At 53.1% G+C, this 134257-nt stretch overlaps 10 protein-coding genes across 21 annotated transcripts; 6 read left to right on the top strand and 4 right to left on the bottom strand.

Annotated features, from left to right (window-relative positions):
• Positions 1–2699: 2699 nt before the first annotated feature.
• Sbk3 (SH3 domain binding kinase family member 3) lies at positions 2700–6247 on the bottom strand. Its single transcript, XM_051207189.1, has 3 exons — positions 6101–6247; positions 5485–5687; positions 2700–3449 (listed from the first exon to the last, which is right to left on the bottom strand). The coding sequence occupies exons 1-3, from the start codon at positions 6237–6239 to the stop codon at positions 2760–2762; spliced, it is 1032 nt and encodes a 343-aa protein (XP_051063146.1). The 5' UTR covers positions 6240–6247; the 3' UTR covers positions 2700–2759.
• Positions 6248–25433: 19186 nt separating this feature from the next.
• Positions 25434–29399, bottom strand: Znf579 (zinc finger protein 579). Its single transcript, XM_051207255.1, has 2 exons — positions 29242–29399; positions 25434–28161 (listed from the first exon to the last, which is right to left on the bottom strand). The coding sequence occupies exon 2, from the start codon at positions 28157–28159 to the stop codon at positions 26474–26476; it is 1686 nt and encodes a 561-aa protein (XP_051063212.1). The 5' UTR covers positions 28160–28161; positions 29242–29399; the 3' UTR covers positions 25434–26473.
• A 7643-nt stretch (positions 29400–37042) lies between these two features.
• On the bottom strand, positions 37043–43231 carry Fiz1 (FLT3 interacting zinc finger 1). Its single transcript, XM_051207192.1, has 3 exons — positions 43140–43231; positions 41454–41798; positions 37043–39147 (listed from the first exon to the last, which is right to left on the bottom strand). The coding sequence occupies exons 2-3, from the start codon at positions 41763–41765 to the stop codon at positions 37957–37959; spliced, it is 1503 nt and encodes a 500-aa protein (XP_051063149.1). The 5' UTR covers positions 41766–41798; positions 43140–43231; the 3' UTR covers positions 37043–37956.
• Positions 43232–43685: 454 nt separating this feature from the next.
• Positions 43686–47764, top strand: Znf524 (zinc finger protein 524). The gene is made up of 2 exons (XM_051207349.1): positions 43686–44063; positions 46713–47764. Exon 2 carries the CDS (start codon positions 46751–46753, stop codon positions 47714–47716), a length of 966 nt encoding a protein of 321 aa, XP_051063306.1. The 5' UTR covers positions 43686–44063; positions 46713–46750; the 3' UTR covers positions 47717–47764.
• A 1856-nt stretch (positions 47765–49620) lies between these two features.
• On the top strand, positions 49621–60478 carry Znf865 (zinc finger protein 865). 2 transcript variants are annotated; one of them, XM_051206916.1, is made up of 2 exons: positions 49621–49716; positions 56858–60477. In XM_051206916.1, exon 2 carries the CDS (start codon positions 56885–56887, stop codon positions 60056–60058), a length of 3174 nt encoding a protein of 1057 aa, XP_051062873.1. In that variant the 5' UTR covers positions 49621–49716; positions 56858–56884; the 3' UTR covers positions 60059–60477. The 2 variants fall into 2 exon arrangements, with proteins under 2 accessions (XP_051062873.1, XP_051062872.1); XM_051206915.1 differs by lacking the exon at positions 49621–49716 and adding an exon at positions 51579–51690 and having other exon boundaries at positions 56858–60478.
• Positions 60479–62233: 1755 nt separating this feature from the next.
• Znf784 (zinc finger protein 784) lies at positions 62234–65896 on the bottom strand. The gene is made up of 2 exons (XM_051207438.1): positions 65745–65896; positions 62234–64088 (listed from the first exon to the last, which is right to left on the bottom strand). The coding sequence occupies exons 1-2, from the start codon at positions 65820–65822 to the stop codon at positions 63192–63194; spliced, it is 975 nt and encodes a 324-aa protein (XP_051063395.1). The 5' UTR covers positions 65823–65896; the 3' UTR covers positions 62234–63191.
• Positions 65897–78877: 12981 nt separating this feature from the next.
• On the top strand, positions 78878–81058 carry LOC127238744 (zinc finger protein 580). The gene is made up of 2 exons (XM_051207446.1): positions 78878–79012; positions 80143–81058. The coding sequence occupies exon 2, from the start codon at positions 80155–80157 to the stop codon at positions 80665–80667; it is 513 nt and encodes a 170-aa protein (XP_051063403.1). The 5' UTR covers positions 78878–79012; positions 80143–80154; the 3' UTR covers positions 80668–81058.
• A 2323-nt stretch (positions 81059–83381) lies between these two features.
• Positions 83382–87921, top strand: Ccdc106 (coiled-coil domain containing 106). 5 transcript variants are annotated; one of them, XM_051207430.1, is made up of 5 exons: positions 83382–83593; positions 84920–84989; positions 85310–85486; positions 86672–86881; positions 87327–87921. In XM_051207430.1, exons 2-5 carry the CDS (start codon positions 84959–84961, stop codon positions 87641–87643), a joined length of 735 nt encoding a protein of 244 aa, XP_051063387.1. In that variant the 5' UTR covers positions 83382–83593; positions 84920–84958; the 3' UTR covers positions 87644–87921. The 5 variants fall into 5 exon arrangements, with proteins under 5 accessions (XP_051063387.1, XP_051063385.1, XP_051063386.1 ...); XM_051207428.1 differs by having other exon boundaries at positions 83383–83593; positions 84822–84989; XM_051207429.1 differs by lacking the exon at positions 83382–83593 and adding an exon at positions 84072–84188 and having other exon boundaries at positions 84822–84989.
• Positions 87922–89293: 1372 nt separating this feature from the next.
• Positions 89294–105606, top strand: U2af2 (U2 small nuclear RNA auxiliary factor 2). Of its 4 annotated transcripts, none has more exons than XM_051207731.1 (12): positions 89295–89477; positions 93428–93563; positions 94154–94198; positions 94478–94581; positions 94975–95126; positions 96334–96450; positions 97257–97395; positions 100903–100982; positions 101056–101178; positions 101459–101557; positions 101788–102036; positions 105318–105606. In XM_051207731.1, the coding sequence occupies exons 1-12, from the start codon at positions 89429–89431 to the stop codon at positions 105450–105452; spliced, it is 1428 nt and encodes a 475-aa protein (XP_051063688.1). In that variant the 5' UTR covers positions 89295–89428; the 3' UTR covers positions 105453–105606. The 4 variants fall into 4 exon arrangements, with proteins under 4 accessions (XP_051063690.1, XP_051063688.1, XP_051063691.1 ...); XM_051207732.1 differs by having other exon boundaries at positions 89296–89477; positions 101459–101545; XM_051207733.1 differs by lacking the exon at positions 94154–94198 and having other exon boundaries at positions 89294–89477.
• Positions 105607–109509: 3903 nt separating this feature from the next.
• On the top strand, positions 109510–123470 carry Epn1 (epsin 1). 4 transcript variants are annotated; one of them, XM_051207823.1, is made up of 10 exons: positions 109510–109839; positions 114955–115204; positions 117759–117883; positions 118210–118284; positions 118806–118889; positions 119798–120101; positions 120459–120569; positions 120689–120772; positions 122452–122709; positions 122874–123470. In XM_051207823.1, the coding sequence occupies exons 1-10, from the start codon at positions 109612–109614 to the stop codon at positions 123080–123082; spliced, it is 1728 nt and encodes a 575-aa protein (XP_051063780.1). In that variant the 5' UTR covers positions 109510–109611; the 3' UTR covers positions 123083–123470. The 4 variants fall into 4 exon arrangements, with proteins under 4 accessions (XP_051063780.1, XP_051063779.1, XP_051063782.1 ...); XM_051207822.1 differs by having other exon boundaries at positions 120686–120772; XM_051207825.1 differs by lacking the exon at positions 118210–118284.
• Positions 123471–134257: the final 10787 nt, after the last annotated feature.

Here is a 134257-nt window from a genome sequence, read left to right as displayed (position 1 = left end):
TTGAATCCTAGTACTGGCTGTGGTTAGACAACAGGCCCCAGATGGGGTGGGGTGGGGTGGGGTGGGGGTCTCAGCTCTCCTACCTAGGACCCAAGAGACCACGTAGCTTTCTGCCCTCAGACCAGGAAGTCCAGAATCCAATCCTCCTTCCTCACATTCAGGGTCCATGCTCTAGCTTTCCTTTCTCAGTGGAGGAGTCTAGAATGCAGCCCTCCAGCAGACACAGGGCTCCAGGTACCATCTTTTCTGCCTCATATCCAAGCCCTTAGCCCTCCTTCCACAGATCCAAGGGTCTGGGCAAACTTCCTCTCTCGAGCCCGGGACTCTAGACACCAGCCCTCTTCCTGTAGATTCAGGGTTCAGACCCCCCAACCCTCTTTCCTCAGACTCAGGCGTCCAGGCCCCATCCATTTACCCTCAGACCCAAGGTCCCACAGCCCCTCAGACCCAGAAGTCTAGGACCTAAACTGTCTTCCTCAAACCCAGGGATTCCCCCCTCCCTCCTGCCTCCAAGGCTGGGTCCTTGATCTCTTCTCTCTGACCCAGGGATCGGGATCCTAGCCCCTTTCCTTCAGATCTAGGGGTGCAGACCCTAGCCTCCTCCCTCAGATGGTCTCATCTTTTCTTTAATCTGGCCCCATCTGGTCATCTGGTTTGCCCCTCAGCTCCCGCCTCCGCTGCCCCATTGGCGAACACAAATCTTCCCAGAGGCTATGTCCAGGAGCCCAGACACTAGGGTCCTGTTTAGTGATGAAAGGAGACAAGATTCTAAAATGATGTCATGAGAAATGACCTCAGACCAGGGACCAGAAACAGGTGGTAGAGCAACTGGGGATCAAGGGTGACTTCCCCCGTTCTCTGGGACAGCTGCACCGTGTTAGGTTTGAAGCACTCAGAATGACATGGGTTCCTTTCATTGTCCAGATGATCTTTTTATTTTGTAAATATTTTCAGTATTACAAAAACAGTCTCAAAGGTCCCGTGGGCCCCTCCCCCACCCCCCTTCCCAACCTGGCTTTCCCCAAGGTCAGCATCTCGCTCAACATTTATCACTAAGTTAGCAACACTTCCAACAACAGTTGTCCCGTCCACCCTCATCGCCTTCAAGGTTCTTTTCCTGTTCCCCAGTTCATGCCAGAGGAGCACCGAGGTGTGTTTAGTAAACCCACTTTTAAATCTAGAAAGTGTAAATTTTGGGTTGGTGGTGTAGCAGAGTGTGCACAAAGATCTGGAGGCTCAAATCTCCAGCGCTGAATAAAATCGCCATGATGGCACAGCCCTATCTCAGCAGCTGGGAGGTGGGAGGATCAGAAATTCAAGGTCCTCTTCCATGACATAGTGAGAGGACCCCCTGGGATACATGAGAACCTGATGCTTTTCAAGGTACAAATGCCTGTGATGCTTCTAGTTCCTGCCGCTCTGCTGGATGCTGGGGACTTGAGATACCCTGAGCTGGAGTCTATGTGCTGTCAGAGAGAGAGGAAGGAGGCATGGAACCAGTCCTGACTCACACTCAGGATCCATGGGTCCCTGATGAAAGATGGGGCTGGGATGTTCGGAGCCAGATTACTTGGGGCTGTGTGGAAACAGACAATAGAAGGGTCTAGAAGTGAGGAAAAGGCAAGATACCACTACAGCACATCCCAGCTGTTTGGGATGATGGGGTGAGGGGAGACAATAGAAATAGATGGCTGGGAAGACTCCAGGAGTGGGGACCAGTTTCTGTAGGCCAAGATGGGAGTAAAATGTGCCCCGTGGAGCATATAAGGTGTGTGAGTGTCTGTCAGCAGTGATATGGTGTGTGTGTGTGTGTGTGTGTGTGTGTGTGTAGTGAACTTCAGAATGAATAAACGATTCCCACAATATCACCAACACAGAGCCTAGGCCACACTAGATCACCATAACTTCGGATCCTATATGTTCAGATTTTGTGCCTCAATTGGTGGGAGTCACCCATGGTCTCAGAGGAGAAGAGTGGTCCCTTCAGAATTCATGATAAGCATTCAGTGTTTCAGAATACAGAAATACAGCTGGAGGAGAAACAGAAAACATTCATCAGGATGATGCTCAGGCTCAGGGGACGAGGTTCACTTGATAGGACCTGCCTAGCATGCTGGGAGCCTCACACTCCATCTCTACCCAGCACCTTAAAAACAGTGTGGAGATGCTTGCCTGTTATCCCAGCACTGGGAGGTGGAGGCAAGAGAATCAGAAAGAAGCTCACCGTCAGCTACATCATGGGTTTGAGGCCAGTGTCGGATACACGAAACTGTTTCAGAAGGAAAACCAGGACCAGAAGGGGGAGAAGGAGGGATGAGGAGGAGAGGAGAAGGGAGGAGAGAGAGAGCAAGACTAGACAGAAAAGAAGGAAAACGGACAGAGGAGGAGGGGAGGAAACAAGGAGGCAGCGGCAACAGTGAGTGTGCATGTGTGTGTGTGCGTGTGTGTGAGTGTGCATGTACATGCGTGTGTGTGCGTGGTTTTGGGTGCGTGTGTGTGTGTGCGTGTGTGTGTGCATGTGCGTGCATGTGCGTGCGTGTGTGCATGTGCGTGCGTGTGTGTGCATGCGTTTGTGTGTGTGTGCACACGCGTGTGTATGGGTGGTTACACATCCAAGTCCAGCCTTCATAAGGTAAAAGTGAAGTGTGTTCCCTGACCTCTCCTCTCCTGGGAATAGCTGTTGCCTTTCCCAGGTGGCCTCGAGGGCTAGGTTGGGAGACTCTAGCCAAGGTTCTGATCGCCTCTCTCCAGTCACCTGGTCAGGAAACTCTATGGCCGGTCTCCGTCCTCCCGCCATTTTTAATTTCATCTTCCTCCTCCTCCTCTGTCCACTCCTCCAAACTCGATCCTCCCTCTTCCTCCTCCCCATCTTCATAGGACACACCCCCCAAGCTTTCAGATGCCTCTCCACTCCTGGGCAGCCCCCAGTCATCCCCTAAAACATCCAGGACAGCCAGTGGAGGGCTCCTAGTCTCAGGATCCAGGTCCAGAAGTCCCCGTAGCAAGGACAGAGCTGGGGGTGCAAACTGGTCCCAGGGTGCCGGTGGCCGAGGGGGCTGGGGCTTAGTGGTCATCCAACCTGCAAAGGCCTCGAACTCAGGATCGGGGGCCAGTGCTACATCCCAAGGGAAGCAGGCTGTGGCGACACAGAAAAGAAGCACGCCCAGGGCCCAGGAGTCCACAGCCGGCCGCAAGGGCAGGGTGTTCGGCGGCAGCAGGAGGCAGAGTTCAGGTGGTGCGGTGGGCAGAGGGACTGGTGGCGCCGGGCTTGGACTGCCCTCAGGTCGGGTCAAACCCAAGTCACCGAGGGCTACTCTGTTGCAGTCAGGATCGAAGACTAGCACGTTGTCCGGCTTGACGTCGGCGTGCACTAGGCCCCGGCCGTGGAGGAAGTCCAGGGCTCCAGCCAGCTGGGCCACCACCCGCTTCACCATCAGCTCTGGGAGGCCCTGATGTTGGGCAGAGAAGAAAAAGGGCTGTCTGTCTACCCTCTTGATCCCTCATGGTTCTAACTCTTGATTGTGGGTCGAGAGTATAGAACTCAGAGCTCCCAGAGCCATCCAATATCTCCACGAACTTGCCAAGTTCTGCGGACCAGCCACCCTTTACTGATCCCTTCAGATTCCCAACGGAACCACACTTCTCTCTGTCTCTCTGACACCGGGTCTCGGGTAGACCAGACTGGCCTCGAATTCACCTTGCACCTGAGGGTGACGTTAATAGACATCCTGCCTCCACCTCCCACTTGCTGGGATCACCGGTGTGCACCAACGCCCCCTGGTTTACGTCATACTGTGGAGCAAACCCTGGGCAAGCACCCCAGAAGATCCCTCAAAGTTCCTCCTGATCCTAAAATTTTCAATCTCTCTCTCTCTCTCTCTCTCTCTCTCTCTCTCTCTGTCTCTGTGTGTGTGTGTGTGTGTGTGTGTGTCTGTCTGTCTGTCTCTGTCTCTCTCTTTCCCTTCCCCCTTTCTCCTTTTTGTGTTTTTGTGGGTTTTTTATGTTTTGGTCTTTGGATACTATGTAGTCCAGGATGGCTTGAACTCACAGAGATCCACCTGCCTCTGCCTCCCAAGTGCTGGGACTAAAGGTCTCAGTGAGAATCTAAACACCCTAGTTATGCCTGGTTTTAGCCTGGCATCGATGTAGAACTCATCTCTAACTCACACTGTCCTCAGTCAGGCCTCCATCCAACAATGTTAAATAATGAATCCACCCCATCCCACTCTGCATCCAGTCAGCAAACCAATAATTTTATTATTGTATATAACCTCATGTATTCACCTTCCTTATGGTCCACCAATCTATCCACTCATCCATCCATCCATCCAGTTAGTCATGCAGCCATCCATGCAACCAACCAACAATGCAGCCATCTACCCATCCATACATTCATGCATCTGTCCATCCATATAGCTAACTAACCATGCAGTCATGCATTTATACAGCTCTCCATGTAACCATCTATGCAGTCATCTATCCATCCATGCAACCATCCATGCATCCACATAGCTGTCCATCCATCCATGAACCCATCCATCTACACATCAAACTAACCATCCATCTGTCCATCCATATACCTAACTAAACATGCAGTCATGCATTTATACAGCTATCCACGCAGTTGTCTATTTATCCATCCATGCAACCATCATGCATACACACACACATACACACACACACACATATAAAACCATGCAGTTATGTGTTTATGCAGCTATCCATTTAGCCATCGTGCGGTTGTCTATTCATCCATGCATCCACACAACTGTCCATCCATCCATTAATCCACCCATCTGCACATCAAACTAACCATCCAGCTGTCCATGCATGCATGTATGTATTCATCTATCCACTCATCCATGCATGCATACATGCATCCATCCACCCACTCATCATCTTTGCAACTAAATGTCCACCCTCCCTCCTCCCTCTCATCCTTCCTTTTACCCCTAACTCTGTCTCAAATCCAAAGTGCCACCCCCTCAATATCTCTATGCACCTGGTCTCCAAATACAAGAAGGGCTGCTGGGTTCAGTCCTGACCTAGTACCCTTTCTAGAGGAAGCCCCATTCCAAGCCGACCCAAGTTGGCTGGCAGACACAGCCTGTGCCAACCTGCCCTTGTCACATATCACCCCAGCTTTCCTCTTCCACAACCATGGCTCACCTATGACCAACCATAAACCCATCCATCCCATCCATCCATTCCCACCTCCCAATCCCCACACCAACTGGAGCCTCAACTCTGTCTACACTCCACCCCCAAATAGCTGCAATCCATCCCCAACCCTAATGCCACGCCGGCTCCTTCCTTCCAAACGTGCGTTTGGATGATCATATGGATTAGTGCTGGGGACAGGCAGGCAACCATGTTGAGACTTAGATATGGGGAGGTCATTTAGGGGTCTCAGGGTGATCTCGATGGGGCACTGATTTGGGGCCAGGGACTGAGGGGGATCTGAGCAATCCTATCCAGCCTTGCCTTCTCCTGGAGCATTCCACTGAGATCCCCACAGGGTGCATACTCCTGGGCAAACGCAAAATGTCGGGGAGTCTGCAGGGGCCTTCCCAGGGTCTGCAGCAGGCCTGGGTGTGAAGAGACGCAGCGGCCCACACAGAATTCTCTCAGGAAAGTTGCTCTCAGGACCGAGTCCCGCCGGAGGAGTTTAAGGGCCACGGCTTGACCTGTCAGAAAGATGGCATTGGATGAGATCCCGGGATACCCTGGTCCTGCTGTGGGACCTTAGGCAAGCCACTCGAGCTCTCTGAGCCTGAGAATTCTCATATGAAAATCAAGTGGCAAGACCTTCTTCCCTTATGCCCCTCCTGCTCTGCCTTGGACTGCTGTGTTGCCTTGTGTAACTGCCTTACCCTCTCTGGTCCTCCATTCCCTATAGCATAAGGGTACATGGTGGTGACATGATTTCCAGTTCGGATTGCTCACCTGCCTTGCTGTGTGATGTGTGACCTGGAGACTGCCGCTTGCTGTCTCTGGGTGGCCTATGGCTCTCGGAAGCTGTCCCCACCTGTTCTGGCTTACCTCTGAGGTGCCTCGTGATGGAAGAATTTGAAGGCCACCTCTTGGTGGCTGAACTCACCCCCTTGGCGAGGCTGGGCTAGGAGCACTCGGCCATAGGAACCGGAGCCCAGCTTTCGGATGAGACGGTACTGGGTGCGCAGGCTCCTCACCAATGTCACCCTGCTGGCTGTCAGCTCTACTAGCCGCTGGAGGGCCATGGCTGTGTCCTCCTGTGGGGAGAAGGATTGAGATGGTTGAGGGGTGCATTTGGGGCCTCTCTGAACGACAGGAGAGATCAGAGGCCAAGCCCAGAACTGCATGGGACAGGGGGTCACTGTCCCTAGGGAGAAGGATGAGTCACAGTGAGTCACCTAGCCTGGGGACGTCTGTTTTTGTATCCCAGCAAAATTAGGGTCTCAGTCTCAGAGGCTTTGTCTGCCCCCACCTCAGGGAGACAGCCAGGAGTTCTCAAACCCAACTATGGCTTCGTTTTTAGCCCAATGGGGACCCCTTCATCCTCTCTCTCAAGCTTCCATGTGTCCTGATCTTTGTGTTCTGGTCCCAGAGACCGAGCCTTCGGGTCTACAGTGTTGTCCTTTCCTGAATCTGGGTCTCCAGCGCTCTCTCTCTCTCTCTCTCTCTCTCCTCTTCTCTCTCTCTCCTTCTTTTCTTTGTCTATGTTCTCTGTCTGTCTTTCTGTCTCTGTCTCTTCCTCTAAATCTCCCTCTGTTTCTTCCTGCTGTCTGTCTCTCTGCCTCCCTTCTGTCCCCCCCCTCACCTCTGTCTCCCCATCCTCCGGAGTCTCCAGGGCCCTGAGCTCCATTTCAAGTTGCCTGGTGTTGGCTGGCCCTTTGAAGCTACCCCTTATCTAGTCTCCCCAAAAGGAACCTGCACCCCACGGGTCCTTCCCAGCCAAGTGCGGTGAAGCTGCTGCAGAGTCGCCTTGGTGTCGATCTGTTTAAAACAATCTTCCTGGCCCCTGAAATTTCTCAGACTCCTTCCTGTCACCTTCTGGGGGGGTGTGTGTCAACTTCTGCTCCCTTGTTTATTTCTTTTGAGTTGCCTCAGCCTTTATCCCTTCTCTATAACCTCTGGTAGTCTTCCTTTTCTTTCTCTCTCTCCCCTCTCTCTCGAGTCTTTGTTCCTCGCTCTTTAGTCTCTGAGTACAACTTTGCCGCTTTTCCTTTTCGTTTCTCTCTTTTCCCGCCGCCCTCTCCCTCTCCCTGTTTTTCCCCAGGGTGTTCTGTCTCTCTCTCTCTCTCTCTCTCTCTCTCTCTCTCTCTCTCTCTCTCCCTCCCTCCCTCCCTCCCTCCCTCTCTCTCTCTCTCTCTCTCTCTCTCTCTCCCTCTCCTGCCTCTGTTCTCTGGGGACTCTGACTTCCCTACACACGCTCCCCCTGTTTATCAACTAAGTCTGCCCACGGGACGTCCCCACACTCCCGTCTCTGCCCCCTCGTCTGTCTGGCTCTCTTGGGCTCTCTGTGTCTCTCTTTGTTCTGACTGTCTCTCCGAGCCTTTTGTCCCTCCCTTTCTCTGGGCAGAGGTGTGTGTGACAGCTCAGAGACAGAGACATCCTGTCCCCCCACACCTCCCTCACCCCCCTGATACTCTGTCCCCTCCCTCCCCCTTCCAAACTTAGACCAGCTTGGACTCTGGGCGCTGGTCCCAGGACAGAGGGGACGAAACATATTGTGAACCCCCAAGAGCCAGGCTAAGAGCAGAAGGGAAGACTCATTCAAAGCCAGTGAGGACAACTGGTCCAGGCCCGGGAGTATTGAAGGCCAGAAGCCAGGACTGTTCCCACAGCCCTGCTCCTCAACACCAAGCCTAAGCCCCAGACTGCCTTCAACATAGGAACCCAAGCCTTAACCCTCCTCCTCTAGACCCAGGGGCCCAGGCTCCAGCCCTCGTCCCCTAGACCAGGGGATCAAGACACTCAAGCCCCCTCTCTCAAACGGGGCAACCCTCTTCGTCAGACCCAGGGGTCTAGACTCCAGAGCTACTCCCACATACCTAGGAATCCAGACCCCACCTCTCTTCCCTCAGGCTCAAGGGTCCAGGCACCAGCCTTCCTGTCTCAGACCCAAAGACTGGCAACACAGCCGTCTCCCTCATACTCCACCCTAGCCATCCCCCTCATACTCCAGCTCTCCTTCCTAGACCTAGTGGTCCAGATGCATCCCACCCCTGGGACTTGGGAGTTGAGGTTGCTGGGGACACACTGGGTCGCAGCATCTCTCTATGCTCTACAACCTGCTCTGACTCTGGCTGGAGCAGGGGGCTTTACACTGCCCCCTTCCAGCTGCCCATGGTGCCAGGCTTAGTCCCCAGCCCGAGGAGCAGGAAACCGAGGTTCCGAGAGCAGCATCGCCTTACACCGGGTCAGAGGGAGCCAGGTCCGTGCCAGGCCTGGGTGACTCACGGCCCTGACGTCGGTACCGCTCAAGTTTCCACTACTACTACAGCTGGCTATTAATAAAGACACAACACAGCTCTCCGAGGCTCTGGAAGGATCCCCAGGAAACTGGCTGTGATGGTTACCGCCGAGGGGTAACCATCCTTTGATCTTTTAGTCTTTTGTGAGTTCCATTAGGGAAAGCAGTAAAGGGTTAGAAAGATTGACAAGGGACTGGTGAGAGGGCTCAGCAGGTAAAGGGGCTTGACACCAAACCTGACGACCTGAGTTCAGTCCCTGTAAGGCGAAGGGAGAGAACTGACTCCCACATGTGGGCCTTTGACCCCAACGCAGGAGCTGTAGAATGTGCACACACACAATAAACAAACAAACAAACAAATGCCATAAAATCAATAAAAGCAAAATACTCCAGCAGAGCCAGACATTGTGGCACATGCCTGTAATCCCAGCACTCAGGAGGCCGAGGCAGGAGGATTGGGAACTGGAGGTTGTCCTGAGCTAGGGAGTTTCAGGCCAGCCTGGGATACATAGTAAGACTCGACACAATTAAAAAAGCAAGTGTGGCCAAGTGTACTGGTGCAGATCTCTAATCCTTATTTCAGAAGCTTGAGTCAGGGGGGTCATGCCTGAGCCACACGGAGAGTTGAAAGCCAGCCCAAGCAAACTGAAACACTGTCTCAGGAGAATTTATTTAACTGATTTATTAAATTAAATATTTCAGAAAGCTGGGTATAGTGGTACATACCTGCACCCACAGCACTTAAGAGACAGAGGCAGGAGGATAATGAGTTTGAGCGCAACCTGGACAATTTAGCAAGACTATCTAAAGGGAAGAGCAAAAAATAACCCTGGCGGTTGGCAGTGGTGGTGGCGGCGGCACACACCTTTGATCCAGGCACTCAGGAGGCAGAGGCAGGCAGATCTCTGTGAATTTGAGGTCAGCCTGGTATACAGAGCTAGTTCCAGGACAGCCTCCAAAGCTACACAGAGAAACCCTGTCTCAAAAAAGCAAACAAACAAACAAAAAACAGTACTTGCTGTTGCAAAGGACTCAAGTTTAGTTCCCAGCAGCCCCCCACCATAATCCAGTTACAGGGGGATCCAACACTCTCTTCTGCCTTCTACATCCTCATGCATGTGGCAAACACACACACGCAAACACACACACACACACAACCCACACACCTCTTCATGTCTTTCAGGGAACTTCTAAATAGCTGTTTATTTTGCCTATTTGATTTTTTTTTTCTCATAAGAGTATGTGTTCCCTATGCAAAAAAAAAAAAAAAAAAAAAAAAAAAAAAAAGGCCAAAATAGCAGAAGACAGTATGATGATAATATTATGCACTTGATGACAGTTCCCGGGCACTACTCTCTTTTTCTTTACTTATTTTATCCATGAGTTCATGCAGTCCAACATGCACTAGGGATCAGAATGATCCTGCTCAGATTACTGGCAGGGAAACTGAGTCAGAGAGATGCAGTCCTTGGTCACGGACGCGAAGGGCCAGTATTCCATCTGGCCTGCAGATGCCAGGCCACTCTGTCTCCTGTCCAGAGGGCTTACCCATCCTCTCTGACTCAGGGGATTTAGGGTCAGGGTTGCAGGCGTGGGATGCAGGCATGGCCATTACAACGGCTCTGTCAGACCAGAAAGGTCAGGCTGGAGAGGTGACCACCTGGGCCTGCAGGAAGGACTTAGAGAGGGGCCCACTCAGGCCTCCAGCCAGTCACAGCCCTCCCCCCCCCAAGCTCACGGATGATCCGGGGAGCTTTGCACCTCCCCATTTAGCAACGACTGTTTCACAGGGTCACCCAGAGTGACCCCAGCACACAGGTGTGGCAGGGGACAGTCCAGGCCTGGCACTAGGGTGTACACACATACACACACCACTCCTGTCTTTAAAGCTGAACTCTGGGATCCAAGCCTTTCTGCTCCAGTCCTACGACCTAGGGCTGGCTCCTCCTGTGGCCCTTTCCTGACTTTGTCATTCCCTGCCGATCTCGAGTGAATGGGCCTCCATGCCTTAGTTTCCTTCCATCAGATGTAGATGAACTTGCAGCTCCTATTCAGAACATCGTTAAAGGGACACTACCGACTGGCAAGATGGTTCAGTCAGAAAGGGTGTTTCTTCCAGGCCTGACAGCCTGAGTTTGAGCCAGAGGACCCACATGGTGGAAACAGAGTCCTAACTCCAGCAAGTTGTCCTCTGATCTCCATCTGTGGGCCATGTCACATAGCCACACCCCCATACTCAATAAATAAATGCAGTAAGAAACACAATTTCTCAAAACAAAACAAAACAAAAAACAAAAACAAAAAAAAAAAACAAAACAAAACCCAAACCCTTTGTGTACCTTCTCCTCTTCAAATCTTGACTGTTCTTCCCAGAAGCAGCCACTAGCTTCAAACAAGGTGTCTTCTACTGTTTGCTTTAAAATGGAAAATGATTTTGCTACATTTTGCTCCATGTGTAGAAATCTATCACTGCCATAGGGTGTCATGTTGCCTGTTTTTCTGTTTTGTATAAATAGCATCCTGTTTTGACCTTCTGTGACTTGCTTTGACTCTCAGCAGCTCAACAAAGCATTCATGAGTTGAGTTTCTTCCCTTCCAAGCGAGTCTCACAGTCTGCCATGTGACATAGTCTCCGATGCACTCTGTCTGCTGAGGATGGGCGTGGAAGGTTCCAGCCAACCCCGTGTCCTCGTAAGCAGGGGTGGCAAGGACTGCCTGAACATGTTGCTGCCTGTTAATGTCTCCCCCCACTTGCAAGAAGTGACACATTTTCAGTAGCCTTGGCCTTGAAGGAGAATTCCTCAGTGAGAGGACAAAGGATGTTCAGCTCTCTTGGACATTGCCACCCAGGCCTCCCATCTGACGTCAGGCTTTTTATGATTACTTTTTTGAGGTGACAAACCCACTTGACAATCTGAGGGAAAGCTAAAGATTGTTGCATTCTCCAACATGGAGCTGATAACCACAGGGAAGACTTGACACATGACTGATCCAAGTTGAGGAACCTGGAAAATAGACCACTGATCTATTTTCCAAGACCAAGTGCTGAGGAGCTAGAAAGATGGTTCAGTTGTCAAGGACACTTGTTTTCCATGTACACGACCTGAGTTCAGTTCTCAGCACCCATGTTGGGTGACTCACACCTGCCTGTAACTCCAGCTCTGAGGATCCAACTCCCTCTTCTGGCCCTTGAAGGGACTGCACACACACACACACACACACACACACACACACACACACACACACACACACCACATACCAAAAATAAACAAAACTTTACAAAATGACAATGATAATAACCAACTAATAAAAGTGGGATGAGGACCAGGTGGTGGTGGCACACACCTTTAATCTCAGCACTTGGGAGGCAGAGCCAGGTGGATTTCTATGAGTTCAAGGCAAGCCTGGTCTACAAAGTGAGTTACAGAACAGCCAGGACCATTACATGGAGAAACCTTGTCTGGGAAAGCAAAAAGCAAACAAACAAAAAAGTGGGCTGAGGAAAAAAAAACGGGAGAGCATTCCATCCCCAGCACCAATAATAAGACAAAAAAGAAAGAAAGGATAAAAAACCAAAACCAAAACAAAACAAAACTGTTTGTTTGAGACAGTGTGTTACTCTGTAGCACAGGCTAACCTCATAAGATTCACCTGTATCAAAAACAAAAGAAAACAATAACAACAGTAGCAAATCTGTGTCAGGCAAGCTCCAGTCAGACATGAGATGGATGCTGTTGGTCTTGAGTTCAATGTCAGTGAAGTAACGGGATATATTTATGGGTTAGTGAGATGACTCAACGGGTTTACTTGCCAGCAAAACTGATGACCTGGGTTCAATCCCTGGGACATGGTATGAAGGGGCCTGACTCCCAAGAGTTGTCCCCCACTTCCACACATGAACTGTGGTAGACCTATGCCTGCATATTTACACATACACACACACACACACACACACACACACACACGTAAATGCAGTAACATTGAAGAAAGAAAAAATGTGTATTAGCATTTATTTATGTGTGTGTCTACAAGCCTGAACATGCCTCAGCAAGTATATGGAGAGTCAATTTTCTCCTACTCTGTGGGTCCTGGGGATCAAACTTATTATTGCCACCTTGGTGGCAAGCATCTTTACTGGATGTGCGATCTTACATATTTGAGCAAGGATCCACAAGTGAACAAAGCTGTGTACTGGCTGTGTGATGAAAATGTGACCACTCTCCTGGGAACCTGACTCTCGCCTCCCCCCAGGGCAATGGTTCAGTAATGGGTCATTCTGTATTCTGGGAAACTTTATAGGACCACAGGGGTGATGCGCTACAGGGGTGATGGCGCAGGTCTGTAATCCAAGCACTCAGGAGGATTATAAAGTTCAAAGCTGCTTTGTCAGATGTCATCTCAAAATGAAAAGTAAAAACAGGTAGTGATAACAAAGACAGTGTGCCTCAAGGATAGAGCACCTGTGTAAGAATCCAAGATCACCCCCAAGTACACACACACACACACACACACACTCACACACACACTTGAGGGGTGGGCAGTGCTAGGGGGTAGGGATGTAGCTTAGTGGTAGAACAATTGCCCCAGCATGTGTGAGGCCCTACCCTTAGTACTCTGCAGTGGAAGGGACCCCCAACACACAATTTTTGAGACAAGGTCTCATGTAGCCGGCCTCCAAGAATGACCCTGAGCTCCTGATCCCCCGTCTCCACTTCCTGAGAGCTGGGCTAACAGATGTTTGCCACTACACTTAGTTGGCTTCTTTTGAATATTTATTTATTTATTTATTGTAGTTGTATGGCCGTTTTGCCTGAAGAGGGTGTTGGATCCCACAGGAGTTAGGGACAGTTGTGAGCTGCCATGTGGGTGATGGAAACAAAACCCCGATCCCCCACCAGAGCAGCAAGCGCTTTTAAGCATGGAGCCATTTCCCTAGACCGGTAGGTATACCTGTGTTTGCTTATTTGCTTGTTTTGGGGGTTTTTTTTGTGTTTTTTTTTATTTGTTTGTTTGTTTGTTGAGACAGGGTTTCTCTGTGTAACAGCCCTGGATGTCCTAGAACTCCAATTGTAGACCAGGCTGGCCTCTAACTCACAGAGATCCACCTGCCTCTTCCTTCCCCAGTGCTGGGATTTAAGGTATGTGCCACCACCACCTGATTTTTTTTTTTCCTTTAATGTGGTACTAGGGATCAAATGCAGGTTTTGTGTATGCTAGGCAAGTACTCTACCAGCTGAACTAGGTCTTTTTTTATCTATTTATTTGTTTTAGTTTGTATATAAAAAAAAAATCTACATCTTAGCAGGAAACATCCAGGAACCAGAAACCTTACTGTAGTCTACTTAGGATCTCTCTAGAACTCTGGAAACCACAGGCTAAGAACTGGTGCCATCCTCTGTTGTAGAATATTAATTAGAGACGTGACACATTTGTTTATGCTGTCTAATCGCTATTTAATGATGCAAAGATGTGTTACATTCTTTCCTGCTGCATTTGTTTAACTCTGTAAAGCTGTGTTGCTTTGCCTGTCTAAAACACCTGAAAGGCCAATAGCAAGGCAGGAGAGAGGGACAGGCAGGGCTGGCAGGCAGAGAGAATAAATAGGTGGAGAAATCTGGGGGGGGGGGGAGGAAAGGAGCAAGAAAAGAGGAAGACATCAGGGGCCAGCCACCCAGCTACACAACAAGCCTCGGAGGAAGAAAGAAAGAAAAAAAAAAAGGGATAATGTAAGAAAATCTGGCTAAAAACGAGCCAAGCTAAAGCTGGGCAGTCATAAGACATGATAAGCCTCCATGTGTTTTATCTGGAAGCTGGGTGGCGCCCCCCCCCAAAAAAAGAGTAAGGAATAAAAAGAACCAACAACAGTCTTCAACCCCAGGCAGTTTCCCTCCACAACTTATCCTTTCCTAAATGGCCGGCCTTTTCCCATCTCCAGCCTGTTTCTTGGAACGGCCCACCAGAACCCCGAAAGGGCATCCAAACCATGTTCAGCTCTGATAGGGCCTCTCCTCTTCTCCATAGCCTCTTCTGGCTCCCCATTGCTCTTGGAAGAGTCCAAAGCTCCCCCATCCCCGCCCCAGATCGCTCAGGGGCTGGCACCTGCTCCGTCTTATCTCCAGCCTCACCCCATCTCACCCAACACCCCAGTCACACGGAAGGTTTCAGAGTGCCCGAGGCACACTGGGTTCTCTCTGCCACGGGTGTGGGATGAAGAGACAGACTGATGGCCAAATACAGTGGGTCTAATGGTTGCATAAATCCCGTGCGATTAGCAATAATTCTAGCTGGTATTTACTGAACTCTGCGTATTACCAGCCCCTGTGTTAATCCTCGTGGCAGCCCCAGGGAGGTAGGTCCTATTCTTAGCTGTGTTTCATAGTTGAGGAAAGAGAGACTTGTGGAGATTAAGTCTGCTGCTCCTTGTCCTGCTGGGGGTCAGTGGCAGAGTTGGGATCTCCCGTGTAAGCCCTCTGCATCTCACACCCTTGGCAGAGGTTTGTGAACCAAGGGTTAGGGGCAGATAGATGCCAATCACGGTTCCTGTTTTCTTCCATTCAATACGGCCTCGGGGCTACAGCAGATAGAGTCCATCTTTGCCCTATGGGTGCCTGCAAAGCATGTGGACAGCCTGATGATTATTAAACAAATGGAGCGTACCTGACCTAACAGAGGTGGCAAAATTCGAGCCCAAGAGTAGCTCTCAACAGTCCTGCTTGGACAAGGGGGCGGGGGTGTTTGAACAGAAACCATGTGACAAACAAGAGTAGGATTCGAGGCCACTGCAGCCGGGACTGGGTTCTTATCAGAACAAGGAGATTAAATAGCTACCGAGCACCCACCCAGCTGCTATGTATCAAGTGGCGAGGGGCATTCTGAAGTACAGCAGAGACAAAGCCGGCTCTCACAGATATCTACACACAAGCCTTCTACTGACTGGGGAAACAGACTGGGTGGCGGCGGCCATCTATCACTTCAGCATTTGGGAGGTTGAGACAGGAAGATCTGCAGGTTGAGGCTAGCCTGGGTATACTGTGTTAAGGCCAGCCTGGGCTACTAGGCAAGAGAATACTTGAAAAGAAACAAACTGTAGGAAGACTACAGAGACAGGGCAGAGTGATTGATTATGATGTCCTGCGTTCAAATCCAGAATTTTTTTTTTTAAACGAGGCATGGGGGTAGGGCTGAAGAGATAACCGAGAAATTAAGAATACATGTCTCATCAGCTGGGCAGGGGTGGTACCCACCTTTAATCCTAGCACTCAGGAGGCAGAGGCAGGCAGACCTCTATGAGCTGGATGCCAGCCTGGTCTACACAGAGAGTTCCAGGACAGGCTTCAGAAGCTACACAGAGAAACCTTGTCTCAAAACAAAGACAAAAACAACAACAGCAAAAAAGCAGAGCAAGACAAAACAACCAGGCACAATGTTGCTCACTTGTAATCCCAGCACTTGGGAGGTGAAGGAGGAGGAACAGGAGTTCAAAGCCATCCTTGGCTGCATAGCAAGTTCAAAGCCAGCCAACAATAACAAAAATAGACAGGAAGCAAATCCCTGGTTGCTAAGGGCCTGCACGCACACACACACCTGTGTGTGTGTGAGGGGGGGTTAGTATTTCTTTTGTGGTTAGTGAGTACATTTTAAAGTGACTGTTAGCAATGGTTATTGGTTGGGCTCATACTGCAGTGACAGAGAATACTGAAAACAGCCTGTGGGAAACCACAGATCATATTGAACCTTTACTCTTAATCAGTTGATCTTGGTACATTTGATTTATTGCATGCACGTGTGAGGTGCGGGCAGTAGGTGTAGTCTGAGGGAGTCAGTTCTCTCCTCCCACACGGTGGGTCCCAGAACTTGAACTCAGGTCTTCAGGCTTGCTCCCAAAACACCTTTGCCAGCTCAGCCATTTTCTTGGTTTATTTTCTGTTTCTGTGATAAAGAACCAGCTTTGTGGAGGAGGAACGTGTTTATTTGACTTACATGTCCTAAGTCACAGTTCACTGAAGGAAGCCGAGCTAGAAACTCATGGCAGGAGCTTGGAGGAAGGGACCGAGACAGAGACCGTGGAAGAACTCTGTCCAACAGCATGCACATAGCCTTTCTCTCTCTTTCTTTTTTAAGATTTATTTATTAATTATGTATACAGTGTTCTGTCTGCCCGCCAGAAGGGGGCACCAGATCTCATTACAGATGGTTGTGAGCCACCATGTGATTGCTGGGAATTGAACTCAGGACTTCTGGAAGAGCAGTCAGTGCTCTTACCCTCTGAGCCATCTCTCCAGCCCAATAAAAACTACTTTCATTGAAGATCAATTTCATATTTTTTAACCAGTGGTTTTCTTTTTTAAAAATGGATGACCATATGTATGTATGTATTTAATTTTTTTTTTCAATAATAAAGGTAGAACCCAGGGAATTCTACACACTAGGTTAGTGCTCTTACCACTGAGCCCCGCCCCCCAGCCCCTCACTGGAGGATTCTAGGCAGGTGCTCTACCGCTGAGCCACACCTCTAGCTCTGCTTAGTTTTGCTCTTTTGAGACAGATTTTTATTATACAGCCATGCTGGCCTCAAACTCACAACCCTCTTGCTTTTGTCTCCCCAGTACTGAGATTTACAGGTATTTGTCATCATGTCCAGCTGTCCCATGGTCTGTTTGAGCCCCCTTGCCTCCTCTATAAAGTGGGGAATAGGCTAGTATACAATCCTTGCCTTGCTCAGTTGCTGTGCATCTGATGCTGAGGACATGGTAAAGCACGCATGGTCTCTATGGCCCATTGAGAGGGTGGATGACCAATGAGCCATGAGGGGTATACAGGAGGGAGGCTTCAATTCCACTCAGCAGGTGAGGAATGCAGACCAGAGAACTAGCTGTCCAGATAGTTCTGCACCCACTATACTCTTTGTGCTGGCCACAGCCTACCTACCGGTGGAGGTCAGGGGACAGCTTGCAGGAGTTTGTTCTCTGTCCATCACCTGGGTCCTGGGATCAAACTCACATCATCAAGGTTGTCGGCAAGCGCCTTTACCCTCAGAGACCTCTCACAGCCCTTCCAGACACAATTCTAGATGGGGATCAGTGTTTAAACCTGGCTGAGGCTGAGCATGTAGTCCACACAGATGGTGGGACATGGTGGCACGGTTTCCTGTAAAGACACACCTGCAGCTGGGTGTGGTGACACCCACATGTAATCCCAGAGAGGTGCAAGCTGGAGGACCAGGAGTTGAAGGCCAGCCCGGACCCGTGGACCCCATCTCCACGGCATATTGTAGGTGTGGTGATGTGTAGGCGGAAGAATCTGTCCCACCTGGTCCTGCAGCCGATTAACCCCAAATAAACACACAGAGACTTACATTAATTTATAAACTGTTTGGCTGATGGGTAGGGCTTCTTACTGGCTACCTCTCTCTCTCTGTCTCTCTTTCTCTCTCTCTAATTATTAATGCATTTCTATTCATCTTGGCTTTACCCGGCATGTTACCCAGCAGGTTACTCCTTCTGCCTCTACATGGTGTCTCCTCTCTGCCTTCCTCGCCCTGGCCTTCTCTTATGCTTCCTGCCTGGCTACTGACCACCAGGGTTTTACTCATCAACCAATAGGAGAAACGTATACACAAAAGGGCATCTACCATCAGGGATGTATGGCTGTAATCCCAGCTCTTGGGAGGTGGAGGCAGGAGGATTCAGAGTTCAAGGACATCCTCAGCTATGGACGAGCTCAAGGCCAGCCAGCAAGAGACCTTGTCTCCAAAATAAATAAATAAATAAATAAATGTGGTTGACACCTGAGGAATGACACCTGAGGTTGTCCTCTGTCTTCCAAACATGCCCCGGCCCTCGGGATCAGTGGACGGGGACCCTGAGGGAGGGAGGGAGAATGAGGAGACACGTGAGATGGGGACAAGACAGTCTTCTGATCAAGTCTCGTTTATTGAACATAACCACAGGGTTCAAGTAGTGGAGAAACGAGGGAATGGGCCAAAGGGAGCATGTGAGGGAGGCAGAACGCCCTTCCAAGCAGAGTGCGGGTGTCTGCTGTAAGATAACGTGCTGTACCATAAGCCTGCAGCTGGGACTCTTTCAGGGTCAGGCTGCATCATGTTTAACAGGAGAACAGTCATAGGGGAATGGAAAATTACCAGTGTATTAGTATCTAAGAGAGTAGTAGGAAAGATGGCTGTTGAGACGCTAACTTTGCTCCCGAGTTCCCCACAGGTTCCCCCCCCCCTTTAAATATAGTATATAAAGGCCAGAGGCAGGATATCCTTGAGGGGACTGTGCCTGTCTTAGGCCAGAGGAGTTATTGGATCAGGAGTGTGGCATCGCCTTACCCGTCATTGGAGATGACATCTTGTGATGACCATTCCTGTCTTAGGGGGGCTATTGGGGCAGGACCCTGTCCTTCCTCTGTTGCCCACCATTGGCTAACCAGCCCTGCTCACCAAGGAGAGGATGACTCTGATGAATTTATCGATACACAGAGTTAGCTGTGTATTGGCTAGAGTTCATCATAGCTGTCTTCCATTTCGGCCATATCAAGGTGATGATGATGCACCTGTAGGGGTTGCGTTTTTTTTATAGCATCAATTTGATTTTTTAATGAAGGCCATCAATTTATTGGATAGAAAAAGTCCTAGCAATAAAGAATTAGTAGGCCAAGCAGGGGTCCTCGCAGGGGAATTAGGTGAGGCGGGAGTCTGTTCCAGGCCCTCCAAATGGGTTGATCAAACAGGCCTCTGTGATGCTTCTCGAGCTCTTCTTGGTGTTTCTTGATTCTGTCTCGAACTATTCTGGATTTGTTAGCATAAAAGCAGCATTTTTCCTGTAAAGTGTCCATGAAGGCAGAGGCTGAGTGCATGTGGCTACGAGTCAGAGGACCCTGAAGGTTTCTAGGGAAAGGCAACGGAAGACGCCTTGTGTGGGCTCAACTGTCTGATGTCAGCTCAGACCTCTGACCCTCCAGGAGAGTGCAATGTGTAATCTCTGTTGTTTCTTTTGTTTGTTGTTTGTTTTTGGCTTTTTGTTTTGTTTTGTTTTTGGAGGCAGGGTTTCTCTGTGTAGCTTTGGAGACTGTCCTGGAACTAGCTCTTCTAGACCAGGCTGGTCTCGAACTCACAGAGATCCTCCTGCCTCTGCCTCCCGAGTGCTGGGACTAAAGGCGTGCCACCAACACCCAGCTAATCTCTGTTGTTTCAAGCTTCGTCACAATGACTTAAGAAAAGGAACAGATGGGCACACTGGAATCAAAGAGAAAGAATTCTTACCTACACCTCAGCCAGGTGACACAGTTAACAGTGCTGGCCATAAGTTACTTCAATGACAGCTAACCCCTGACAGGAGAAAAAAATAAAAACAAAAACAGAGAGAGAGAGATAGAGGCATGGAGAGATGGTGACAGAGAGGAAAAAAAGGGATGGAGACAGATAGTGTTAGAGAGATAAAGACAATGAGAGAGATACAGGGAGAAAGAGAGAGACACAGAGACCGACAGAAAGATGCAGAGAGACGCAGGGAGAGACATAGAGGGATAGAAGAGGCAGAGAAAGACAGAGAAGCAGAAACAGCGTTGGGGAGAGACAGCAACCAAGAAATGAGACGCACAGAAAGGGCGGGGCTAACGCGTTTGCTCGGAAGGCTGCTCATTTTTGACGCCGTACCCTGAAACGGCACCCACAAGGGAGCCGACTCTTTCTATGGGTCAAGAATCCGGGGCAGGTGCAGGCTCCCCAAGACTGAACTCATATGTGGGCTGGGCTGGGTCGTGCTCAGAGCTCATTTAGATTGGGGTGCTACCCAATTCCGTGTGAACATAGGACTGCCACCTTGCTAGTTATGGGAAGGAACTGCTCTCAGTTTCAGAGGCCATCTGTGTTCTTTGCTATGTGGTATGGTACGTGCGCCTCCCAGGTCAACAGCAAAGAGCATCCCCCAGGGGGAATCATCCTCTGGCCACAGGAGGAGCAGAGCTCCTTTTAGGATGTCATCTGGCGAGGCCACGCCCACTGACAGCCATGTCCCTGAGCTTCAGGGAAGCTGGTTAGTGTCTCCTGCCAGGTCACCCAACCATTGCACCTGGGAAAGGACCAGGTGGAATAAATGAATTCAGAGATCTAGGGGTCAGCTTACATTCTGTGGCGTGAGGGGACAGCAGAGGGCAGGGGAGGGTCATGGGTGGAGGTTAGAGCATTTAGCATTTACAGGGAGACCTGGAGGGAAGGATAGGGATGCTCCAGGCAGAGAACTCCCCATCAAACCTACAAGAGGTGAGAGCTCGGCTGCACCAGGAGTGGACAGTGGCAGGGACACAGACAAGGTGAGGTTCCTGTCCCCGGAAGTTTACATGACAGTGACCCAGGAGAGCAGCTGAGTCTGCAGGCCTGGAGGTAGCAATCTGCACAGAGTTGGTCTCTGGCTCTCTCTTTCTCTTCTCTTTTATCTCCTGTCCTGTCTCTTTCCGTATTTCCCCATCCCCCCCCCCCCGTGTGTGTGTGTGTGTGTGTGTGTGTGTGTGTGTGTGTGTGTGTATCTCCAATTCTCTTTCTTCCTGGCTTTCTCTTTATCACCCCATCTCTCTTTGTCTGTCTGTCTGTCTCTCTCTGTATATTTGCCTCTCTCCTTGTCTCTGATCTTTTCATCTCTGCATCCACTCATCTCTTCTCTCTGTCTGCCTATCCATGTCTCCTCACATCCCCTCCTCCCTTCTCCTTGATTTCCCTTCTCCCCCCCACCCACCCCCCACTGCTGAGTGGGAGCTGAGGGTGGCTGCAGAGTTCTTGCCCAGTCGGTTCCCTGCCTGGCACCGTGTGGGCTGTGGCAGATAAGGCTTGGAGAGGCTGGGGGTGTTGCCCAGACACATTCCAGAGCCAGCCTAGAAGAGGCACAGCTCTCCCCCGCTGGGGACCTGGCAAGTCGCTGTTCCTGCAGCCTCTGCCTCCCTGGAGAGGGGTGTGTCTGGGTCTGGATCTGTGGTCTCTGTTTCCCTGTTTGCACCCACATCACAACAGGCAAGCTCCAATGAAATAAATAACATGGAGGCAGACAGAAGCCATTCAATCTGTAACATGTCACCCAACCCATAAAGCAATGCCCCTGAGGTAACTTGATGCACAGAAGTGATGGAATGAATAACTAAACCAAGACATGGGGAGAAGGGACAACACTTCCTTCTACCGAGAGACAAAGGGTTGTTCTAGAAATTTCCATCTCTCTGAGGAGCTTAATTGCCACCTCCCCCCCCCATGCCATGCACTTGTTTAAGAAGAACAGACGCTAGGCCACCATGGTTGGAACTGTGCATGATCCCGGTATTCAGGTGGCTGATTAGGAGGACGGAGTCGGAGACCAGCCTGGGCTTGTCTGAAACAGAAAACAGAACAAAAACAAACTGAGGTGGCATGTACCTGTAATCTCAGTTTGGGAGGTAGAGGCTGAGGCTGAGGAATTCAAGGATAGCCTTGGTTACACGAGACACCGTCATCAAACGAAACAAAACAGAGTACAGGCTGGGCCTTGTGAGGAAGACGTGATCCAAAGACCATGGCCAGTCTGGGGAAATTAGAAATTCAGTCTCAAAGTAGATAATCAAAGTGTCTGCAAAGATGGCTAAGGACACTTGTAGCTCTCGAAGAAGAAGGGGCTTAAATAGAGATAAGGAGACAGGAAAGAGAAGGAAGAGGAAAGGGAGGAGAGGGGAAGGAAAAATGGAAGAAAAATCAGGTTGCACGGAGAGCAACAGATGGAGAGACAAACTGGAAACAGAGACAAAGAGGAAGGAAGGGCTCAACCACCTGTCACTCCAGCCTCGGGGGATCCAGCGCCCTCTCCTGGCCCCCCTGGGCAACCACACCCACATGCTCACACACAGAGCCACATATACCCAAAATAAAAACAAATGTTGTTTTAAAGTTAAGAGAGCTGGGGGTATAGCTCAGGATCCAGCAGCGAAGAGCTGGAGATGTGCCTCAGCAGTCGGGTGCCGGTCCAGGTTCTAGCTCTAGGTAGAGTGAGGTGACTCAGCCGTAAGGGCATTTGCAGCCCAGCCTGGTGATCTGAGGGCAACCTCAGAGACTCCCATGGGTGTGACACAGAACTGACTCTTGTAAGTTGTCCTCTGACTGCCACACATGCTAGGGCACACATGCCCATATACTTGGGCACACTTGCACACATATGTACGCTGCATGGGAATAAGTGTGGGAAAACTGAAAAGAAACGAAAGAAAAGCAAGGAAAGGCAACAAGTTAACCACGGTTAACCACACACCTATAATCCTCGAACTTGGGACACTGTGGAGACTGAGGCAGGGGGATCGCTAGTTGCAATGAGCCCGGGCTACTTGGGGTGGGGGAGCACACACTTCTGTTTCTCTCCTCACCAAGTATTTTCACAGAAGCCAGGGAGGATCTCTACACCAGGGAGGGCTTTACTCTGTTCCCTTACATGTCTTTGTCAAAATTTGCCCATCGTAACACGTGTGTTTCCCTGCATTTAAATTTTTCTCAGGACAAGAAGTTTAGGCACCTGCTATGCTGTACATGCCTACTGTCTGTAGTGAGATGATACTCGTAAATGGCTTTAAAAGGAAGCTTTCCTTAAAGGATGGATGCACGAAAACACCATACTTTTAACACAACTCCTCTGCAAATTTGTGAATTTCTGACTGAGCCATTTTCTGTTGCTCTGTCTGATAAGACACGTGACCAGGGTAACATCATATAGATGAGAGTGTTTGCTTGGGCTCACAGTTTCAGAGGGCTGGAGTCCATGACCATCACGGGGTGCGGTGCGGGGCAAGCATGGCAGCAGGCGGGGCGGGCATGGCGCTGGGCAGTGACTGAGAGCTCACATCCTAATCCACACTGGGTATGGCACAGGCTTTCGAGACTTCAAAGCCCACTCCCAATGACACACCTCCTTCAACAAGGTCTCATCTCCTGATCCTTCCCAAACAGCTCCACCAACTGGAGACTAAGTATTCAAAAAGAGTATGGCGGCCATTCTAATTCAAACCAACACAATTTCAAACTGCTCTAAAATAAGGTTTTAAATATACATATATATATATAAAATATATTATATGTATATATATATGATATATATATGGATGGATATTGCATGGGAAATAAGATTCCGGAACACAATATAGGTTGATGGATGTTTATTCAGGGGAGAAATCACTCACACCAGAAACAGATGACTGCTGCAGGTTCCTGTTCCAAGGGTGCCCCCGGATACCCTCTGTCTCCAACCAGGTAGTGAGAGAGTGAGCTGGGGTCTAGGACCCCATGCATAGCCCCCACTGGTCTCGTCTGCACCTGTCCCCACGCCCCAATGGGCATGGTCAATGCAACAGTTATGGGCGGGGTGGATATCTCACTACAGATGGACAATGATAGACAGATGATTGGATGAGTAGACATAAATGGATGATAAAGGGATGGATGGATAAATCAATAACAGATGGGTGATTAATGAATAGATGATGGTTTTTGGGTGAATGGATGGATGGATAGATAATAGATGGGTGTCAATAGATGACAGACAGATGAAGGATGGTGGAGGGATGGGTGAATAATGAATGCAAGGACAGCCGTCGCAAATGGATAGATGGATGGTGGATGGACAGATAAGAGACAGATGGATGGATGATGAATGAATGAACGGATGACAGATGGATGTCAGGAGATGATAAGTGGGATGGCTGAGCGGTAGATGAATGGCAAATAGAGGTCAATAGATGACAGAGGGAGGAATGATGGATGGATGGGTGACAAATGCAAGGACAGCCATCACAAATGGATAGTCAACAGGAAGATGGTAGATGGGTGGATGAATGGATAACAGAGTAGATGATGGAGTGCTGGGGAGCTGGGTGGGTTATATATAGGTATAAATGGGCAACAAAAAATGATGCATGAATGAATGGATAACCGATGAATAGATGATGGTAGATGGATAATGAACATATGGGTAGAAGAATGGCTGGATGAGTGGATGGATAGGATCTGGATAGATGATGATAGATGAAATAATGGATTGATTTATTAAGAAGCAAACACGGGAAAGTGCAAGTTTTGGACTCTAGGATACTAGTATGCGTTCATTTTCAAGTATCTATTCGTATAAAATTTTCACAAAACCATGGTAAACAGAAGAGGGCCGAACCCTTCTGGCTTCTGCATGAAGCACTCTACCAACTCCCCATTTCACTTCAGCTAAGATTGAAAAGTGTCCGCATGAACCCTCCCATCGTCTCCCAGATTCCGCCCCCTACCTGTCCTTCCCCCCATTCTTTTGTTTTTTTAGGTTTATTCATACTCATGGATGTTTTGCCTGTGTGTGTGTATGTGCACCACATGTGTGGATGGTGCCTGTGGGGAGTCAGAAGAAGACACTGAATCCCCCGGGGGACTGGAGTTATGGGTGGTTGTGAGCTGGCATGTGGGTGCTGGGAACTGAACGAGGGTCTGTTGTGAAGTCACACCGATCCTTCTCTTCAGCCCCCCCCTCCTTCCACACCTCTTCCTCTGTAGTCAAGTGGGTCTCTTTGCTCCTTGGCCATGCCTCGGAACCTCTGTACAGCTGTGCTTTCACTCTGAGACACATCCCCCATGGCCGCTGTGACTCTTTCCTTCCATCCTGCTTCTATGGGCCTGTGCTTCCCACCCGCCCTTTCTACACCCCTCCCTAATAAGGTGATTTTTACACTTACTTATTTTGTGTGTGTGTGTGTGTGTGTGTGAGTGTGTATGTGCATGCGTGCACAGACATCATGGTTAGCATGTAGAGGTCAGAGGAAAGCTTGCAGGAATCAGTTTCCTCCTCCCACCATTTGGGTCTCCAGTTCTCAGGCTCAGCTGCAAGTGCCTTTACCCACTGAGCCACCTTGGTGGCCCCGAAGATGCTTTTCCATTACCCACTTGCTTCATCTTCTTGTTCATGTCCTCCCACCAGAATGAAAGTCTGTACACTTTGAGAAAGGATTGTGTGTTTTATTAACAGAAGAACGAAGAGGCACCCAGGACAACGCTCTGCACAATGTAGGGGCTCCATGAGATGGAATGAATCACTGAATAGGGGCTAGAAGCATGGGCTATATGGAGCCACAGTGTCTGGGGGCCATATCTGGCTTGTTGCTGTGTGATGCTAAGATACAGGCTTGTTTTGACCATCTCCATCCCCTAAATGCTGCGATTACAACTGTGTACCACCTCGCCCAACTCAGATCATATCTGGTTCTTGGATTTCCCCGGGAAAATGGAGACTACTGTCACCGTCACGATTGTAACAGGCAGGAACTTTGGGAAACATCTAGTGTTTTCTCGGAAAGGGGCTTGTAGACTTCCCACACGGAGTAATAATCCCGTGCCTAGAAATCTGCCCTAGAGAAACGAAAAGAGTGCATACCATGCTGATTTGCTAAACTGCGCGGGCGGGATTCCTGAGCGCAGTCATCAAAGGCGTTCCTTCTCAGCGCCCTCAACTTTCTTCTCCATCCAGGGTTCCCGGACTTCTTTCGTCTTCAATATGGAACTTCCTCCTGGGATCTGGTGTGCGAGCATCCTTGTTCAGAACCCAAGCAGGGGCAAATCCTGACTCACCCAGCCCCCACTTCCACAGACAGCCTCACTCGTGGGTTGCACGAACTCACATTTATTCACAGAGACAGAAGAACGGGAGGGGGGGAACAGACCTTTCTCACTGAGAACCCCCAGTGTCTGGCAGTTCCAAAGAGGTGATGGTGTCCAGTGTTTGTAATGGGGATGGGCAGGCTGGGGCCAACCCACCAGTCTCTATGCTTGTGGCCAAGTGCCCTCCGCCTTGTCCTGCCTTTACTTAAGACACGCGTTGGGGTGTTTCCTAACCAGCTTCAGGGGTCCAGGGACAGGTAAAAGGGAAAGTGGAAAGTGAATGACACAGGGCTCAGGGGGAGGCAGAGGAGGTATCTTTTTTAGCTTCCCTCTTCCTTACTTCAAACCGGGAGCTCAATTGGAGGGGCGGAGGGTGGATGTGAGGGTCAGGAGGCCAAGCCCCCCAATCCGTGTAGGTGGGCCTTGCTGTCCACCTCCTCATCTTCCATCTCGAAGGCTGAATGGTCTTGGCTGTCAAAACAGGAGGCGCTGAGAAAGACAGGGGGTGCCCGCGGGGACTGCGGTGGGGTGCCGGGTGAGGGCGGCTCTTCCTTGATGTGTGCGATGGACAAAGGGAGCCCTTCTGTCTCCTGCTTAAGCGGAGTTTGGGGCGACTGTGCGGCCTGGGACTGGAGCGCCTGCAAGGCAGTGGCCCTCTCCAGCTCAGCCCGTTCCAGCTCCGCGCGGTGGCAGCGCTGGTGGCGCAGCAGGCTGTAGGCGCGGGAGAACCGGCGTGGGCATCGAGGGCACGGATGCGGGGCGGGACCCCCAGCGTGGACTTGTGCGTGACGGGCCAGGTCTGCCAGCCGTTTGAACTCCCGCTGGCAGCGCACGCACTGGAAAGGTCGTGCCCCAGAGTGGGTGACCCCGTGCTGACGCAGGTGTGCCCGGCGTCGAAAACCTTTGCCACACTCGGGACACCAAAACCGTGGCTCCCCCGCCGGGGGCCGGGATGGGGTGGCATCTCCTCCATTCTGCCCGCCTTCACCCCCTTCCGATGCACCCCCACATTCTGCCCCTTCGCCCCCCTCAGGTCCTTTCCCTGAGTTCCGTCCACCCGAGGACTTGTCGTCCTTCTTACCGGCCCCGGGCAGTGGGGCCAGCAGGCTGAGAGGGCCGTGGACGCGGCGATGCTGGCGGAGGTAGGAGGCCAGGCGGAAGGCCAGGCCGCAGTCTGGACACACAAAAGGCCGATCGGTGGAGTGGACTAGCCGGTGACGCGACAGGGACCAGGGCCTGGCGAAAGCCTTGAGGCAAATAGAACACTGGTGTCGCTTGGGGCGGGGTGGGGGTCCCCCTTCGCCCTCCTGTTCGCCCTCAGGGCGCAGACACGGGTGCGCCTTGAGCTCCCCCTTCGTGGCGAAGGCTTCGCGACAGCGGAGACACAGCAGCGTCCAGTCGGCCTGGAGGAGGACCTGTTTCTCTTCCTGTCGCCCCGCGGCCAGCGCCAGCTCTGCCCTTAGCTCCGCTGCCCCGGCCTCGGCCTCCTCGGCCTCTGATGCCCGAGGATCGGTACTCGTGGGGGCAGCCACGGGGGCCGGGTCCCCAGCGGGCCACGTCTCAGGCCGCGCTGCCGCTGCCTCCTCCGCAACCCCGGCCACTGCGGTGGAGGGCTGCTCCACACCCTCGTCCTGTGGACCCCAACTGGACTCGGGCTCCTCCTTCACGGCCCTCTGCGTGGACAGATCCGCCTCGCCACCTGCGTGCTCCTGGGCCAGGTGGCGCCTGAGCTGGGCCGGCTCCGGGAAGGTGCGTGGACAGGCAGCGCAGCGCAGCGGGGGCTGGGGCCCGTGGCCACGGAGGTGGCGGGACAGGTGGGCAGGCCTGCGGAAAGCTTTGGGGCACAGGGGACAGGCGTGGGGCCGGAGGCCTGAGTGGCTCAACCGGTGTCGAGACAAGTAGTAAGGGAAGCGGAAGAGGCGACCACAGGTGGGGCAGGGCAGAGGTGCCCTAGGGGCTCCAGCACCCCCTCTGCCACGACCACGGCCTCGACCCCGGCCCCGGCCCCGGCCCCGGCCTCGGGCACGGTGAGGTGGGCTGCCCTGGGCAGGTGGAGGGGGCTGTGGATCCATGCCTGTGGGGGTGGGGTGGGGAGGGGAGAGGCAGGGGTGGGGAGAAGAGATGAAGGGTGTGGGGTGTGGTGAAGAGCAGAGGTAGAGGAGGGTAGCCCCTCAGTGCAGAAGACCAGACAGGCGAGGAGGGGAGGGGGGTGGCGAAGAGGCAGAGTCGGTAAAGGGGAGGAGAGAGTTGTGGACAAACAGGATAGAGCAACAAGGTCCGGGAGAAATGGAAGGGGTTGAGAGAGAGAGACAGAGAGAGGGAGCACACAGACATCAGAGGCGGGGACAGACAGGAAGACAGAACAATACATAGGAGATAGGGAGACAAAATCAGCCAACTGAGTTTGCTCTAGGGCCCGTGCGCTCGAACATTCTCAGTGGGATGGGGAACCAGTCCACCCTTGGGACCCAAGTGGGGTGGGATTCAGTAAAGAGACCCTGGAATGAAGTGAATGTACACCCAGAAGCCAGGGGCTGGGAGGAACCAGAGTCTGAGGGAGGAGGCTGGGGTCTGGACTCCTGGGTCTGAGGGAGGAGGCTGGGGGTCTGGACTCCTGGGTCTGAGGGAGGAGGCTGGGGTCTGGACTCCTGGGTCTGAGGGAGGAGGCTGGGGTCTGGACTCCTGGGTCTGAGGGAGGAGGCTGGGGTCTGGACTCCTGGGTCTGCAGGAGGAGGCTGGGGTCTGCAGGAGGGCTTGAAGGAGTACCGAGTCCCGGATCCACAAGTCTCAGGCAGGAAGACTGAAGGCTAGAATTCCCGGGTCTCAGACAGAACAGGATAGACGCGCCCCTGAGTCTGGGTGAGGGGAGGAGCTGGGTAGGGGGCCCTGACTCACAAGACAAGGGAGAGGAGAGGGCTGGGAGCTGGGCTGCAGAAAACCCCCGGGGTGGAGGTAGCTGTGGCCAGACCCCCGGCCGGGCGTGGTGTCGGGGGGAGGGCGTGGAGCCTGCAGGCTGTCGGGGGCCCTAGGTCCAAAAGGGGGCTATCTGTTCCGGGTGGGTATGATCTGCAGAACTGGGGCGGCGGGCCAAGGCCTTGCGGATCGCTCCGCGCAGAGCCCGGGGCTCGCCCCAGCCTCTGGGCGCCGGTCTTACCTCCACCTCCTGCGCTCCTTTCTTCCTTCCCTGCTGCCGGGCGATCGCGGACAGTGGTGGCGGGGAGGGAGGGGGCCGAGCGTGGTGGGGGAGTGGAGGAGGAGGCTGGGCTGGGTGTTACAGCCTAAGCTTTCCCCCCGGAAACCCGGTGTTTGGTCGGAGGCTAGAAGAGGAAAGACTGGCTGAGAAGCCGGAAGCGGAGGGACAGGGACCTTGGGGGGCAGAGAGGGAGGGCGGTGCTGCTCCTGAATCCTGAGAGGGGAAGGTGCTGAAGGTCTGTCTTTTGGACCCTCAGAGGAACTGCAAGCCTGGGGCGCTGGATCCAACTCACCACCCCTCCCTCCATTTCCCATGGATGACACATATTCATTCATTCTTTCAACAAACAGGCGTTTACGAAGCCCTGCCGGTGCCAGGCACTGAGCTGGGCTGCCGAGTCTGAAGGAGGGTTGGAGGAGGCAGGGATGGGGATGAACGGAGCAGTGAGTGATACAAGCTTGAGAGTGTACCCGCACTCCATAATAGAGCCCGCTTCCCCTTGGTTGCCTGGGCAACCAATTCTCTCTTCTCCGAGCCTCAGTTTCCCCCCTTTATGGTAAGCCTCTGGAGCGCAACCGGACCAGTTTTATCAGAGCACCTACTGTGGGCTGGCTCTGTCCTTGGTGCTGGATCGATGCAAGGGGGCCGGACCAGAATCAGTCGCACAGTGTGTGATGAGGGAAGATGCTTGGGGATACACGGGATGTGGGAGGCGGTAGGAGTGGACTCCTTATTCCTCTAGTCTTCCTTGGCGATAGTGTTTCATTGAACCTGGAGGTTCCAGAACCACATCTCAAAGTTCATGCGATAGAGAAAGAGGCCAGTTTCAGGAATCTACCTGTGTTACCTTTTTTTTTTTTTTTTTTGGGGGGGGGAGGAGTGGGTTAAATTCATGCCAAACATTGTTGGCAAAAGTGCGGGTAAACAGTTCCTTTTGCACATGTCTGAGGCGAGTAGAAGTTTGCAGAGCTTTAACAGCTTAGCAATCCCAGGAATTTACACTTCAGAGTCCAGAATCACGCAATATTATTTTTATGCCAGGTTCATTGCTACAGTTTTGGTTTTTTGCTTTAAAAAAAATTGTATATGTAGGTATCTGAGGCTGGCAAGATGGCCCAGTGTAAAGGTGCCTGCCTTACGGCTGTTGACCTGAGTTGGATGTTGAGGACCCACAGAGTGGAAAAGGAGAACAGATTCCTGTGGGTTGTCCTCTGATCTACACACACACACACACACACACACACACACACACACACACACACACAAATACAAATGCATCGGGCTGAGAAGCTGGCTCTGTGGTTAAGAGTGTTGATGCTGTTCCAGAGGCCTGGGGCTTGGTTCCCAGCACCCAAGTCAGGGGCCATAGAATCCCCTGTAACTTCAGCTCCAACACCCTCTTCTGTCTTCTGAGAGGATATGCGCAGACACCCCCACAGACACTTAAAAATAAACAAAATCAACTGCAGTTCATTTTGATTACATTTATTATTGATGTATGTGGGGTGCGCACATACCATGGTACACGTGTGGAGGTCAGAGGGCAACTTTCAGGGGTCAATTCTCTCCTATGACATGGGTCCTGGGACTGAACTCTGGTCTTCAGGCTTGGGTACAAGGGACTGTGCTGACTGAGCCTTCTTACTGGTCCACTACTGCAGTCTCCAACATCACTGTGAGTGGCTGAAGGTCTCAGGAAGATATCTGAGGAATAAAATCTTGTATATCCTCAAAAGACAAAACAAAACAAAAACCCAAGAGAAAGATGCTCACTATGTGGAGATGAGGAAGTGAACACCACAGGAACTGCCTGTACTCTGTGCTTGAGTCAGCGGCTTGGGGACTGGCAAGATGGCTCGGTGGTTAAAAGCGCTGACTGCTCTTGCTCGAGGACTGGCATTGGGTTCTCAGCACCCACAGAGCAGCTCGTAGTCCTTCTATAAACACTCCAGTTCCAAGGGGGACATAGCACCCTCTTCTGGCTCCCAGAGTAACAAGCATGCATGGGGGGAGGGGGGCCGGCGGGCATGACAGGCATACAGGCAGGCAAAACACATCAACTAAGAATAAATCTTTTTTAAAGGAGGGGGAGAGGAAGGAAGAGAAAAAGGAAGATGATGAAAAAGAATGGAAGGAAAAAAAAGAAGGAAGGAAGGAAGAAGGTGTCGTGGTTGGTTCATAGCTGCAATCCCAGCACTTGGGAGGCAGAGGCAGGCGGATCTCTATAAATTAGAGTCCAACATGAAACATGATCTACAGAGCGAGTTTCAGGACAGGCTCCAAAGCTACAGAGAAACCCTGCCTGGAAAATAATAATAATAAAAATAATAATAAAAAGAGGTGGAGACTGAGCAATGAAGATTCCATACAATAAACTGGACGGTGGTGGCGCACACCTTTAATCCCAGCACTTGGGAGGCAGAGGCAGGTGGATCTCTGTGAGTTCGAGTCCAGCCTGGTCTACAGAGTGAGTTCCAGGTCAGGCTGCAAAGCTACACAGGGAAATCCTGTCTCGAAAAACCAACCAACCGACAAAAACAAAACAAAACAAAAAGAAAAGAAAACCACCAAAACAAAATAAAAAAGATTCCATACAGTAATAATATAAGGAGTTAGAGGCCAGATTTTACTGCATAAATCCTAGTCTCAAACAAATGCTCAAACAACCTCGAGAAGGGGGTAGGGGGTGTGAGGAAACAGAAGAGAAGTAACAAATTTAGAAATGGATAAACAGGAAGAATTTCAAACAGAAGAGAGCAAGGGGGCTTGTTACTTGGGGGTGGGATCTAGAGTGGCCATCCGTGGTGGCCAGAACTGTCCCAGAGAAGCCTGAACCCCCGTGTAAGGACTGTGGCAGGCTCCTAGTCCGGACTGGGCTTGGGGTTATTCGGAGAGCACTGAGGAGCCTTTGAGGAAGTTTTGAACAGGAGAGTCATATGATCGGATTAGCGTTTTAGAGACATTCCCGAGGGACCCGCATGGAGATGGGCCGGATGCCAGGGAGACCAAGGCCAAGGGGTGGTAGCAGTGCGCTGGTCCAGGGGAGGTGACTGGGCTGCTGGGAAGGTAACCCATGCTCGGGAAGGCGCTGACTGAGTGAGGGGCACACTCCATTCCTACCGCAACGGCTTTCTTCCTGGCTCCTCCGCTCCCATCCTAGACTCCAGCCCTCACAAATTACAGCTCCTCACTCAAACAAACAAAACAAAACACAACAACAACAAAAAAACAAGAAAGTGTGTGCGTGCCGGCAGAGAGGAGAGGACAGCCTGCCGTTGTCTTCTTCTGCCCTGTGGGTTGCAGAGATGGAGCTCGGGTGGGTCTGCTTGGAAGCAAAGCTCCCTTACTTGCTGAGAGGTCTAGCTGGCTCAGCCACACCTCATTTTTGAGCCGAACACCTCCCGAAGTTCCTCTTCATGATCAGGAATAAAAAACAGCTCTTCCCCCTGAGCCCTCAAATCCCGTGTTTACCCGGAATCCCGTGTTTACCTGGAACTCACAAGGATCCTCCTGCGTCAGCTTCTCCAATGCTGGCTGGAATTACGAGCCTGCACTACCACCCAGGAAATGGATCAATTTCTCTTGTAACTGTTTTCCCTGAACTGCAAAGTTTGTGGTGGAGGCCATGGCTTCCTTAGGGCCCCCCCCCCGCTCCCCAGATTCAAACCAGCCACTGGTGGTTGCTGCTTCTGTGACAACCCTGGTGAACTCTGGATCCTCCTGTCTCTGCCTCCCAAGTACCGGTACTATTGACTTGGGATAGAATGTACCCCCAAATTCATTTCACTCACAGTAAGTCTTGCTTCTGGACCTCCATTGCTGAGTGGAGAATACTGTATGTTTGTATGTGTAAATATGCATTATACATCTAAAATAAAACATATTTATTTCTTGCATATAGGTGTTCTGCCTGCAAGGTTGTCTGTGTATTGCATGTGTGTCTGCTTCCCATGGAGGCCAGAAGAGGGCGTCTGTTACAGATAAAGTTACAGGTGGTGAGCCTCCATGTGGGTGCTGGCCCTTCCCAAAAGCACCGAGTGCTTAACCACGAAGCCATCTCCTCAACCCTAGAAAATACCTTAATTTTTACACGTTTCCTTATTTTGGGAGGGGGGTAGCATGCACGTAACATGGTGTGGCCGTGTAGAGCCGTGTAGATCAGAGGACAACTTGCAGGAGTCCTTTCTTTCTTTTCATTGGGTGAGTCCCAGGGCTGTGGGTCTGGGCAGTGGGTATTTTTACCCACTGAGTCATCGCGGACCCCAGCATTGAGGACACCACTGAAGCCTAGCTTCTCTGGGGAATGACTTTGTTCCCAAGGGATGGAACTTTTTCAAGTTGGCGATTGCTAGTCTTAGCCAAAAAAGAGTCTTATTTTCCCCCTGATCATCTCTGGAAACATCTCTTCCATGTGATACATGAGACTTGGAGATAAAAAGAGCATGATGTGAATGAAGGATTGGGCGAGATTGTTTCAGAAGGGACCCCAGCAGGGTGGTAGAAGGTAAAACACTTGCCTTTCACAAGGCCCTGGTTCCATCTCAGCACTGTAAGACAGAAACCAAACCAAACAAACAAAACAAAACAAAACAAACAAACAACAGGGCTGGGGAAATGGTTCCTTAGGTAAAGTGCCTGTTTTGCAGCAGGAGGATCTGAGTTCGACTCCCCAGCACTCATAGAAGCAGGAGGGTGCAGCAAGGTTCAGTAGGGAGTGAAGACAGGCAGGTGTCTGAAGCCCATTAACCAGCCAGCCAGCCTAGCCCAAAACAAGCTTCTGATTCAGAGAAGGCAGGGTGCTGGTGAGGTGGCACAATGGGAAAAGGGGTTAGCTGCTAGCCTGACGGCTGGGGTTTGGGCTCTGGGACCCACATGGTAGGAAGGAAAGGGCTTCTGAAAGTTGCCCTCTGCCCTTCATGCCCATGGCATGTGCACAAAGCACACAGAAGCACACATACACAAACACACACACAAATGCACACACAAGCACATGCACATACACAAAAACACACACAAATGCACACACACATGTGTGGGCCTTCTGTGCCTGCCACGCCCATTGGGGGGTGGGCATGGCGGGGTGCCTGGGGGGCGGGGGCCGGGCGCTCTTTTCTCGTGCTCGGACGGGGGTCGGGTGATTTCCTGGTGTTCTCTGTCGGTTGTGGCCCCTGTCTCTCGGCTTTTTGTTTTCCTGTCCTTTTCCGCATACACACATACACACACACACACACACACACGCGCGCGCGGCTTTTTAAATGTTTGGGGGCCTGTGAAATGGCGTGGTGGTTTAAAACAAGATGGTCCCCAAAGGGGGTGGCACTATTAGGAGGTGTGGCCTTGTTGGGAGGAAGTGTGAAGTGTGTCACAGTGGAGGCAGGCTTTGAGGTCTCAGATATGTTCAAGCCATACCCTGTTGTGAGACAGTGGTGTGAGGCAGAATACTTCCTGTTACCTTCGGCTCAGGATGTAGGGCTCCGCCCCTTCTCCAGCACCTTCTCAGCCGGCATGCCGCCGTGTTGCACCCTGATAACAATGAGGGTCGCGTGGCCATGGTGTCTCTTCAAAGCAATAGAAACCCTAACTGGGGCGGGTGACGCGTGCCACCGTGCCCGGCCATTGTCGGCGTTGTAACCTAGTGTGGGGGTCAAGGGGTAGAGACAAGCGTTATAGAGCTAGGTAGTTCAAGCTGGACACTGGCTGTGATCACGGACAGTGCAGACGACACATGGCATGTTCCTGCCCTCTGGCTGTTGAATGGTGGAGGAGAGTGGGCGAGGGTACTGGTTCTGTATATTTGTGGCTTATCCATGTCCTACGTATGTGTGTGTTTAATCCCAGCATTCGGATGACAGAGGCAGGAGGATCCCTGTGAATTCAGAACCAACCTGGTCTCCATGGCGAGCTCCATGTCAACCGAGGCTATATAGTGAGGGCCTGTCGCAAAACTAAAGGGTTAATAAAGTCTAGTATGCCTAGGACTGTGTATTTTGTACTGTGCGGAGTTCTCACAGCCTTTATAATGTCTAGCACAGAAGGGTCCCTTAGCACAGGGATGGGAAGGAGAATGTGGAAGCCAACCTCTCCCTCCTTGCTTTCTGGGATGCATTCTCCTCCTGTACCTATCCAGGTATCCCCAGTAAGTCCCCTTCAAGGACCAGGCTAATGCTGCCTCTTCAGAGAAGCCCTCTGGGCCATCTTATCTAAGAAGGTGTGCTCTGGATATTCACTGTGTGTGTGCATGCATTAGGGATTGAATTTAGGATGTTGCTAGACAAGTGCTCTACCATTGAGTCACATCCCCAGCCCCTCACTTGGGGATTCAAGGCAAGAGCTCTATCTCTAAGCCACGCCCCAGTCAGTTTTGATACCTTTTAGGCAATCCTCTGCCACTCATCCAACCTTGTCCCAGCGCCTCACTGGTAATTCTAAGTATTCTACCCTTGAATTCCATACCCAGATCTTTTCAATCTTTTCCTCCAAATTGCTAGCGCGTGCGCGCACGCGCGTGTGTAAGGAAGCCAGAGGACAACCTCGGATGCCACCCATCATAGTGTGTCCATGTCCTTTGAGACAGAACCTCTCCTTGGTCTGGGCCTCACAAATAAGGCTAGACTGACTGAACAGTGAACCCCAGGGATCCTCTCTGTTGCCTTAGCTTCGCCACACCTGGAATTTTTGTGGATCCTGGAGATGAAAGTCAGGCCCTCGTGCTTTCGAGTTAAACATTTCACCAACTAAGCTATCTCCCCTGCACAACCTTTTAGTACTGAGTTGGGTTCTAAGTCATCCGTGCTGGCTGCCGCTGGTCTTCTGTGTCTCCTGCCTCAACTTCCTAAGTAGCAAGCCTGCACCTGAAACCAGCAGCCACCACTTTCTGTCCAGAGTCTTCGTTACCATGAGGTCTTCATGTGACTCCTCCCTCTCTCTCTCCCTCCCTCCCTCCCTCCCCGTGTGCTGCTCACACACCAGAATCTAGGAAGCTCCAACATTTTCTGCTTTGTTCAATGCAGGGTCTCTGATCTAGAGTTTAGAATGCTCAGTGTGGATGTGTGGCACAAGAATGCCAAGGAGCATGCGCGAGCAGTCCTCGTCTCCGACGGGCTGGTCCTGTCCCAGGCGGTCTAAAGTTCACGTTTGTCTGCAGAAGGCAGAGTCTAAGGCCTGGCGGTGCCTCTTCAAGAGACTGTTTGGATTCCAAGGGACGTGTCCTGGGGGTGGGGGTGGGGTTCTTGATTTCTAGATGGGGCCACTTAAGTGAGATGTAACCCTGAAGATGTCCCAGCCTTCTTGAGAGGGTTTGAGGATCTGGCTGCTTACTGTAGCTATACCACTAAGGAAAGGTCTCTCCCTCTGCTGTCAACTGCCTATGCTCAGGGATTAGTGATAGCTGTGAGTCACCCCCCTCCCCCACCACACACACCCTACCAACCATTTAACTGCTTATAAATAAATCGGGGCAGGGACTCTTGACTCTCTCCCCCAAGGACAGATAACTAGTGAATCTGTTCTCTTTTTAAAGATTAAAAAGAAGTGATGTGTAGGTGTGTGTGGGTTTGTGCAATGCTCACGGAGGCCACAAGAGGATATCGAGTCCTCTGGAGCTTGGTTACAGGTGCTTATGAGCAAACTGACGTGGGTGCTAGAACTGAGCTCTGGTTCCCCGACAGTATGCATTTTTAACTAAGACTCTGGGTCCCAGGGAACATGTTCTAAGTCTAAGGGGGACTCCCTGAAACCCGGGATCAGCAAACAAGACAGTATGGACTGACAGAATGAGGTTTATTGGAGTCCCAGAGATATTGGGGAGACCAGGGGGTGGGGAGAGAGACCCCTAGCCAAGCCCCCCTTCCTCTCGGGGTTCGAACACAAGGTGGTAGCAATGGCAAGACCGACAGGTACTGTAGTTGAGGGGGAGGGAAGCCCCAATGTCCGCCACCGCCACCAGGTCACGGGACTGGGACAAGCGTGGAGGGCTGAGCTCTACAGCATACTACTCTAAGGAGAGTGGAGCCAGGCCACGACCTGCACCAGCCTGTTCTAAGTGCACAGGAGCATGTGTGTCTGGGTCAGTCCAACCTACAGGGCAGGGAGGGAGGCTTTGGGCCAGCCTAATCTAGTGTTCAGGTTGGGGGACGATCAGTAGGGTCAGACCATTCTGCAGGACGGGAGACCTAGGCTAATTGAAGGTGGGGGCATCTACCCTGGTCCTCTTTCAGCATAGGAAGTAAAATGGGGGAAAGGCAGATTCTGGCTATATTCATTTCCTGGGGCCCCCAGTGGCTGACAGGTATCATCTGGAAGGGATCCTGAAGATTCCAGGATGTTGCCCCCCTAACCCCCCCAGATGAGGTCGTTGGGAATGATGGCTCTCAGGGAGTAGGCGGTAGGACTGTGGAGGTGCCCACATGTTACCTGCCGAGAGGTGTTAGTGGAGACCCGTTTTTTCATTCCTAGGTCTCCAGCCTCGGAGGCCAATTGATTTGAGCATGCCTACATTCCAGGGGTCTCAAGGTCAAGAGTTTCTCTGTAGACTTCAGTCCCCCAAATTATGTTCTCGGACCCCTTTGCTGAAGGATGCTTCGCTGTGGTCCTGTGTGGGTTCTGGGTGGCACCATTTTTCCAGGCAAGGGCCTCATCTTCTGCTCTGGATCTGGAGGGCCGGGGTGGCCTGGCTATTCAGTCCATGCCCCTGTGCAGCTTCAGGTGCCTAGAGAGGTTGCTCAGCGTGATGAAGCCCTTGCCGCAGATGTGGCAGGGGAAGGGCCGCTCTGTGCCATGCAGCAGCCGGTGGCGCTTGAGGTAGCACTCGTGGCGGAAAAACTTGCCACACTCCAGGCACGGGAACGGCTTCTCCCCTGTGTGGACCAGCACATGCCGTTCCAGGTCGCGAGGCGAACGAAACAGCTTCTCGCACTCGGAACAGCCGAAGATTTTCTTGCCACGGCTGGAGGAGCCCGGCCCTGGCCCTCCAACCGCCTGCTCGCCCTCACCATCAGGGGCTGCCTCCCCGCTGCCCTCACCGTGGCTGGCACGCCGATGCTCCTCCAGGGCGGCCAGCGCCGCATACAACGCCCCGCAATGCCCGCAGCCATAGGTGGCTGGGCCAGAGTGAGCTTCTAGGTGGCTGGCCAAGGCCGGGGCAGAAGCGAAGAAGGTCCCGCAGTCGCACTGGTACAGTGTGTCTTCCGAGGACGCCTCTGCTGCCGCAGCCGGAGCCCGGGCATTCCCCCCACCCTCGCCCTCGGGGAGCAATGCCTCCAGCTTGGGCATGCTTGCCCCGGTGGGGCTCAGGAGCAGCCCGGCGTCCCAGGCGGGCGGGGCATCCCCCACCTCCACTGTGTCGCCATCTCCTGGCATCTCTGGGCCCCCGCTGGAGGCCCAGGCCTGCGTCTGGGGTGCACTGCTCCCCTGCAGGTCGTGAGTAAGCTTGTGGCGTTCTAGCAGGGCGGGCGCATTGAAGTCGCGCTCGCAGCGTGGGCACTTGAATGGCTTAACATCAGTGTGCGCAGCCCAGTGGGCAGCCAGCTCCCGGCCGTGGTCAAAGCGCCGGGCACAGGCGCCACACGCAAACGGGGGCAGGGAGGCGGCTGCAGCAGCTGCTGCCTCTGCCAGTCCCCAGCTGGTGGCTCCTGCTCCCTCCAGGCCCTCTCCTCCGCCGGCCCCTCCACCTCCACAAACCGAACAGGGACCCACGTTGCAACAAACTGAGCAGGGGGGGTTCAGGGGAGGCAGGCCCGGGCTTGGCTGCAGGGGAGAGGGAAGGACTCCCCGGTGCTGCCGCTTGAGGTGGCGGCCCAGGCTGGAGCGTGAGGAGAACCGGAGCTCGCAGACCAAACAGCAGTAGGGTTTCTCACCAGTGTGGACGACCTGGGAGCAAGAGCAAGAGCAGGGCTGAGCATCCGGGCCCTCCCACAGACTCCCAGCAGGCCTGACCCAGGCTCCCAGTCCCAAGCTTTCACCCGCTCTGCTCTCCTCCTGTTAGGTCAGTAGACAGGTATCAGCCCCACTGAGAAGGGGCCCCACCTCCTTACAAAGGGAGGCTTCACAAGCGCCCCCCATGAAAAGTTAAGTAGCATTAGGAGGAGGTAGTCGGGCTTCACCGGGGCCCATGAAAGAAAAGCTGCCTCCTCCTAGCCTAAAGATTTCAATCTCGGTTAGCAACATGGTCTGTAACTCCAGCACTTGGGAGGCCAAGCTTGTGAGCTGGAGGCCAGCCAGGCCTGCATCGTGAAACATGCCTGTCACGAAACAATCAGCCAGACATCAACAAAATGAAATAAAAATATTCTACGGAAAGAAGAGCGGGGGGAGCTAGAAAGATTGGTTTCAGCGGTTAGGACCTGGGTTCGATTCCCGGCACCCAAGCGGCGGCTCCAGTTCCCAGGGATCCAGATCCCGGGGATCTCTTGTTACCTACTGGAGCACCGGGAGTGAATGTAGTGCACAGCCATACATGCCAGCAAGACACCCACACACCTGGTAAATGAGTCAAGCTGAAAACTGGATCTGAATTCTGCTTTGGGTCCTGGGTGGGAGCCGCTACATTCTACACTGCCTCAAACACTACACATTACTTGCGTTCTCCCCAAGAGTCAACCCAACTCGGCCTGTCAGTTACCTGGTCAAGAAACCGCTTAGCAGATGGGAGGAATAATTATCCCCTCAAAGAAGCGATGGGTGCAACCCTCCTCACAAGCCCTCCCTGGGCTGTGTGCTTTTCACGGTTCTTTTTGTTTTCTCCCCTGACAGGGCTCTCTGTGCAGCCCTGGCTGCCCTGGAACTCACTCTGTAGACCAGGCTGGCTTGGAACCTGGAGATCCGCCTGCCTCGGCCTCCCGAGTGCTGGGATTAAGGGCCTGCGCCATTAAGGGCCTGTGCCACCACCGCCCGGCTCCTTTTCTACTTTGTTTCTCTTCTCTGGATACCAGCCCAAATCCTTACACTCCGCACTTTCTCACAGTCTCTGAAGACGCACCTCCCACTGAAGAACCTGCCTTCTCTCCTGGACTAACTGAAAACTGTCTTTCTCTCCTCCTACCACCTCTCCAGCCCCCAGCACCACCCTGTCTGGGGTGAATGTGTAGCTTGTTTCTCCCCAGGGGAAGTTAACTCGACACCTGTGAACACACGGTCCTTCACACCTCAGGGCCTTTGTACAACACTTTTCCCAAGAGGACGTCCCTCACTTCAGGTCTCAATCAGACGTCACCCTCCTGTGTACAGTAACCTGCAGCTCTCCTGATTACTCCTACACAATCACAGTTTTTATTCTGCTGTTTGTGACAGCGTCTCACATAGCCTCAGCGGAGGAGAGTCTTGAACTCCTGATCTGATGGGGGATGTCCTTCTGTATATATGTTTTCTCCTGCTGGTTGATGAATAAAGTACTGACTGGCCAGTAGAGGCAGGAAGTTAGGCGGGGCCAGGAGATGAGGAGAAGGCTGGGGAGAGGGTGGCAGAGAGAGACCGCCATGCTGCCGACAGAGTAACATGCCAGTTTACAGGTAGGCCACAGCCTCACGGCTGTACATAGACTAGTAGAAGTTCGGTAACAATTAAGACAGAGCTAGCCAGTAAGGACCCTAAGCCACTGGCTGGGCAGTTTTATAATTAATACAGCATCCGTGTGTTTATTTGGGGCTGAAGAGGCTGTGGGGCCTGGCGGGACAGAAACTCTGTCTGTACTGTTCCACCTCCCAGGCGCTGGGATTGTAAGGATGCAGCATCCTGCCATGAATTTTTTTTTAAATTTGCTTCCCAACTTCTCCCTTAGAGAACTACTTTCTCTACCCTCTGCCTGGCTCCTGCTCCTCTTAAGGAATAATATGTTCCCGTGAAGGCCTGTGTTCTGTGTAGGGAAAGCCCTCAGTTGGTCATTGCAGAATAAAGGAGTTGGGTGCACATGGGTAAACCTATTTCCAAGAAGAGAGCTGTAAACACGAGACTACACAGGCTTCAGCAGGAGAGGTGTGGAGAAACAATTACGTGGGGCCAACTTACTCTGCAGGCCGTGCTTGGAGCTCATGCTTTGGGTTTTTGGTAGAAAGTGAGATTTTTTTTTTTTTTTCTATGAGGAGGATGCTGGGGAAGGAGCGTGTTCCCATCTCCTGCTGCCTCTTCCCCAGTGGAATGGAGCCCCAGCATCTCAGCCCTGTGCGGCTCCCAGGACTCACCTGGTGGTGCAGCAGACCAGTTGAGTCTCGGAATCCCTTAGGGCAGGCGGAGCATCGGTAGGGCCGCTCGCCGGTGTGTGAGCGCAGGTGGTTAGCCAGGTTGAAGCTGTGCTTGAAGCCCTTGCCACAGCGAGGACAAGCGTGGGGCTTGAGCGCTGTGTGCCGAGCAAAGTGGCGCCGCAGGTCCGATCGGTAACGGAAGCTCTTGCCACATTCGCTGCAGTGAAATGGGACCCGAGGAGTGGTGGCAGACGGTGCTGGCCCCGGAGCGACAAGAGCGGCAGGAGCCACAGGCAGCGAGGACTCGTCCATGGTGGCAGGTCCGCTGGCGGTTTGGGGCTCTCTCTGGGGCAGAAAAGAGACACAGAAGCAGGTAAGAGTCGCCTCTCCACGGCCATCCCTTCCCTTAGCTCTCCGGGCTCAGAAACACTTGGTCCTCTAGCAGACCCTCCCAATGCTGAGACTCGCCCACCGCCGAGCCACAACCGCTGTCCTTTAAATTCCACGCTCTAGTTTGAAGAAGCTCTCAGATCCTCTCCAAGCCCTGCCCACTACAAATTAAGGCCCTCCTACTCTTGCTTAAGACTGGGCTGAACCTTTCTTGAGCCCCTCCCCTCTGTGCAGTAAGCATACAGTATTCCTCGACAGACAAGATTCCCTGCTCCTAACTCTTCTTCGAAGACCAGTGAAGCAAGCAAGGATTTGGGAGTGAGCACGTTCGTCTCCCACTTTTAGGGAGATCACACTAGTTCTGTAGCTTCAGGAACTCTTCACCTCCACGGCTTGAGCTAAGCAAAACCGTAGCAGCAACGTGGCCGACGTGCTTAGGAAGAATCAGCTGAGCAGTCTGGACATTTAAGCTCGCTCCTCTTTGTTCCTTTACTCCCACATTCCACGCGCCCCAGTGAATTTGACTTTTCTAAGGTAGCCCTTCGCTGAGACCTGCCTCCAAATCCCACCCAACTTTTCCTGCAACCAACTCACATTTTTCTATCATATTTCCCTATCGTTTTTCTTAACCGTTCCTCAGCCTGCTTTCCGATAAAGCCATGGAACTCTCAAGAGCGCATACCCATTTCGGGGGTGGGGGCCCCGTTGCCATGTGCACCTTTCCTCTAAGCCACGCCTTGGGGCAAACTCCGCCTCATACTCTGGGTGTGTCTCCTCTCTCCCTGAACCCCACTCTCTCCACCAACCTTAACAAGTTCCTTCCATTTTCCAACCTAGGCCCCTTCACCCAAGGCCTAGGGTCCACGCCTCTTCACCAGGCCCCACCCTTTGTGTAAACCTCTCCCCGCCTTCCAACCAGCTCCTCTAGCCTTTCCACAGAGCCCCGCCCCTCTCCTCCAGGCCCCGCCCACCGGCCCCTCCTCCCCTCCCGCCCCGCCCCAACCGCCGTAAGCTCCGCCCCCTCCTGCACCCCACTGCGCGCGCTGCTGCTGAGGGGGCCCCCTCCGCCCTGCTCGATCTTTCCAGCCGGGCCCGGGAAAAACGAGCCCTTTGTACCCCGGTCCCTGTCCCTGTCCCCAGGAGGTGCGGCCTCGGGCGCCGGGGAGGCCCGGGATCTGCGCGGGAACACCGCGCTTTTGCGTTGCGGGGGTCCTGGAGGCCGGGCAGGACCCCCCGCGCCCGCAGCCTCCCCGGGAGCCCGGGAAAGAGTGTCGGCTCCCCTCTTTAATTACTTACACCTCCCTCTGGGCGCCGACATTTTGGGCAGCGGGGTCAGCGTCACTTCCACCTGAGGGGCCCCTCGACTTCCGCCTGGGCTCCCTTCTCCCTCAACCAGCCACCCCCCCGCGCGCGCAGTCCCCCCTTCCTCCCTCCCCCCTGGCTCCCCTTTCCCGCCCCTGCCCGGCCCTTCCACACTCCCTTCCCTCCCCCGGCCCGGGAGGTTGTAAAGAAGCTAGGCTGGCGCCATCTCGGTTGAGGGCAGAGGAGGGGCGGGGCTGCCGGGCGCCGGGCGCTCACTCCCAGGGCGCGCGCCGCTACTCGCAGCGCACGGCGATTGGAGTTTAATAGAGTTTGCATTCGTGGGCGCAGATGTGACCCCGTCTGTTCCCTAGCTGTGGGGTCCTGCAGGGTGGGTTGTCGAGTTGCATCCGGCAGGAGGGGAGAAATCCGAGTGGCCAAAACGGATGCGGGAGTTAAGGCTCCACCAAGCACCATTTTACCACTTCTTAACCCCACGGGGCTCTGAAGCCGCCGGGCGCCATGTTAGTTAGGGGCACTTAGCAGCCATTTCCCGCTTCTCATCTATCCGGTACCTGTATCTGATTGGGTCACCGGGGTTGGAGTGCTTTGTGGGAGGAAAGGCATTTATTTGGGGGTGGCTGGGGGCCGTTCGTGCGGTACTTCCCGCTGGCACGACGAAGGCGGCTGGCGCGCAGGCGCGTTGGTTGCAGGCGCGTCTGGGCCTTGGGACCCAGAGCGTCCCCTTTGTTCCCCGCGGGCGGCGGGGCCGAGGGGCGGGGCCGGCTCGCGCTCCGCCGCCCCCGCCCCGCCGCCGCCTAGGGGCAGGGCCCCCTCTCCCCCGCCCCTTCCCACGCTTCGGCCCGTCGCCCCCGGCGCGCGCGCGCAAGCACACGCGAGCCCGGGCAGCATGCAAATGAGGTACCTAGAGGCGGGGGGCCCGGGGCGGGGGAGGGAGGGAGGGGGAGGGGTGGTCCCGGGTGCGCGCGCCCCCGGCACCTGCTCCCTCTCGCTTCTGCGCTCTCTCCTGCGCGCATCGCGCGCGCGCACCGACCCCGCGCCCCGCCGAGAGGCCCGGGCTCGCGCGCGCAGACCCCCCCCTCCTGCCAGCCCCTGCCGCCAATGTCCCCGCGCCGCTTATTGGCCACCGCACCCTGAGGGCCCGCCCCGCTTGCGGGCTGGGCCACTCGGGGCTGACAGGCAGACCCACCCGACTACTGCGGGTGGGGGAGGGTCGGGGGAATCACTCTCTCACTTCCTAGGTATGTTCCAGAAATTCAGCTTCTCGTCCAGGCTACCGCAAGGTGCGAGCCACGTGATCCTGGAAAAGTTGCCTCTCCTCATTCCCCCCCCCCCGTGTGGACCTCATGCTGCGTGCATATTAAAAGGGGGTGCAAGGTTTGGGGTTGTAGCTCAGGCCTAGTAAGAGTGAGGCCCCTGAGTTGGATAACCAGCACTATACACAAAGAAAACTTAAAAACCGACCTAGCAGTTTGAAGAGGGGTGCAGGTCCCCCAGGATCTTCTGCTAGTGGCACCTGTAGCCCCCTTGTTCCCCAAATGCACTCCATTCCTACAATCCCAAGTGAGGGTCGTGGGTTTTTTCTTTTTTGGGGGGGGGGTGCTTTCTGTATTCCAGGCAATGTCCTAGGGACATTTTTGAAGCTTCCTTATTCCAGTCGATTCTCCCCCCACAACCTCGGTATATTGATTTTACAGAGAAGGAAACTGACTCAGGCATAGCCACTTGCAGAGTCACGTGCTAATTATTGGGAGAATGGGACCCAAGCCTAGGACTGGGAGAACCTCAAGATAGCCAGCCCTCCCCCCCCCACACACCCCTAGTCTTCCCTAGATGTTTCTGATTTCCTGGGCCATTGAGATCAGTAAGACAGATTTGACGTCTTTGTCACTTTTGGAAGGGAGAACTTAAAGAACTCACTTGGCTTTCCCGTGACTTGGTTTCCCTGTTTGCAAAACAGAAAATGTGTCTCCTCCAAGGGTTGGTGTGAGGTTTAGCTACCCATGCTGCCCTGCTGGCTTTTGTGCACCATGTTCATTGCGTGTCTAGGTTAGTAGGTTAACATCGACGAAAGAAAGAAAAGCAAACAAACAAACCGCGATTTACATCTTGCAAAGGACACAGATGAGCCCAGAGAAGGACCTTGGCTAATGCCCCACAGAAAGGAAGGGGCAGATAACAGCATTTGCTTTCTGATTATCCACCTTCAATGCCCAGACTCTTAGCGCCTTGGATATATGTCCTTCACACATCAACAGATTTTGCCTGGGACCTGTTCCTTCTCAGACCTCCTCCCCATCTCTGGGGGTGGGGGAAGAGCTTTCTGAGGCCTTCGTGGCCCAGAGTTTGATGGGCTGTTTCAAGGCTCACATTCTTAGCTGAATTCTCTCTCTCTCTCTCTCTCTCTCTCTCTCTCTCTCTCTCTCTCTCTCTCTCTCTGACCTTAAAGGCTATAGTAGTTACTGATCTGTTGCTGTGATGAAAAACTGTAACCATGGTAACTTATAAAGAATGCATTTCATTGGGGGCTTGCTTACAGTTTCGTAGGGTGAGTTGGGGGCTGAGCATGGTGGCCAACAGGCTGTCATGATTCTGAAACAGTAGCTAAGAACTCACATCTGATCCATAAGTTTCAGCAGTAAGGGAGACTGGCCTGGTTGTAGGATTTTGAAATCTCAAAGCTTACACCTGGCCAAACACTTCCTTCATCAAGACCGAACTGTAGTTGGACTTTTCTTCAGGCTCACAAATAAAGACACAGAGACTTATTATTAATTATTAAAGCGTAGCCTTAGCGTTGTCTTTCCCCCAACTAGCTCTTATAACTTAACCTGTTTCTCTCTCTCTCTCTCTCTCTCTCTCTCTCTCTCTCTCTCTCTCTCTCTGTTGAAACAGGGTTTCTGTGCCTGTCTTGGAATGAGCTCTTATAGACCAGGCTGGTCTCGAACTCACAGAGATCCACCTGCCTCTGCCTCCGGAGTGCTGGGATTAAAGGCGTGCACCACCACAGCCCTGAAATTTACCCTGTTTCTCTTAATCTACATTCTGCCATGTGGCTCACCTCTTCTCTGTACTGTGTGTCCAGCTTCTTCAGGTCTGACTGGCGTCTCCTGCCAGGCCGGATTCTAATTCTGAGTTTCTCTCTGCCCCATAAGTCCCACCTAACCTCTCCTGCCTAGTAGCGTATTGGCTTTTCAGCTTTTTACTAAACCAATCACAATGACACATCTTCACACAGTGTCCAAATATCCCACAACGCCACACCTCCTAATCCTTCCCAAACAGTTTCACTAATGGAACAAGACATTCAAACATTGGGTGGTGGTGGTGGTGGGGTGCCATTCTTATTCAGACTGCTGTAAAAGAGAGCCTAGATTCAAGGGAAGGGTTCGGGAGTCACAGGATACAACTTCGGAGGGCAGCGGTCAGTATGTCTTATCAGCCTGTACAGAATTGCCTTGTTATATGGGTCTCAAAAGACTTAGAAGGGATGGGGCACACGGGGGCTTAGACCCTCACCACACTGACGCCGCCCCTCTCTTCTCTTAGCCGGCTCCAGTACCCAGACTCAAGCTCCCCACTGCTCAATGGACAACCCCAGCTCAGAACCGTTGCCTTCAACTTTGTCTGGGGAGGAAGAAAAACCTGTGGCCTTACTTCCTCCAGTTCCCCGGGGCCGCCGAGGCCGGCCACCAGGAGGAGCCACCACCTCCAATCGGACTCTCAAGTCCTCCCTTCCTCGCAAGCGGGGCCGACCCCCCAAATCAGTGCAGGAAGCGCCCTTGGCAGCACCAGCAGACAGCGGTGGCAACAACGATCTTCTGTTGATCGATGATCAGGGAGTTCCTTACACAGTTCCCGAAGGGTCAGCGGCAGATGGGCCCCAGGGCTCTGGCCCCAAGAGGGCTCCACACTTCTGTCCCGTGTGCCTGAGAGCCTTTCCCTACCTCTCCGACCTGGAACGCCACAGCATCTCGCACTCGGAGTTGAAGCCACACGTGTGCAAAGATTGCGGCAAGACCTTCAAGCGGTCCAGCCACTTGCGGCGTCACTGCAACATCCATGCGGGCCTTAGGCCCTTCCGTTGTGTGCTCTGCCCTCGCCGCTTCCGCGAGGCGGGGGAGCTCGCCCATCACCACCGCATCCACTCTGGCGAGCGTCCCTATCAGTGTCCCTCATGCAGGGTGCGCTTCACTGAAGCCAATACTCTCCGGCGCCATTACAAACGCAAACACCCGGAGCTCGTGGGGATGCCCGTGCGCCTGTGCCCCCCAAACCCAAGACCCCAGCCGCTGTGGGATGATGACGAGGGTGTCGCGGTCCCAGAAAGGGTGCAAGAAGAGAGTCCTGAAGGAAAGGGGCCTGCTTGGCTCATTTCCTCCACCACGTCTCCACTGTCTGGGTTTACAGCGGAGAGTTCAGTTGGTGCTAGGCATGGGCAAGGAGACCAAGACATCATTATTTCTGGTGATCATCCCGTCACGGAAGGGGGTCGAAAGCAGGGACCTAACCCTGTGGGTCCTGATGCCATCCAGCACCCTCCTTCGGACTGACAGGCTCTGGAAGGCATGGGCTGTGGAAATAAATCCCTGCCTAATGACTGCCAGTGTGTGTTCAGTTATGGTACCCATCCCCTTTAACGGCCCCTATTACCTTACCTGATCGTGGCGTGTGTGATTGCAGAGAAGCCTACTTCACATAGCTCCTTAGCATGGTGCCAAAGATCCTATGGCTTGAAGCAAGCCTTTGCCCAATCCGATCTCCATCAGACACGTACTGTAAAACGTTCAACCCTGCTATGCAAACGTGACTCTGGGCCCCTCCGTCCTAGCTGAATCCCTCCCCAGCAATTCTATATAGGCCACTTTTTGCTCCATTTCTTTTCCAGAGGACTTGCTACTTGGAAGAGAAACAAAACTAAGTTGAGAGCTTGAAGTTTGACCTCGACGGTAATGTAACTTGAATGCAGACGGCCCTAGGTTTGAGTGAGTGGCTAGCTATAGGGTGTGGGGTGAGTAGGGTGAACAGAACTGACCATAGAATTTAGAGGGAATGTGAGCTCGAGGGGAGGGTGGAACTAAGATGAGGTGTAAAACTTGGGCAGTAAAAACTAGGTTGCAGCTTAGGAAAGGAGGCTAAAAATTGGTCTTGGCTGGCTAAAAGAAGTATTTTTCAAAAATAAGGCAGAGTTCAAGATTGTTGTTGTTAAAAGATTTTTTAATAGGCGTATGAAGAAAGTAAAGCACACCTGGGGACATTTTTAGGGGTATCTCAAAAAAAAAAAAAAAAAAAGTTATGTGGAATTACTCTTTCCACAGTGGGGTATTAGGATTTAACCGGTAGGAGAAGATGCTTGGGGATGGACATCATTGCCATTCAGGCCACTGAAAGTTACCAGAAAAGGAGACTTGGCTGAATAGAGTTAGGCTTAGCTGCCCATCGTGGGGCTGAGGTAAGAGAGGGTGTGCATCGCCTTTAATCCCAGCACTGGTGGGGGCAGGTAGGGAGGCAGAGGCAGGCGGATCTCTGTGACTTCGAGGCCAGCCTGGCCTACAGAGCGAGTTCTAGGGCAGACTCCAAAACTAAACCGAGAAACCCTGTCTTGAATCCCCGTCCCCAGAGAGAGAAAAGGTGTGCATCAAAAGTGTTTCTCAACTCTAAAATCCACTGGGTTAAGGAGCATCACGCGGATTGATGCCAATGGTTGGAAATAACTGAATGCTTCCAAGGTGCAAAGTGGAACCACAAACATACAAATTACTAGAGACCATACCCCGTAACCCCAGCGTTCCCAAAGGCCCTGACAGGAGGATTGCCGCAAATCTGAGGCCAGTATGGCCTACTCAGGAGTTCGAGGCCACCACGGAGCCACAGTCTCAAAAGAAGACCATGTCTCAAAAGAAGAAATTAAAAAGTTTAAAAAAAAAAAAAAAAAAAAAGCGATCTCCCTTACAAACGCAAGAGGCGGTGCACAGCGTTTTGTGCCAGAGACGGGACTCGGAAGGGGGCGTGGTCTTTGGGTGTGGCCTGGGCGGGAGAGTGGAATTCCTAAAGTAAGGGGTTTGGAGCGAAGAAGAATAGAGAGCGATCTGAACCGGAGGGGGCAGCGAAAGGAATCGAACCAACCTAGACCAAGACGTTCGGGAGTGGGCGTGGCCGCCCCGGGGTGGGGCGGGGCTCAGGGTGTGTCCTAGCCGGATGCCTGGAGCCTGTGGGTGGCGCCCTGAGAAGAAGCGGTCGCGGTGAGCGCAGGCGCACCAGGCTCCGCTCGCCCACCGGAAGCGGCCTGGGCTGTCCCCCCCCCGTGCCCCCCTCCGTCCCGCGTCGTCGTAATTTCCCTTGCCCGTTCCCCCGCCGCCATCCTCCACGCCGTCGCTTCGGGGGGGGGTGTGGGGGGGAAACTGGCGCGACTTCCGCTTCCGGGCAGGAGGCGCGGGGCTATGGGGAGTGAGGGGGGAAGGGGCGGCACTTCCGGTTGGGCCCTCGGGTCTCCCCGGAGCGGCGGCACCTCCTCCGCCTCCTCAGCCTCCTCCCGGCGGAGACCCCGGCGCCGGTGAGTGACTGGATGCGCGGCCCGGGGGCCGGGGATGCTCGGGGGCGGGGGCCCTGGCCCTGGCCTGCCGCGGTCCCCAGCACGCACCCCTACCCCCAGCACGCCAGCGCTCCACCGCCGGCCCGAGCCAGGGGCTCCCGATCGCTCCAGAGATCGAACCCCCCACCCACCCCTCACCGTGGGATGGCCACCAGCGCGTGCGTTTCCATTCGTAACGAACCTCTCCAGTGCCGGGGCCCCCCGCGGATCCTCTCCCCGCAGCCTCGGCAGCTCCCTCCACCAGAGCCTCCCCGGGCATCGGCATTGCCCTGCTTGCGGGGCAGCTGCCCGGGAGCCCTCCCTCCGTCCCTGTCCTCCTGTAGGAGTGTCCCCGGGGTGGGTTGGGGGTGTTGCATTAGTACTTTTGACGAGAGTTCCACCCCCACTATGTCTGGCCAAACACAGCCCATCCCCAATGCCTTCTTTGTGGGTGCAAACATATTTTCCATTCTGGCCTATGCCAAGAGTGTTTTTTTTTTTTTTTTTTTAATCCTTTCCTGCAACCCCCACCCCCCAAAAGGACCTCTTCAAATCCAGCTCCCTCCAGAGTCATTCCCCCCGTTTAGGGACAAACATCTGCCCACTTAGCATCAGGCTCTCGTGAAACACTTCCGCTCCACTTCCCTCCCTCATCCTGGCCTCTGCTGTCCCGGAACAATGCAAGTTAGCAGGCAGTGTTCCTTTATGGGAGCATCAGCAACTCTTGTTCCCCACCTTTAGCCAACTCTCATGACATTGTCCCAAACTTCCTAGGAAAGACCCTGGCGCTGCTTAGGTCCTTTCCCATAGGTTCTTATCCGTCTCGGAACGAATACCACCATCCTCTAGGCCCAGGTCATGCAGTTGTGCAGGGGAGAGATGCAATTAGCCCTAATTTTACTGGGGTTGGCAGCCTAGTTGATAGGCAGATCAGAAACAAACTGCGCTGCTCGGTGGGTCTTCTGCGAGTGTGGTGAGCTATTCCCAGAGGTGGATGCTGAGACACGAGGTTTTTTAGTCATGCCATTCAACGATCCGGGGGACGGCTGGTGCAGAATTCCAGAGGTAACAGTGATGTGTGGACAAAGCCGCAGTGAATTTGGAGCAGAAGCGAAGGAGAGAAGGCTTGCTCCCAGAGAGCCTTGGGATAAAATGCCTGGCGTTTGTCAGTTCTACCAGGCTTGTAAGAGTCTTCCAGCATCCACTGTTCCCTATTCACTCCTAAACACTTTCGACACCTGGTTAGTGAGCATCTACTTAATACAGATGATAAGATGGGCAAAAATTCCTATCCATATAGAGTGCCTGTGCTAGTTGAGAAGGCAGACATTAGAAATGAAGCTACGTGGGGCTAGGGGACATAGTTCAGTCAGTAAAGTGTTTGGTCCTGAATTTAGATTCCCAGCGCTTACATAAATAAAATGGGCATAGTGGCACACGCCTGTAATCCCAGCATTGGGAGGATTCTTGGAGCTCACTGGCTAGTTCCACATCGAATGAAAGACTGTTTCAACGAAGCAAGGAAAGATCGAGGAGGCTTCACAACATTGGCCCAGGCCTCCACACCCTCACGTGCAAACATACCACACACACACACACACACACACACGAGGACAGCTGCCGGGGCTGGCTGGGGCATCACTAAGGCCACATGGGCTGTGTCATGCCGTCTTGCTCCCTGGGTAAGCCACAGAGCAGAAAGTTTGGTCCTAGACTGCTGTGGCCCACCATGGAGCTGCTGACAGCTTCCTTACCTTGCAGGTGGAGGGACTAAGAGTATGAGCTGGGGACTTTACTAGACTCGCCTTTTCTCACCCTGTTTGTCTAGCCTTGTTCCTTCGCTTATTCAGTAGTAGGTATCAAGCTACCAGTGGGATGGTTCAGCAGGTAAAAGCTCTTGCTCCCAAGCCTTCTGACCTGAGTTCAGTCCCCAAAGGAAGGACAGGACTGACTCCTGTAAGTTGTCCTCTACGTGTATGCACACGCAAACAAATCTAACAAAGTTAAAAAAAAAAAATTTAAAGCCATTGGCAAGTTGGGTACTGTCCTAGGTCCTGAGGACAGAGTTAAGAACAAGTCTTGTTTCTGGGGCTGTGGAGTTGGCTCAGTGGTTAAAAGACTTGCCATAGAAGCCTAAGGGTCAGAGTTCAGACTCCCAGAACCCATCTGAATGCTAGTGAGTTGGGAGGTCTACCTGGGATCCCAAGTCTCAGGAGGCAGAAATAGGCTCGCCAGAGCAGTCTGGCTGGCCGGCCATATCTGTGTGCTCCGAGTTTGAGTGACATGCCCTTCTCTAGAGACCATTCCTAGCATCAAGTCTATGCATGCACATGTGTGCGCCTGCACACGTGAACATGGAAAAGGAAAGTCTTGGCATCAGAGAGGGAGACCAGTAGAAACATGGTCAGGACGGCAGAAGTCATGGGGTGCATTCAACACTGGTGAATGATTCAGAGGGAAATGAAGCTAGCTGGGGAGTGTGGGTCTGGGCAACAGGTGGTGTTGGCCACTCAAGCCCCACTGAGAAGACACCAATTGAACAGACAGGAAGCGGGTGAGGGAAGGAGAGTGTGGGGAGTTAATTTTGCCTGCAAAAGCTATCTGTAGTCTTGAAATACAGAGCTTGTGCATGCTTGTGGGGACCTGTGTGGTTCACTGGGAAGACTCTGGGTCTCACTGGGACGGGGTCACTAGGTTTTCAGCGGGAGGGCCGTGGTTTGGCCTTTATCCTCCCGCTGAGTGGGACAGCAGTACTTTTGAGAAAGTTGGGACTCTTAAATGGGACGCACCCTGTAAAGCAACAAGCACCACACTTTAGAATTCGGTGAACAGCAGCGGCTGGTCTGGACTTGGGCCAAACTGAGAGACGTGAATAGGAGTCAGAGAGAGGATGGGACAGCGGGTCGTGTGTGTGTGTGTGTGGGGGGGTTGGTTGCTTTTGTTTTTTGAGACAGGCTCTTTCTGTGTCACCTGGCTGTCTTGGTCACTCTAGACCAGCTGGCCTTCTTGCGTGCTGTTTTGTCCGCCTAACTTACCTGGGTTATGGGGGTCTGAGCTCCGCTTTCCAGTTCTGCATGGCTGAAGCTCTGCCCACTGGGCCATCTCCTTACCCCTGCTAACACTTGTGTTCTGGTGTGTGTCATGGGGGAGTCGCTTCCATTATAATTTCATTAACTCTTCCTTGACACAGGCCGCTTCAGAAAAGAGGCACATTGGGGCCGGAGAGATGCGCCCACAATTAGGAGCCCTTGCTGCTCTTGCAGAGAACCCAGCACCCACGTGGTGGCTCACAACCACCTGTGACCCAAATCCACATCATCTGACTACCTTTTCTGTCTTCCTCTTAGGCATGTGGGCAGTGCACTGACAGACACGCAGGGAGAACACATACATAAAATAAATATTTTAAAGAGAGGGAGCAATTTAAGACTTAAGTATAGGGCTGGCAAGCCTGGTGACCTGAGTTCAACCCTGAAACCTACTTGAAGTTAGAGGAGAGAGCAAACACCAACGTTGTCCTCTGACCACCACACGCCCTCTCACTCACTCTTTACCATATCACAGTAAATAACATTTAAATAAAAACAGACACTTCGATCCACTGGAAGGACGAGATGCCCTATTCCCAATAAGGATAATACATTCGGTCCCTCTTTAGTGACCCCTTCACTGTGGCCACGCACCTTACTTTACTGGTTGCAGAATACCTTTTCTGGGAGACACGTGAGCTCCATCTCTGCCAAGTGTCCCCTCTAAGGAGGGCCTAGTCCATTTGGTCTTATGTGCCTGACTTTGTGTGTGGGAGCATGGATGTGCGCTTGCGAGCCTGCAGAATCAGAGAGCCACTTCCGGCCGTGTCCCCTCACCTTCCTCCTTGCCGAGGCGCATGCTGGCCCAGCCCTCTGGTCTCTGTCTGCCATCTTGGTAGGAGAGTGCTTGGATTACAGATGCACACCACTCCTCCCCAATTCAAAAATGTGTATTTAGGGGATTGAGCTCAGCTTGCCAGGCTTATCCAGCAAATACCCACCCACTGAACCATCTTTTATAGCCCCTTATTTATTATTTGCCAAATATTTATCGATACAAACACCCACTACAATAAATTCCCCTCTGAGCACTGCTTTAGCTGCCTCTTTCCAATGTTGGCAATTGTGTTTTCAATTTCCTTTCTGATTGCTGTATAGCCCAGGCTGGCCCTGAACCTGCTGTGCAGCTGAGCCTGGTCTTGCCCTACTGGTCTCCCTATCTCTCACCTCTCAAGCGCGTGTGCCTTGACGCCTGGCTGTGCTCTCCTTTTCATTCATTGTTTCACATTCTCTAAATTCCCTCACGGTCTCTTCATGGTTCTCCTGGAGGAGGACAGATACTTGTTAAGTACCCACAGCTTGGCCACAGACGCATGGTGGTAGGTGCAAGGACGTAGCGGTAAAGAGAGCAGGCCACTTCCGTCCCTGCTCCCTTAGTTGAGAGGTCAGGCAGTAATAAAATCCATGCCACATACATGCCACATAGTACCTGATATGTTGGAGGCACTGACAGGTGGGTTATGGGCTAGAGGTGACAATATGAAAAGAAAAACCTGAGTGGCATTGGACGGCGGTCAGGGAGGGCGGCGTCATTGACTTCTGTTGAAGGATGTCCCAAGGCAGAAGAAGAATCTTGGGGATTTGTTGCTTTTTGAGACTGAGTCTCATGTATCCCAGGCTGGCCTCAAACTCACTATGTAGGCGAGACTAGCCTAGAATTCTGCCTCAGGTTCCCAAATGCCGGGATTATAGATGTTCACCACCATGCCTGGCTGAGTCTATTGAATAGTAACCCCCACACCTCCTGCTAGGTCCCTCATATAAATAGCCCAGAGAGCACCCCTAAAGAAGCTTCCTGTTGCCATAACTGTACCCTGCACCTCCCTCCATTTTCAGGGCCCAGCTCCTGGGGAAACCTCTTGCATCGGGGTTGGACTTTTCTCCTGGCTCTCACACCAGTCGCTCTACTGCAGACCTGCTCTGGGCAGCTTGAATTCACTAGATCTCTCTATGTGCTGGGGCTCTCACCTCCCCAGGAAAGAATAGGTGTCCGTCTAAGAGTTGTGACAAGGATCTGGTGGAAGGGCTTAGGACAGGCCAGTCTGTGACCACGGCCGCAGCAGCTGTCACTAAGGTCCTCACTCGCAGAGCAGGCTAAGCTGGTAGCTTCCCTTTACCACACCATCCCTGCCCTCCATAGCGCTGGACATTGTTTTCTGTTTCCTGCACTCTGGTGTCCCCTTCCTCGCTGGCTGAGTCCCTCACCTGGGTTCTGCATGCAGTCTCCGGTTGCTGTGCCTTTGGTTCTTCTGGAGCTTAGATTAAAATGGGGGGGCATGGGCTGTTGAATCTTGTCCAGGAACACTCAGAGCTGGATGCTAAAAATACCTAGTTCTGTGAGAGGTGCCGTGCCTTTCACCTGTGGGTGCTGAGAGCCAGCCAGGCAGACTGAACAAAGGTCCTCTCCCCCACAGCTCCTTAGCTTTCTAGTATGGCGTGATAAAGAAAACGAGGAGCAGAACTATTCGGGCAAGGGATGATGGGCAACAACGGGCCTTTCTCCCACTGACTTCAAAAGCTCAGCGGGGCTGCTGTGTCCGAGAACACAGGAGTGAACTCCGGAAGTTGAGGTCCCATTGAGGAGCGAGGACAAAAAGACAGCGGGAATGGAAAAGACACTGTAAGGGTGGTTGGTGCAAGAGCCCGCCTGCCTGCCAGGAGGGTTAAGATGAACCTAGTCAAAAGACAGGAATCTAGGTCTGCCCAGGTGTGTGATGTCATCACTGATGGCACACACAGCAGGCACGGGGGTGGGAGGCACGCTGCTGATCACTCGCCAAGCAGAGGTTCAGACGCTCAGATCCCATTGTAAATGTGGAGAAAGCATGGGTTCTAGCAGAGATCAGATCAGAACCCAGGTCTGCCCGGGTCTGTGCATGTATCCCATGGCTTTGAGCTAGCTGCCTTCCAGGAATGCAGGCTGTAACTCGTGCTGTAACTAACTTTGCCCCAGGCTAGTGGATTTTCCTCTCCACTTTGCATTTAAAGAATATTACCTCTTCCCCAGTATTGAGCTCCTACCCAGTTTTCTTGGCTTCCCTATTTCTGCTACTGGAATAGATACTATCAATTAGTAGAAGGCATTACCACATACCGAGTGCTTACAAGTTGCCAGGAGGAGCCTTCCACATGTTAATATCAGCACGTTGAATCTTTACCATCCTGTGCTTCATAGAACCCGCTTGCCCTAGCCCTTGACCTCTTCCTGCCCCTCCCTCCCTCCCTCCCTTCTTCCTTCCCTCCCTCTCTCCCCACACCACAAAATTAGCTCAAACTTGGAGCAATCTCAGCCTGCTGAATGCTTGATCACAGTGGTGTTGGAGGCAGAGGTTCAGACATTTTCCGGTGGTCACACAGCTAGAAAGGTGGGGGGGGGGGGCAATGGCGGTGCACACCTTTAATCCCAGCACTCTGGAGGCAGAGGCAGGTGGATCTGAACCAAGGCCAGCCTGCTCTACAGAGTGAGTTCCAGAACAGCCAGGGCTACAGAGAGAAACCTTGTCTCAAAAAAAAAAAAAAAAAAAAAAAAAAAAAAAAAAAAAAGACAAAAGGGGCGGGGGAGGGACTGGGCTTAGATTCCCGAAGCTACCGTCGTAACCATTCAGCTGGGTCTATTCTTATCCTCATTTTATACTGGCAAAACCTGAGAGGATTGAGACCAGAGGAAAGTATGGGGAGGGTGTGGAGGGAAACGCCACCTAGAGCAGGAGAGGTTCTGAACCCCCGCCCATCACCACCACCATCACCAAGGTCCTAGGGAAATTAGTCTGGGGAGAGACAGCAGGTGCCTACAGGCGCATGGAGAAGACAGTCTGAGGATGGCTAGGGAGGTGTGTGAAATCCCAGGGAAAGATGGATAAGATTGGGAGGAGGCTAGGAATGACCCTGGGTCCACACAGGTAAGAGGAAAACGGATGTATGGGCAGAATGTCAGGCGAGCTAAGAGAATGGCGCTGGTGCAGGAGGTGGACGTCGTTCCCTTTGCCTGCTGCCCTCGGGCTCCCCTTGCTCAGTCCCCATCCTCTTCTTCACAGGGTCTCCCTTCTCTCCACCGGCCAGAGATGGAGGCAAACCAGGCAGGCAGCGGTGCCGGGGGTGGCGGGAACAGCGGCATCGGGGGCGAGGACGGGGTCCACTTCCAGAGTTACCCCTTTGACTTCCTGGAATTCCTCAACCATCAGCGCTTTGAGCCCATGGAGCTGTACGGGGAGCATGCCAAAGCAGTGGCGGCCCTGCCCTGCACCCCGGGGCCCCCGCCCCAGCCCCCACCCCAGCCTCCTCCGCCCCAGTATGACTACCCACCCCAGTCCAGTTTCAAACCCAAGGCGGAGGCTCCTTCCTCATCCTCCTCGTCATCATCTTCCTCCTCATCTTCCTCATCTTCATCTTCTTCATCCTCTTCCCAAGCCAAGAAGCTGGATCCGCCATTGCCGCCCACCTTCGGGGCGCCACCCCCTCCACTCTTTGACGCTGCCTTCCCTGCCCCGCAATGGGGAATTGTCGACCTCTCTGGGCACCAGCACCTGTTTGGAACCCTGAAACGAGGAGGGCCCACGCCTGGGCCTGGGGTGGCCTCAGGTCTGGGCACTCCCACCGGGACCCCTGGGCCACTTCCCACACCTACGCAGACCCCACCTGGGCCCGCGGTAGGGGCGGCCTGCGACCCGGCCAAGGACGAGAAGGGCTACTTCCGCAGACTGAAGTACCTGATGGAGCGTCGTTTCCCTTGCGGCGTGTGCCAGAAGTCCTTCAAACAGTCCTCACATCTGGTCCAGCACATGCTGGTGCACTCTGGGGAGAGGCCGTACGAATGCGGTGTCTGTGGCCGCACCTACAACCACGTCTCCAGTCTCATCCGACACCGTCGCTGCCACAAGGACGTGCCACCAACTGCTGGGGGTCCGCCGCAGCCCGGGCCCCCGCTTCCTTCGCTGGGCCTCCCGGTACCCACAGCCAGTGCCACAGCCACCTCCGCCCCTGGCGCAGTGTCCTCTGGTCCCTCAGCCACACCTGCAGCGCCTGCCACCACCTCCACGGATGGGAATGCCACTCCCTCTGCCCCAGCCGGGGTGGCCATGCCTCCCCCCAACACTGCCGGTGGGGAGGGTCCGTTTGCCTGCCCCCTCTGCTGGAAGGTTTTCAAGAAGCCTAGCCACCTCCACCAGCACCAGATCATCCACACCGGCGAGAAGCCCTTCTCCTGCTCCGTGTGCAGCAAAAGCTTTAACCGGAGGGAGAGCCTCAAGCGGCATGTGAAGACGCACTCGGCCGACCTGCTGCGCCTGCCCTGCGGCATCTGTGGCAAGGCCTTCCGCGATGCCTCCTACCTCCTCAAGCACCAGGCGGCCCACGCAGGGGCCGGGGCCCCGCGGCCGGTGTACCCGTGCGACCTGTGCGGGAAGACCTACTCGGCACCACAGAGCCTGCTGCGGCACAAGGCCGCGCACGCGCCACCTGTGGCCACCGAGCCGGCCAAGGACGGGGCGGCCTCAGTCCCGCAGCCGCCTCCCACCTTCCCCCCGGGCCCCTACCTCCTGCCCGCGGACCCGACCACCACGGACGAGAAAGCCACCGCTGCTGCCGCGGCCGTGGTGTATGGTGCGATGCCTGTCCCGCTTCTGGGCGCGCACCCGCTGCTGCTCGGTGGTGCCGGGAACGGCGGCGCGGGCGCCGGGGGCACGGGCCCGGGCAAGACGTTCTGCTGTGGCATCTGTGGGCGGGCGTTCGGGCGCCGCGAGACCCTGAAGCGCCACGAGCGCATCCACACCGGCGAGAAGCCCCACCAGTGTCCAGTGTGCGGCAAGCGCTTCCGTGAGTCCTTCCACCTGAGCAAGCACCACGTGGTGCACACCCGGGAGCGGCCCTACAAGTGCGAGCTGTGCGGCAAGGTCTTCGGCTACCCGCAGAGCCTCACGCGCCATCGCCAGGTGCACCGGCTGCAGCTGCCCTGTGCCCTGGCTGGAGCCACGGGCCTCGGCACGGGCCAGGGGACCACGGGGGCCTGTGGACCCGGGGCTGCCGGCGCTTCGGGTGGGCCCGCCGATGGTCTGAGCTACGCCTGCTCAGACTGTGGGGAACATTTCCCGGATCTCTTTCATGTCATGAGCCACAAGGAAGCCCACATGTCAGAGAAGCCATACGGCTGTGACGCCTGCGGCAAGACCTTCGGCTTCATCGAGAACCTCATGTGGCACAAGCTGGTCCACCAGGCTGCCCCGGAGCGTCTTCTGCCGCCGACACCCAGTGCCCCCCAGTCCTCTGATAGTTCCAGCGGCGGCACCGATGCATCCAGCGTGCTGGACAACGGACTGGCTGGAGAGGTGGGGGCGGCTGTGGCCGCGCTGGCCGGGGTGTCTGGGGGCGGCGAGGATTCGGGTGGGACAACGGTGACCGGAGGGGGTGGCGGGGCCACTTCAGGCGCTGAGCGCTTCAGCTGTGCCACCTGCGGCCAGAGCTTCAAGCATTTCCTGGGTTTGGTGACTCACAAGTATGTGCACCTGGTGCGCAGGACCCTGGGTTGCGGCCTCTGCGGCCAGAGCTTTGCGGGCGCGTACGACCTGCTCCTGCACCGCCGAAGCCACCGGCAGAAGCGGGGCTTCCGCTGCCCGGTGTGTGGGAAGCGCTTCTGGGAGGCGGCCCTGCTGATGCGCCACCAGCGCTGTCACACAGAGCAGCGGCCCTACCGGTGCGGCGTGTGCGGCAGAGGCTTCCTGCGCTCCTGGTACCTGCGGCAGCACCGAGTGGTGCACACTGGCGAGCGCGCCTTCAAGTGTGGCGTGTGCGCCAAGCGCTTTGCGCAGTCCTCCAGCCTGGCGGAGCACCGGCGACTGCACGCCGTGGCTCGGCCTCAACGCTGTGGTGCCTGCGGCAAGACCTTCCGCTACCGCTCCAACCTGCTGGAGCACCAGCGGCTGCACCTGGGCGAGCGCGCCTACCGTTGCGAGCACTGCGGCAAGGGCTTCTTCTACCTGAGCTCCGTGTTGCGCCACCAGCGTGCCCATGAGCCCCCACGGCCCGAGCTGCGCTGTCCTGCCTGTCTCAAGGCCTTCAAGGATCCTGGCTACTTCCGGAAGCACCTGGCTGCCCATCAGGGCGGCAGGCCCTTCCGCTGCTCCTCCTGCGGCGAGGGGTTCGCCAACACCTACGGTCTGAAGAAACACCGCTTGATGCACAAGGCTGAGGGTCTTGGGGGCCCCGGAACGGGTGGGAGCACCTTAGCCGGGAAGGACCCCTGACCAGGGGGCTTCGATACGCCACTCGCCACTCCAATCAGATGTTCCCTTCTGAACACCTCCCCCCCCCCCTTTCTGGGGCTGCTGGTCAGACTCTCCCCGCCCCCTTTACTGTTACCCTTTCTAAAGAACTACAGCTGGTCTAGCTTCCTTCCGATCCCATGCCCTATAAATTGAAGATTAAATTGCTCCAATCCCAGGCCGTTGTGGCCCTTCGTCTTTCGTCAGTCAGACACTGAACTTGATCCTCCGTCCAGCCTTCTTTTGTGAACCTCATCTGCTACCCAGCAGCGTTTTGGCTCCAACGAGCTGTGGTGGAGATGGGTCTGAATTACCCAATGCCTCCACTTCCTTTGGGATCTGGCTGGACAGTGGACGATGAACAGAGTTGGGAGGGCACAGGTGGGGGTCTGGGTGCTCTTGGACTGGGGGGTGGGGGGAACAGACGCCGCTTGTACAGAGCAGAGAACAATAAATCGTATCAACAGGGCCGCTTGGGTCTGTGCTTGCTGTCCCTGGGGGATTCCGATGGCCAGACGGACCCACACCACCTCACTGTTCTTCATCTGGTATGAGCGAGGATTTGCCTGTGACCTGGGCAAGTGGACACAGGTAAGTAGATCTCTCAGGAACTGATAATAGAGATTCCGAGGCTCCCCTTCACGACCGGAAGCCAAGTCCCGACCTGGGCACTAGGGGAAAATGAATGGAGTGGACATGACATTCACAGTCCAGTAGACCGGGAGAGCACGTCTGTGGAACTTACCACAGTCTGCAGACTGAGACAGGATCTCATGTATTTGAGGTTGGCTATAGACTTGCTGTGGAGGTAAGAATAGCCTTGATTTTTTTTTTTTTTTTTTTTTTTTTTTTTTTTTTTGAGACAGGGTCTCTGTATGTAACCCTTGGCTGTTCTGGAACTCTGTGTAGAACAGACTGGCCTTGAACTCACTGCCTCTGCCTCCCTGGTACTGACGTTAAAGTTGTGCACCACAACTGACTAACCTTGAACTTTTTTGTATTTAGATTTTTTTTTTTTTATTTAAAGAAATTATTTGTATGGTTATTTTGACTGCATGTATTTTGTGGACCACTTGGTGCCTGGTGCCCGTGGAGGCCAGAAGAGGCCATTGGATGCTCTGGACCTAGAGCCACAGGTGGTTGTGAGCTACCATTGGGTACTGGGAGTCAAACCATGACCCTCCGGAAGAGCAGGTAGTCCTCTTTACTGCCGAGCTACCCCTCCGGCCCAAATTTTATAATTTTATTTTTATTCTCAATTTAATACATGTATGTATATGTGCACACATACACGCACGCACAGGACTCGGGTTGTGTCTATGCAACCCCACTCTGGTCTTAGCCCTTTCGCCCTCCTGCTGGCCCTGCTCTTTCCAGCAAGCTCGTCTACGTCCCTGTCTTCTATTCTCTTGGTGATCCACTGTGTGTAGTCAGGGTTGCTTGCATCAACATGAGTTGGAAGGCTTATTTACCAGAGCAAGGGCAGCTACCTTACCAATACCTGCACCCCTGAGGTCACTGTTGGAAGGTCCTACAAGAACAGATGAGAAAAAGTGCTTAACTGCTCAGTATGGGAGACTGATCAGAAAAGGCCAGGGAAGAAGGTAGCTTAAGGAACCTGTGTAGGTTTCTAGCTTCAGCGGAGGGGCTAATGAGATGGGAAGCAGTTCTTTAGAGGAAATGATGAGGTTTTTTTTTTTTTTTTTTTTTTTTTTTTTGCTTTGGCTTTGGTTTTTTTAATCACGAATACAGTGTTCTGCCTGCATGTATGCCTGCAGGTCAGAAGAGGGTACCACACCTCATTATAGAGGTTTGTGAGCCACATGTGGTTGCTGGGAATTGAACTCAGGACCTCTGAAAGAGCAGCCAGTGCTCTTAACCACTGAGCCATCTCTTCTGCCCTGGAAATGGTGAGTTTTATTTTGCATCATCTGAGGGCCATCTCTTGGGGGATGCTGGATGAACAAGGACTGAACTAGCAGCAAACACATCTTCTCCATGAGAAAGTCAAGGACTTATGAGTAAGTACACCAACCTCCAACATCCCTTCATTGCTCAAAATGTTTTACAACACAGCCTAGCCCCTCCCCATTCCAGACATAAGAAAACAGGCATAGCAAGTCCCAGAGAACTGGAAATCAAGACTGACGTAGAAGCATTTCAGAAAATCTTTTTAATAGGAACAGACTGGAAGTCCTGACTCCCACCCCAAACTCCAGTTCCCAGGTCCTTTTAAGCCCTCTACCTACCACAGTGTCTTCTCTTAGTCTACACCCTGGGCCTGCCCACAAAGGTTGCCATCAACCAACCTTTTCTCCAAATTGCCTGGACTAATCAGGAAGCTTTGTACCTCACCCCGCAATGGAGGAAAACTGAGAAATGAGAAACTTCTTTGTAGACGTGGGAGACCACAGGCTCTGAACCTAAAGCTTAAGGGGATGCCAGGTGCTTGTTCTGTTTGCTTGCAGCTTGTGCTCACAGTTGCTTCCAGAGAAGTCAGGTAGGTTAACAAGAGACCACATTGGGGAATGATAGAGAGGTGAGCAGAGCTTAGACTTAAACTCAATGGGCAGGCTCCCATCCGAGAGATTCATGAACTCCCAACTGTGCTTTAGGTACTCCATGGTTTTGAGGGAGAAGGCAGTCTAGCATCTCTTTAGAGATGGCCTGGTGGGCTTCTTCTGCCTGGGGAGGGTAGGCATCCCAGGACCAGTGCAATCCAGTTGAGGTAGGCAAAAGATTCCATATTAGTCCACCTTAGGGCAGCCCCTACATGGTCCAGAGGTAGTCTAGGATTAGACCAGAGGTGGTGGTGGATAAAGTTTTTCTTTGCATCCTGGGCTGGCCTGGACCTCACAATCCTCCTGCCTCAGCCCCCAGCGTATTGGGCTTACAGGAGAGGGCCATGCTCAGTTGGCTCCATATTTTCACATTTAGCTGGGCATCTACGGAATTGCAGGTACCTCTTCCTGAGTATCAAGTATAGTGTGGGTCTCTGGGAGAGCAGAACCTGGTTCCTTCTCACTCTCCAACCCCAGCTGCTCAGTATTTCTCCTTCGCTTTTGCCTCTATTTGTCCATCCACTTCCCCTATGACATGCTTCCTATTCCCCAGCCTACTGGTCAACCTCCACATTCACCTTCACAGTCTCTCCATGCCCTTCTTCGGTAGTGTTCTCTGTCCCACGCTTATTCCCTGATTCCTGGGCTACCGAAGATGATCTGGAGAGGCCTCCAGACTCTCCCATCCCAGGCCCCGGCCCATGGAAGTGGGTGCGCTGGTGTTTACGAAAGTTTGAGGAGTTGTTGAAAGTGCGGTTGCAGAGTGTGCAGCGGAAGGGGCGCTCGCCAGTGTGGATACGGGCATGGCCGCTCAGCACAGAGGACTGTGTGAAGCCCTTGCCACAGATGCCGCAGTGGTAGGGCCGCTCCCCGGTGTGCACACGCTCGTGATCGCGCATGTCTGAAGAGCGGCGGAAGGGCTTGGTACAGAACCTGCAGGCGAAAGGCTTGCCTACCGCGGCCCCTGCAGCTGCCGCAGCCATCACCACCTCCGACCTCTCCTGGGCCATGCCTGGGTTCGGTTGTCCAGTTGCTGCTGGAGGTGGAAGTCTTCGAGAGGTGCCTGGCTCCACCCCGTGGCGGTGTTGGTGTCGGAGCAGGGGTGCCAAGGCCTTAAAAGCCCGTGGGCAGAGTGGGCAGCGGTAAGGCCGCTCTCCTGTATGCAGGCTGTAGTGGGCACGCAGGCTAGCAGGACCTGGACAGCTGTGGCCACACACGTGACAACGGCTTGGGTCCCCACCCTGCCCAACCCCGTCCACGCCCGCCAGGTGGCCATGTTCGTGAAACAGCAGCTCTGAGACCAGGTGGAAGGCAGCGGGACACAGGGCACAGTGAAAAGATCCCGGCTCTGGGGGTTCAAGTACCGATGTCGTGTCTGTAACCTTTACCACCTGGATCTCGATGAGGTCATTTGGGGGTGTGGCAGAGCGGCCACCATCAGGCACCAGGACCTGGAGAGCAGAAGAAGGAACAGAAGGCTTCTACTTACTAAAACTTTCCCCGGGGCTCTCGAGATCGCTCAGTGGGTAAAGACACTTGCCAAATCTAAGGAACTGAGTCCGATCCCTGGGACCCGCAGGGTGGAAAGGCAGAACTGACTCTCCCAGGTTGCCCTCTGACCTTCACATGCCTGTGCTATGGCACACATACACACCCTTTCCTCAAATACATAAATACATTAAAATTTTTAAATAAAATAGTTGCTCCTCTGAAGTCAACTGGATCCTTTTTTTATGATTTATTATTTACTTATTTTGAGACAAGATTTTCACTATCAATCACTAGCTGACTTGGTACTGGCTGTGTAGACCAGGCTGGTCTAGAACTCAGAGATCCACCTGCCTCTGCCTCCCAAATGCTGAGATTAAAGGCGTGCGCCACCAGGCCCGAGTTTCTCTTTTTATGTGTATGTGTGAGTGCCTGCATGTATGATGTGCACTACATCTGTGCAGTGCCTATGGAGTCCAGAAGTGAGGGTCAGTCAGATCTTCTAGAAGTGGAGTTACGACGGTTGTGAGCTTCCATAAGTGCGCTGGAAACTGAGCCTTTTAAAAGAGCAGCCAGTGTTCTTAACTGCGGAGCCTCTCCAGCCCCTGCCATTGGTCTTGAGCCTATTATCAACGATCCAGAAAGTCCTGCTGTATCCAGTTGGCATTTCCTCATCCCGTCCAAAATATAGCACAGACACAGACGTGCCCCTCTTTACAGTAGTTAAAAGCGCCTTATCATCCCTCACCAAAGGGAACCCCTGCCATTCATCACCCATCTCTCCAGAGCACCCGAATGGACTTTGGAAAACGTTTAATGAGAGCATGCCTTTCGCCACTCTGAGCCCTCCAACTGCACTGAAAACCCCGCGTCATCCCTATAATATCCACCACGACCTAGACCCCCCCCCGCTCTTCCCACTGACAGCAGTGTAAATATTAAGCCAGCCATCACCCAGCTGACTTCTGCCATCTAAATTTAGCTCGCCTCACCCCCACTCCATCAGTTTACTTAATTCCCTTTATAGAACTACTGCAATACTTTCTGTTTACTGTCACGCCTTCTCCTCACAAAGACAGCAAGCTGCAGGAGGCCGCGGTCCCTGTCCCTTTCGGTCCCCTGGACCCCAGGCGATGTTTACTGAACGAATCCGTATTTTCTGATTCACTTAACTCTTGAGGCACCAGTGAGAGGTCCCAAAGTCACCCCGAGACACCCATTTCTCCTCCCAAACCCTCGCTCGGGCATCCAGACGGCAGTCCTTGGGTCAGCCCTCACCTGCCATCCCAACGCGGTGGCGGGACCTTAACTAACAGCCCGTTGGGGTCACCTTCCCACCCACCCAGCCCGGCGATTTCCCCTACGGCCCGCTCCTCCTAAGACCCCACCCCTTTCTATGCAAATCGACTCCCGAGCGCTCCCTCAGGCCCCAGCCCTGCCCCGCGCGCACGCGCAGCCTGTCTCCAGGCCCCGCCCCCCGGCCCCCATAGGCTCCTCCCTAAGCCCCGCCCCCGCAGCGATACCTTGCCCCGCCCAGTCCCCCTAGGCCCCGCCCCCTGCCCTGCCCCGCGCCCTCCTTCGCCGTGGACGCCCGGCCCAGGCCCCTTCGTCGCCCGCACCAGGTCCGACGTCTCCGGGGATGGTGACTCCCGGGCCGGTGAGCTCGGGGTCGGGGCGTCCGGGCGCGCGGTGGCCATCTTGTAGCTAAACCCGGTCCCTGAGGCCGCGGACAGCTCCGCGAGGGGCGGGGCCCGCGCTGGCAGCGCCGCGCAAGCGCGCGGCAGGGCGGCGAGGGGCGGGGCCCCGCCTAGCGGGCAGATGGGCGGGGCCGGGGCGGGGCGGGGTGGAGCGGGGCGGGGCGGAAAGTCTTCTTTACCTGTCTGTCCTGCACGAGGACCGGGTGACTGAGCTCGTAGCTGGGAGATCGGCCCGCTCCTGGGGATGAATCCCGACGCCGTCCCCCTCCCCCTTTAAATTATGGTTTCCGCAGGTCCTCACTGTGTACACCGGGCTGGCCTCGAACTCACGGACATACTCTCGTCTCTGAGCCGCTGTGCTCGGCCATACAAGTTGAGTCCCATTCGAAAACTAACCCGAAGTTTGCTCATCTGAACCTCAAGGCGGGGTGGGGGGGGGTGGGGGGGGGAGAAGCCTTGTTTCTACAGGAAACGTTTTTGAGGTTACCTTCAGTTCATGGTGCAGGAGGCGGAGCGGCACAGTTTATGAATGGAAGGCTTTGGAAAAGTCCGTGTCCGAGAAGTAGACTTAAGCCGGGCGTTGGTGGCACACGCCTTTAGTCCCAGCCCTCGGGAGGCAGAGGCAGGTGGATCTCTGTGAGTTCGACGCCAGCCTGGTCTACAAAGCAACATACAGAGAAAACCCTGTCTCGAAAAATAGAAAGGAAGGAAGGAAGGAAGGACCGAAGGAAGAAAGAAAGAAAGGAAAGAAAAAATAGACTCAGTGAGCGGCAGGGCAGGTACTTCTGAAAGGGAGTAAGCCTTGCTAGTTGCTGTGATGTTTAGGAGAAAATAGGTCAAAAGGTTTTCGGCAGCACCAAGGACAGAGCTTTTTTCTGTGCTTTCAAGTCAGTCCTTTGTGACTTTGGATAAATGACAACATTTTTTTGTGGCTAACTCCTCCTCCTCGTTGCCCTCCTACTGATAAGGCTACCTACCCGTGAGAGCTGGCCTCAAACTTACATGTAGTCTGGGCTGGTCTTGAACTCTATTTTGATCTGTCTGCTTCTGCCTCCCTAGTGATGGGATTAAAGGAGTGCACCACCAAATGAGCCCCAGAACCTACAAGGAGGCTCACAACACTCTGTAATTGCCGCACCAGGGAATCTGACACCCTACAGGCCTCTACAGGCACACACACACACACACATGCGCACGCACACACGCACGCACGCGCACACACACGCACGCTCGCACACACGAATGCGTGCACACGCTTTAACATAAAATAAAATTTAAAAATGAGATAAAAACTAGGATGTACTGGCACAGAAAGTAAGGGTGCTTGTCACCAAGCCTCATGGCCTGAAATTCATCCCTGGGTCCCACATGGTATCAAGGAGGACTGGCTTGCAAGGCAAGTTGCCCTGTGCCTCTTGGCAACATGGGTGCCCCCCTGCACTAAATAAATGAGTAAACAAATACATGAATTCATTAAAAATGAGCCTGATTAAGCTGCAGATGCTATATAAAAATTAGAAAAACACATATATGGATAGTCACTACACGAGCCTTGAAACTTTTGTTTGACATTATTTGTTAATTTTTAAAATATTCACTTATTTTATCTTATGCATGTGTTTTGCCGGCATGTATGCCTGTGCATGGTGTGTATGCCTTGTGCCTGTGGAGGTCACATGAGGCTGTTACAGGTGACTGAGAGCCACCGTGTGGGTGCTTGCTGGGAATGGAACCCCACTCTTCTGGATGAGTGGCCAGTGCTCTTAAATGGCTGAGCCATCTCCTAAGCCCCCCTACTTAGATTTTTTTTTTTTAAAAAAAAATAAATTATTGGTGTCAGGGAGTCTGTAGACAATTTTCAAAATCTGACATACATACAGGCATAGATACAAGCAAAACACCTGTAGACATGAAATAAAATAGAATTGAAATAACATCAGATAATTGGGCATGGTAATGCACATTTTTATTCCCAGCACTCGGGCAGTAAGATCTCATTGAGTTTGTGGCCAACCTGGTCTACACAGTAAACTTCAAGAGAGCTAGGGAGTCCATTCCTCAAAAACAAAAGACATATTGAAGGTAGTGGTAGCATACTTTTTTTGCTTGTATTTTCTTTTCCTTTTCTTTTTTGGAACCTTCCAACCACAGCAAGACTGACAGGTTATGATCAGTGCTCACATTTTCCTATCTAATTACCCTAGTTTGTTCTTTCTGTCTGCCTGTGTGTTCCCCTCCCCCCCCCTCTCTCTCTCTCTGTGTGTGTGTGTGTGTGTGTGTGTGTCTTTCTGTCCTCTCTCCATGCTAGTGCCTTGCACATACTAGGCAAGCTCTCTACCATACAACTGCATTCCTAGCCTGCTACACTATTTCTACAGAGGACAGCTAGTGCTCTTAAACCTCCGAGCTTAAACCTCCAACAGCGTATTTTAAAACAGAAAAATACCGAGGTTCTGAGAATGGGGATCAAGTGCCCATGCAGTGCCTGGCTCATCTGATTACCGATGGCTAACTAGTTTCCAGTGTGTTCTTTCCTCATTCTGGCCTTGTTTTCCAGTCTCTAGAAGGAAGCAAGGAAATCTCTCTTGTTTGTACCTGGCGATACCGGAAAGAGGAAATTTCTCTGTGGGAAGTGACTTTGCTGGGGAAGGAAGAATTAATTTGATAGGGTGGGATGGGCCATTGCTAATAAGGGAATTTTATAGTCTTGGTTGTTTCCAGCCAGAGTGCCACAGACCACCCAGTGGGCTGTGACTGCGGGAGAATCAGGGTCCTAGGTACTCAGGTTGGGATGGACAGACAGACACAAACACAAGAGAGGCTTGTGAAATTGCTGCAAGTTTACTTCAGCTAGAGCATCAGATATATGTATATGATCTAGGAACTAAGATCTGACCCCATGCCAGGTTATACACAGCTACATCTTACGAGTGGTTACATGTTGACAATTTATCTTGAAACTAAAAGAGCAAAGCAGGAAGGACCCTCTGAATACCATCTGGCCTCCAGACAGTGGTTAAGATTCTCAGACCTGAGGTCAGTTTTATCATAGAATTCTGCCGAGCTGACTGACTCCTATGTAAAAATGTAGAAGATTGCAAAGCTTAATATTTTTATGGCCAGTCAGGCCAATTTTGTGTGCTGCTAAAAGTCTAGCTTGCATCTTAAGTTTTCTTCATACCATTCTCTACTCAAATGCCAGTGGCCATGCCAAGCACAGGATAAAAGATAATACTGAAAAAGACACCATGCAGAACCCATAACCCAGGAAGCCAAACTCTTCGGAGAACATCCGTAACTCTTTGGGAGTGCAGAACCGGGTACTCTGCCAGAGGCCTCCAGGGAGCTTAGCCCCAAGGGCCATGCATCTCTCATCCGGCGTCATGTATAAGTCATGTCACACAGACGACTCTGGAGTTGGTGTGGCACCTGAGCATTTTTTTTCCTAAGTGCCAGAATTCAAACCTTTTACTCATGGGTTGGCTTAAAGTTACAACCTTGAATATTTCTCGATCCTTGTCTGAAACAGTTTTTATGCTGTCTATTGCCTGGGTTTGGCAGCACCAGACATTTGGCCTATAAAATGGGTGTGACAGCAAAGGAGGATCTAACTTAAAGCGTCAGTTAAGAAGCTGTTAAGAGCTGGCGTGGCACCAGAGATAGTGCTACCATTAATCCCAGCAGCTGGGAGACACAGGCAGGTGGGTCTCTGAGTTTGAGGCCAGCCTGGTCTACAGAACGAGTTCCAGGACAGCCAGGGCTACCCAGAGAAACCCTGTCTCAAAAAACAACCCAACCCAACCCAAACAAACAGAAGCAGATGTGGACATGGCCCAGTAGGGTTGGATATGGAGATGTAAGTTGTGGATAGAAGGGTCAAGTGGAAGGCAAATGAGAGAAAGTGTGTGGGTAGAGGGCTAAAGAAATAAACCGCAGAGGGGCTGGAGATGGGTAGAAGATCCGTCTTGCAGGAACTGGAGATGAGTTGGGGCCTGAGGTCCCAGGACAAGAAGGATGCCTTGGATTGAGGGATGGGTGTATAAGATTTTCATTTCATCACATCCACACCAGTGTCCTCCTGGGCTATGAACCCCTGTCCCTCATGAAGCAGAAATGATTCTCTGTTACCACTCAGGGTAATGATATAAAACCATGTATAAAGCAAAACACCTTTTGCACACAGCATGCAACATGTGAGAACTAGTGCTGGTGTTATTTTTGCATTTTGAAGTCCTCTCTGAAATGCACTGTGGTAAAAGGGAACGGTGTCTATTAAGGGATGCAAGCATTTTGAACTGGGAGGAGATAAGAAGAGAAAGGGCCAAGTGGTCCAGTTCTAAGCTGATGTTGTTATGAAGACAATAAAATCATGAGCTTTTGCTCAGCTCAAAATAACAACAAAAGGGTTCCTGTGAGGGAGAGAGCATGGGAGATACTATGACCCACACAATAACTTAAGTTCTCAGTTTCTAGCACCCTCCACCCCCATTTCTCTGTGTAGTAGGCCTGGTTGTCCTGGAACTTGCTCTGCTGTAGACCAGGCTGGCTTTGAACTCACAGAGATCCATCTGCATCTGCCTCCCAAGTTCTGGGATTAAAGGCATGTACCCCCTCCTGCTCAGCGCTAACACCCATTTCTTAGCTTAGAATTTAACTTTCTCTTTGGGCTTCATCATCCTTTTCCAGTGTCTCAATGTTAAAAGACTTTTCTTTTTCCCCAACATTTTAAGGAGGATTTATTGATCTTATTTTGTGTGTGTATGTGTGTGTGTTTGTTATTTGTTTGTTTTGTTTTTCAAGACAGGGTTTCTCTGTGTAGCCCTGATTGTCCAGGAACTCAGAGATTCAGCTGCCTCTGCCACCTTAGTGCTGGGATTAAAGGCATGTGTGAGTGTTTTGCCTGGGTGTAGGTGTGTGTTCTAGGTGTGCGCCTGATGCCAGAGAAGGGCAGAGAGGGCATCATCTCCACCTCCAGGGACTGGAGTAACGCCTAGTTGAGAGCCACCATGTGGGTGATAGGAACAGAATCCAGGTCCTCTGCAAGAGCAACAAATGCCACCATGCCCTGCTAATAATAGATTTTAATCACAAGAATTAGGAGAAAGAGGCACACAGAAAAGATAAAACATATTCAAGTGGGACATCCACTTCGAAACACAACTTTGCTCTTTATTGTCTTTAACAATATAGGGTTATTTAACAGGATAGGATTATAGTGATCTTTACATTTTGTGTTAATTTATTAAAAGACTTATTTTTGTTGGGTGGTGGTGTTGAATGCCTTTAATTCCAGCCCTCAAGAGGCAGAGGTGGGTGGATCTCTGAGTTCAAGGCCAGCTTGGACTACATAACAGGATAGCTAGGGTTAAACAGAGAAACACCGTCTTTGGGCTGCAGAGATGACTCAGTGGTTCAGAACACTAGCTGGTTTTCCAGAGTACCTGAGTTCAATCTCAGCAACCACTTGGTGGCTCACAACCATCTGTAATGAAATTTGGTGCTCTCTTCTGGTCTGCAAAGATACATGCAGACAGAACCTTGTGTACATAAGTAAATAAATCTTTAAAGAAACAAATAACCTGTCTCAAAAAAACAACAACAAAACTGTGCTCCATTTTATGCTAGGCATCCATATTGGTTCCCAGTGACCCCCACCCAGCTGTGACCATCTGCTTGTTATGCTATTACTAACTGCTCTCTTGGCTTCTGTAACCTACTTAGGCAGACAGTCAAGGACTCTTTTGAGTGTGCCTTGATTCTTGGCAGAGCAGAAGAGCTCTTGGCTTGCTTGTGCTGATATATTCAAGGTCTACTTGTTTTTTCCTTTAAAATATCCTTCCCTCAACCCACTTTGAGTAGCAGTCACTAGTTTGCCTCAGAGGTTGCTGTCCTGTTATGAGTTTCAAGAAATTTAACTAGTGATAATCCAGATTGAGCCTCTGGTCTTTGCCCAGATGCCTCTAACTCCATAACAGCTACACCTTGAGTTCAAGGTTGGTCCTGACCGTGAGACCCTGTCTCAGAATACAAAAACAAACAGAACAGATGTTTACATAAAAAGGAATGTCCCAGACACTGTATAGATGACTTAGCAGTTACGAACACTGGCTGTGCCAGGCAGTGATGACACACACCTTTAATCCCAGCACTCAGGAGGCAGAGAGGCAGACAGATCTTGGGCCAGCCTGGTCTACAGAGTGAGTTCCAGAACAGCCAGGGATACACAGAGAAGTCCTGTATTTAGGTTGGGAGAGTGTGTGTGTGTGTGTATGTGTGTAGATTGACTACTGTTCCAGAAAACCTTGTTTTGAGTCCAGCATTCACTTGGTGGTTCACAACCTTTAACTCCAGTTCTAGGAAATTTGATGCCCTTTTCTGAGCACCAGGTGTCTATAATCCCAGCTGCTTAGTGGGATGAGGCAGAGGATTGCAGGTTTAAGCCCAGCCTGGGCTACACAGGAGCAGTTACGTATGTTTTGGAGGCAAGAGGATAGCTTCCTTGTGAATGTGTAGTGTTCTGTGTGAGGAGGGTATAAAAGGACCCAGCAGCTTCACCTTATTCCCATCTAAGGCGTGGATTTTCAGTCCTGGATTAACCCTGAGGGCCAGGGATTCCCCACCTCTGGGTCCTGTTTCCTTCCATGCAGGCACTGCTCTCTGAGGGAACGGTCTCATTTCTAACCCAAACCATTTAAAAATTACATATGCTTTTATGTGCATGTGTACGTGCATGTGTGTGCTCATAGTTGCCATGCATGCTTGTGGCAGTCTGAGGTTCTCCTTATCCATCATGTGGGTCTCGGGTGAGACTCAGGCCGGCAGGGTGGGGTGGGGGTGGGGTGAAGTGTGAAACAGGTTGTCAGTCTTGGCAGCAAGACCAGTTTTTTCCCAAGAGCTATCCATCTCACCAGCCCGATCCTCAATCTGAAGTTTTTAAGTCTTTGAATTTGACTCTCGCCCTGTGAAAATGGAGGGGGACATTTTAATATTTTGAACTTTGTCGCCCCCGTAAGGCCTAGGAGAGAGTTTCCTTAGGCGGGCGGGAGCTGTGTGACAGCTGGCTTGGGTTGGTCCTAGTTTGCTTTTTCCTATTGCAGTGGTAAAGACCAAGAGCGATTTAGGGAAGAAAGTGTTTACTTTATCTCCTTGTCCGGCATGGCGCGGAGCAGGCTGCTGACCAGCTCGATTCCCGTTACTCATTCAGTTGGCTTTTTCAGACATCCTAAGACCTTTTTTTGCCCAGGGGTGATAACACTCACAATGGCCTGAGCCCTCCCATATTAGTCGTCAATCAAAAAAATTGTCTCACAAACTTCCTACTGCCAATCTACGGGACACTTTTTTTTTCCCCCGAGGTCCCCTTTCCCAGAGTACTCCAGCTTTTGTCAAATTGACAAAGTAAAAGCAAAATGAAAACAAACAAAAAAAAGGAGCTAGGCGGCGGTGGCACACACCTTGAATCCCAGCGCTGGGGAGGCAAAGGCTGGCAGGTCTGTGAGTTCAAGCCCAGCCTGGACTACAGAGGGCTTCATAGAGAGTCCCGGTCCCAAAAAACCAAACCAACAACAACAAACAAAAGCCAATTTACCAAATACTGCCCCACCCCACAAAACCAGCCCAGGTTCCTATGCTGGTTCCTGGTGTGTCACGGGGTCCAGAAGCTCCAGAGGGCTGACTTAGGGCCGTGCTCCCGAGAAGACTGAATGTGATGCCATTGGCATGGAGCTGGGTCAGCGGTCACTGTGCCTGGAACCCTCCCCAGGGCTTCTTTCCATGACAGCCTGCAAACCTGAGGCAGCTCTGCTCCCGATTACATGACTGACCCCTTCTCACGTTTCAAGCTCAGGACTCCAAAGGACTGCCCACCCTGTCCCTGATTCTGTGGGGAGGCCAGGCTGGGGCCTTCTCTCTTCATCTCTTCGTCTGTCCTCCTGTGGTTTATGTCTTGCCTACCCCCCTCACCACTTCCCGCTTGAGAACAGAGTCCAGTGTCACCTACTACTCATCGATGGGGGTGGTATATCCAGAGCCCCTTGCCCTCTGGATTCCTGGCCCTGAGCTGGTGAGAGACAGGTGGATCTCTGTGAGTTAAAGGCCAGCCTGGGCTACAGAGCAAGCTCTGGGACAGAGCCAAGGCTACACAGAGAAATCCTGCCTCGAAAAACCAAAAGAAAAATAAAAGCTTCATTGTGAAATTCTTACAGAGGTTAGGAGCTGATGGAAAGTACCTAAACATAATAGAAAATGTTTACAACAAACTGTATGGTGGGAGTTCCGCCCAAGCCCCCTCTCCTATCTCTCTCCAAACCCTGCTGTCTCTCAGAAAGCTGACAAACGATGACCCCTCCCACGGGGCATTCAAACTGTCACCCTTTCCTGTCTCCCCTCGGGGAGCTAGGAAGCCATCGGTAGCGGTGGGCCCACCAAACGAGGGCTTTTTCTAATTCAGTTTGATTTGGCCTGATTTGGATTGCTGCATTGGTGGAGAGGCTTGTTGAGGTGCAGAAACGTTTCATCTGGAGGCTACACCGAGGGGCTGTTTTGCCCCCACCAGCCCGGGGCCACACAGTGGGAAAATACCCTTTTCCCCACACCTGCTCTCCACCAGGCTCAGATCGGCTTTCAACTGGGTGAGTTGTCCTTTCCAAGTCCTTAGAGGCCCAGGGCCTCCCTCTGTATTCAGAGTGTCCTGCCAAAGACGAGGCAGTGCCAGGCCCCCAACCTGTTACTGGAACAAGGACCTGCCTTGTCCAGTGGGAACCCTTCTTCAGAAGAGTCTCTGTTCAAGGCATCTCCCACACTCCCTCTGTTTTTGACCCAGGGCCTACCTCAGTGGAAGCATTGAGTTAGGCTTTGGGTTCCAGCATAGACTTGTGAAATGGGCACCTGCCATTCAAAGCCAGGTCCCCAAAATGCCCTAGGGCTGCCTTTTACAAAATCTTTTAAAATTGGGGCTGTCTGACACCATAAGTCCTCAACTCCTGAATTCTCTGTACACAAAGGCCTGGCCTCAATATGAGAGGCTTATCTGGGTGCAAGAACTTTTCACAAACTGAACTCACTCCTTTTAAACCCTGAGACTAGACACTCACACCAAATATAATGCTCTACTTAAAGGCTAGCCTAGAGCAGTACGGCAAGAAAACGAGACCGGGGAGAGCCTGGAGTGCAGGCTTAAAGGAGACTCCACAGGTGGTAACAAAATGGCAGACAAGCTAGCTGGGCATGGAAATTGCCAGCTTCGATGAAGCTGAAGAAAACCGAGGTGCAGGAGAAGAATGGTCCCATCAACTAAAGAGGTGCTGGCAGGAAATGAGGAGTGAGATACCCTCAAAGTCTAGACCGGAGAACGCCCCCACCCCACCCCACCCGTAGTCTCTGAGACCTCCTCGCGATGTGGGGGAAGCGCCACCTGCAAGATGGGCTCGAGCCACAAGCTGCACTGTGAGCCCCAGCACTCTGCTCCGATGTCACCAGCCCACAGGTCCCTGAAGGGGGACACGACACTGGGCAGACTGCCAAATTTCAGCGATTTGCCCAGGGAGATAGAAAGTTATCTGTATGCCTGGGGAGCTAGAGAGGTGGCTCAGAGGTTAAGAGCGCTGGCTGTTATTCCAGAGGTTCTGAGTTCAGTTCCCAGCAACCACATGGTGGCTCACAATCATCTATGATGACATCTGGTGCCCTCTTCTGGCCTACAGGCAAACATGCAGCAGAACGCTGTATACACAGTAAATAAATAAATCTTAAAAAAATAAATAAATAAAACTATTTGTATGCCGGATGAAAGTGTAACACACCTGTGACAAAAAGACAAAAAAAAAAAAAAAAAAAAAAAAGGATACAAACAGCAAAGAAGACAAATTTTCCCTTCTTACTGGCTCAAAGGGCCCTATGGGTCTCACCAGTAAGAAATAAGGAAAAATATTACATTCACAATATCTTTAAAAAGGAATATATTGGGGCTGGGGAGATGGTGGTTAAGAGCACAGATTTTTCTCTTCCAGAAGGTCCAGGCTCAGTTCCCAGCACCCACATGACAGCTCACAACTGTCTGTAATTCCAGTTCCAGGGGACCCAACACCCATGGCAAAACATCAATGGACATAATAAATAAATAACCTGTAAAATAAAAAAAAATAAACATATCTCAGACTCTGGGTTAACCTAACCAAAGAGATGAACAAACTCTACAATGAAAACTTTTTTTTTTTTTTTTTTTTTTTCAAAACAGGGTTTCTCTGTAGCTTTGGAGCCTGTCCTAGAACTCACTCTCTAGACCAGGCTGGCCTCTAACTCACAGAGATCCACCTACTTCTGCCTTCTGAGTGCTGGGATTAAAGGTGTGCGCCACCAACGCCCAGCCCTTGTTTTCAAAGATGTATGTATGTAAAGATGTGTGTGTATGCATGCATATGTAAATATATATATATATGTGTGTGTGTGTGTGTGTGTGTGTGTGTGTGTGTGTGTGTGTGAATTATGCCACCTGTGTTCATGTGTCCTCAGAGGCCAGTTGTCTTGGAGTTGGAGTCAGAGGTGGTAGTGAGCCACCCTATGTGGGTGCTGGGTGCCAAATTCAGGACATTTGGAAGACCAGGGTGTGCTCATAACAGCCCCGTTCCTGACAAGGTTTTGGATGTGAAGATGTAACATTGTATTCAGTTGCTTGAGGAATCTTATCAGGCCACCGGAAGCAGGGGTACTACGAGAAGGCTGACATTTGGGTCCAGGTGAGAAGTGGCCAAAATGGCGGCTTCACATACAGAGTTGGGTACCGGGCGTGGAGACACACGCTGTTGATCCCAGCACTGGGGAGGCAGAGGCAGGGCAGGTGGGTCCTACAAAGTGAGTCCCAGGACAGCCAGGACTGTTATACAGACAAACCCTGTCTCAAACAAACAAACGGATGCACAGATGTTTTCTGGAAGTATTCTGACCTTGAAGAACCCTGTTGAAAGCAGTGATTGTTTTGCTGAAGGGGCATTGCAACCATTCCATGACTTTGGTCACCGAGTCACCTCAGGTTCTTGTATTACATTGTATCGAAAATGACTCATACTAATGGTTTCACAGGGGCATGTGATACTCTTCTTCAGTAAGACATGTAAATTAGATTAGGGACCTTGTTGTGAGTAAACACTTTGTGTAACAATCAATAAATATGCCTTTGTACAATTGTTCCCAGGTTCGGTCCATCCAAAGAGGCAGGACTTTGCTGCTGCCACAAGGGCCTTAGAGTTTCATATTGGAGTGCCTTCTTTCCACAATCAACCTTTGATACACGATGCGCCCCAGACAACAACCGCCCTAACTGCAGTTCTAGGAGATCTGATGCCCTCTTCTGACCTTTGAGGACACCAAGCACACATACACGTAAGACACACACACACACACATAAAACAAACAAACCCAAGTTAAAGATTACCTTAGGATGCGTAGCAAATCTGAAGCCAGGCTAGGCTCCTTGAGAGTCTGACTCAAGGAGAAGAAAAAAAGAAAGCTCATCTAGCAGTCCCATAGGGTAAATCTTAGTTAAGGGATGAATAACTTCTACACTTCAGGTCCCCAGAAACACTCGCTTCAGGTCAACGCTGAATAGCTTCGTGTAGCCATTGTTGTTACACCACAGGGATTATAGAAACACGGTGGATAACTCTACAAGGAGGCTTGCCCATCCTCCCGGGGCCCTCTGGCTGGGCGCTGGAGTTAACACTCCTCTCTCTGTCCCTCCCAACTCCCAGTATCTGGATCTAGAACTTAGGCATAGATGGGTTCGAAACGCCTTTAATTGCTTTGCAGTCCCAGAGTGTGTCTTACAAACATGCAGCGTCCTCACTGGTCCAGGCTGATTGAACACACTAGATGCTTAGACCCTCTGCGAAGGGCCCAGAGCGCCGACTACACCGGGCAGAACTCTCCGGTGCCTTTGCCAGCACTGGTCTCCATTTCCGAGAACCAGCTTCCTTGGCTGCATAGATGGCAAAGTCTGGCTTTCTCTGAACCTTAGCTTCCCCGTGTGTTCAATGGGAAGTATATACCTCCCGGTGTCTGTACCTAGGAGTGTCTGCATCCTCTGGGCTTTACTTTCCGCACCTGATCACTGGCAAGAACCTCAGCCTCTTCGCCTTTGTTTTGAGACAGGGTTTCACGTAGCCCAGGCTGGCCTCCCACTCCCTATGTTGCTGAGGATAACCTTGAACTTCTGATTCCCCCCGGTTCCACTTTCGTAGAGCTGGGATTACTACACACGGTTTACGCTGTGCTGAGGATCGAACCCAGAGTGCACGCTTGGAAAGCACTTCACTCACTGGGCTATATACCTCCAGCCCTAGTCCCACTTCCATACCTAGCAAGCTCCAGGTTTCATGTTCCCCATATGCTCAGCAAGAAATACCACATTTTCCTTTCTGTGTCAATATCTGGTGTAAGCGTTGTAGCTCATATGAAAGGTATCTTGGCACTCGGGAGCCAAGGACTAGCACAAAGCACCTTTTTTACCGTACATCTGCTCTTCTCCAGCCTGTTTCCCCATGTGTTCAGTGGTGCGTATAATTACCTCACCTAATCTGGCAACGTCTTCTTTGGGCATTGGTTTCTCCAATTACGAGATGCCAGGATTGCATGCCTGCCACATCCGAGCAACTATCTGGCATCTGGACCTCAGTCTGTCCATTTGCTCAACCAACAGAAACACCCATTCTGTAACCCTTTGCCATGGATGGCTCTGCCTGAGCGCAAAGGGGAGGCAAACCGTGCATTCCAACTCTTCCTTATGGGTGGCTTGCGAGACTTCGCAGTACCTAGCTTCAGTTTACCGGCCATTCAGAGCAAAGGAACGGCTCTTTCCGAGGATGGGGACCACGTAACGGGGAACTGTTCTTGTGCAGGTCCCTCTCGTTGGCCACGCGCCAGCACCCCCGGCCCCTCCCCCCACCGCGCTCCCACCAGAGGGGCCGACTCGGGCGTCGGAACCTTCGTGTGTGGAGCGTGCGTTCCTGAACGGCGTTCTTTCCCAGGCACACCGTCGCCCCCCGCGCCCCCGCGCCCCCCGACCCGCGTCCCCGGCGCCGCCGGCCCGGAACTACCCGGAAGCTTGCTTCTGCCGCGGCGCTCGCCAGGGCAAGCCCGGGTCCGTCCGGGACCTCGGCCCCGCTCTCCCCCCCGGACCCGAGAGGCTGCTGCACCGGGTACGGGGGCCGGGATGGAGGGAGGAGCTTGGCTTGGGCTGGGCGCGAGGCCGGCGGGGCTCCGGGTGTGAGCGACGCCCAGAGCCCGAGAGAGGGGGCTCCGATGGGGGCCGCAGGAGTAGGGAGGCCCGGGGGTGTAGCGGGACGGGGTGGCTCAGGGGACCAGGGTGCAGGGGCGCCCCAGGCGAGGGCCACGCATCCCAGAACCCGGGAGGCCAAGAAAGACAAGAGATGCCGGCCGCATCTAGAGGGAGGAGGGACCAGTGTTAGGAGGAGCTGGCGAGGGGACCAGAAGGCAGGAGGTCCGGTGTGTGACTGCGAGCGGGAGGAGGCGCCAAGGTGGTGGAGGCGGTGGAGAGAGAAGCGGAGATGTCAGGACACTGGCGGGGGGTGGGGGTGGGGGGCTGGGGGCCGGGGGGGACTGGGGGGCGGTGAGTGAAACGCAGCAAGATGGGGGCGCATGTAGGAGGCAGGCAGGTGGAAATGAAGTAGCGATGGTGTGGGAAGAGAATGGCGAGACCTTTAAGTGCAGCGTGTGGGGTTGACATAAAAGAGCCCTGGGTGGAAAGTGGGGAACTGGGTTACTGGGACTCCGGGCCAGTATCTAGGGAGGAAACTTGAGGCCGCGACAACTGGAGATTTGGGAGGTCCCGAGGGGCATCGAGTGGGATGGAGACTCCCCCCCCCCCATCCCTAGGGGATTGGGAGCCACGAGAGAGAGGATTAAGCCAGAGCTTGAGCAGAGCTCTGGGAAAGAGGGAAGGGTAGGTGGGAGAAAAAATCCCGGAGGCCGTCAGGGCCTGGAATGTGAGGGTAGAGAGGACCTAAGCTAAAAGGAGAGAAAAGGACTTGGAGATGGACTGCGGTGGGTGGGGATGGGCGGAGGGAATCCGGAGGATGTCCGAGGTTCTGACCTGAGTCGGGTGGAGCGGGTGGAGCTGGGCGTGGCCAAGCCCCGGTGGAGGAGTCTTAGAGATGGGGACTGGAGTCAGTTTTCACTTTGTGGGGAGATAGGTCAGTAGCACAGAGTCTGGCGGAGAATGGGGACACCTTCCTTTTTAGGAATTTTTTTTTTTTTTCCCTGAAAGGAAGAGACAGATCTTAACTTCTCTTCCCTCCGCCGCTCCCAGCTGCTGCTCCAGATGCTGCTGCTGCCGCCGCGGCCACCCCACCCTCGGTCCTCCTCCCCGGAGGTCATGGACCCACCGCCCCCCAAGACTCCTCCTTTTCCCAAGGCGGAAGGGCCCTCCTCCACTTCTTCCTCGGTGGCGGGGCCGCGGCCCCCGCGGTTGGGTCGCCACCTGCTCATCGACGCCAACGGGGTCCCCTACACGTACACGGTGCAGCTGGAGGAGGAACCTCGGGGCCCTCCGCAGCGCGAGGCGACCCCGGGAGAGCCAGGTCCTCGAAAGGGCTACAGTTGCCCAGAGTGCGCCCGTGTCTTTGCCAGCCCTCTAAGGCTGCAGAGCCACCGCGTGTCGCACTCGGACCTCAAGCCCTTTACGTGTGCTGCTTGTGGTAAAGCCTTTAAGCGCTCCAGCCACCTGTCGCGGCACCGCGCCACCCACCGCGCTGGCCCACCGCACACCTGCCCGCTCTGTCCACGGCGGTTCCAGGACGCCGCGGAGCTGGCGCAGCACGTGCGCCTGCACTGAGCTCCACCCTTCCCTCTCCGGGCCACCGGGTCTTACCCACACAGCGCCACTCCCATCCATCCCCAATTCTGCTGAGGTTACTTACTGCCTTACCCTAGGCCTCAGTTTTCCCACCAATCCCCCAAAGAGGAACGTCATTTTGTCTTTTCTCCCGTCTAGCTGTGTGATGTAGACCAAAGCTGTTGCCCCTCTGGGCCCGGGTGTCGGTGACAACTGGGCTTCAGCCTTTGCAAGTGGTGCGACCTCTCCCGAGTCTTGGTTTTCTACTCTTCACAAGCGGTGAGGTCCTTGTGAAGACACGATAAAAGCACCAGCGCGGGCTGGGTCATCTCTGTTCTTCTCTCTAATGCCCACGACCCCTCATTCTTGGCCCAATAAACATTCCACACTTCATTCTCAGGCTCTTACTTGCGTGTGGGCTGAGTGTTGGGAGAAGGGAGATTGGGTTCCGAACCTGGTGCTCAAAGTGCGTTTCCAACCGGAGCTGTTTTCTGATGCTCAGGCGACCAGCCCTCCTGGACCCTCGTCTTTTCCTGTCCCTACGATCCAAGCCCGGTACTGCTGGGTGTTGGCTGTTGTCCCCGGTTCCTCTAATTGTGGGTGCAACTCGGGGCTGTCCCTGGCCGCCCGGACCCGAGAGGCTGCTGCACTGGGTACCAGCCAGGGAAGGAGAGGGATGGAGATCCGAGTGGCCGCGGAGGGGGGGGGGGTTGTGTAATGGGAGAACCTAGACATAGGGGATGGACCCACTTTTAGACTAGGTAGTGGTCAGGATAACGGCAGAGTCCTGAGGGCCAAGAGATGCTGCACATGGATGCTGGGTGATCTGAGGAGGGCACACAGAGGAAGGGTCTCAACGAATAAAGGGGAGACGACTGCATGGGCACAGTGGGTCGTGGGGCCCAGAAGAGAGACTCCAGGGACCTGATAGAGACAGCGCAGAGCCGGTTTTGTCCCCCTCTGGCCCGTTTTGCATCTGTGGATGCTGGCGCTGCCTGGAGACCCTGACACTTCCCTCTGTTGAGGTCCCCTTTCTCGGACAGGTGGGTGCCAGGAACCTGGGCCTTCTTCCTCCACAGGATCTCCCCAGACTTCCTTCCCTCCAAGGCTCAACCATTATCTCCTCATTGACACACAGGATGTCCCCTACACAGTGCTGGTGGATGAGGAGTCACAGAGGGAGGCCAGGGCCAATGGGATTGCTGTTCAGAAAAAGAGCTACAGCTGGCCGGTGTGCTTTAGAGTCTCTGAGTGCACCTTACCTTCAGCCACACAGCATTACCCATTAGGAAGTGGAGCCCTGTGGGAAGGCATTCAGGCGGGCCAGCCACCTTGAGTGGCATCTGTCCTTTCACAGGGCAGGTGCAGTGCAGCCCTACAGCTGCTGCTCTGCCTTCGACGCTTCCAGGATGAGGGCGAGTTGGCCCAGCACATCCGTGGACACTCAGGTTAACTAACGCCAGTTCCAGTACCCGCTTTACCGAGCAGAACATATTACGGAAGCATACTCGGTGGTAGCATCCACGAACTGCTCCCGGGGACCCCAGGGATCGTGGGTCTCCTGAGTCTCAGACACGGGCCTGTGTTGCAGGCTGGCTTTCAGGGCCCTGGATACAAACCCAGACCAGCCTTTTCGAAGCAATCCTTGCCCGAAAGAGTCTGAGCTGTCAGTGCATCGTAATGTTATGATGGGAATGAGCTCTCAAAGAGAACAGCCCCGCGCCTTGAACATTTGGGATATTATTCTGGAGTCCTAATAGGAGGAGTGGAGGACAATGTTGTTTGGGAAAACTCTTGCTTGGGAAGTTTTTGTGGGCAGTCAGAGATCGCCTCTATTTCGACACGGGAGGTAGAGCCCTATTGGGGTTCTCAATTAGTTCTTAAAAGTTTTGAGACATCTTGGTTTACACACCACCTGGTATAAAGACCATGGCTGGGGAGTGGGAAAGTCCTCTGAAGTTAGGCCTACGTCGGTTCCTCCAAACCTGCCATTTATTTATTTGTTTGTTTGTTTGTTTGTTTATTTATTGAGACAAGGGTGTAATGTAGCCCAGGGTACCATTAAACTTATGATCTTGCCTCCACTTCCTGAGTACTGGAACTCAGGTTTTTGGTTTTTTTTTATTGCATGCTGGGCACCCGATGGAGAAACATTCCCAGCACCATTGGAAATACGAGTATAAACGTCATCCCTTTTCCCACTTAAATTACAATACACATTGATAGACACTCACATACATATATACATACACATATATGTGCATATATGCACACACATATATGTTATGGGTATATATATATATATATATATATATATATATATATATGCACACAAAACGTATACGGAACACTTTTAACGGTAGTTACCATTAGCGTGCACAGGACACCCTGATATATCTTTTAAATCTAGAGTTCACCTTCCTGCATACAATTTTCTGCGGTTTGAAACACTGATCTAGGGCAGGTGGCTCCCCCTGGACGTGCTGACCCAGGCTGCAGTAGATTTGTAAAAGTGAAGCGCGAGGGGGAGCTGCTTCATCTCCTGGTTGGCAGGTCCAGTCTCCCTCTGCAAGGTTAGTTAAAGCTGTGCCTGCACTCGGGCTTCCAAACGCCAGAGAGGGCGTTGCTTGTGAAGCGGAGAGGCAGGTAGAACCTTGCTGCAGACCTAATAAACATGTCTTCTCCCTTTTCACGCTTGTTTTGTGCCAGAAGCAGTTAGCCTCTTTACACGACTTCTTTTGGGGGCGGAGGGGCGGGTGGGAGTGTCTTAAGGCTGTGCTTCTACTCCAACCGTCTGACTTCAAATAATACCAACAGCGCTTGAATCTTAAGCCCCAAGAGTGGTTCCGCTCTGGGCCGAGCCTTTGGGGGTGTCACACCACAGCATCCTCGCAAAGACCCTGGAGAGTAACTTCCCACTTAACAGGTAAGAAGACCGAGGCTATGCAGGAGTAAGGCTGCAGGGATTGTGGCGGCTCCACAAGCGGCTGGCTATTCCTGACCCACACTTTGCGGAGATGTAATCACCCGCTCGCACATCTGCTTCTCTTATTCCTTTAAGCCTTTTCGTGGATGGGGTTGGAGGGTTATGGCAGGCTGAGGCGTATAGGACCAGAGGTGTGCGCGTACTAGCCAGCTCCTCAGGGATCATTAAAAGGGACTCAAGTTTTGCTTGAATTTTCCTTGCTGCCCCATACCTTCTGACTTTTCTTGGACCACTGGGCACATAGCCACTCACCCTGAGGACCACCCCCGCCCCCGGAGCCGCGTCAGCTGTGAAAGATGAGACTTTCAGGAGGATCCCTGCCTGGGCTTTGGGAAGGACGGGGGTGGGTGGGTGGGTTGCAAGGGGCTATCGCGCAAGTGCGGCCCCGACCTTCGCGCAAACAGCGGCCTCACTTGGGCTCCAAGAGGAGCCCCAAGCCTGGCAGGCCGGAGCCCGCCAGGGCCTGCGTCTTTGTGCGCTCCGCCGCCATCTAATTCTGAGACTTCCCCTCCTCTGCCTCTGCGCCCGCTTACTGGTGGGTGGGCGCTTTTCTCCGCGACACTTTGCAGACGCTCCCTAGCGATGGGCATGGGCGCCGCCACCACCGTCGGTCCCAGGGCTGGAGTCCTTGCGCGGGTGGGTGAGAGCGGGGCCCTGGCCTCTTGTACCCTGAATACCCAAGGGCGGGGAATGATGCCCACGGTCTTCCATGCCGGGTGCCCTTTCTGGGACCCTTTGCCACGGCCGCCCCCTCCCACTTGTGGGACAAAGGGCGTGGGAGCATCCCCACGCGTGACTTCCCCCGCACTGCGCACGCGCCCAGCACCCATTCGAGGGAGGGGCTTTGCTCGCCCGCACAAGTGCAGGAGGAATGGGTGGCTGGGACAGGGGAAAGCTTGCAGGATGGACCTCCACCCTATGCGTGGAAGTTAGGGGTGATTTCTCCCTTCCATGTATGGCTTTGGGTCCGGAGATGGTCCGTGATGAGGGTCCTTCCTACTCAGGCCAAAGTGTCCCTGAGGTGTTGACCCCATGAGAAGCCAAAGAATCTAAGGGCTGAGCTCCTTCACTACCAAGAGTCCTCTAGCCGAGTCCCCCTCGCCGCCGGATACACGATTTGGAAACCTCAGTGTCTCTGTCCAGGAGTGTGGTTCTTTTTTCCCCTTAGACCACGGCTCCAGGCCGGTGAATCCCTCCTTACTCCAGAGGAACAGGCACTCCACCTCTCCAGGAACTGATTACATTTGGTGACCCGTTTCTGTCCAGTGCCCCTGAAGGCTCAGCTGCAGGGGACAGCAGGAAGTTATGAATGACCGAAGCAACCGTAGGCGGACAAGTGAGGCGCTTGGGGACCCTCTCCCCATCCTTGACATTCTGGTTCCCTATATCCACGGGGCAGTTATGGTTGGGGGTGGTCTGAGAGGTCCAGGCCGCTTCTGGGGTGACCTGCACTGGCCTCTCTCCAGTGAAGGACGAAGAGACCTTTGAGATCTCCATCCCATTTGAAGAGGCACCCCACTTAGACCCACAGCTTTTCTACAGTCTGAGCCCCTCAAGGAGAGATTTTGAGGGTGAGCTGAGGAAGGGAGAGGAGGGCCATTGTCAGGTGGGGCACTGCCTCGTCCCGGGGGACATGACCGCCCCTGCTGTTCTTAGAGCCCCCAGAGGCCGCCTCCCCAACCCTGGCCCTGATGAACAGCGTCAAGGCCCAGCTGCACATGGCCCTGGAGAGGAACTCATGGCTGCAGAAGCGCATTGAGGACCTGGAAGAGGAGAGGGACTTTTTGCGGTGTCAGCTGGACAAGTTCATTTCCTCAGCCCGGATGGATGCAGGTGGGGGCACAGAGTTCCCCCAGGACCCACAGAACCCGAAACCCACTGTTGGGTCGGCCCGATGGGGGCCTACAGTTTTACGCTCCCACTGAGGACCATGCCGCCTTTAGGGACTTCCCCAGCCATCCCCTATTTGTGTCACTTCCTCCCCTGTCACAGACTGCTCCGCCACCCGTCAGCCTCAGGCACTTGATGCAGCTGTCTCCCTGAGTCTGGATTTCTAACCCAGGTTCCTCATCTTAGGGGAAACATTCTTTGTCTCCTTGCCAGTAGACCTCTGCAGTCTGTTGGACTCATCAGAGGTGCCCTGAACCATCTGTCCGTCTGTCTGTCCGTCCATCCATCCATCTATCCATCCACCCGAGCAGCCCTGGAACTGCAATCAGGGGCCTGTTTTCCCACCACCCTGTTGTATATATCCCGACTAACTAGTGTTTTTTATTCTTCCAAGACTGTGGGATCTCAGAGCCTGTTGTCCCCAGACTCTGCTGCAGGGCCATGGGCACATTCCACCACTCTGCTTTGTTTCAATTTATGACTCACAGCGTGGTGGTGTCACCTCTTCTGTAGGCAGGGTCCTGTTTCCTTATTCATCTGGTGTTGTCTGCTATTCCTGCCTCATTCCCCAGCCTAGGCTGCCCTTCCCTACATCTTTAGCTCAGGTCTTGGAGAACTTGATCTTTATTTCAGGCCATAACCCCACCCTCTATATCCAACCGAGCTGCTGGCAGGCTTTCTAGCCGGTGATGTCAAAAGCCCCAGCATTAGGATGGGCACCATGTAGGAAGAGCCCTATCCTGGGTGAGTCCACTTTCCCTGGTGTGGCGGACGCATAGATTCCTCCTGACTTCAGTTATCCTCAGGAGTTGGTCCTTTGGAAGATCTGAGTGGAGCCTCAGTTGGCTCCCTGGCCAGGTAAAGGTAGTTAGCTTTCCCCAGTATCCAAACTGAATTCTGATATCCAACCCTTTCACCCAGAGGCCTTGTCTGCCTCTTGGATTTTGACTCTACTCTCTGGAAGCCCCTGGGATGTCTGTCTCCCCTACAGACACAGATCCCCGTGAGCTCCCTGGATCCCAGCTAGCTCTATGCCATTCATCCTTGGGAGCTTCACCCTGTCCTCATCCCGAGGGCCTGGCCTCCTTCAGGTCCGTTCCCTCACGGTTCCTTTTTGTCTCTCCTTAGAGGATCACTGCCGGATGAAGCCTGGGCCACGGAGGGTTGATGGGGATAGCCGGGCTGGGCTTGGGGGAGAAGCCTCAGACCCCGAGTCTGCAGCCTCCTCCCTCAGCGGGGCATCCGAAGAGGGCAGTGCCAGTGACAGGAGGCAGAAGCAGAAGGCAAGCGCTGGCCGGAGGCGATTCGGGAAGCCCAAGGCTCGAGAGAGACAGCGGGGTGAGTGGGTGCATGTGGTGGTGTGTTGAGGGTGTCTACCCAGAATCGAACCCCCAGTCCTTCTGTATGGCTCCGAGCTAATTTTAAATTTCGGTCTACACCAACCAGCAGAGTCAGTCCTGTCCCCTCATCAGAAAGGAGGCCTCTGGTCACATGTAATAGGTGGGCACATGCGCAGCCTCTCCTTTCCTCTGGCGCCCCTGCCTGCCTTCTTCAATTCCCCATGTCTTGCTCTGGTCTCTCCTGTTTTTCACGTTGTCCTCCCTTCTCTTCCTGTCCGGGGCTCAACTGATTCCTTCACACCCCTAACTTGTATGCCTTTCACCCCATCTTTCCTCCTCATGCCTGCCCTCCTGTTTCTCTACCTGCCCCCCCCCCCCCCATGTCTCTGGCCCCACATGGCCGTCTTTCCTCGTTCTCCTCTTCTGCCCCTTTGGCCCTGCAGTGAAGGACGCTGATGGGGTCCTCTGCCGCTACAAGAAGATCCTGGGCACCTTCCAGAAGCTGAAGAGCATGTCTCGAGCCTTTGAGCACCACCGTGTGGACAGGAACACGGTTGCGCTGACCACGCCCATCGCGGAGCTGCTCATCGTGGCTCCGGAAAAGCTGGCCGAGGTGGGAGAGTTCGACCCGTCCAAAGAGCGCCTGCTGGAGTATTCCCGACGCTGCTTCCTGGCGCTAGACGACGAGACTCTCAAGAAGGTGCAGGCTCTCAAAAAGAGCAAGCTGCTCCTGCCCATCACCTACCGCTTCAAGCGGTGATGCTGCCGCCCCGCACGCCTGCCTCCCTGCCTCTCCCCGCCCCGCAGACCGCTCGCTAGGCCGGGCTCCCCGGGGCACCGCCGGGGCCAGAAGCTTCCCTTCCTGAGCACTGGGCCCTGCCCCTCGGTCGCCCACGCTGGGCACGCCATCTCCATTGCACTCAGCAAGGGCGGCCCGCTCCGTCTCCCTAGCCAGGAGTAGCCCATCTGCAATCTTTCACGAAGACAGAGCATTATTCAGAGAATTTAAATTAAAGAGACACGAACATTTTCAATAAATCGGGCCCCAGATCTTCCTAGGAAGGGGATGGGCCGGGGGGAGGAGGGTGGCCGTCACCACGGAGACCGGTGCACTCAGGCTGCAGCCTCTGGAGAGGTTGGGGAGGACAGGGTGTAATTATCCCCCAGGAGGCAGAAGTGGGAAGGGGGAGCAGCAGCCTCTCCCCAGAGAAACCAGGAGGAGGGCAGCTGACTCTAAAGCGCGGCGGCTGGGGCATTGACTCGATGACCTTTAGCTGAGCCTGCCTGGTGCCGGGAGCAGGGGATTGCAGTCCCGAAGGTGGCACGTCCCGCGCTTGCGCGGTCGGATCGGGGAGGGGTGGGCGAGTTAACGCGATTGCCAAGGCAACCGGAAGAGCGCAGTCTAGTTTAACGGTCCCAGAGTTACTACCTACGGAGAGGGGTGGTGGTGGTGGTGGTGGTGGGGGGGGGGAAGACAGCGCGCACGCGCAATGTGGATTTAGAATGGCGGATCCTCCCGAGCGCTGGGAAAACGTGCCTCCGGCTGGCTGCTACGCAGGCGCAGAAACCCCTGTCGCCGCCGCCTTGATGACCGTGCTCACGCGCCCCAAGCCGCGCTAAAACCTCCGCAGAGGCCTCGAGCGCCCACGCCCCACTGGCTGCGATCGCCCCGCGCGAGGCCGGCCTTTCCCCCGGTTCTCACCCAGAGAGCCAGGTGCCCAAGTGAGGCCCCGCCCCCTGCTCTGAAGCTCCCCGACCCACCTTTTCGGTTCTCGGAGCCGAGAGGAGCCGAAGCCACGGCGGAAAAAGCCGAAGCTTTCCCCTTGCTCGAGAGGCCTCCCCGAAGCAGTGGCGGAGGGGGACGGAGTCCTCCGGAAGGGGCGGAGTGACCCGGTGGAACCTCCGGAAAGAGCCGAAGATCAGAATCGGGCTTGATCTCCTGAGGGGCCGTGAGCGAGCGCTGGAAACCTTCGGAAAGAGCCGAAGGAAGGTCTGGACGGTTAGGATTGTTGGACGTGACCGGCTGCCTGCTTGGACAGGGCCAGCGCGGGGTGGGGCGAGTCTCCAGAGGAAGCCAGACACTGACACGGTTTGAGTTGTAGGGAAACCCGAACCTTTTTTTTTCTTTTTCTTTTTTTTAACAAGGGTCCGGCGTAGGGGAACGCGAGGTCCTCCGGAATCCTCCGAACGTTGAGACGCTAGTCTCGGAAAAGTTACGGAAACTTGGGCAGCCTGCAAACAAACCCCCCTGGCGTCGGGCGATTCCGAGGGCCGCCGCCGCCGCCGCCTGCGGACTCGCCGGCCTACGGGCCGGCCCGAGAAAAGCCGACCGGCTTCGGAGCCGGGCTCGGGGCAGTTCGGCGGGGGGCGGGGAGGGCGGGGCGAGGGGGTGGAGTCTGGGCGGGCCGGGGCGGGGCTCTGCTAGGTAGGCGGCGGAGTGCCGGCGGGGGCCGGAAGTAGCCGAAGCCAGCGGCGGAAGTAGCCTGAGCGGGCGGGCGGCAAGGCGAGGCGAGAGCTGCACAGGGCCCTACGCGGCCGCTTAAGCATGTCTGACTTCGACGAGTTCGAGCGGCAGCTCAACGAGAACAAACAAGGTGAGGGCGCCGGGGCTGTGGGGTGGCTTCTTGCTTCGCTCCGTGCCCCCGCTATTTCCTCCCCGTCTCTTGTTCCCCTCCCCGGGGCCGCATGATTTCTCTTCCCCCCCCCCCACGGACTCCGTCCGCGCCGCGCGCCTTGCTCACGTGACCTTTTCGGGCCGAGGGAGGGGGCCGCGGGCGAGGCTCAGGGCGCGTGCGCGCGGCGGTCCCCCCCCCGCGCCCACGTGGTCCCGGCGGAGGCGGCGCGCTGCGTCGCGTTGGCGCGTAGAGAGCGCGCCTCATCCTTCTACGTGAGGCTCATTACTTTTTTCTTCTCCTTTTCTTTTTGGTTTTTAAATTCTTCACTTTTGTTCGAGGAAGATGAATTTAGGTCTCTTAATCCAGTCCTTCCCCCCCCTTGCAGTCTTGGCACTTCCGCTTCCGGTCGGGCGTACTTTTCCCTTCTCCACGCCCCCTTTGTTTCCAAAATGGCGGTGGTGAGGCATCTTCTCCCCCCCTTCCTTCACGTGGACTGGCGCCGCAGCATCCCGGTGCTTGCACGTTTCGAGCCTGTTCACATTGCTCCAGAACTCTCGCGCCAGGGTTCCGTCCCAGCCGCCGCACGGAGGCTCAGACATAAATGTGTCCGACACCTGTCTGCCCGCCAAAGCGCGGGGGGGGGGGTTCTGCAGTCTTTGTGTCCTTATACGCATAAATCATGTGTTTCGTGGTTTTTGGCGGCCGGCGACTTCTATGTCTTCCATATCCCTGTTTCTAGGCAGACCCCAAGTTCTGTATCATTCCAAACTCGGGTCTTAGACCTCGTCTCACCGTGGGGGATAAAATAGACAATTTGGAAAGAGGGATCTGGCCCGATTGGCATTAAGGCGGGTGACCCAAGGTAGAATTCTGCACCATGAGTTTGGATCAGGAAGAAAAGCGGGGACTATGTCGGTGCTGATGACTTTAGTACATCCCTACAACCTCCCCCCCCCTTTTTGGTTTGAGACTGAAAAAAGAGCTTAAGTTTCTTGAGGATTGGGGTGGAAGCTGTCTTGTGTTCCTGGTTGGAGTTCGAGGGCTGCATGAGACATTTTCTGGCCATTGGTGTGTTTTCTTTGAGTAGTGCAATGCTTAGGAGTTGCATTATGTGTACTAGGCATGATGCTCTAGTACCTTTGTATCTGTATGTCACTGTATGGTTACAGGGCTTTCGAGATTAGTAATGAGTACATTTTAACTATGGTTGTGATTAAACTCTGGGCTTACCATGTGTCAAGGCAAGGTAATTTGCTAATAACAAACTTTCTTTTTCTTTTTCTGAGACAGGGTTTCTCTGTGAAGTCCTGGCTGTCCTTGAACTTTGGGTAGACCAGCCTGACTTGAATTCACAGAGATCTGCCTGCCTTTGCCTCCCTGGTGCTGGCATTAAAGGTGTGTGCCACCTGTGCCCGGCCAGGTTTAGTTACTTTTTAGTGAGTCATTTGTAACAGACTTAATGAGGACAAAATAATTTCTTGTCGATTGAGCAGGAAACTAGAGGCTCATAACGTTTTATTTTTATTTTAAAAAGCTCCAGACATTGGTTGAAAGCTGGGGCTGCCAGTAAAAGGAGTGATACGTGTATATATAGTATGTGGCTTGGATTACACCAAGTCCTCAGTGTGAGTTCCAGGTGGTCTTTGGCTCAGGTAAACCTGGTGTTGGATTTACAGAAAGTGTATACCAAATGTTACTCCTGTAAGACCTCATGAGGCCAGAGTGGTGTAGATGAGACCTTCATTCAAAGAAGAGGAAACTGGATGTTAAAGCTGGGGCTTTACTTTTCTGTAGAGCTCTGACTGCAAAGCCAGTTCCACCGTACTCCCAGGTGGAGCTGCTTCCCCTGCCATTGGAAACGGCCTGAGACCCCCAACTTAAGGGTTGGTTGGGGGAGCTATGTATACAAGACAACTAACTAGGATAGCATTTTCCCAACTGTTCAGTGTCCTTGCCTTGCTGAGAGAAAGTTCTGCCACATTGTCACTTTGCCCATAGATACTTGTCTCTGCCCCAGGCTCTTGTGTTTCTCAGCTTCAGCCTTTCAGTGCCCTGACTCTACAGGGAGCTTTCCTGTAGTGTCCGAGGCACTAGGTGTTGTTGACGTCTCCTCTCTGGAGTTGTTGCTTGTGTTTGAGGCTTAGCAATAGGAAATAACATTTGGGTTTATAAGTTACCTGCTTCAGGTGTGGAGTCGGAGCTGCATAACTGTCTGTCCCAATATTCCATATTGTTTGCCTCTGTCTAATTTTTGGTTGTTTTATTCTTTGCAGATGTGAATGCAAATAACACTAGAGTTGTATCCAGACTCTGGGGTGAATGTTCTGCCTGATTTTCGAGAGTAGCCTGATGGCCTAACTTGCTTGATGTATCACAATTTTGAGTTTGAGCTTCTTTGTTTCCAAGCTGTTGGGCTTTGAGCAAGTCATGTTTACCTCATGCCTCAGTTTCCTTATCTGCTGTATGAGCTTCTGACAAAGTTTTGCCAAAGCAACAGTGATAATTAGATGCAAGTGAAGGTTTTCTGATAGAGGGATTTCAAGATTGGTTATACTTTTTTTTCCTGGGTACTTTCCTCAGTATTAGCTGTGGAGCTAAAATAGATTTCAAATTTCCCTACTTAACTGTATCAGAAAAATACATAATACGAATGTCTGGTGAGTTTAAAATCTACTTTGAGATTATATTTTTCATTGCTTTTCCCTGCTATTAGTCTTACCTTTTAGGAGACACCTATTACCGTTTTCAAGTATGTTTTTGAGACAGGGTCTCTTAACTTCCTAGCCTCCAATTCTTTTTGTCTTCCTGTGTCAGCCTTGCACGTGCTGGGAATGTAATTGTGCCTTATTACTCCTGGCTCTCTTTGCCTTTGTGTGTGAGTGCAAGTGTCGGTCTTCATGGTTGAGAAATCAGTGGGACCTTGGAACAAAGGAAATACATTGAGGTGATCCTGGTTTACCTTCTACCTTGAAGGACCACTCTTCAAAATTGGGGTTATATAGTTGTGTTTTGTTTAAATTAGAGCCTGACTATGTAGGTCCAGCAGGGCTGGAACTCACTATGTTGACCAGGCTAGTCTCCCGAAGCCACAGAGATCCTTTGCCCTCTAAGGTTCTGTAGCTTTCTTGGAAGGCTGTGTTCTGTTGGTCTCTGAGGCAAAGAAGCTAAGGAAGCAGAATAGATAAAAGTGAAGACACAAGTCCTTATTCTGTCTAGCCCACTCTACCTTTAGCTTCTAGGGAATGAGGCAGGGAGGAGGGTCTGGTGGTTTGGGCTTCAAGTTTGGATGAAGGTGCTCTGGGCCACCAGCTGAATTACTGGAGAGGCATCTTTTCCTTACTTTCTGTACATTCAGAAAGAAGCCCTCGCCCTCCCTTTCAGAGGGTGCTTGCTCTTGCATTATTCACCTGGTCGGGAAGGGATGGAGTTGAGTTTCCTCACTTCGTAGGGTTACTAGACCCTGCTGGCACCTGACACTTGAGCCTGATGGTGGGACAGTGGGTGCCAGCTGGTTGCAGAGGTTTTTCCTGAGGGGCTGCTGAGTTTCTTCAGGAAAACATCATTGGGTCTCTTGATTCCCCAGCCTCTAGCCCTGCCCCTCTCAGGGACGACCCTGGGGTCAGGCCCCTCAGCCCTCGAGGGGGACCAGGAGCCAGCCTCCTCTGTCTTCTCTGGCTCCTCAGCTCCTCTTGAGCATCTTCAGGTATCTTACACCCCGGGGGCATTTCCAGGCCCTGTCCCTTTGGTCCCTTCAGAGTCCGTGGGGACTCGGTGTGGACCCAGGAAGCCTATTGTTTCCCCCTCTCCCCCATTAAATCCCTTCCCGGGGGTGGTGGCCTCCCTGGGTCTTGGCATAGCCACCAGCACGCAGGGTGGGCTGGGCCTGTACTTTCTCTCCATTCACGCCAACTCTTCTCACACTTGTCCAGAACGGGACAAGGAGAACCGGCACCGGAAGCGTAGCCACAGCCGCTCTCGAAGCCGGGACCGTAAACGTAGGAGCCGAAGTCGAGATCGGCGTAACCGTGACCAGCGCAGTGCCTCTCGGGACAGGAGAAGGCGAAGGTACTAGAGCTCTGGGACCTCTGGCTGGGCACCCTGTCTGGGTCTGTGTGGCTGTCTGGGTACTGCGTGGTCCGCTTTGAACTCCCTGTTTCTGTGAGTTTCTGATTTGGCAGTGCCAGTGGGTTGCTGAGGACAATAGTTCCTGGGGACAGGGAATGAGTTATGTGATTTTTGTTTTTCTTTCTAAGGGCAAGGCCTGAGGACCTAGTTGCTCTCTGGCTCTGTTTGGGGGCAGTGTTGGAGAGCAACGGTCCTAGGAGTTAGTTCTAGAGTAGGGCAGTATCTGAAACCTGGGCTTTAAATTCCAGCTCAGGGCTGTTGGTGTAGTTATTCAGCATCTCCCTTTCCTAGGTTCTCCTCATTTTCTTTGTTCCTCCTAGGTAAGGAAGTTTGGGGTGTCTGAAGAGTCTTCTTCCATACCTCTTCTGTGCCTTCTCCCTCTGTCCTGGGAGGACTAGGGTTGGGGGTGGTTGGCAGGGCCGAGGGTGCCTGCGGTCCTGGGATTCAGTGACCTTGGGCGGGGTGTATTGTTTGGGGAAAACGAAGGTCCCCAGTCATTCCTCCCCATCCCTTTCCCTCCCATCCCCCAGCAAACCTTTGACCAGAGGCGCTAAAGAGGAGCACGGTGGATTGATGTGAGCTTCTCTTCCTGCCCCTTGTGCCCCGTGTCCACTCCCTTTTCTTCCTCACCCCTGCATCTTGCCTGCCTTGCATCCCTACCCTGGCCCGAGCTCTGGGGAAGAGTCTCATCTGCCAATGTCCTTCCCCAGGCCCAGGCCCAGCTCTCCCTCCTGGAGAGTGGCGCTTACGTTGGGAGGGTGTGGAGGGCTGGGAGGTGCCCTGGCAGGGTCTCCCAGGCCCAGTGCTGGTCAGACTGAGGTTGCCCTGCCCCACTTTCCCTTCCCCCTCCCCAGTCGTTCCCCCCGCCATGAGAAGAAGAAGAAGGTGCGTAAATACTGGGACGTGCCACCACCTGGCTTTGAGCACATCACCCCAATGCAGTACAAGGCCATGCAAGGTAGGAAACCCCAGCCCACTATGAGCTGTTGTAGAGGTTAAAATTGGGAGATCTCTTCCATTACCTTGTGTGTGTGTGTGTGTGTGTGTGTGTGTGTGTGTGTGTGTGTGTGTGTGCGCGCGCGCGCGCGCATGCTTGGTAAGGCTGAGACTCTCACCTGAGGACTTATGGCCCCTGTCCAGAGTAGCCTTGCTGGAAGAGGGAATTTAAGTCTTCCACATTGGGCTCCTGGAAAACCAGGCTTAGGGCCCTGCTGTTGAGGTGACTTGGCTGATTAAAGAGCCTCTAAATGAAATGGGCTAGAGGGTGGGTAGGCGGGGTTACTATGTGCTTAGTGACCCTGGTTTTAGGGTTGCTCTAATGGGATTTGCTCTGTTTACTCCCATCTTGAAGCTGCGGGTCAGATCCCAGCCACTGCCCTTCTCCCCACCATGACCCCTGATGGTCTGGCTGTGACCCCAACGCCGGTGCCTGTGGTTGGGAGCCAGATGACCAGACAGGCCAGACGTCTCTACGTGGGCAATATCCCTTTTGGCATCACTGAGGTACTGCCCTCCTCCTGCCCCTACCCTCTCCCCTGTTCCCCCACCCTGTTCCTCCCTTCCCTCCATTCCCTTTCCCCAACCTGCACGGGTCAGACTCTGTTCCTGCAAGACCCCCCGGCCCCCTCCCAGACGGACGGATGGAGTTGAGCCAGCCAGGGGCCGGGCTGGGGGTGGCCCCTCCCTCCCTCCTCTTCCCCTCTCCCGTCTCCCTTTCCCCAACCTCCTCCAGCAACCCAGGGATCAAACACACACATAATGTACTTACCTACATATTGTACCTACGTGTTGGAGAGAGACAGAGAGGGAGACTCAACACACAGACACACAGACGCACGTCCCTGCAGTTTTTCTGACATGCTCTCCTTTTCTGCCGTCTATCCACATCCTTTTCCCCCACATCCCTCCCATGGTCGCTGTTCTTTTATTTTTGATAGCCCTGACCTCCCCCACCTTCCCCATCGCTCCTCTCCCCATCCCTTTCCCCCACCCCTTCCCGTGGCACCCCTGAGAATCCCGAGATCAAAGAGTTGTTTCCATTTCTCTTTAAAGTGAAATATTGTGGGGCTGAGATCCCTCGTAGCAACAAAAAGTTTGCTACCATCGTCGAAGGCAAGTAAGGTCCATTCTGACTTTCTCAACCTGCACTTTGCTACATTTGATAAACCAGCCCCCGGACTCCAGGGCCAGATCCCTCCACATCACTCTTTTCTCCTCCCCTCCCGTCCCACCCCGTCCTCCCCTGCTCTCCACCCTCCCTGCCTCTGTGCTCCTTGCTCTGCCCCTCTCTGGGCTCCCTTCCTGTCCCTTTGCTTGTCTTTCTCTCCCTGCCTGTTGCTCTCCTGCCTTCCCTTGCCTTGTCTGCACTGGGTGTTTCTCCCTTGTACCATCTTCATGTTTTCCTGTCTTGTCATGTCTTCATCTTTTCTTGAACAACTCTCCTAATTTGGGGCTCCATGGCTCTCCCTCACATCTGTCCTGTCTCCTGTCTTTTGGTGTTGCTTCCTCTTTTTCTCATTTCCTCCTGCATTTGTTCCTACTATTGACCTCTAACCCCTGACCCATATCCACTGTCCCTTTCCCTCCCCCTTCTCCCTCCCCTCATTCCTCTCCCCTTACCCCCAAACCCCTCTGTGTCTCCCTCTCTCACCCTTCCCCTCCTCTCTCCACCTCCCTCCCCGCCCTCCCCTGTCTCCTATTCCCTCTGCAGGAGGCAATGATGGACTTCTTCAACGCCCAGATGCGCTTGGGGGGGTTGACTCAGGCCCCTGGCAACCCAGTCCTGGCTGTGCAGATAAATCAAGATAAGAACTTTGCCTTTTTGGAGGTGAGTTGCCAGTGATCGGGTAAGGGGTAGCGGGGCTGCCGTGTGCTGCCCACTCTGAGTGCTTCCGTCTGGCTGCTGTATCGTAGGAGCTCTGCAGTCCGCTTCCTGCCTTATTCCTCCCTCTGTTCTCTCCTGCCTGGGAGGCCGGCTTGGTCCCTGATGGCTTTGTTGGTTTTTGCAGAATATTGTGGCCCAATCCACACTGATCTTCCAGAGGACACAATATCCATGTTTCTGTTTGGGGCTTAGGCTGAAGCAGTTCACCCCAGACGTTTATAAGTCGCCTTTCAAGGCAGTTGAAAAGTTATTCTGTTGTCTATAAAGACCCAGCTTTCAACTTGAGCCATACTCACAAAGCACAGTGGGCGCTGAAGTGGTCTAGGCTGCTGAGGCTCTGAGTGTTCCTTCCTTCTCAGTCTGCACTTGCCCAGATTTGTCCCGTTGGAAACTTGAGCTTGAATGTAACTGCATCCGAAAGCCTGGGCTGCCAGGCTAACTCAGCAGCCCTAACTTCCCCATGCTGCCTTCCTCAGCAGTTGGTCCCTTTCCCAGCATTCCTTACAGGCAAAGTAGGAAACAATGCATGTAACAAGGTGGCTGTCAGAGCCTATGAGTGTGCTTGCGGGATATGTGCTTTCTGGAGTGTGGGCTTTTAAAGCAGTCTCGTGGCTATCTTCCCACTGGCCAGCCCAGAGGTTGGACATGATAACTGGTTTATTCAGTTGGGAGGAAAGTTTCAGTCCCGGGCACTGGTCTAGTCTAGTCCCGCCTACCCCTTAATCCTACTGTTGTTCTTCTCCCCTCAGTTCCGTTCAGTGGATGAGACGACCCAGGCCATGGCCTTTGATGGCATCATCTTCCAGGGCCAGTCATTGAAGATTCGAAGGCCCCATGACTACCAGCCACTGCCTGGCATGTCAGAGAATCCCTCTGTTTATGTGCCTGGTGAGTGGGAATTTGTTGGGGAGGGGGTTGGATTTACTATTCCCTCAACCCAGATTACTGTCCAACTGTAGTTAGTTGCGTAGGAGATGGGGTGTGTGCTTTGCGCCCTGTGGATACCGTTCCAGCTTGGCAGGTGTCCTGTACCTCTAAGTGGTGAGCTGTGATCTGAGATGTTGGGAGGCGTGGGACTTGCAGTCTGGTCATTGCTCCTGCCTTGGTCCCTGGGCCCTGGAATTTCAGAGCTTGGTGTGTGTGTGTGTGTACCTGCAGGTGCCTGTCAGTAGACCTCAGTATGGTTCTGGTGTGTGGTCCTACCTTGTCAGTGCTCACTGGAGTCTGTGGACCTGTGTGGCCTGTGTTCTGTAGTTGTATTACTGTCCTCTCTGATTGGCAGGTCACAATAGACTTTCTGCGTGTGTCTCGTCCTGCAGGCTGTAGTTTGCTGCACTGGCATTTGGCAGATGAGATGGGGTATTAGTGGAGATGCGCAGACTGTTTGCTCTGCTGGGCTGCAGGAAGTAGTGATGGGGGTGGGGTGGGGGCTCTGGCTAAGTGAGTGAGGCCCAGGTCTGAAGCTGATGGAGGCTTTCGGAATGTGGAGTCTTTCTGGCTGATGCTCAGCAAAGGGCAGGGTAACAGTTCTGGCAGTGGAGGACTTGGGGTCAGGGCTCTGACTACCAAGTACATTTTCATGGTAAGGTCTGGTGAGGTCAGTGCCTCTGTCCACTCAATATACCTAGGTCTAAAGCTAACATGCTCCTCAATGTACTGCTTGAAGAAGATTCACTTTGGAGCATTCACTTTCTGACCTGAAGCCCAGGCTCCCTTTAAGTTTTTACCTTGAGATAGGGCATGGTGATACCTTGTTTGTACAAATAAAGTATGTCTGAAGATCGGAGAGAAGAAGGAACAAGCCAGAGCCACCTTTACCCCTCTAGCTTCCCAGCAGAAAAGAGACCAAGTTCCTGTTTTCTCCGTCTGTATTCCTTTCTCTGCCTAGCCAACTCACTTCCTGTCTCTCTGTACAGACTGGCTTCCGGATCTCTATGGTTTGGTAGTGGCAAGTTCGGCTCTTTGGTCTTGAGACATGTTTTACTTGTACAAACAAGATGTCAATCACCACAATAGGGTCACATTAAGTTTGCCTGGGATCTTCCTGCCCCTAGCTGTTTGAATAATTGGGATTATAGGCCTGCGCCACTAGGTCCAGCTTGCTTGATGACTTGGTATACCTCTTAGATGAAGCTGTAGAACATCTTATTTCTAGGAACTCTTGCTACCGAATTCACTGTTTGGGCTGCTGGTCTTGCTGTGTAGTGTGCAGGTGCTTCCTGTCAGCAAATCATGACTTGGTGGTCAGTTGTGGCCCTTTGCTTGTGTTTACAAATACATTTTGGCACGCAGGCCTTTTATGTTAGCTGTTTTTATTACTGTGATTGTAGTGCTAGGAATTGTACTTGGTGCCTTTCTTTGCACATGTTAAGCAAGTAGTCTGCCATTGGATGATACTTTCAACCTTTTCACTAGTATTTTGAGGCAGGGTCTCTGTTGCCCGGGGAGGCCTTGAACTTTCGATCTTTCTGCATTCAGCCTCCCGTGTAGTTGGGATTCTAGTACAGCAGATCTGGCCGTAGAGATTTTTGTGTATGGTATAGCTGTGTATCCCAGACCGGTCTCCAGACTTGACTTGGTACCTCCAGTGTTGGGATCACGAGCATGTGCCACACAACACCTGCCTCTGTCGAGTGTTCATCGGTTTGACATGACTGTGGAATTGTCATTTCTCAGAGGAGGAAAGCCAGGAATGGTGGTTAGTTTTTTTGTTCATGCTCATAAAATTTATGTGCAGGTTGGCCCTGGAGTCTGCTCGGCTTTTCTCTATTCTTCCATGCATTTCCACAGAAATGATGAAGCTCTTGGTCACCATTGCTGCTAATACCTTGTGTCCCTGGCATTAGTTAGAGGCCCAGTGCTTGTGTCTGTGCCCTGTGTGTGTAGTGTGGTGTTTGTTTATGTAGGTCTGGACAGCAAAGAATGAAACCCACCTAGGTCACCGCCTAGGGCTGACTCTGAGATACTGCACAGTGATTACCAGATTGCTCTTGGGTCCAGTGTTGCCATGGCCTGCCTTCCTGCTCTCTTGTCAGAGCGTGGTGTAGAGCCAAGCCTGCTGAGCTCCTTTGAATGTTGAGTTGGACTTTAGAAGCCGCCCACCACCTTTTTCCTGTTCTTAGGACTTTAGTCCTTTTGCATTATAGCTGGGAATTTTGAACCTACTGGGGTACATTTAATTATTTTTTTAAATTTCATTTTATGTGTATGAGTGCTTTTGCTTGCATATATGTCTGTGTACCATTTACACGCCGGTGCCCAAGGAGGTCAGGAGAGAGTCTGACCTCCCCTCCCCGAACGGGAGTTATGATTATGAGCAGTCATGTCGTTGCTGGGAAATAGAACCTGGGTCCATTGCAAGAGCACAAGTGTTCTTAACTTTGAGCTGACTCTCCAGCCCCAGATGGTAGATTTTTAAAGTAGTTGTTTGTGGCTAATGACAGCACTGGATATGGCCTGGCTGTCAGTGACTTCGCTTGTCACGGTGGCCCTTGAACTAGGTCTGTTGTTGTATAAGACTCCACTACTGGGGTACAGCTCTGGTGGTTACAAGTGCCTGGATTGATGTAAGAGTTATAGTGGGGCAAATGATAGACTGGAAGATGGATAGGCCACAGTGGCTGAAGTCCTAGGGTGTGTCCATTTAATACCTTACCTGATGCTCCTGTAGATTAGGATGGGCTGCTGCACTTAGTATGGGGGAAAGCTGAAAAGGGGGACTTTTGAACCGAGGAGTCAGGTTGGATTGTCGCTGGGGCCTGATGAGAATTAAGTAAGTGATAATATTGAAGAATTTGCATGGTGCCACACAAAACTGTCTGGTCAATAGTTATCCACATGGGTCCAGAGTTGAGTAGAGAAAGCAAGCAAAACTCCCTCAGCTGGTAGCACCATGAAGTGACAGCGAAGCTTCTTTAATGGACCCTGGACATAGTTTTCCAGAGTTGACTACTAGTCACCACTGAAGTGGCAGCCAACCCTGAGCCATGTTCTGAGATTTTAGCAGCAGCCTCTCAGCTCCTTGTCATGTGACCTCAGAAACATTCTGCCCATGTAGGACCTGAAGGCAAAGGACCGAAAAACTGAATGAGATGTTCCTGGTTGGTTGTCAAAGCTTAGGGGACTTTTCATGTTCAGTTGTTGCTCTTCTATGCTTGTGTACTCGTCAGAATATGGAGGTGTATGGTGTGGAATGTGTATATAGTGTGGCTTCCTCCCCCCTTTATGTATTCGATATCTTAGGTAGGATAGGACTTGTGAAGGGGCTCATTGTAGACTGAGGCTCCTGCCTTAGCCTTCCAGGTGCTGAAAGACAAGCCTGTGTGTCACCTCTCCCAGCTGTCTGATGCTGGGACATGGCTGCTGGAATTGAGATCTTACACATTTTGTCTTTAGGAGTTGTGTCCACTGTAGTCCCAGACTCTGCCCACAAGCTGTTCATCGGGGGCCTGCCCAACTACCTGAATGATGACCAGGTAAAGCCTTTGCCCCCTTGCTAGCCCCCCCCTCAGCCTGGCCAGACCCTGATGGACTGTTGGCCTCCTGCAGGTGAAGGAGCTGTTGACATCCTTTGGGCCTCTGAAAGCCTTCAACCTGGTCAAGGATAGTGCCACAGGGCTCTCCAAGGGCTATGCCTTCTGTGAGTACGTGGACATCAACGTCACAGATCAGGTGAGCCTTGAGTGCCTAGCTGCTCGCTCCATTTGCCCTTCTTTGTTTCCAAGCCCATGTCTCCTCTCCTCAGGATAGGGTGGGGGTGGTTAGCTTGAAACAAGGCTTTCTGGGGGATTAGTCCTTTTTCCCCTTGGTTTTGCCTCTTTCCGAACTAAATGCCCTGTGCCTTCTACTGTTTTCTCACCAATGCCTGGTTCTTTGGGGGAAGTGCTGGGTCCCCCGGCTCCTGACCTGTTCCTTTCTCGCACCCTTTCCACCCTTTACCCTCTGACCATAGGCCATTGCGGGGCTGAATGGAATGCAGCTAGGGGATAAGAAGCTGCTTGTCCAGAGGGCGAGTGTGGGAGCCAAGAATGCCACGCTGGTGAGCCTCCCGGCACGTCATCTTCCATTGGCTAGAGGGACCCTGGGGGTGGGAAGGGTTGGATGGGAAGGTTTTCTTAAGTTCTGCCCCAGTTTTCACGGGAGGGGATTTGGGCACTGGGTTCATTAAGTGTTTAAGTAGAGGAATGGTCCCCCCTAGTTGGGTGTGAGAGGCACAGGCTTGAATGGAGGGAGGCTAGTCTGAGCCATTTTGTGACATGTCTATTCTCCCTGACCCCACAGAGTACCATCAATCAGACACCTGTGACCCTTCAAGTCCCAGGCCTGATGAGCTCTCAGGTGCAGATGGGCGGTCACCCGACTGAGGTCCTATGCCTCATGAACATGGTGCTGCCTGAGGAGCTGTTGGACGATGAGGAGTATGAAGAGATTGTAGAGGATGTACGAGACGAGTGCAGCAAATACGGGCTGGTGAAGTCCATTGAGATCCCCCGGCCCGTGGACGGCGTCGAGGTGCCTGGCTGTGGAAAGGTCAGGGTGCTCTCCTTGTCTGTGTACTACCCTTACCACTCTTCCGCATCCCCCTGTCCCTCTGGGTGAGGTAGGGGCTCCAGAGAGCGAAGACGTTCTGGGAGCTTGAGGCCTGTAGCTGAGAATTCGGTCTCTATGTTAATGTAACTTTGTTAAAAACTTGGGATACTTTTGGAAGTAGCTTTTGCCACTACTTAGGTGTCTTATGTGAGGTGCTCCTGGATGCTGGTCTGTGCTCTTCTGTCAGTGACTCCTGAGCCTTTTCATGTGATGTGCCATAGAGGTGACAAGCCATACAGCTAGGGATCACATGACTGCAGTCTTGATTTCAGAGGCCCCTGAGTTGCCACCTCTGCATTGTGCTAGGTTTAGATAGGCTCTGCATGTCTACTGCGGAAGGTGCTGCTGAGGGTTGGTGGCATTCTTACTCGGCTATATTTGGTTGTGAACCCACAAACAGCTGGGGACACTTTTGCCAGGGCGATGTACTTCCTGGGCAGCAGCAGGAAGGGTAGGAATCAGAGTTGCCTGACCCTTTCTTTCTGGTACTGGAGATGGGGGTCCAGGACCTGTCATATACTAGCTAGGCAAGTGCTTCACTCCTAAGTCACATATGGTGACCCAGGTTCTGGTTTAGGTAGGTAGGTGGTAGTTGAAAGGTACCAGTAAGTTTCAGTGAGGTGAGGTTATCCTGCCAGGCAGTCTGTCCTAGTCAGATGGACAGGAAGCAGATACCTCAGGCATGATTTGTATGTGTGTGTTGATGTTGTGTATGTGTATGGTTGATGGTGGGGTATATTCAAAGCAGGGACTTTTCCCCTCTACCCCCGAGGCAGGATTTCTCTGTGTAACCTTGGCTGGCTGTCCTGGAACTTGCTGTGTAGGCAAGGCTGACCTCAAACTTCCTCTCAACCGCTGGGAATACGGGCACATGTCATCACCGACAGGCCGGAGCGGCAGCCTGCTGTGTCCCTGTCCCCTCCTGTAGTGCTGGTGCTGTAGGCAGTTGTGTGGGGAGTGAGGAAGGCGGGAGGTTCGGCCTTGGCTGGTGGGAAGGAGCAGCATGAGCAGGGTCTGTGAGAGGAAGCCAGCTTTGCAGGAAGGACTGGGGAGGGGTGGCCTTACGAACCTCAGGAAGAAGCAAGCCTTGGGGCCTTTCCCCGAGGAACAGGGCATCAAGGAGAGAGGAAGGCTGATGTGATTCCATCTAGTTTGGTAAGTGTATGGAGAGGGTCCCGGCATGAGTTAGGTGATCATGAGATTTCTTGTATTAACCTGAGAGAAAGATAGATGGTGGTCTGCTTTAAAATGTGGCCCTGTGCTGGAGGATTGACAAGTTTTAATCAAGGATATAATGCATGCAGTTCTGTAAGGTGGTGTCATCTAGTGATATGTATTTGTTTGAATCCCCCATAAAATTTAAAGCTGTAGAATTGTGAAAATGCCCAGTGACATTCAGAAGCCATCAGTGTCCATAAGTGGTATGTTGTTGGCTATAATAGGGGATGAGAGAAACGGATGAGTTGGGAGGCTTGAGTCTTTAACTGTTCATATCTTGGTGATTGGTATGGATTTGTGGAGATGGAGAGGGAGAAAGGCCCAAGAGACTAAGAGTGTTAGGTGAGGGATAGAGAGCAACAGTTAACTTTGAGCTGGGCAGTTAGCTGGGCAGATGGGAACTCCAAGAAACCCAAGTGGGATTCATAAGGGGAGGCTGGACAGGTCCACCATGGGAATGCAGCAGAGGTGTGCAGGGGTGGGGTGGCGGTGCAGGGGTCAAAAGGAAGAAGACTGTTTGGCTAAAAAGCTCCCTCCTAAGTCTGTTCCTTTATCTGAGATGCCACTCATGGTCTGATTCAGTCTGGCACCTTGTGGAAGGGAGCCTGGCTCAAGTGGGGATTGAGACTGGCTTCGTGAGCAGCTGCCTTTGTTTTTTCTTCATGAGACAGGGTCTTGCTATGTTACCCTAGGCTGGCTGGCTTTTGTCACTAGGAGCATACACTACCATAACCACTGTATTTTTGTTCTATTTATGGGTTTTTAAAACATATTACCTAAGAGGAGCTGGGTGGTGGTGGCGGCACACGCCTTTACTCCCAGCACTGGGTAGGCAGAGGCAGGTGGATCTCCATGAGTTTGAGGCCAGCCTGGTCTACAGAGTGCGTTCCAGGACGGGCAGGGCTACACAGAGAAACTTTGTCTCCAAAAGGAAAGGAAAAAAAAAACCTAAGAGGCTCATGCAGGGGTGTTTATAATATTTATTGCCCAGCTCTAAGTGGGTTTGTTTATGCTCTGAGGTTGGGTCTTGGGTAGCCTAGACTGGCCTCGGCCCTGCCTCCCTGGTGCTGGGGCTGCAGGTGTGTGCACTCAAGCCTGGTGTATACAGTGCTTGTGGCACGTCTCAGTTTATCTTAGAAACTTAGCTGGCTTCTCAATTATTGACACTTTGGAATAGATAAGTGTTTTGTGATTTGGCTATCTATAGGTAGGTGCCACACCTTTGTGACAACAGACATTGCTCATTATCTCCTGGGGACATGTTCTGTCCCTAGTTGAGCACCATTGTTGTAACTAGATAACCAAAACACCCGTTTAAAAAAAAAAACCCTAAGAATGTTGTTACTACAGCAAATTAATTTCTTGGTGTCTAATCTACTTAAGTATGTCTTATTTCAGTAATGCCCAAACCCCAAATTTGGTTGTTTCCACTCACTTTTTTTGTGTTTGTGCAAATGTGGGACAACTTTCGTGAAGTCAGGTCTTTGCAAAATTGGTTGAAGGATTGAACTCCGGACGTCAGAGTTGTAGAGCAAGCTTTTGACCCATACAGTTTCTTCTGTCAGTTTTATCTCATGCCCTCACCCCAACTCCTTCAAGTCAAGCTGGGTTTTGAAGTAGGGTGGTGGTTGTACAGTCTCCCTGATACAGTAGCAGGCAGTACAGCACACAGTTGGTGGTGAATACATGAAGGTTCAAGTGCTTTAATTCAGTTTGGGCGTGAATCCTAATTTCGGAGCTTCCCTTATCCGCCCTCTGGGAAGGCATGGCTGTTAAGGGTGGCTTGGGGAGCACCTTGTGAAACGCCCCTCTGAATCTTGCCCCGCGTCCTCGGGGACTTATTCCTGTGATGTCTCTGCTCTTTGCCATCTTGGGTTCTGGAGAATGTGTGGGTGAACCTAAAGGCCTTTTCAGTCTGTGGTGTGGTGGCCTCTTATTTCTTGAGCTGATTCTGGACTTACGGAGCCCCGCCTTGTTCACAGATGTGCTTCTTGTTCCTACAGATCTTTGTGGAGTTCACCTCCGTGTTTGACTGCCAGAAAGCCATGCAGGGCCTAACCGGCCGCAAGTTCGCCAACAGAGTGGTGGTCACAAAGTACTGTGACCCTGACTCTTACCACCGCCGGGACTTCTGGTAGAGGTGGCTGGGGGAGGGTGGGGGCAGGGCTGGCTGGGGACTTTTCCCCACCTGTCCCCCCCTCCTTTCTCCCCTCTCTGAAGATGATGGGCAGAGGAGTGACAGCCGAATGACAGCCGGCAGCAACTGGAATGGCAGCAATTACGGGGTGGGGGGTGGGGGGCTAGGGCAGGAAGGGGACTGGGCAAGTGCACACGGGCCCACACAGACACATGCACCACACAGACACAGAGGGAAGGGGCTGGGATGGGGACTGTGTGCACGGCAGGGCGGGTAGGACCCCCACGGCCCGGTCCCAAACAGCCTCTTCTTACCCCGTACTCCCTTTCTCCCTCCCTTCCCCTCGGTAGGAACATAGCGTGTTTATATTTTATGGCCAAACTATTTTGAATTTTGTTGTCTGGCCCTCAGTGCCCTGCCTTCTCCCTTGCAGGACCACAGCTCCCGTCCTCTGGCTTCTGGCCCCCGTTCTCCACCCTGGTTTCTTAAGTAGTTGGTTCTTTAGTCTTCCCTGACCAGCAACCCGCGTCTCCGTCCCGATGCCCCTCTGTGGCAGTTTCATATTTGCTAAGACAAATTTGCTCATTAAACATTTTGTTGTATTTTACCTTGTGGAGCCCCTTCTGTGTCCAGTGTCGCCCTTCTCTTTCGGTCGTGGGTGTGGGGGGCGGCACCAAGGAGGGCGGCGGCCCGAGGGCGCCTGGCGCTCCCACCCTGGAGGGCTCGGGTGCTTCCCGCCGCCACGGCCGAATGTGTTGATGCGGAAGTGACGCAAGGGTATGCGGACGCAGTCCCGTGCGCCGGAAGTGATGCCAGGGCGGGTTTGGTCGCGGAAGTAGAGGCTGCCGGGCGAGGTGCACAGGGCTGGGTGCGCGGGGTCACTTCCGCTTCCGGTCCACCGCCACCTTCGGTTGCTTCCCGTCCGCTCGGCGGCTCCCCTCCCCCCGCCCGGCTCTCCGCGCCCCTCCCGGGCGCCGGGGCGGCGGGGCCGTCGCCGTGCGGCCGTCCGTGCGTCCGTGCGTCTGTGCGTGCGCCCGTGCGCACCTCTGCCTCCCGCAGCCCGGCGCGCGCCCCGCGACACCCAGGCCGAGCGGGGGCAGGGGGCTGACCGTCATGACCCCCGGGATCCCGGTGTGAGCGGGCCGAGGTGAGAGAGGGCGCAATGCCGGCCCCCGTCGCGGCGAGTCCGGTGTCCCGGCCTGGGCCGTGGCACGCGCGGGTCCAGCCAGCCTCGGAGCCGGTGTCCCAGCCGCTGGTGGCTGGGGGCTGCATTTTTACCGCTGTGCCCGGGCCGGGTTTGCCTGCCGGTGTGTGTCTCTTCTGGGACTGTCAGTGTCCCCATCTCGCGCGGCCCTGTTGCTTGTGTTGCCCTGTGTCTGTGTTTTGGTGTTTGTACAAAAGGGTTTGGAGATCCGAGTGCCGTGTACTTGTGTCCTGGATCGGGGCTTCGTGCTCCTGTCAGGACACCGTCCTTGTCTTTTCTGGGTTTCTGTGCCTTCATTTCCCCAGACCTGTCTCCCTCTGGTGCATGGTTCTCTCCCGGTCTTCACGTCTCGTTTTTGTCACCGTTGCTGTCGTCCCCAGGCCCTAAGTTCTCTGCCAGAAACCTTTTGCTTTGGTTGAGGATGCGCTCCCTTCTCTCCGGTTTCTGAGCCTTTGGTGGTGTGAGTAGGAGCCCTGGCTGTGCAATCCAGACCCCTCTCGCTTGCCTCGCAAGCGTTCCCAGTTCCTGGCACCACAGGGTCTCTGCGCATTGATTGAGGCGGTGCTTGCAAAAGTGCCTAATAGTGTCCGGCCGTCGGTTAAGTGTGTGATTACTAGGAGCCCTGGTTATTATTATTGTTAGAGATTTTTGTTTCGCGTAGTGTCTGAGACCAGTTATTTGAGTTTCCCTTGAGAGAATTTCGCTGTCTTGTTGACACTGTTTAATAGACGTTTTTAAATAAATTAAATTTAGACATTTTTCTCAGCAGCACCTGTGAGATCTAGTATGCTTTTCTGAACATGCTTGGTGTTAGGATAGCGCGTCTTCAGATGCCACTCCTTTGGAAATGGTTTTCTCTGATAATAGCAGGCTGGGGTACCCAGCGCCTACTATCTATCTGTGGGGCACAGAACCAAGCCCTTTATATACCCATCTTATTTAACCAGCAAGCCTTCCAGGTAGCATCCCTCCCTAATTATACGCTGGGAATCTATTTATTTATTTATTTATTTATTTATTTATTTATTTATTTATTATTTAGTCAGCCAGCCTCTGGGCGCTTGCTTATTTATCCATTTATTTATTTACTGTCAGTCTGGAAACCCGTGTGTTGTGTGTTTTGTTTCAGGGTGTCTGTTTTTCTGTCCACCTGCCTTACTTACTGTTGCTTTCCTTTTGCCCGAGTTTTCGTGTGCCTTTTTCTTGTCACGATCTTTCATGTCTCATTGGGCCTGTCTGGGGGCTGGGGCTGTCTTGGGACCTAGCCCTTTTTTTTTTTTTTTTTCCTTCCCCGCCTAGTTATGTGTATTTGCAGGTGCTCCGTTCTCTGGCCGAGTTCAGGGTCGAGAGCAGCCTCTCCCGTTCACCTATGTCTTCCTTCAGGTTGGATCATGGTAGGGCTCAGTAACTCTCCCTCCATGGCTTGTTGGAGAGGCATAGACTGGTAATCGGAGCCTACTCCTCTGGACCCAGGCTGCTCCAATTGTGAGGTGTGTGTCCCTGGGCAGGACCTTAATGAGCTCATGTCCCCTCCTATAATGTGAAGTGGCTGAGAGTCACAGATTTGTAAGGACAGGGTGAAATACTTAATGGGTGCCTAGCAGGATGTAAGGGGTGTGGAAGGGCTTGTTAGTACCTACCCTCATTTGCTTAGTTCCTGACCCTTGATACTTTTCCTCATCAGCTGGGCACAGCACAGGTTAATTTATTTAGGTTAATTTAAAAGCTTTAATGGCACACGCCTTTAATGCCGCCATGCTGGGGGCGGGGGAGGCAGATCTCTGTGAATTCCAGACCAGCCTGGTGTACAAGTAGAGTTCCAGGACAGCCAGGGCTATGTAGAAAGATGCTGTGCCAACCCCTACCCCCCAAAGTATGAATTTATAGAGGTAAAACGGGTTTGTTTGGCATTTACTATCTAACCGTGGCTGAGTTATTTAACTTTCATGAGGCCATTGTCTTCGTTCAGCATTAAATGAGATAATATGTGCCTCATGGCACAGCTGGTCCTCATTGCTGGGGACTCCTACATTCCTTATCTCTCCTCCCGTAAGCTTTGAGCTTCCCTCCCTGCCCTTGGGGACATCTAGTGCCGGGGACACCTCCTCTGGCGCCCTGCCATTTCTTTAATCCCATCACTGGCCTCTTCGTCATGACTCATGTCCTAGAGGTCTTTGCTTCCCGCTGTCCATTTCCTTCCCACAATGTTTAATGACTGTCCCCTCCTCACTTCTCCCCCCCCCCCCCAGCTTCTTTGTAGGGAAAAGCCATATACAAACAAATATTTCCACCGCTATGGGTCTTAGGTCACCATAGTTTCAGAACCAGATAAATAGATTTAAAGTCACAAGAATCCCTTTGGGAACAGTGATAATGATATTTGAGGTTGGGTCTGGGGATGTGTGGCAGGGAGCTCTGGCGAGAAAGGATGGGGAGGGTTAGGGGAGGCTGGCAGAGAGCCACCCAGCCTTTATCGAAACCTTCAGTTTAGTAGGACCCTTATCACGGGAACTTCATTTTGTTCAGGGGAAAACTAAGGTCCAAAGTTTGAGGCCTGCCCTGTTAAGCCGAACTGGGGTATGGAGTCAGGGTGTGTGACGTCCACTGCGTGTTCTGCCTCAGCTTCTCTGGGCCCCAGGCAGGAAGAAGCTGGGCTTGTTTGAGGAACTGAAAGGCAGATGGGTTAACTTTGAAAGAGGTTAACAGGGGAGGGAGTCCTCTTAGCCACTTAGCATCCTGCCTGCCTTCCCTGCAAGGGTCCTAGGGAACCCCCGGAGCAGGAGGCTCAGGGACAGCTTGGGTGCTGGGTAGCCCATGTGTCCTTTGTGTTTCCAAAGATTCTCTGTGCCCTCAGATGTGGTGATCTGCCAGCATCCACTGCGGTCTCCCTCTGTGAGTCGCCTCACCTCTCCATGCCCCAGGGGGCTGGTGCCCCTTGACACCACCACCGGGCAAAATGTCGACCTCATCGCTTCGGCGTCAGATGAAGAATATCGTCCACAACTACTCAGAGGCTGAGATCAAGGTCCGGGAAGCCACAAGCAACGACCCCTGGGGCCCATCCAGCTCGCTCATGTCAGAGATCGCCGACCTCACCTACAATGTTGTGGCCTTCTCCGAGATCATGAGCATGATCTGGAAGCGGCTCAATGACCACGGCAAGAACTGGAGGCACGTCTACAAGGTCAGCACCTGGGCGTGGCTCCTTGGGGCTGGAGAACAGGAGCACAGCAGGGCATGCTTGCCTAGTTATTCCCCCCATCCCCCAAGAGGGGGAACGGTTATAGACGGTTCTTTCCTGATAAATCTCTGCTGCAGACGAGCCCTCCTCAGTATCCCTGGGGCATTGGTTCCTAGCTTCTTCCCATTTGACCGGAGTCTGACGATGGTCACGTATCTTCTATAGAAGGGTGCCGTATTTGTGAATGAGCAGATGACATCTTTCAAGTGTCTCTAGATTGCTTCAGCACCTAGTGCAGTGCAGATGGTGTATAGTAAATTCTCGATTGCGCTGTGCTGTGTCTGTCGTTATAGGAATAATGAAAGAAGATGCATTCTGGACCACAGGCAGGCTTTTTCTCTGAACTTGTTTTCTTTTTAGTCTTTCTGTGTAGCTCAGGCTGGCCTAAATTTGCAATAATCCTTCTGCCTTCTGATGAGTTCTGGGATTGCAGGCATGTGTCACCAAGCAGACATACATATTTATTCATTTAGTTAGTGTCTGTAGCTGAGTATGAGCACCTCTGGCCTGTTTTTGGGTTGTTGGTTTGTTTGTTTCTGAAGGCCATCTTTCTTCATGCTCTGAGGTGTCTACTTCCCCTACACAGATGGCCCTGGGCTGTGAGCATGTTGGTGCAGCTCGAGTGATCTTAGGTGCCTTCCCTGGAAGGTTTCTGTGGCTGTCAGGATTGCTGTATTTTTTTTTGACCTGCTGTGAAAGGCAGAGAGCCTCAGGGGCAGGTACCAGGCTTTGTCAATCATTATATGTAGTAGGCTGATAAAGCACACCACAGGAACTTTGGGGTGATGGAGACTGGTGTGTGTTTTTGTTGCTGGTGATACTGGGTTTTAAATCTAGGGCTTCATATACATTAGCAAATGCTTTATCATCTATTTATGCTCTCAACCAGTTTTTACTTGTTACTCTGAGATAACGTTTTTGCTGAATTGCCTTGGCTGGCTGACGACTTGCTCTGTAGTCCAAGTGGGCCTTGAACTCGTGTGAACTTCCTCAGTCTCCCAAATAGCTGGCATTACAGGTCCACACTTCCAGGCTGTGGTGGTGCTTTGCTTTTTTAAGCAAAACTGCTGTTAGTACCCTGATGCGCTTGCTTTCTTCTGGTGCTGGAGTTGCCTGGGTCAAGAGGGCACATGGGTATGTAAGTTTGGTAAATGCGGTCTGGTTTCGTGTGTGAGGGGTCAGGTACCCAGCTCTCAGGCTTCTTTGAGAAGGAAATGCATCTCGGGCAGCACTGAGCAAGTGAGTTTCAGGTTTGAACCCTCCTCCTAGGGAGGGGGCCCCTGCTACTGCCTCCCACACCTAGTTCATTCTATTTGGAGCTGGGGCCAGCTGCCTGAATTACAGTGCTGATCATGGGACCTCAGGCCGGTGGCTGCACTGCCTTCCTCAGGGTGGATTGCAGAGTCCCTGTTCTTCTGATCCGGCCCCAGATGGTGAGCATTAGTACCTGGTGTCTCTGCTTTGGAGGGCCTACTCCATCACCGGGGACGGATTGAGGTACTAGCTCTCATGGTCCCAGTTTAAAGTCTATGTGTCCTGGACTATCTGAGAGACTTCCTCTTGTCAAGGTAGGATGGTTTTCTCTGCTTCACGATGAGGGAACAGTACAGCCTACACAGTGAAGCAGAGAGTCGAGGCCTGCTTCGTGCCCGTCATAACACACCGACATGGTCATCGCTTGCGTTCAATCATTGAGCCATTCCTTACTGGACTTCCAGTGAAAACCTAGGTGACATTTATTCTGCTAGGGACTGGTGGGGGGGGGGGAAGCCCAGTGTCACAGGCAAGCCTTTGCTGGGGTGAGGAGGAGGGTTAGGGCTGTAGGGCTTTCGTGGGGATGCAGCGACCCAGATTATGTTCTCTAATGTCCGGAGGTGGCGTATGGAAGGGTCGTGCAGGGGTGTGCATGGGCTCCTGAAGCCAACTGCTTCTGGCCCTACCGTGGCTCCAGCCCTTAGGCAGCTGTCAGGCAAGTAGAGGGTGGCCCGTTGGGGATGAAGGGTCCAGTGGAGGACCCTATATCCTCCAGCAGCCAGAACTGGAACTCTGTAGATCAGGCTGGCTTCAAACTCACAGAGATCTGCCTGCCTGAGTGCCCGGGCTAAAGGTGTGCACCACCATGCCTGGCTTTAAAGGATTCTTTAAAGGTAGACTTACCGGAATATGATTCCTGTACAGAAAAATCCAGTCCTCTGGGTCCTGACAAATTTTTTTTATCGCCAATCTCTGGTTTCGATAGCAGTTTTGCCTCTGAATTCTGATTGTGTGGCCCCCTTGGCACAGCCCCGGGGTGCTGGGCATAGCTTTGAGTGCTTGCAAAGACCTATCCCTGTGGCTAGGTGGTTGGTACCCTGCGGGTGGCAACACCCTGTGTGAGTCTTGTCAGCCTTGTGGAGAAAGGACGTGTTGTTTTAGGGGCCTGGCAGTTTGCGAGTGAGAAGTGTAACCCACTCCTTTGTCTTATGTTCTCAGGGACACAGGAGCCAGCCTCCCAGTCTTTATCTTATACTAGCCAGAAGTCAGCAGAGTGCAGGCTGTGGGTCAGTCCTGTGTGCACTACCTGCTTTGTAAGTAAAGTTTTATTGCAACACAGCCAGGCCCCTGCAGCCACCATTGTGGAGCATTTGAACAGAGACTGTGTGGTATGAAAATGGAATTATTTATCACCAGGACCTTTTATAGGGAAAGGTGCTGACCCTGTTTTAAATGTTCATTGTAATATAGGAGGGCTTCCTTGGTGCAACTGATTTAAACATAACAAGCTCCATGGCTTATCTGTTTGGGATCACCCAGTTGCCGGGATTCCAAAAAACCCCAAGCTTTTCATTGAGGTGTAGCACAGCAGCTAAATGACGGGTGCAAACCCTGATGAGCCTGTGCGAATGTGCGCACCTCGAGCAGAGCCTCCTCCCAGAGGGAGGCAGAGGGCCTGTTTGGCTCCCCAGGAAGCATCCTTGTGACAGTACCCCAAGGGCACTGTGCTGTCTGTGAGGTTCGTCCTGGAACTGATTAGGACGGGGCCAGTAGTGTGCGCTGGCCCTTTGGGGTGTCCTTTGCTCATCAGGGCTGGGGTGGTGATCTCTGCTTGTCTGTGTGTGTCGCCGATACACTGGTACTTTGTGTTGTTGGGTAGCCCCAGTGCATTATTTGTAACTGTGTTCAGATGCCTGGCACTGTGCCTGGCCATTTGGGTGGGTTCCTGCTTCATAGTCTTTAGCTGCGGTTCCAAAGTCCAGAGGGCTACGAGGGTGAGGGCTTCTCACAGCCGTGCGGCGCAAAGGGCGAGGAGGTTCACCGAAGTGAGGCCATTTTTATACGATGCTGCCTCCCATTTTGCGTGGCTGTCGCCAGAACTCCCCTCTGATAAAATTCACAGGTGTGCCCTGATCTAGTGGCCTTCTGGTCCCAATCAGGAAGATTCTGGATTCCAAAGCACAGGGGCCCCAGGCCTGCCTCTCTCTCAGCCTCTCCCCTTGGGGTGCAGCCATGCATAGAAAGATCTTTCCCCTCTGAGAGGAGCAGAGAAGCACTTCCGCCAGGGCCGGTCGGGGACTGATCAGATGTAAGTGCTCCCCAGAGAGCCTTTCCACAGCTGGGTGGTGGCATATACCTGCAATCCCACTTTTCAGGAGGTTGAGGCCTTACTGTGGGTCTTGAGGCCAGTGTAGTCTACACAGCAAATCACTGTGCCTGCCTGCCTGCCTGCCTGCCTGCCCCCAGCCCCCATTACAGAACTTTAATGAGGTGCAGCATTGTTTATGGCAGCTTTCACCGTTCAGATCATGCTCAGCTCCTGTGGCTGCCTCCTCTGTCAACACTTCTTCACATTCCATTCTACACCTGAGTTTAGGGGTCTCCGGGAAGTCTCTGTAGTCTCCTGCAAAGCCCAAGGTATGCTGTTCTCCTTGTAGAGTGACTAAGCCTTTTTCAGAGTCTTATAGAGACCATGACGCTGCTCAGGAAACAGGCCTGGAGTCAGAGCTCTCCTCAGGTTGGTTATTTGCTTCAGTGGTCTAAGTTTATTTAATTTTACTTTGTGTGTATGAGTGGTTTGCCTGTACCTGTGTGTGTGGACCGCTTATGTGCCAGGTGCCTGCAGAGGCCAGAAGGGAGGGCCTTAGACCCCTGGAACTGGAGTATATGGTTGGGAGTCACCTTGTGGGTGCTGGGAAAGGAACAGGGACCTCTGCGAGAACAGTGCTTTAGCCCCTGGGCCACCTCTCCAGCCCCTGGGTTGTGACTGCTGCCTCTGTCTTACATACCGAATTTCATTTTGCCGAAAGGGAATGTGTTTGCACGTTACAAAGTAGGAAAGACGCCAGAGGGTGCAGCTGAGTGGTGGGGCTTCTGCTCCATCTGTCGTTCCTGGTGGCGTGTCAGGCTTGGCCTGGGCGCTCATCCTTTCTGAGGGAGCCTGGGACTAGAAGGCTCCTGTGACGTCTCGTTCCCTTAGGAGCAGGCCATCTCTTCATCCTTAGGACTTCCCGCACTGGAGTTCGGTTCTGCTCTGTTGCTTCCGATTTTGCCTTCAGGACATGGGGGCGGCGTGTTTCGTGGTCCTAAGTGGTGCCCAGCTTGGCTGCAATCCTGTCTGCCATTTGTGGTTGTTAAGTGAACTGCGTAGCGCCTATGCACAGCAGTCAGCTTTCGGAGCCACCAGTTCAGTGGCATCCGGTGTGTTCATTGCTGGCAGCCACACCCCTGGCCGGTAGATAGGTGGACGTTTTCTTTGACCCCGTTGAATATCCCTCACCCCCCCATCTCCCTGCCCCCACCATCTCCTCTGTCTGTCTGCATTAGTCTCTTCTGGACATTTCGTACCTACCGGACCACACATCGCGAGGCCTTTGTGCCTGGCACAGTGCGTTGTAACTCTGGGTAGCCCGTGTCCCCTCTTTTCTCCTTTCTAGGCCTGTTCCACACTCTGCTGTGTGGACAGACAGTGGGTTGTGAGGCTTGAGTGTGGGCAGCTGCCCCAGGGCCCAAATGCTTCCTCAGTCTTGAGTTCCTTTCCCCGTGGAGTTCAGTGTCAGTGACTGGTGTACCTGCACCTTGCAGGCCATGACGTTGATGGAGTACCTCATCAAGACTGGCTCTGAGCGTGTATCCCAACAGTGCAAAGAGAACATATATGCTGTGCAGACGCTGAAGGACTTCCAGTATGTGGACCGTGATGGCAAGGACCAGGGTGTGAATGTGCGGGAGAAGGCCAAGCAGCTGGTGGCTTTGCTGCGCGATGAGGATCGGCTTCGGGAGGAGCGCACCCACGCGCTCAAGACCAAGGAGAAGCTGGCACAGACTGCCACGGGTGAGGCTTCTCTCCCACTGCCGGAAGTCCCCGACAGCTAGGCTCTGTCCTCAGTTCCACCCTTTTCCTCCCTTGTGTGGTGGCCTCAGACTCTAGAAATTTCGTTCAGCTTGCCTGCAGTTTTGCTGTCCAGACCCTGAGGGCAGCCAGCAGAGTCGAGTCCCTGACCCCTGCCTTGGTCCTTGGAGTGTCCAGGCATGTGCACCCACATCTCTTCAGGCTTGGGGGTCTCCCCAGGTACAGGGTTAGGTCAGCCCCTCATGGGGACACCGCCAGTCTGGTCTTCTGTAGATTGTTCTTCTAGCTAAAGGGTGATGCAAAGGTTCCGAATGTCACAGGAAGGAGGCCTGCCCCGTGGGTGAGGGGACGGCCAGGGTCGGGGCAAGGTCTCTGAGTCTACTTTCTGAGGTCTTAGAATGCTGTTTGTAGGTGGCGATGACTATTTAAAGAGAAGGTGTGTCCCGTGTCGCAAGGTTGTGGTCTGTGTAGTGACATGTTCAGTGGCAGGCGCGGGTTTCATTTTTTACCATGCTACGGGACCAGGGTAGAGCATCGGGAGGCTGCAGGAGGGCTGATGTCAGCACTGAGTTGGCGTGTGGCTGTGGGGATGGGGAGGCTGCCCTGGGGGTGAGCTGAGTTGGGCCTTCCAGGGCAGGTGGAGCCTGGAGCCCGTGCCCTTGTCTAGCTGGAGGCCCTCTGTCTGCGGCATCACATTTGGGGGTCAGCGTTAGTTATCTCCCTGGGGACACTGGCCCTGTGGGATGTGCTCAGCTGGAGTTTAAAGCTGTGCTTAAATAGTGCCGTGGGTGGAGGGAAGGAACGGGAAGTCCAGGAGAGGTCAGCTGGGGTAGAGAGTGGAGGGTGGGGAGAGTAGGCTCTAATGTAGGACTGGGCTGGGCCAGGAGGCTTGTCTGTAGCAAGGAGCATGCCTGGTTGGCTTCATGGAAGGTGTGTGGTATGCGTGCGCGTGCGTGCGTGCGTGCGTGCGTGCGTGCGTGCGTGCGTGCGTGTGTGTGTGTGTGTAGGCCTGCCCGGTGTTGATCCCTCCACACTTTGTTCTTTTTGATGCGTGGTCTCAGTCAAACCCAGAGCTCACTCACCAGTATGCTAGCTAGTCCTCTGAGCCAGCTGGCTCTGGAGAGCCTCTGTCTGTCTCTCTGCCTTCCTAGGCTGGAGTTACTAGTGAGCCCTCACGTCTACCTAGCATTTATTTAGGTGGCTTCTGGGGATCTGAACTCTGGTCCTCATACTTGTGAGGCGAGTGCTTTTAAGCACTAAGCTATCTTCCTAGTTTCTAGGAGGAGGGTTTCCTAGCTCTTAGTCATGGCCAAGCTCCTGAGGGGTCAGGCACTTGAGCTTTGCTGACAAAGGAGAGCCCGAGGCACGTACTTCCCTGGTCCACACGCAGATGAGGAGGCAGGCCACATGCTCCCTGCTCTCCTGTCATGGAAATTGGGATTGACTTTTTTTTTGTTTGTTTGTTTGCTTGTTTTTTGCTTCTCGAGACAGTTTCTCTGTGTAGCCCTGACTGTCTTAGGACTTGCTCTGTAGACCAGGCTGGCCTCCAACTTAGAAATGCACCTGCCTCTGCCTCCTCAGTGCTGGGGGATTAAAGGCGTGCGCCACCACCCCCTGGCTTAAGTTGGAGTTTCTCAGGGATTTTTGTATGTCTGATATGCTCTTTAATTCTCTTTCTCAACCATGTAAAGTGCTGGCTTTGGCCGTGGGCCATAGGCTGCTGACCAGAGCAAGCTGCTTGGGGAGGAAGGAGGGCTGCTCCGCGAGTTGGAAAGGGCTGGCAGCCACAGGGAGCATGGAGCTGGGTGGTTGGTGTGGGAAGCCCCTCTGTTGTTGGGTGAAGGTGTGAAGTGGGCAGGAGCCTTCGGGTATTTGCAGAGCAAAGGTTTGGCCATGGGGTGTGGATTGCCAGCACCCCCCTCCGGGGAGAGTGACCCTGTGCTGAAGGTGCTTCCCGGGCAGGAGCAGACAGCTTCCTGTGGTGTTTTGAGAGCCTGGCCTAGGAGTGATGGGCTGTAGGGCCTGTGGTCTTGGCCCTCTTCTTGGGAGCACACCGTTGACCTCTCCTGTCCTCTGCTGGCCTTGGAGCCACTCTTGACGTTGATGTGGCCTGTCCTGTCTGCTTGCCCTCCTCCTCCTGACACCAAAGGCTTCTCAGTTCTGGACAGATGTTACCTTCCCTCATAAGTTCCAGCGCATCCTGCCGGGGCTGCGGTTCTGTTGGGAAACGAGGCCCTGGCCTGCTTTCTTGGGGGTTCTAGCCTGGGAAACCAGGGAGGAACCCTCTGGAGGCCTGGGCCCTGCCGCCCTGCGCGGCACCCTGGCCTTATCGGCTGCTTGCTGTTCTGAGTAAGGGTGGGGCTACCCTTTGCGCCTCCCTGGACTCTGGCCCCAGTCATTTCCCTTCTAGCTGGGCCCCCAGAGGCCTGGGGGGGGGGCACTGTGCTGGTGTATGGGCCACAGCGCCATGTCTGTGTGTGTGTTCCCAGCTCTTGGTCTCTGGGTCACCTGTGCCTTAATGTTTCCCTGTCTCCAGCCTCCTCAGCAGCCGTGGGCTCTGGACCACCCCCTGAGGCAGAGCAGGCCTGGCCACAGAGCAGCGGGGAGGAGGAGTTGCAGCTCCAGCTGGCCCTGGCCATGAGCAAGGAGGAGGCTGACCAGGTATGGGGCGCTGCAGAGGGAGAGGGGCTGACTTCTGTCCTGCCATCTTGTCATCATGCCTCGTCCGCCTCTCCCTCTCCCTGACCCTGCCCTGTCTCCTTCTGGTGCTTCCTGACCCCCCCCCCCTCCCCCAGCTCGGTGTTCCCGGGAGGCGTCGTCCTGCACTTGGGCAGTCAGGTGCAATTCTCTTTCTGTGCCCGCCTTCACTGACTTGAGAGAGCCACTGTCCCTTTCCTGACCTCGCTCAGCCCCGGCCTGCCTCTCTGCCTGTCCCTCTCTCTGGCCTGGCTTCCCCTGCCCTGCCCCTCATACTTTCTCTCCGCCAGCCCCCGTCCTGCGTTCCCGAGGATGACGTCCAGCTCCAGCTGGCCCTTAGTTTGAGCCGAGAGGAGCATGATAAGGTCAGAGTGGCCTCCCTGCCCCTCCCAGGGCTCTCCTTACACCACGTTCAGGTCCATGGGTCCTTACCCCTTGCCCCTTCCTGAAGTGCCTGCCCCGCAGTTCAGCAGACTTTAGCTGTAGAAACTGCTCCAAACAGAAGCCAGGGAGGGCACCAGGACACTGGGTGATCTGTCTGCTGCGGCTGTCTGGGGGTACAAGTGGCACTGAGCTCTGAACCTCAAGCAGGAGGCCAGGAAGAGAGGGAGGGTCACCTGCTCTTCCTGGGGCCCAGTGTTCCCTGAGCCCTTTTCACAACCAGGTTTGCTACCCCCTTCCCTCCGTGGATCACACCAGTTCCTCCACCTCTTGCCCGACCTTTGACCCAGGTGTCCATTCCCATCCACATTCCATACGTTGTCCACATCCCATTTTAATTTTTCCAGTTTTGTTTTTCGAGTGGGAGAGAAGGGTGGCTGGGGCGGGGACTCAGCCGGGGCCAGCGCCCTCCCACGGCCCATGTGCTGAACCCTGCCTCCCACAGGAAGAGCGGATCCGCCGTGGGGATGACCTGAGGCTGCAGATGGCAATAGAGGAGAGCAAGAGGGAGACTGGGGGCAAGGAGGAGGTGAGTGCCCGTCTGCCCTGCCAGCTGTGGTCTGAGCAGATTGTCCTGGAAAGTGCCGAGCCTGGCACCTGCCCTGCGTGCAGACAGGGTTGGGCCAAGCTTTCTTCCCAACCTTCCTGTGAGCTCCGTGGATCTCTGATCCTTTCTTCTCCATCCATGGGATTTACATGTTTATGCTACCATGCACGATTTTATGCGTGGCTGGGGATTGGGCCGCACCTGGTCTTTGTGCACCCTAGACAATACCCTGCCAGCTCCAGCCCCCCCCCCCCCATCCAGTGTGGCTTTCTTGGTAGGCAGTGGCGTCTGCTCAGGCTGGCTTTAGGCCTGGGGGTCCTGTATCTGGCTGGGGGAGACTCCCTCGTTCCCTCCTCTGCCCTTTACAAACCCTGACTGTAAGTGTGGCCACTTGGGGGAAAACTGGCTTGGCTGCCCTCTCCCTGAGCCTGGTTGCCTCACGGTACGGATGGGAGTGTGTGCTGAGCGCATGTGGGGCCTCTCTCCACTGTCAGACGAGGGCTTTGGTTGAGCGCTTTTACATGCCTGCTCTCTGGACACCAGGGCATTGCTTGAGTGTCTGCACATGGACAGGCAGTTAGGCAGGCGGCCCTGCACGGTGGTCACTGCAGGACAGTGATGTGGCATCAGGAGAGATGTGATCAGGGTGGCCTGGTGGGAGAGAGCTGAGCTAGAGCAGCTTGAACCCCCAGCAGAGCACACAGCGGGTGGGGGAAGGCTTGCAGGGAGGGGGGAGGGTGTCACCACCACCACCGTCTTCACTCAGAGGACCCAGGTGTCGGCTAGGGACTTTTGGAGGAGGAGGGGAGGGCCGGTGGGGGGTGGGGAAGGTAGAGGTGTCGCTTATGGTGGCCTCCTGATGTGTCCTGTCCTCTTCTCTCTTCCCACAGTCCTCCCTCATGGATCTGGCCGAGGTCTTCACTTCCCCAGCTCCTGCACAGGCCTCAGACCCCTGGGGGGCCCCAGCCCCTGTGGCTACTGCCATCCCTCCGGCTGGTTCCGCCTCAGACCCTTGGGGGGGACCTGCTGTCCCCCCAGCTGCTGACCCCTGGGGGGGCCCAGCCCCCACGCCAGCCTCTGGGGATCCCTGGAGGCCTGCAGCCCCTACAGGGCCCTCTGTTGACCCTTGGGGCGGGACCCCAGCTCCTGCAGCTGGCGAGGGACCCACCCCTGACCCATGGGGGACCTCTGATGGTGAGCACCACCAGCTGCTCTTGTGCAGTCCCTTTGGTCCAAAGTCCCTTTAGAAAGGGATGCCCCGGCACGGTGCAGGCCATTAGATGGCCGGGACAGAGAGACGGCCTTGGGCCTCTTGTCTCTGTGACGTTGAATAAGGAAGGCTGTAACGGGACAGGGGTGGGGAGGTTGAGGATGCTCTTGAGGACAGTGTGGGTGGGCCTGCCCCTGACTGCCTAAAGCAAATATGTGTGCAGTTACAAGGGTCAGAGAGCGGGCTGGTCATTAGCGTGGTTCTGGGCGACCACAGCTGCCCAAACAGGAGGTGTGATTTCCATGGTCACCTCTCATCGATGCGCTTCCTTCCTCTTGTAGGTGGGGCCCCCGCCAGTGGACCCCCACCCTCTGACCCCTGGGCACCTGCGCCAGCCTTCTCAGACCCCTGGGGCGGCTCCCCTGCCAAGCCCAGCAGCAATGGCACTGCAGGTAGTGGCCGCCCGTGCTGGCCCGGGGCGGGTGCTGGCTGCCTGGGCCCTGAGGGTGGAGGAGGCTGAGGGAGAGTCCCCAGGTAGGTGCTGAGCGGGGCATCTTGGCCTCCACAGCAGTCGGGGGCTTTGACACAGAGCCTGATGAGTTCTCAGACTTCGACCGACTCCGCGCTACCCTGCCGACCTCTGGGAGCAGCACGGGTGAGTCACCCCCTCCTCAGGGCCCCGTACCCGGGTCACCCCCTCCTCAGGGCCCCGTACCCGGGTCACCCCCCCCCGACTCCTCAGGGCCCCGTACCCGGGTCACCCCCTCCTCAGGGCCCCGTACCCGGGTCACCCCCTCCTCAGGGCCCCGTACCCGGGTCACCCCCTCCTCAGGGCCCCGTACCCGGGTCACCCCCTGACTCCTCAGGGCCCCGTACCCGGGTCACCCCCTGACTCCTCAGGGCCCCGTACCCGGGTCACCCCCTCCTCAGGGCCCCGTACCCGGGTCACCCCCTCCTCAGGGCCCCGTACCCGGGTCACCCCCTCCTCAGGTCCCCCCGTACCCGGGTCACCCCCTCCTCAGGGCCCCGTACCCGGGTCACCCCCTGACTCCTCAGGGCCCCGTACCCGGGTCACCCTCCCCCCCCCCCCTACCCGGCTGCACCCTTGTCTCTGCTTTGCTCGGGTGGTGTCTGCTGCTATGCTTGAGGGTGTAGGGCGCACGCACATAAAAGAGTGAGTCAGATCCCCCCACCCCACTTCACAGAGAGGTGTGACTATGGAAATCTCACCCGCATGCTCCTGACTGACCGGTCTCTGCCTCCGGGTCATCATTGAGGGGGGAGGGAATTGGAGAAATGGCATCAATGGAGGACGTGTTGGCCCCTGCCTTGTGTCCCTCACTGCTTTCTCCCTGGCTGTCTGCTGCTTGTCCGTGTGTCTCTGAGGCCTTGGAGCAGACTACCACACCCACCTTGCTTGGCAGCTGAGGGCTGAGTCAAGTCTTGACAGCAGACACCCCAAGTGTGGGCCTGGGCCCCCTTGAGTGTCTTACCCACAGCGGCTGTTGGGGGCTGCTTATCTCTGGCCACTTTTTCTTTTGAGATGACGCATTGCTAGGTTGGTTCCCAGGCTGTCCTTTCAACTTGTGATCCTTCTGCCTCAGCCCCGGTGTCTTGAATTTATAGCTGTATTTCCCTACACTCTGCTTTTACTTTTCTTGTGATACTGGGATCGAACCCTTGGATCGAACCCTTGTTGTTCACCTAACCATTGAGCTCTTGTTCAGTTTTTATGTATATGTGTGTGTGTGTGTGTTTACTTTGACAGACTCTTGTTACATTCCATAGCTGAGGCTGGTCTTGAACGTGTGACCCTTCCACCTAAGCCTCCAAGTGCTGGGATTACAGGCTTGTACTCCTGGACTTGGCTGTATTTCCTGTATTTAAGCCAGCTTCCACTGGTTTAAATGCTGGTGTAGAAATGTGTTTCCATTTGTTAATTCCCAGAGGGAAAAAAGTCTGCCGTGCATCCCGTAGAAGCCATGAGCTATCCCAGGGTCATGGGTATCTATCTGTCAGGTTTCTGCACTGTAAAATTTCATGTGGGCTTTGTAGCTGGGACAGTCCCTTGGGGGAGCCGCTCCTTTGAGACTGGTGGTGTCCCCTAGGCAGCCGTCAGAGACTGTCCTTGCTGAAACTGTCACTGTGGGTTACCCTGACATCTTGATTCTGTCTTTCCCTTTACCTGCTCACAACAGTGAGGTCCCCATAGTTTTGAGTGCAGACGCAGCTCAGCATGCCACCGTGTAACGCTGTCCCTTCCTGAGACCCCACCCCCACCCCAGCTCAGGGTGGACCTGCCAGTCCTGTGAGCACTGTTCTGGCTTCTTCCAGGGGAGCTGGAGTTGCTCGCAGGAGAGGTGCCCGCCCGCAGCCCAGGTGCATTCGACATGAGTGGGGTTGGGGACTCTCTGGCTGAGACTGTGGGGAGTCCCCCACCTGCTGCGACCCCAACTCCTACTCCCCCCACCCGGAAGACTCCGGAGTCATTCCTAGGCCCCAATGCAGCCCTTGTGGACCTGGACTCGCTGGTGAGCCGGCCAGGCCCCACACCGCCAGGAGCCAAGGCTTCTAACCCATTCCTGCCAAGCGGTGAGTATGGGGTGTGGAACTCCAGCGTCCTTGGCCCTCCCTTTGTCCTTCCAGAGCAGACGTTTCTCCACATGGGTTGTATCACAGACCCACAGACACGTGGGCCAGACCAGCACTAGCTGACTGCTTCCTGTATTTAGCTGCCTTTTTTTTTTTCTTTGCAGGAGCTCCGGCCACCGGCCCCTCCGTCACCAATCCTTTCCAGCCAGCACCCCCTGCAACGCTCACTCTGAACCAGCTCCGCCTCAGCCCCGTGCCCCCAGTTCCTGGAGCGCCACCCACCTACATTTCTCCTCTTGGTGGAGGCCCTGGCCTGCCTCCCATGATGCCCCCGGGACCCCCAGCCCCCAACACTAATCCCTTCCTCCTATAATCCAGGGTAGGAGGGAGGCCTGGCTCAGCCGGCTTCCCCAGTTTCTCTTCCCTGGGAGATCAGTGTTGTGAGTGCATGTGAAACGGGGACCCTCCCCCCCAGTGCCCTTCCCCCTCCTGGGGCCCACTCACACTACACCCTCTTCCCAAGTCCCCAACCCTCCTCCTGAGAAAAACTGGACATGGGGGATGGGGAGGGGGCCGGCCAGAGGAGGACTTTCTCTGTGGCATTAGATGGGGGAGGGACAGCTGGGTTCCCACCCACTCCACTTCCCTCCAAACTCCTGACACCCCCAATCAGTGTCTGAGCCTCCTCGTTCCCTTGGCACCCCTCGGTGAATCCTTGGTGATGATTTTGGCAACTTCGGGAATAAATGGCAATTCTCATGGGTGTGGCTCCCCCAAGTTCCCATCCCCTGTTCAGGCAGGCATCCCTGAGAAGCTTGTCTTCCAGGGCAAGAAGTCACCTCTTGACATCATCTGGGAGCTAACCTCCCTGAAGCATTGAATCCCCGGATTCAGTTCCTGGAGCTGGGGTGACCTGGGTGAGGGCGGGAGGGGCCTGGGCCAGGCTGCGGCCCTTGTAGGAGCACCCAGCCTCTGGTGAGCATCACCCACAGACACTCAGGGCTCTGGAGGCCCCACTTGGGAGCTAGTAGAGATGGTAAGAGATGCTGTGGCTGGGTTCACCTGCTGAAGACTGATGGTGAGGATGGTGATGGGATTAAGAATTTTTGCCAAGAGCAAAATACTGCACACATGTCATTGTCGTCACCGAGTCGTGTGTGCACAGGGAGCACTGGGGACTTGGGAAGAGGGTGTAGTGTGAGTGGGCCCCAGGAGGGGGAAGGACACTGGGGGGGGGGAGGGCAGTGCATCCCAGCGCTCTCCGGAAGCCTCGTCAGCCTCTGCTGGCTAAACCCAGTAGCCATTGCTATGTGCTGGGCCTCATTTGATAACTGTGCTCGAGTTTGCCAGCAGTGTGGGTCCATGCTTCCTGGGCTCTCCTCCTAGCTGGGGCCTCCCGTTACTCCCCAGGCCAGGGCCTGACTCCTGACTCATCCTAACGCCGCCGGTTCCATTGGTTAAAGTCAGGGCGACTTCTCTCTGGCCTCTCTTGTGGAGGCTCACACTGAGACGGATAGCCACACCACCATGACTCTTGTTACCATGCTGGAGGGGCCTAGAGCCGCAGCAACCGGGCCAGTTAAGGTTCTCCTAAATAGTATCTAGAGAGGATGTACCCGGGAGACTGCAGACACGGGCTGGGCTGTGAGGTGACTCAGGGCGGGGCCCTATATGGGCTGCAGTGTGAAAGTATCACAGTGCAAGTTATTTGATTAGGGACCGTTACTGGCTGGGGAGTGAGTGGCTACTGGCACCCGCAACAGGGAGCACACTGGTCCCCATCTGTTCCCGCCCTCCTCTAGACCAGGGGTGCTGGGAAGGTTGAAGTGGATGGCGGAAGTGGGGGCCACTCTACAGATAAGGGGGCTCCCCAGGGTGTCAGTGTCCGTCTGGGTCAGCTTGGTTTGGTAGATGTCTACCTGTCTGAGGAGTCTTGAGAGCTCTGCTCCGTGTGTGTGTGTGTGTGTGTGTGTGTGTGTGTGTGTGTACAGTTCAATTTTGCCGTGAGGCAGGAAGGCCCTTTAAACCCTTCACCTGGAAGTATGGTGCCTTTTGTGCCTTTTGAGCTTTACACCAGTTTCAGTTCATCAAGTGCCTGAGCAAGATGGTTGCAGTGCAGTCCCTGCCCAGCTCTGTCCACCATCTCTTAAAAACAAGAAGACGGAAAGCAGCATGGCCTGGGGGCCACGACACAACCCTTTCATGTCCCCTCGCACCTTCCTTTCATCCCTTACAGTCTGAAGTAGAAACAACACCACAGAGATTGTGTCTTGTTTATACCCCTTTCCAGAATGTTCCAGAGGTTTAGCAGTTAGTCTCATCTCTAGGTAGTGTGCGTGTTCAGGGACTGGAGATCATCAGGCTCCCCAGAGTGCTGAGCAAGCATGAAACACCAGCACCCACCTGAAAAAGCGAGGTGCTGCCTGTAATCCCATCTGGCTAGCAAAGGGAAGCAGGTGGGTGGCGCGTGGGTGTTGTACCCTGGAGACCTGGCTAACTACTACTCAATGAGCTCTAGGTCAGCGAGAGTTATGGTTTCCCAGAAATCGATGGCAGAGGCTGGGGAGGTGGCTCAGTAGGTACGGCACTGGTCTTGCAAAGTGGGAAGACCTGTGTCCAGATGCCTAGGACTCATGTAAGGAGAGGCAGAGGGTGCATCTGTACCCCAGTGCCATGAGAGGTGGGGACCAGGGGGGAGGGGCAAGCCCTAGAACTGAAGGCGTAGGCCAGCTCTTCTCTACAAGGTAGAAAGGGTAAGGACCCGCATCCAAGGTTGTGTTCTGAGCTCCGCCAGTGCCCTTGTACACACCAATGTGTGCTCACACTAGAAGACTGGAAGAAGCGGATGGTGGCGGAGGAGGACACCTGATGTTCACTGCCAGTCTGGGTGTGCTCAGGCACGTGGACGCTCGGATCTGTGTGTATTGTGCACAGATTAGTAAACTCGAGCTGTTGCACATTCAGGGCCCCTTATGACTGGGATTTACACCGGGGCCTAGAAATTTGGCTCAAGTCATGGAGACAAGCAGGTGGGTCTGTGGGTGGAAAATGACTAAGGAAGTAACAGGATTTGGGGTTGCTTTGTTTGTCTTGTTTTTCAAGATGGCTTCTCTGTGTAGCTTTGGAGCCTGTCCTGGAACTCACTCTGTAGACCAGCCTGGCCTCACACTCACGGAGATCTGCCTGCCCCTGCCCCCCAAGTGCAGGAATTGATTTTTTTAAAAATTATTTGCATTTTATGTACATTGGTATTTTCCCTACATATAATGTCGGTGTGTGTGAAGGTGTCCGATCCCCTGGAACAGGAGTTACAGACAGCTGTGAGCTGCCATGTGGGTGCTGGGAATTGAACCCAGGTCCTCTGGAAGAGTACCAGTGCTCTTAACCACTGAGCCATCTTTCCAGCCGCATGGGGACTAGACATCACTTGGGGTGGGGGTGGGGTTGTTGGCATAAAGAGCCCAGTCATAAAGGGTGAGGGTTCCTGCTGAACCGGAACTCATGCTTTAGGAAGTGTGCGGGTATCTCTCTGACCAGGGTATCGGTGCAGTGCAGTGCCTCCCAGGCACGCTGTTTGGCAAGGGAGATTGATGGGCTTGGTTGGTTTATCAGCTGCTCTAGGTGGCTCCCTGCCATTTTGCAGCATTATCACCATGCATGGGGCATGTGGGGATCTCTGCTGCTCTACCAAAGCAGCTTCTCACTGGGGAACTCCATTTCTGAGACAGACAGATCCTCCTTTGGTCCCCCCCCCCCCCCCGTCTCATTGCACACAAAACAGGAACCCACATTTCCGGCTAAAGAGGCACTGCTGCTCCTTTTGACCACAGGTTCTTGAAAGCCAGATTTGCTGGCACAAGGCTCTGGTGGCATTGCACCGCGAAAGATCTAGCAGGCCAGCCGGCTGCGGAAGCCACCTCATGGCTCCAAGAAAGTTTTGGATTCCTCCTGAAGCTCCTAGTCTTTTGCTGAGGTTCCAGGCAGCCACGCCCGCCCCTGCAAGTCCCCCCCCCCCCTCTCCTGCTGGGAATCCTCATCTTACTTTTCCACTAAGAAATTGTTACATTTTTCTTTTGGTTCTGGTTGGTGATGTCTTCAATTTCTGTTTTTATTTTTAGGTAGATCTGTGCTTTAGCCACGGTATTTTAACTGGAAAATTTTAAAGGGCACTTTTAAAGTTTCGGCTTGAATGCAAACTCTAAAAATGTATTTTGATTGGCTGGTGTGATGGCGTATGCCTTTAATTCCAGCACTAGGGAGGCAGAGGCAAGCCTGGTCTACAGAGCGAGTTCCAGGTCAACCAGGGATGCACAGAGAAACCCTGTCTCGAATAAAGAAAACAGAACAACCTCAAAATGTACCTTGATCAATCTACCCCTTCTCTCCCACACACCCACCCCTTGCTCCCAACAAGTCCTTCCGCGATCTCCCGCCCGGTTTATTTCGTCTTGTTGTTAGTCTGCCTGCTGGAATGCTGACTGCTTATTGCTTGATTGTGTGCAGGTGACCATGGATGGCTACGGCGTGACTCAAGAGCGCGGCTTCCGGAAGACAGCATTTCGCAGCAGCCCTCCCCAGCCTTCCATGCCCCACACCCTTTCTTTGTGCTCACACCCCTGCATTGTGCATTGTCTCCTGTGTCCTTGGTGGGGTGGGGAGAGATAGAGATGTCCCATTTAGGGTTGAGCAACCAACAGTCACTTATTCTCAGAGCTCTGACCAATCTGCAGAAAGAGGCCTCTCTGGCTAAGGTTGAAAGTCGTTTAAATGTTCACATAGCGGAACAATAGCGGTATGTCCCCCTCTGAGTCCTGTGATCGCAAGAGCCATGGGCTTTGACCACGTTTCCGTTTTACATTTATTTAATCATTTTATTTACATACCACCACATTTCCCCTCCCTCCTCTCCTCCCGTCCCCTCTCCTCACCGCCCTTCTACCCCTTCCCCATCCACTCTTCTTCAGAAGGGCTAAGGCCTCCCATGGTAGTAAAAGCCTGGTGTATCAAATTGAGACAGGACCAAGCTCCTCCCTCTGCATCCAGGCTGAACAAGGCATCCCACCACAGGGAACAGGTTCCAAAGAGCCAGCTCCTGCATTAGGGATGGGTCCTGGTCCCACTGCTAGGGCCCCACAAAAACCAAGCTGCACAACTGTCACCCAAAAGCAGAGGGCCTAGGTCGGTCCCATGCCACTGCCTAGCTCTTCCATCCGGATTGACCATGCTTCTAATCAGAGCAGTTATAACCTTCAGTGGGCACACGTTGTCTAGCAACCACTGGGTAACTCTACTGAAAACTGCAAACTGAAGGATGCTTGTGGTAGTGGCGGCGGTGGTGCATCTAACTCATCATCCAATGCAACGTCCCTTTACACGCCAGACAAGCGCACTACCACTGGTGTGCGGTGAGCTATGAGTTTGGTAGAGTACTCACTTAGCATGCATAGGTCTTGGGTGCAGTCTAGTATTACAGAGTAACAACACATTTAATGTGCAAACAGCCTGCCTATGGCTGTGCCTGGTTTCTTCCAGAGTTTATGTCGGACCAGCCTTGTTACTTGTGTAGCTCCATCATTCCTCCTCCCCTGGAGTGTTTTTTTTTAAAACTGGTAATAAAGGGTCCTAGTGACCTTTCAGGTGTTACTGTTAAGAGCTGTAACTACTGGGTTGGAGAGAGGGCTTAGTTAATTAAGAGCACTCGCTGCTCTCGCAGAGGACTGGGGTTAGATTTAGCATCTGTAGTTCCAATTCTGGGCCCCTTCCTGCCTTCCTTGGCACCAGCATGCAGGAGCTGCATAGATACACATGCAGACAAAACACATACGACTTAACAAAAGAGCTGCAATAACAGTACCCATGAGTTAACCACATTCAACCCAGCTGTGTTGAGAGGCAGGAGTTCAAGGCCAGCCCTGGGAGCTTAGTGAGTGAGACTTCCAAAATGAAAAAGAGTCTAGCATGCCTGAGATTCTAGATTTAATCTCTAGCTCGGACAAAAGAATTTCCAAGGAAAAGGTCAGTAGGGAGGAAGCGGCTGGAGTGACTTGCAGAACAGCCCCTCTGTTGTGGAATGTTCTGACCAGCCCAGTCAATTATCCAGGACTAGCCTCACCTTAACCCTAGTTAAGAACTGAACTCCATCTGTGTTCAGAGGAGGTGGGCTCATGAAGTCATAAGGAATGATGTCATAGGTGGGTGTGGCCTACTCCAAGATGGCTTTGTGTAGTCTTACAATGGATGTGTGATACTAAAGCCCCAAAGGGGCATCTGCATCTTATTCAGAGTGTAAAGGTTTTGTTGTTTTTAAAGACTTTTTTTTTTCTTTTGGTCTCAACAAGGTTATCCTGTCTTCACTGGCATAACCATTTCCTTTTGTTGATTTTGCTTTTCAAGACAGGGTTTCTCCGTGAAACAGTCCTGCTGTCCTGGAACTTAGTCTGTGGAGCAGGCTGGCCTCAGACTCACAGAGACCCGCCTGCCTCTGCCTCCCGAGTGCTGGGATTAAAGGCATGTGCCACCACTGCCTGGCTTCATTTTATTCTTTTAATGAAAAATTGGTTTAACTTTATTTTTTGTTTACGTGCCTGAGTGTCAGTGTGCGCATGCCCGGGTGTCCGTGTGGAGATCGAGGGCAATTTCTGGAGCGGGTTCCGGACTCCCACCTTGTTGAAGCAGCCTCTCTTGTTTCTGCCGCTGTGTACTCCAGACTAGCTGGCCCAAGGACATCGCGATTGTCCTGCCTCTGTGTCTCAGGAGGATTGCTGGAATTACATGTGTGCCTCCATTGAATCAAGCCTTTTACATGGGGTCCTGGCTGTCAAACTCAGGTTGTTGGGCCATCTCCCTGCATCTCCCTGGCCCTAAGCCCCTTTCTCCGTATGTCTCTCACTTTATTCCATTTCCTTTAGAAGAAGCAGTAAGACGTCCAAGTCTCCTGAATCCAGTTAAATCAGAGGCTTCCACATTTGCAAAAAGAAAGCATAAGAGTAGCTATTTGTTCTGCATTTTAATTCTTTTCTCCCTCTTTCTTCATATCTAAGAAATAGTTTTTTTTTTTTTTTTTTTTTTTTTTTGGGCAGGGTTTCTCTGTGTAGCCCTGGCTATCCTGGAACTCACTCTGTAGACCAGGCTGGCCTCAAACTCACAGAGATCTCCCTGCCTCGCTGTGATTAAAGGAGCCACAACCTAGGTCTCGGTGTTTATTTTTTTCAGAGGTTTCTGGCCTCATCGATTCTTTATAGGAGCAAGGTGTGGTGGTGCACACCTGTAATCCCAGGGAGGCATAGGCAGGGAGAGCTCTGTGAGTTCCAGGCCAGCCTGGGCTACATAGAGAGACCCTACCTCAAAACCAAAGCAACCACAAAAAACTAGTTCTTTACAAAAGCCTAACTGTAACAAGAATTGCTTTTAGACCCCATGGGAGCCACCCGAAGGCAAGAGCAATATTTGTATTGATTTGGGAGCCAGCAGCTCTCCTTGCTATCCTAGAACTTGTTATGAAGACCTTCACTGTACTCTCTGCTCTCTGTAGAGCTCTGCTGTCCTTTTATTTGCTCTTTTCTGCAGTTGCTATATATTTACACCCAAAGCTTCAGACCTAGGATCCACAACTGAGAGAAAGTGACATTCTTTGTCCTAGGATCCGCAACTGAGAGAAAGTGGCATTCTTTGTCCTGGGTATCAGTCCCTCAGAGTACCGGGCTTTCACGGCTGCTCATTCCTATTGCATCTCAAGAAACATAAACCTCACTGGAGTCCCTGGAGTTAACAGTTACTGCGTTGGCTTGAGTTTTAGCTTTCTTGTGCAGCAGAGGGCGCCAGAGATCATGACAGTGCAGGGGCTGGCGCAGGCAAAGGTTCGCTGGGAAACCCGCAGGGCCCGGGACAAGCGCGCCTTCTGGATAACATAGCAGACAGGAACTCACTTGCGGAAGTGCCTTTGCTCTGCCTCTTATTGCTCTATGTTGTTGCCCACTCTGCATCAAAACGGACAAGTGCACGCTCGTCCTTATGCTGATGTTTCTGATGTTTCACTCTCCGGTCCCCAGGGACCTCTGTGACCCCGACAGACACATAAGCACCCACTGTAACGGACTGATGATGCCAGGCTGTCACAGTGTCCTAATCCTTTGGGTCACATACCCCCGCTAAAAGACATCAGGACACCATTTGGGGAGGACGGGGAACCGACAAAAAGTGTACATGAGAATGTCAAAACGAGGGTCAGACCCATGGTACAGCGGGTTAAAGTGCTCGGTGACCTGAGTTCGATCCCCAGAACCCACAAGGTGGAAGGAGAGAACCGACTCCCACAAGTTGTCTGCTGACCTCCAAATGTTCACTGTAGCACGTACACGAGTGTACAGTGTGTGCGCGCGCGCAACAACACCATTAAGTTAAATAATGTGGGGTAAGAGGCTTGGCTCAGCAGTTTAAGGGCACCTGTAGTAGACTGGCGTTCAGTCCCAGCCCCAGGTCAGGTGGCTCACTCACTTGTAATTCTTTTTTTTTTTACTTTTTTAAAAAATTTATTTTATATAACAAAGTCCATTTAAATGAAAACAAACATTTACAGACAATCTTTGGGAATTTGGGCGTTGTTCTTTCCAAACTACTTCCTGCTGGTAAGGGGCGCTGTCTTGGGGGATTCGAAGAAGATTCAGAAATCCTGGCTGTAGTCTGCAAGGCTGCTTTGTCCAGCTGTTTTGAATGTAGGATCACCTGGTACTCTGTTTCAGGCGGTCTGGCTTGATCAAACCACATTAGTCTGGAAGGAATCCACATCTTTTCATTTTCTGACTCACTTGTAATTCTATGTATTGTTTTTTGATACAAAGTTTCTCTGTGTAGCCCTGGCCGTCGTGTTACTCTGTAGACCAGGCTGGCCGCCTCTAACATCACCAGGCTCATTTGTAAATTCCAAGGGATCTGATGTTCCTTTCTGGTCTCTATGGGCTCCTACACACACACACACACACACACACACACACACACACACACACACACACAAGTCATAATGAAACTCATAACTCTGTATGCTAATTAAAACATATATAAATATGTATATACAAAATAGTGTGTATCATATATGTAGAGAGGAGGAGGATGAAGAAGAAAAGGGAAGAGATGAAATCAGGGCACAGACTCAGGGAAGACCACAGGGCATAAGATGCCAGCCATATACAAACTAGAGGAACGGCTTAGGAGAAACCAGCCTTGACATGTGACTCAACCTTCAACCTCCACAACCGTGAGAAAATACATCAGACACACCCATATACTTTATTCTTCATTACAGAGCTCAGGCTTGTTCCTCTCCCAAGCGTTGGAGTGTCATCGACCTGATCCCCCTTTGTGGTGGGTAAAGGCACTTGCCGAGTTCAGTTTGGGGTCTACATGGTGGAAGGAGAAAAGTGACTCTCAAAGGCTGATGTCTGAGCTCCATGAGTGCACTGTGACAGGTTCCCCTTACCACTGAAACACAAAAAACAAACATGAAGTCGGGGTGGGAACTATAGGGCTAGAAATGAGATGTCATGTTATGAAAGATTCAATCAGTGTGTGTGTGTGTGTGTGTGTGTGTGTGTGTGTGTGTGTGTGTAACTCAGAAGGCATCTTGAGGGAATTGGTTTTCTTCTACTATATAGAACTCAGGAATCAAACTCAGGTAACCAGGCTCGGAAACAAACACCTTTACCTGCTCAGCCATCTCACTGACCCTCTTTAAATTTTGTTGAGTTGGGGTCTCTCTGGCTATCCAGGGACTCACTGTGCAGACCAGGCTGGTCTCAAACTCACAGAGATCCACCTGTCTCTGCCTCTGCCTTCTGAGTGTTGGGATAAAAGGTGTGTACCACAAGTCAGCTCCCTCTTTAGCTTTTTTTAAAAAGTTTTTTAAAATTTCACTTATTATTATTTAATATTTTTCTTATTTTAATATCGATCCCAGTTCCCTCTCCCTCCCATCCTCCCATGCCCCCTGGTCCCCCCCCATCCCATCCAGCATCCACTCCCTAGAGAGGGTGAAGCCATCCATGAGGAATCATCAAAATCTGTCTTTTGGGGCATGGCCTAGGCCCTCCCTCGTGTCTCTAGGCTGAGAGAGTATCCCTCCATGGGGAATGTGCTCCCAAAGTCTGTTCGAGCACCAGGGACACATCCTGGTTCCGCAGGATTCCAAGTAGCCTAGGCTGGCCTCTCTATGTTGCCAAAAGTAACTTTGAAATTCCGATCCGATTCTCCTACCACCACCTCTCAAGTTCTGTGAATATAGGTGTGTACCAACTACATTTGGCTTTATCATCTATCTATCTATCTATCTATCTATCTATCTATCATCTATCATCTATCTATCAATCATTTATCATCTATCAATCTACCTGCCATCTAGCTATCATCTACCTATCATCTATCCATCAATCTATCATCTAGCTATCAATCATCTACCATCTACCTATCATCATCCATCCATCCATCCATCCATCCATCCATCCATCCATCCATCTTGTAAAGCTAGGATATGAACTGAGGGCCTCGCAAATGCTAGGCAAATGCTCTACCACAGAACAGTATACCCAGCCCTGCACTCACTTTTTGTTTGGGACTGAGGATTGAGCATAGGGTCTCATGCTTACTAGATGGTTAAATCAGGGTTTCTGTTGCTGCAAAGAGACACCATGACCACAGTAATTCTTTTTTTATATTATTTTAATTTTTATTATACATATATATCCCAGTTAACCCTCCCTCCCACCCTCTCTCTTTCCCTCTCTCCCCTCCTCTCATGGACCCTGACCACCCTCCCTCCCCCCCCCACTCCACATGTAGGGTAATGCAATCCAGGAGGGGTCATCTAAATCTGTCAAGTCATTTGACGTAGGGACTAGGATGTCTCTCCTGTCTTTAGGTTAAGGGAGTATCCCAGTATCCCTCCATGGGGGATATGTCCGCAAGGTCCTTTGTGGACCAGGAAAACATCCTGGTTATACTGTCTTAGGTCCCTTAGACTGCTCAGGCCTCCTAGCTGAGACCCATATTCAGGGTGTCTGAGTCAGTCCCATGCTGGATTCCCAGCTATCAATCTGGGGGCCCATTAGCTCCTCCTTGTTCAGGTTAGCTGTCTCTATATGTTTCTGCAGTGTGGTCTTGTCCTCTCCCTCTTGTTCAGCTCAGTGTTTAGTTGTGAGTGTTTGCTTCTGTTTCCATCAGCTACTAGATGAGAGCTCCATGATGGTGGATAAGTTAGTCGTTGATCTCATTATCAGGGAAGGGCATTTATGGTAGCCTTTCCACTGTTGCTCAAATTGTTAGTTGGAGTCAGTCTTGTAGGTCTCTGGATATTTCTTTAGGTTCAGTTTTCTCTTCAGTCCTATAATGGCTCCCTCTTTTATGTTCTCTCTCTCTCTCTCTCTCTCTCTCTCTCTCTCTCTCTCTCTCTCTCTCTCTCTCGTCTTCTATTCCTACCCTGACTCAATCTTCCTAGTCCCACGTGCTTTCCTCTCCTCCCCTTCTCTTTCTCCTAGTTCCCTCTCCACTCACTGTCCCACCC

This window comes from Phodopus roborovskii, unplaced genomic scaffold (genome assembly GCF_943737965.1).
Source record: "Phodopus roborovskii unplaced genomic scaffold, PHOROB, whole genome shotgun sequence".
NCBI classification, from domain to species: domain Eukaryota; kingdom Metazoa; phylum Chordata; class Mammalia; order Rodentia; family Cricetidae; genus Phodopus; species Phodopus roborovskii.
This window is presented reverse-complemented; position numbering and strand designations above follow the sequence as displayed.

What these genes read in the sequence shown, in the direction of transcription:
- Sbk3 (XM_051207189.1), bottom strand. Translation starts at nt 6,239, where the DNA reads ATGGCCCTCCAGCGGCTAGTAGAGCTGACAGCCAGCAGGGTGACATTG. An exon ending in AGCCCAGCCTCGCCAAGGGG is followed by an intron (nt 5,688 to 6,100) that starts GTGAGTTCAGCC and finishes TCTTTCTGACAG; the next exon opens with GTCAAGCCGTGGCCCTTAAA. An exon ending in GTGGAATGCTCCAGGAGAAG is followed by an intron (nt 3,450 to 5,484) that starts GCAAGGCTGGAT and finishes GCCCAACATCAG; the next exon opens with GGCCTCCCAGAGCTGATGGT.
- Znf579 (XM_051207255.1), bottom strand. Translation starts at nt 28,159, where the DNA reads ATGGATCCACAGCCCCCTCCACCTGCCCAGGGCAGCCCACCTCACCGT.
- Fiz1 (XM_051207192.1), bottom strand. Translation starts at nt 41,765, where the DNA reads ATGGACGAGTCCTCGCTGCCTGTGGCTCCTGCCGCTCTTGTCGCTCCG. An exon ending in CTGGTCTGCTGCACCACCAG is followed by an intron (nt 39,148 to 41,453) that starts GTGAGTCCTGGG and finishes TCTTGCTCCCAG; the next exon opens with GTCGTCCACACTGGTGAGAA.
- Znf524 (XM_051207349.1), top strand. Translation starts at nt 46,751, where the DNA reads ATGGACAACCCCAGCTCAGAACCGTTGCCTTCAACTTTGTCTGGGGAG.
- Znf865 (XM_051206915.1), top strand. Translation starts at nt 51,610, where the DNA reads ATGGTTCAGCAGGTAAAAGCTCTTGCTCCCAAGCCTTCTGACCTGAGT. An exon ending in GAAGGACAGGACTGACTCCT is followed by an intron (nt 51,691 to 56,857) that starts GTAAGTTGTCCT and finishes TCTTCTTCACAG; the next exon opens with GGTCTCCCTTCTCTCCACCG.
- Znf784 (XM_051207438.1), bottom strand. Translation starts at nt 65,822, where the DNA reads ATGGCCACCGCGCGCCCGGACGCCCCGACCCCGAGCTCACCGGCCCGG. An exon ending in CCCCGGAGACGTCGGACCTG is followed by an intron (nt 64,089 to 65,744) that starts GTGCGGGCGACG and finishes TCTGCTCTCCAG; the next exon opens with GTCCTGGTGCCTGATGGTGG.
- LOC127238744 (XM_051207446.1), top strand. Translation starts at nt 80,155, where the DNA reads ATGCTGCTGCTGCCGCCGCGGCCACCCCACCCTCGGTCCTCCTCCCCG.
- Ccdc106 (XM_051207431.1), top strand. Translation starts at nt 84,959, where the DNA reads ATGAATGACCGAAGCAACCGTAGGCGGACAA. An exon ending in AAGCAACCGTAGGCGGACAA is followed by an intron (nt 84,990 to 85,119) that starts GTGAGGCGCTTG and finishes GCCTCTCTCCAG; the next exon opens with TGAAGGACGAAGAGACCTTT. An exon ending in GGCTCGAGAGAGACAGCGGG is followed by an intron (nt 86,882 to 87,326) that starts GTGAGTGGGTGC and finishes TTGGCCCTGCAG; the next exon opens with TGAAGGACGCTGATGGGGTC.
- U2af2 (XM_051207731.1), top strand. Translation starts at nt 89,429, where the DNA reads ATGTCTGACTTCGACGAGTTCGAGCGGCAGCTCAACGAGAACAAACAA. An exon ending in CGGGACAGGAGAAGGCGAAG is followed by an intron (nt 93,564 to 94,153) that starts GTACTAGAGCTC and finishes CCCATCCCCCAG; the next exon opens with CAAACCTTTGACCAGAGGCG. An exon ending in AGAACTTTGCCTTTTTGGAG is followed by an intron (nt 96,451 to 97,256) that starts GTGAGTTGCCAG and finishes TTCTCCCCTCAG; the next exon opens with TTCCGTTCAGTGGATGAGAC.
- Epn1 (XM_051207822.1), top strand. Translation starts at nt 109,612, where the DNA reads ATGTCGACCTCATCGCTTCGGCGTCAGATGAAGAATATCGTCCACAAC. An exon ending in CAGCAGCAATGGCACTGCAG is followed by an intron (nt 120,570 to 120,685) that starts GTAGTGGCCGCC and finishes TGGCCTCCACAG; the next exon opens with CAGTCGGGGGCTTTGACACA. An exon ending in GACCTCTGGGAGCAGCACGG is followed by an intron (nt 120,773 to 122,451) that starts GTGAGTCACCCC and finishes GGCTTCTTCCAG; the next exon opens with GGGAGCTGGAGTTGCTCGCA.